This window comes from Malus sylvestris, chromosome 6 (genome assembly GCF_916048215.2).
Source record: "Malus sylvestris chromosome 6, drMalSylv7.2, whole genome shotgun sequence".
NCBI lineage: Eukaryota > Viridiplantae > Streptophyta > Magnoliopsida > Rosales > Rosaceae > Malus > Malus sylvestris.
Genome location: NC_062265.1, coordinates 1,063,556 through 1,206,039, shown reverse-complemented (window position 1 = coordinate 1,206,039; position 142,484 = coordinate 1,063,556). Strand labels below are relative to the sequence as shown.

Here is a 142,484-nt window from a genome sequence, read left to right as displayed (position 1 = left end):
TGATAATAAGCTATAATACAAAAGGAAGGACATACAGCATGCCTTTGTTTTAAGAAGCATACCATGCCAAACACCAGTGAGGCCCTCAAGCCGAGATGCCTTGATACAGAATGTCTTTGATAGAGCACGGATGATCACCTCCTCAAGTGACCTAAGGTACCAATGAAGATCCATCTTGTGATTTCGTAGATTCATAATAGGGTACATAACTATCTACAGTGAAAAACGCATGCATCCAAGGTTAGGAAAACTGACCCTCTAAGCAATTAAGTCACATGTTCGGGATTTTGATTCCTACTTTACCACCGTGGGATAACAAATTCAAATTACAATGGCAACATCTTCGGAAACATAAAGGTTAAATTCAGCCACTGAAGTACCTGACCCGGACCATGATATGTAACCTCGCCGCCACGTTCAGTTCGATAAACGTCGAAAGGTGGGTCCTTGATATCAAAATTAAGGAACTGTTCTGAACTAGCAGTTCCCAAGGTATACACAGGACAATGCTGAAGAACGAACAATGAGTCTAGGCAATGATCATTCTTTTCTATCATAGCTTTTTTCTCCTCAACTATGCTCTTCTGCCAAGCCCATGCCTGACTATAAGGAACCTGTTGCTTATACATATTGAAGCACTCACACCTGCACAAATCCAAGTTGACCTGGTGGGTTCCATGGGACATTATAAGTATATAAAATGATTTGGAAACTCACTCTCTCATTGGCTCGACAGTATAAGAGGTGGACTGCGGAGTTTTAACATCTGAAACTTGATTCAATTTTGATAAGATGCGCAGAGAGAAAGACCGAGGAGGTTTATTTTGACGCTTATAGATTGGGTATGTTGGAACTGCAGCAACACAGTGAGTCGCCACAAGAGTCATATTTTAGGTGGTGTTTTGGCTCCTACAATGAAATGGACTGGGAATGAGAACGTAGTTCGGAAGGCAACAGAAACTTAGAAAAACACAATAAACAGCCATAGTTCAGCCAAAAACAAATTGGTAGAAACAACAATACTAATAAAAAGCATCACCAAATTAGAAGACCACAAAAATTACATTGCAATTGTGGTGCGACCAAAATCTGTTACAGTTCACAACTTGAAGAAAGGAGCTAAAAAGATATGCAAAGGTTCAATTTGCCAGTCTGTTCCCAATAAACTAACAGTTTGAAAGCTTCTTGACATTGATATTTAAGTTAATCTAACTAATATTTCTTGTTGAAGGCTTAGCGGTGAAGTCTGCATAAGATAAATAATCATCATCTATCATTCATTATTCAGAATTCAAAATTCATAGTCATATAACTCTCTAACAAAATTCATATCATTCAGATTTCAGATGATAAAATCATACCTGCAGCAAGCATGCAACAAGCAAGGCAGAAAATGAACGCAGTTAGAAAGCAGGCACACCAACACCAATCCCTGCATAATTCCATGTAATTGACACATTAAATTTCGAAAAAATCACTCGATTCACCCTAATACAAACCAATTAATAAATTCCCAGTTTTATTCATAGAGATTCATTTAACAAAAGAGGAGTAAACAGATGGAACAAGCGCTGACAGAAAACAAAAGAGGAGTAAAGAGATTCCTACAGTCAATCTGCACATTCCTCAAAACTGTACAGAAGTACCTTGACAGACGGAGCTGCGGAGAAAGACAACTAAGTTGATTAAGGAGAAGATGAGATGGAGTGCGGAGAGACTCGCCGGAAATGGGAGAAACGGAGATGAAGTCGCCGCCAAGAGGAGAGAAAGATGAGGGCTTTTATTATCGGGGAAACCGGAAACAGGGTGAGAGAAAGATGAGGGCTTTTATTCTCGGGGGAACTGGAAACAGAGTGAGAGAAAGAAAGATAGGAAATTTGAAAAAAATAATCAGAATTTTTACTTCAAATAGAATTAGAAAATTTAAAAATGTGACTGTAAATCTATACGGGATCTAAATTTTTGTTATTTTTTTTTAAATTTATCGATAAATGGTAGATGCTATTTAGGGAGTACGGGGAGTATCGAGGGGCGTATTTAATTGAGATTTTAAATGAGTTTTTTAAATACAATGAGTTTACTAAAATTTATAGAAATGTTGATCTATTAAATTAGAATTTCAAATGAAATTAGAAAGGTTCAAATTTTTTTGTGGTTCCAGTGGTGTTATGGTACTTTTAATGTTACTCTCGTAGTACTAATGTTTCTTTTGTAGTGAAAAAATTGTTAACTAAATACTCTTCGTGAACCTCTTTAGCAATTAAAATTAAATCTAAACTTCCGTTAGTCTCATGTTAAATAAACTCACGTGTGTCTTACATTGAGAGGCTAAATTTGTGTTTTTGGTAAATCAAGAAACCTACATATGTAGTCATATTTGTTCAAATTTCAAGCCTCTTTTTCATCGAGTCAATTCCAATTTTAGTTGAACCCTAATATCTAACGACATATATTTATGTTTCTTGATTTGGTTTGAAAAAGACGAATTTAGCCTCTCTACATGAGATCCACATGGGTTTATTTAACGGGAAACTGACATAATTTACCTCTGGACTTGAACTACTAACGGAGATAAGCATGAGAATTTTGTTAACAACTTTTTCACTACGACAGTGGCATTGAAAAATATGACACCATGGGGACCCCAAAAATAAAAAGGTCTTTATAAAAATATATGTGTATTTAAAATGTAATTAATTTGATATCTTACTTTGTTACAAATCCACGTTACTAGGTCAGTTAAAAAAGTATAATTAATTTGATGAAATTTTTAAATGGATGAATTCTATGAGAGTTTATAGTGTAGCTTAAGCCATAACAAATCCTGCCTCTTTCATTCCCACCATCACAATCAATTGCTCTCCTCCATTTTCATCATCTTTATCTCCAGCTTCTCTTCGTCACACGGCATGCCTCATCCAGATCACAAAAGTCTCATTTCTCACTTCCATTCATTCAACAACAATTGAACCCTAGTCTCCCTAACTACTGAACAATCAAGAAGTATAATCGTCCCTCTAATCTCAAAATAATAATATGGTTATTACTAATATATAGATTTATAAAATCAAAACAATCGGCAAAGCTTGTAGAAATAAATTATAAGAAATCACATTTATATTGGTTCTGTTAATGCACAAAATCGGAGGGGTCTTGGAACAACGTAAATCCGACCGTGAATCTGCAAGAAATATAAATAGCACAAGATGTATCGTGGTTCACCCCAAGGTTTGGGCTACGTCCACACTGATATTGTATTTCTGAGGGAGAGAGAGAGCTTATTTATGAGAGTGAAAGCTTTGAGAGGGTGAGGGTGTGGCCTCAGAAAATGGTCTCCTCTAATTGTGAGGGTGATGAGTCATTTTACAGAATAAGGGCTCCTCACTTATTACATATTTGCCCATTCCTTTATTACATAATTACATTTAAGTCCCCCGAGTATTTATACGAGATCTAAATACAGAGGCCCTAAGTATGGTATAAACAGTAGTCCCCCAAGTCTTCAGTCAAGAGAGTCTTTTGGCTGGAGACTTGAAATTTAGTCCATGTGTGGGCCGAAGTAACTAGATGTCGTCTAAAACTGATACTCGATATAAGGCGGTGCCCAATCTGAAATGATGCTCAACTAGAAGTAACACATGTTGCGAGGCTGCTCGGTTTGCGGCTTATGTTGCCTTGGTTGGCTCGGCTTGTGGCGTCGAAGGTGAGGTAGTCCTTTTTATAGAATAAAGGATCGCTCCTCAATACATAAATGATGGGCTAGAGTTGATGCTGGCGGCGAGGGGGTTGCTCAGCTGGCGGCGATGCTCTTTAATGATAGTGTCCCCTTATAAAATAAGGGCTCGCTCCTTAGTACATGAATAATGGGTGCTCTCTAATGAAAGTGAAGGAGTCACTTTTATAAAATAAGGGCTCGCTCCTCAATACATGAATAATGGGTTAAGTCCCCCGAGTATTTTTCATGATGCCCAGTTGAGGCCTAATATATGGTACATAATGTAGTCCCCCAAGTCTTTGGTCAATAGAGTCTGTTGGCTGGAGACTTCAAATTGAATCCATGTATGGGCCGAAGTGGCGGTTGTTCGGATGCGGTATTTGTATACCCTGCACTAAAGCTTTGTAGGTGAAGATTTGAAGCTGGAGCTCTATAAATGAAGCTTTTAAAGCTAAAGCTTTTGTAAATGAAGATTTTGAAGCTAATTAACATGAGTGATGTTCATGAATGTGTATGTTGATTAATATGAGTGATGCTCATGGATGTTGACATGAGTGATGCTCATGAATGTTTATGTATAATTGATATAAGTAATGCTCATGAATGTTTATGTATGATTGACATGAGTAATGCTCATGTATTATTATGTATGATTGACATAAGTAATGCTCATGTATAATTTGGGAATACTGGACGTACTTTTGATCACCTGGTTGGTGGTAATAGCGGCAGGTTGCCGAATAATTTTGGAGTACTGGGCGTACTTTTGATCACCTTGTTAGTGGTAATAGCGGCAGGTTGCCGAATAATTGTGGAGTACTAGGCGTACTTTTGATCACCTGGTTGGTGATAATAGAAGGCCTGACTCTTTTGGGTATATGGGTCTTCGCCCTCCACATGACATTGTAGCCCATTATTTTGGGCTTGCCCTTTTTTTTTATTACCCTCTGATGGAGTTATACAGATATCTCCGAAAGATACGAAAAATAAATTACATCATTCAAAAATAAATAAAGTAAATCACATCATTCTGGTGGGATGTTTATTCCTTGCTTTTGTTTTTCTGCTTTGCTTTTGCTTTTCCCACTCCATTTCTTTCCCTTTTTCTCTTTTCCTTTTGGTTTCCACTGCATCTCTGTCTCAGTCTCTTGGCGAAATTGGAGGGCTAACTCCACTTGCTTTTCTTGGACAGCTTGGTCGTGCCCATCACTCATCCTTTTTCTTTTTCTTTTTTTTCTTTTCCTTTTGCTTTCCACTACGTCTCTGCCTCTGTATGTCTGTGTGCTGCCAGGATGTAGATCGCATACTTCTTCGTGTAAATTACGGAAAAACTGAACAATTCTTTCAAGTTTCAGACTTCTTTTGCCGTCTTTGTCAAAAAAGTACTCGAGCAGTCATTTGTCTTCGACAGAAACCTTGAGCCTGTGGCCTTCCATGTTCTGTTTGCCTTGAGATTGCATCAAGGCTATGACTTTATTAAACTCCTGCCTATCAATGTCTCTTGAGTGCTAATTGGACTTCATTTTGTCTGTGCAACTCGGCCAAGGAGTCCAACAAGTCAGCTTTCAAGAGCCTGGAAAGTCTTGCATCAAAAACCTCACCAAGTTTCGATGGGGTTGATTTGGCAAGCTTCAGAGACTGAACTGCCTGAATGGCCTTAGTGGAGAGCACCCTTGACTTTTATAGAGGCTTTCTCGGTCCCCCTCTCAGGCCACCACAGACGGTGGTGAATTTTCGGGAAGAAGAATAAGGTGTTGCAGATAAATAGCTCAGGTGGTTGAGTTCTGGGTGATCTTGTTTCAAACCCAGTTAAGGAACGTGGAATTTCAAACAACCCAATGAACCCATCACAGTAGATTTCATGAATGCTGTTGGATGTGGATTGTGGAGTGAGGGTTTTGGAAGCTTTGTTTTTCCTCAGCCAACAACTTTTTCTCTCTCTCTCTTTGTGACGCTCCCCAAGCAGCTCAAATAGATATTTTTCTTTTTCGGCCGCAACGAGAGCAGTGGAGGAGAAGGCAGAGCGAAGGCTGAAGAGGTGAGGAGAGTAAGGTGCTGACGGTGATGGCGAGTACGCCATGTACCTTCCACCGATCGTCTTCTCCTTTTTCTGGTCGTCCGATCGTCTTCTCCTTCTTCTCCTTCTCAGAGGCATAGCGACTCTCAACGGTGGACCACTATATTCTGATGACATGAGTCAACCCCTGATAGGATTTGCAGCATCCACCGCTTGACTTCGCCGTTCGGATCTGGATTTAAAACTTCTTCTTCTCGGCTTCAGATCGTTTGGCGAGATCGACGACGAATCGGAACCTTCTGCGAGGGTTTTTTACGAGTGCAACGGCGTTTCTCCATCTCCTTATAGTCTGCTCCGACGGATTCTTGTTCTCCACCTCGAAGTCCTTCAAGTATTTCTCCATTTCCACACTTTCTCTTTCTTATTTCTCACAGCATTTAGAGAGAGGGAGAGGGAGAGGGAGGCGACGACTTAGAGAGAGAAAGGGAGAGAGCAAGAGAGTTGAAGCCAAAGGTGTGGGAGTCGCTTCCCTTTTATATTTACATCGTAATTGTAAAGAGAGAGAAGGGAGAAAGAAAGCTTCGGCGAGCAATCAGTATGACTGACTGAGAGAGGAGAAAAGGAGAAATTTGGTTTCTTGGGTTTTTGTGAATTTGTAGATTCATGGCGAAGGTGAAAAAAATGAAAGAGAACCGACACAATTTTTCGTATCGATTCCCACAGACGACGCCAAATGTTGATGCACAAAACCGGAGGGGTCTTGGAACAATGTAAATTCGACCGTGAATCTACAAGAAATGTAAATAATACAAGATGTATCATGGTTCACCCCAAGGTTTGGGCTACGTCCACACTGATATTGTATTTCTGAGAGAGAGATGGAGCTTCTCTATGAGAGTGAGAGCTTTGAGAGGGTGGGGGTGTGGCCTTAGAAAATGGCCTCCTCTAATTGTGAGGGTGAAGAGTCCTTTTATAGAATAAGGGCTCCTCACTTATTACATATTTGCCCCTTCCTTTATTACATAATTACATTTAAGACCCCCGAGTATTTATACGAGATCTAAATACGGAAGCCCTAAGTATGGTATAAACAGGTTCTATATTACTGCCTCTGTGCACATACTATTAAATATGGACCAGAATTTACTTGATTCAAATACAAACCAATCAAATATGTCTTTCCCCTTCTCATTTGAATTGAGGTATAATTTTGCGTTCAAGTGAGTTCGTTTCAACCGAGTTAGGGCTTAACTCGAGGTAGTCTCAAGTTTATCAGTTTTATCGAGCTCAATCTTATTATTACACCTTATTAAAAATGATTTTTTATCCTCAATTAACATAAAATTAATTAAAATTAAATTCTGCAGGTTGACATTTACTTTCGTTCGTGTAATTTCAAATGTTGCAATTTAATTCCCGTAGTTGAAGAACGATTAGAACTACAAGCTTCAATCGTGGTTTCTTTTAACCTTTACAAAATTGAAGTCTTTAAACCAAATTTTATAAACCAAATAATGTGGATGTTATTTTATTTGTTGTTGCTGTTGAAGTTGGAGTTATTGCTTTTCACCCAAACCACATTTGATAATGTGTGTTTAATTGTGGTTTTTTTGGTTCAATGTATTTGATTTTTTTTCTTATCAATACCAAATAGGATAAATACCAAAAACTTAAAAAGACAAATAGGAGAGGAAATAAAATCATCAAACCCATCAGAATCATCCCCACACCTTCACTCCTGAACTCTCCCTTTATTTTTTTCTCCTCCTCTTCCTCCCTTTTCTGTCTCTAATTGCAGAACCCCCACCCCGGAGCTGCTACTTACCCCGCCATCGAATCTCTGGAGGACCCTTAGGCCACAACCCATCCCATCAACAACAACAAAAAACCCAATTTGCAGAGTGAAAGTGAAAGTGATAGGGTGGGAGGTATTTCAGGAATATCAGAATAGGTAAATGGCTACTTCATCCGAAGGGCAAGACACCGGCTATCCAGCTCCGCCCGGCCAATTTCCCACTGGCTACCCTGCCGCAGCACCGCTGCCCAACATCCTTGACCGCATCATCTCGATCGTCGCCGTCATCGCCGTCGTCGGCGGGTTCTTCTTCTTTATCATCTGGTTCAACATCGGCAGTTTCACCTTCCCTGAGTTCCGGGTCGAATCCGCCGCCGTCTCCCCGCTCAACGCGACTAGCTCCGAGCTCACCGCCACGTGGAACTTTACCCTCCTCGCCACCAACCCCAGCCGCAAGGTCACCGTCTTCTTCGACAGCCTCGCGGCCTCGCTCATATACAACGAGGGATTTCCGCTCACCATGAATGGGGTGCCTGACTTCGTCGTACCCAAGAGCAACCAGACGCGCGTCAACATTAAGCTCGCGATGGTGGGGGAGTACGTCGGCGACCAGGTGGCGAGGGGAATCGCCGACGGGAAAGATCGCGGGACGGTGAGGTTCACAGTTGGGGTGACGGCGCAGGTTCGGTTTGAGCCTCAAATGTATCAACGCAGAGGGCTGTCATTGCTGGTCTTCTGCGATCGCGTCGAGTTCACCGGGTTTGCCCAAAATAATGGGACCGGGACTCTGACGGGTGAGTCAAGTCCGTGCAAAGTTAAGTATGACGATTAAGAGTTAATTTTCAGCACAAGAAGAAGAGCATATAGCCATCTACTATTCTGGCAACGTTACAACTTCACTTCACTGTATTGCATGTTTTCTCTGACCCGGCTTTGATGTTACTTGTTCTCAACGCTTGGTTAAACTAACTATTTGCTTCTCGACGCTGAAATGGGTGGTTTTCTGATGACTTATTATCTGCTCCTCAATTTTCTTCGTGGATGAAACCGCACAAAACCATTTTCCAGAAATTGAATAAAAAAAGGAGAAAAGAAGCAATAGAGCCTGAGCACATGATCAGCAACTCCGCCGTGTAGAAAGATGCATGTTGCTAATTGTCCTCTCCTGGCCCACGGCGGGAGTAAAACACAGAAAAAGGGAAATCATTCCTCTCCTGGCCCACGGCGGGAGTAAAACACAGAAAAAGGTGAATCATTTTGTTGCTTTTGGTTGGTCCGTGAAGCACAACACCCATAAGTAGGAGAAAAGATAATTAATGTAAAATGACCACTTTTGCTGTTCTTAGCTTCCTAACAGAAACTTACAGCCCCACTTTATACTTAATAATGGTGCCATGATTTAATATCCACCACTAAGTTGGTACAAAATTAAATGGGTCAATAGGATGGTTGATTCTTCTTAACAGCTTGAGTGTCACCCTGATGGCAAATAAGCATAATAAACACGTTGTAATCCGCTCAATTATTAGAGGAAATAGCAAGAGAAGGAAGGAGAATAGATAAAGAATAGTGAGAAGTGAGGGGAATGATGAGTGAAATTTGTAGTTGAACTCGATGGCCATAAATGGCAATCAGAAACCCAACGATTCATTTTTGTTGTAATTGGCAAAAATGGCTGTTTAAGGGTGAAAGGTACTGTACAATCTCTTTTGGGGAGGTTGAAATAGAACTTTTACGGGATAATTTCTTGTATTCCTTCTTCTTAAATATATACATGTACAATCATTGTTCAACAAGGAAACAAATAATAAAGCTTATAAACAAACCTACCTAATAAAGGACTCCTAGTATTTACATTCCCTTTTTTCCTAATATTGACTCACGACTAACACTCTCCCTCAAGTTGGTGCATAGATATCACACATGCCCAACTTGACAAGTGAGTCATCAAACTTTCGACTACGTACCGCATGAGTTAGAACATCTGCAAGTTGCTCCTCCGAATTCACAAATGGTATTGACACAATCTTCCTCTCAAGTTTCTCTTTAATAAAATGTCGATCAACTTCCACATGTTTTGTCCTATCATGCTGTACCGGATTATCAACTATATCTCTCGCTGGCTTATTATCACAATATAGTCTCATGGTCTCCTTTGGCTTGAACCCTAGCCCCTCAAGAAGTTTTCGAAGCCAGAGAATCTCGCAAATGCCGTGAGCCATCCCTCTATACCCGGCCTCAGCTGAGGATCTTAATACCACCTTTTGTTTTTTACTTCGCCATGTAACCAAATTTCCTCCTACAAAAGTAAAATATCCCGAAGTAGACCATTTGTCATTCACACTTCCTGCCCAATTAGCATCTGTGAACCCCTCAACCCTCAAATGTCCATGTTTCCGATATAAAACTCATTTTCCAGAGACAGACTTCAAATGTGCTAAGATACGCATAACAGCAGCCATATGATCTACACTCGGTGAATGCATAAATTGACTTACTACACTCACTGCATAGGCAATATCTGGTCGTGTATGAGCCAAATAAATTAGTCTCCCACTGATTTCTTATTCGGATCCAAGCATAGATGATGTTTTTCAACAATAGGAGTATCTACTGGCTTACATCCCAGCATACCAGTTTCTTTTAACAAATCCAAAACATACTTACGTTGTGACAAGAAAATACCTTTCGAAGATCGAGCAACTTCAACTCTAAGAAAATACTTCAAATCCTCTAGGTTCTTCATTTCAAACTCAGCCGCAAGATTACTTTGTAATTTTGAAATCTCATCAAAATCATCTCCAGTGATAATCATGTCATCTACATAGATGATTAAGGCTGTCACTTTTCCCTGTCTTCGTTTAACGAACAATGTATGATCAGAATGACTCTGATAATACCCAATCTTTTTCATAACTTGAGTAAACCTATCAAACCATGCACGAGGTGATTGCTTAAGTCCATAAAGAGACTTACGCAATCGATAAACTCTGGTATTTCTACTAGCACTGTACCCAGGAGGAAAATCCATATATACTTCTTCCTCCAAGTTCCTATGGAGGAAAGCATTTTTCACATCAAACTGTTTTAATGGCCAGTCCATATTAGGAGCTAAAGATATCAAAACACGTACCGTATTCATCTTGGCAACCAGAGAGAACATTTCTTGATAATCTACACCATATGTTTGGGTGTATCCTTTAGCTAGCAACCTTGTTTTGTACTTGTCTATTGATCCATCGGCTTTGTATTTGACAGTAAACACCCACCGACATCCAACCGTTTTTTTTCCTTTTGGTAAATACGTCACCTCCCAGGTATTATGCTTCTGTAATGCCAACATTTCCTCATCCATTGCTTTTGCCCACTTTGGATCCGTCAGAGCCTCCTCCACACGAGTTGGTACTCGAATAGACTCCATATTGTCTACCAAGGTCTTGCGCTCTGGTGCAAGACCATTGCATGAGACATAGTTAGCTATTAGATACTTCACTTTACCTTCTGGAGAAAACCTGTCAGGTGGCACACCTCGATTTTGTCTCGGTGGCAGCTTATATGTATTTGCATCATTACTTGCATTAGTTACATAATCATCCGCAATACTTACCTCAGGTATATCCAAAGAAGATTCATTAAGCAACACTGTATAGCTAGAGAGAGAAGGGGGTACATCAGCAGAATCAGCAAGTTGTTGCCGTGACTCCATACTGCTCTCGGCAAGTTGTTGCCGTGACTCCATACTACTCTCGGCAAGTTGTTGCCGTGACTCCATACTACTCTTGGTAAGTGACTGTTGTGGTTGTTCTGATGGTACTGCAACGGGCTCATTCCTATCATGTATAACACTAGTGATCTCTACTATAGTATCATTCTCCTGAGTCCTATTATGCACGGCAGGTGTGATCTCTACCATAGTGTTTCTATCTAGATCCAACCATTCCAGATCACCACTAGTGCTCTCCCCCTGGTGATCTAAAGATGAAGATACAGGAGCATAAAACAACTTCGACTCAGAAAAAGTCACATCCATGGTAATATACAGATGTCGAGTCTTAGGGTGATAACATTTATACCCTTTTTGGTAGAGGAGAAACCAACAAACACACATCGGAGAACACATGGATCCAACTTAGTACGATGAATCTTTTGAATATGCACATACGCCACACACCCAAATACCCAAGGGGTGAGAGTATTAGTAGACACCACTGGAACATGTTGAGTGAGAACTTGAAGAGGAGTTCGAAAATCAACCACCCGAGAGGGCATACGATTAATCACGTAGACGGCATAAGTGACAGCTTCAGGCCAAAATACCTTAGGAACAGATGCTCCCAGAAGTAAAGCACACGCCGTTTCTAAGATATGGTGATTTTTCCTTTCAGCCACCCCATTTTGCTGGGAGTATGGGGACAGGTTGTTTCATGGAGAATGCCTTGATCACACAGAAACTTCGACAACTCAAGATTAATATACTCGCCACCATTATCAAAACGGAGAACTTTAATCACATACGAGTATTGTGTCGAGGTGAGATGCACGGTGCCTGCACCACACACGGGTGCCAAAGTACCATTGGCAGTTGGTATGTTTTTTCTATGAGATGTAGTCATGTATTGAAACATATTTTTATCATATGTCATATGATCTGTTGCCCTAAAGTCCAGAATCCAACCTATATGGTGCTAAGTTTCGGAGGCTAAGAGAACACGTCCCAAGGTACCTGTGTCGGAAGACGAGTCACCCCGAGTACGAATCAACAGATTTTGACTAGAGTCACTAAGGCTAGTCACAGCTTCCGGGACTGTTGGTGTAGCCACAGCAAGGGAGGCACAGACTCCACTGGACCCTACTGCTCCACGTTCCTTGGCACGCAATTTTTTCTTCAATTCTGGAAACCAATCAGGCACCCCATGCTTAGCAAAGCACATATCCTCAGTATGACGGGTTTGTCCACAAAAAGTACACTTCAAATCATCTTTATTTTCTCGGTTGAAGGGACGAGAATTTAAAGATTGATTAGAAGAATGACTAGGACGAGGAGCACCAGCTGGCCGGGTGATCATGGCCATGGACGACAGCCCTTCTTGATTGTTACTTCCGCCCATCATAGTAGCATGTCGTTAAGCTTCACGCTGAACAACAGAAAACACCTCATCAACAGATGGTAAGGGCTGAGTACGTAAAATATCATTACGCACTTTATCAAATGCATCATCCAAACCCGCCAAAAAAGCATACACACGACCAATTTGAATTTCTTCTCGAAGTGTCTTGAACTCCACAGCACATTCTATCTTGATTGGTCTCTGTTGATCTAACTCCTGCCAAACGGACTTGAGATGGATTGGGCCGTTTGAAAGTTCGAAAAAATAAGACGTGTACAAAATTTCTTTCAAAACTTCTCGAGTAATAGTTTGAAAAAACATACGTGGGTTCAGTATAAGCCTTAAGTGTATCGATTGATGGATATTACATATAAGTTCATGTACAACGAGACGGGTCAGGCCGGGCTAGGTTGACTCATCTTGTTTTAGATGAGCATAAATGAATAAAATAAAATACAATAAAGATTGTGAGTGAATTATTTCTATGAAGAATTTGAATTTCCCATTAAAGAGAGATAACTTTGCTCTAAGTCTTTGACTTTGAGATGAATCAAAAACTCAAAACCTCATTCGTTGGCAAGGCAATACCACTATATGGGAAACATTTCTTGGGAAAGGCACTTAAAAAACACAATGATTGATTAGAAATTGGATTATATTAAGAGTATTAAAACATATTGGTGTTCGTATGGGTGTACAATGGGTCAGGCTAGGCCGGGCCAACTCGATTAAAATAGGCACATATGGATCGAGGAACATAGCATTGAGGGTTTGATATAACTGTGGACAAACCTAGTAGAAGAAGAAGGTGGCTCCAGTACATTTTCTTCACCAACACTTTGTTCATTGTTGCCATCATCATAGCTAATTTCGTCATCCTCACCACCATTGCCACTAGCACTAATTTGTTCATCGCCGCCATCATCAATACTAATTTCGTTGTCCTCACCACCACTACCACTAGGACTAATGCCACCTAGATCACCCATTTCTCTTATAAAATGATTAATCATGTCAGTCTATCATGGTATTTTCCAAACACTGGATGAATATAAGCGAAACATTAAACACAAACAAATATAGAGAAAAGTCATGGTGACCAAAACAAATACTAGTTACTTTACTAAAAAAGATGTCTTGCTAAACAATTGTGGAGATAAATCGAGAAGAGCATAAAAGGTATGCAGGTGAATTCCTCGATTATTTGAGGCTTGATTACAAAGCCTTGATGTACAAGTATACTTTCTATACAATGCATACATAAAAGGAATACTATCTAAGAGGTTTGATTTATATAGGAAAACCACACAATGATAACAAGAAATCAAAAAAGAAATATAAAGAACACTCATTGTTTCACACAAAGCATGTAGATTGTTTGTTCCAAGAGCATTCTGGAAGTGTTCATTTGTTCCACCAGCATACCCATGACTATCTCTAACTATTAGTGCCTTTCACGAACCCAGGAGTCTATAAAGCATAATTCCCTTTGAAGCTTTCACACCGATTGATGTAAAAAGCTTAGAATAACTTAGGGGTAGCTCAACCAATTCACGGATTTGAGGCATCTACTTGAACACCATCTACGTCATCATAAGAAACTTCATCCTTCTTTTTTACAGGTTTTCCCTAGCAAAAGATCTCAGGAAAAACCACTCAACTTTCTCCGAGAGTTCCAATGACCTTGAACGCTAGACTTTCGGGAATGAACATATCTTTTTTCCACAAATGACACAAATCAGATGGATTGCTTATTCTGATAGCAGTATGGAAGTTCTCATTTGTAACATCTGTTGAATTAAGTATCTATGCATCAACGGGTTCATCGTCCAAGTCAATCATATCCACATTCTCCTTTATCAATTGTAGAGAAGATTTCATGCATAAAGCAGCAGGGTCACCACCAAAGCACCAATTTAAGCAATCTGCTTCCAAACACCACCCACATCATCATCACAAGTAACTTCATCCAACCATTCCTCCTAGGTTCCCCTCACAAAGCTCTAATTCTCCATAGTTTTTGGATAGAGTAAAGGAGACAGCACGATTCGGAGGAGACGAAAATATTTAGATGAAGCGACACGAGAATGAGGAGAAGAGATAGAGAACACTGAGAAGTGAGCAGAATGATAAGTGTTATTTTTACTTCAAGGGATATTACGCATGAGTTCATGTACAACGAAATGAGTAGGGCCGGGCTGAGTCAATTCACCTTGTTTTAGATGAGCACAAACGAATAAAATAAATTACAATAAAGATTGTGAATGAATTATTTCTATGAAGAATTTGAATTTCCTATTAAAGAGAGACAACTTTGCTCTGAGTCTTTGACTTTTAGATGAATCAAAAACCCAAACCCAAAACCTCATTTTTCGCAAGGCACTACCACTACATGGGAAACAACATTTGGGAAAAGAACTTAAAAAACACAATGATTGATTAGAAATTGGAGTATATTAAGAGTATTAAAACATAATTAGTGTTTATATGGTTGTACAATGAGTCAGGCTAGGTTGGCCTAACAAGAGTAAAGTAAGCACATATGGATAGAAGAAAAAGGCAAGAATGAAGTAGAAAAAAGTATTGAGAAACATAGCTATGTAGAGGGATATTATACATGAGTTTATGTACAACTAGACGGGCATGGCAGGGCCAGGCCGACTCGTCTTGTTTTAGATATTAAGGTTGGAGTAATATGCCTTCTTTTGTATTTTCACACTGTTAAAAGAAACTAAAATTAAATTTAAATTTAAATGGTGAGGTGAACTTAGATGGATGATGGTGTTTAAAAAGAAGAAGAAAAAAAAAATCTTATTTTACCAAAAAATAAAAATCTTACTATTTTTGGTGTAATTAGTCATAAAAAAAAATAGAGATGGATAGAATTGCATGCCTACAAAATGAATTTTTATGCAAGTAGCCCTTTACCCCAATGGTGGAGGGGAGTGTTTCCCTTGCACCACAGTATGAGCTCGAACCCTGTCGGCTCTCTAATCTAACAAATTTATCATTTGACCCAAAAAAAAAGCAAAAATGAATTTTTATTGCAAGTGACTCTTTAGCACAGTAATGGCTATTGACCACAATGGGGAAAGCTTTTACATAACAGCGTGAATTCAAAATCATTCGATGATCAATGTAACCAAATTTATTGTTTGACAAAAAAAAATTAAAAATAGAAATTAATTAAATTCTTTCATTTCTGCCACACATGCCCCATATCCCATTTTCCATTGACTTCATCATATGTAAAAGCTGCTTGTTGATTAATTCTCCACAAACAGTTTGCACACCGTTTATCATCTCTCGAAGCCTTGTATACCTCAAAGCTTCCGCTGACCTTATTCCACCGCATGTGGCAAAAGAACAATGTGCTGATTGAATTAGTTTTGAACTTCCATGAAAACGAGTGTTGAAACGGGATCTCGTGCCGACCAAGGTCATCGTTTTTGGATTTGCATTTAACTGTCAAAACAATCCCTGGGCCTAAATTATTAGTTATAACCACATGCCTCTTAACATTACTGAAGCATAACAACGGCGTCGGCAATGTCAAGACAATGAGCAAGGCGAGTGGCGTTATCTTCAACATTGCCAGAATTGTATGCTTACAATGTTTGTTTGGCCAGCACCCTTTAAATATTCCACGACTATATCTGTTTATGAAGTTTCATTGTAACTTATTTACGCTTTTTAATATGGGGTGTTTAGAATTAGGCGCCTAATTGTACTCTTTCATAGACTAAACATCTATAGCTTTTAGGATTTTGGTTAAACTTTTGCCTGTTTTTAGGTGCCACATGTTTTCAATTCTAAACACAGCGTGATATATTCTTCACCATGCTTCAATTTGATATTGAAAAGGATGGAACGACGTGATATATTCTTCACCATCCTTCATTTGGACGTCGTTTAAGAAATTTGTACGTCGTTTGAGAAATTTGTCAATTGAACCGCAACACCATTTAAGAAATTTATCTTGGTATGTTTTTGTGACGGGAAATGTTTGATGTTTGAGGGATTCCTTCATCATACTAATAGGTTTGGAAAGATTTATGGATTAGTGTTGAAGATGACGTCTTGCATATCATCTCCAATGTTAACCACAAATATGTATGCATCTTTCCTTTCCCCGGTACACATGGTAACTGCAGAAATGAAAACAAATATAGTAGAGTAAATGAACATCGACCAACTATAGAAGAGCAAAAGAGAGCGTATATTCAATTATCTTACCCTCTAAGCCACCAGCAAAGAGTGGAAACAACCTAGCATAAGATTGGAACAATGAACACTAAATTGAGGAGAACATAATCCTTTTGTGAAAATGTCTGCACACTGATATGCAGAAGCTACAAACTGCAACAAAAGAGTGTTGTTCACGAACAAAATGACAATCAATTTCAATATGCTCATGATTGGTTACTGATGCTATGCCAAAAATGTTATCACAATGAAGTAAAGGAGCATAAGAGCTTAAAATGTGCAATTCCTTGGGTAGCTGCTAAATCCAAACATGCAAATTACATCTAAAAAGGCAGGTTGTCAATGACATATTTGCCAAGTGGGATATAGTTCAACATGCAAATGACATTTATATTCACTAACCATAAATAGTGCCTTGAAAGCATAAAGGCACAGGCAATCAAACCCTTCTTGGTAATAGCTAGGACAGATGCTTCGCTGTCTTATATTTTCCAGCTTTCCACCAAGCACCAACTATGTTGCAATCAATCATGAAACGAAGAGCAAAAAGAACGATGTTTCATGTGACATGAAATTCTTCATACCTAGAACGATGTTTTCATGCAGTGCCCTATATTGAGTGGGGCAACAAATGAAATAAAACATTGTGTTAAATAAACAAATTAATTCACATTAAATTCATAAAAGAAAATGTCTGAAATACTAACCTCAAGATGATTGTAGCGAGCAACATCAATAAAAAGGATAGTCTGTTCGTGAATAAATTGAACACACCAAACGTGATGCCCTTTGACCTCGTAGTTACTATAGTGGCGCTCCCTGCTATTAACGGGATTGACGCACCAATGATCCATCAGGCAGCTCTACCCCATGCAGATATCCACAACCATTTAAACAAATCAAATCCAAAAAGTTAGATATATTAGGTGTTTGAACCTAGCATTGAGAGTTTGATATAACTGCGGACAAACCTAGTAGCAGTAGGTGACTCCGGTACATCTTCATCAATAGTTTGTTCATCCCACCATCATCACTGCTAATTTTGTTGTCCCCACCACCATTGCTGCTAGCACTAATTTGTTCATCGCCACCATCATCACTGCTAATTTCGTCGTTCCCACCACCACTGCCACAAGCATTAATGCCAACCATACCACCCAGTTTTCTTATAAAAAGACTATTCATCGCATATGTATATAATAACCTAAGGATATAAAATTGTCAAGTTCCATCAAATACATATTTGAGTTTTTATCACAAACGGTTCCTGAAATTGGCCTACCCTATCAAGATGATCGCTAAAATTGCAAATCGATCAATGCAGTCCCTAAAAATGGGTGTCACAAATCAATGTGGTCATTTCGTCACTATTCTGTCAAAATTTCTGTTATGTGTTGACGTGGCACATAACTGGATCCTACAAGTCTAAAATATAGGGATTAAAATATTAAAATAACAAAAAATATATTTTATTTTTATATAATTAAAAAATTAAATAAAGAAAAAACGAAAAAAGAAGAAGCTAAGTACTGCGGAGAAGTAGACGGGGGAGCCACTGTAGACTCACTAGGCTTAGCGACCAATCTTGAGGCTTCAGGTGATGCGCCGACAAGGAATTGGAAGCAGCCGTTTTGGGATCGAGATACCAATTTGGTGGTGCGGGGCTTAACCTGGCTGGCTTTGGTGGTGGTTGCAGCGGTGGGTCACAAGGTTTGATTTCAAAATTTTGAATTTCGAGTTTAAAGGATTTGAAAGTGTTCGAATTTTGGACTTGCAGTGAAGTTGGCAAATGAATAAACTGTTAAAAAACATAAGCATACTTTAAATCAAGAATATTCTGATAGGAAGCGGATAAAGAGAAAATAGCTAAGTGATTGGCGACCAAGAAACATGCACCTCCTAATTTATATTTTATTAAAGGCCAGATCTAACTGAAACCCACAAAACAAAACCCAAACACTACAAAATGGCCTCGGATCCAACATTTTCATCTCCTCTCCTCTCCTCACCCACCCATTCATAAAAGAGTGCTAGCAGCAACGTCTATCTATTCCTTCTTACTCAAAGAGCAAATTAAGAACACAGAGAGAGAAAAAGGTAATAGGAAAGAAACAGAGACAGAGAAGCATTACCCTGAGAGAGAGGAGTAGACGGCCGAAGAAACAGTCGAAGTCGGTGACTGCGTCAAATGCCAAGATAAGAAGGACGTAGGAGAAGAAGAAGAAGAAGAAGAAGAAGAAGAAGAAGAAGAAGGAGAAGAGAGACAACGTCTGTGAGTGAGAAAACTAGGTGTGAAAGCAAAATTCAGAGAAGACAGAAGAATTTAAAGGAAACAGCAAGAGAATAAGAAGAGATAAAGAACAGTGAGAAGTGAGAGGAATGATGAGTGAAATTTGTAGTTGAACTCGATCGTCGAAAATGGCTATCAGAAACCCAACGATTCATTTTTGCTGTAATCGACAAAAATGGTTGTTTGAGGGTGAATGGTACTGTACAACCTTTTTATGGAAAGGTTGAACTATTAATAATATGCATTATTGGGAATTATAATGGCCTCCACCCAATCAAAATAGATTGGGCCGTTTGAAAGTTTGAAAGATCATACGTTTACAAAATTTCTTTCAAAACTTCTCGAGTAAAAGTTTGAAAAAAACATACATGGGTTCGGTATAAGCCTTAAGTGTATTAATCGAGGGATATTACGTATGAGTTCATGTACAATGAGACGGGTTAGGCCGTGCTGAGTCGACTCATCTTGTTTTAGATAAGCACAAACAAATAAAATAAATTACAATAAAGATTGTGAATGAATTATTTCTATGAAGAATTTGAATTTCCCATTAAAGAGAGACAACTCTGCTCTGAGTCTTTGACCTTGAGATGAATCAAAAACTCAAAACCTCATTTGTTAGCAAGGCACTATCACTACATGGGAAACATCTTTTGGGAAAAGCACTTAAAAAACACAATGATTGATTAGAAATTGGATTATATTAAAAGTATTAAAACATATTGGTGTTCATATGGGTGTACAATGGGTTGGGCTAGGCTAGCCCAACCCGATTAAAATAGGCACATATGGATCAAGGAACATAGCATTAAGGGTTTGATATAATTGTGGACAAACCTAGTAGAAGAATGAGGCGGCTCCAGTACATCTTCTTCACCAACACTTTGTTCATCGCTGCCATCATGACAACTAATTTCGTTGTCCTCACCACCATTTCCACTAACACTAATTTGTTCATCACCACCATCATCACTACTAATTTCATCGTCCCCACCACCACTACCACTAGCACTAATGTCACCCAGATCACCCATTTCTCTTATAAAATGACTAATCATGTCAGTTTATCATGGCATTTTCCAAACACTGGATGAATATAAGTGAAACATTAAACACAAACAAATATAGAGAAAGGTCACAATGACCAAAACAAATACTAGTTACTTTACTAAAAAAGATGTCTTGCTAAACAACTACGGAGATCAATCGAAAAGAGCATAAAAGGTATGCAACTGAATTCCTCGATTATTTGAGGCTTGATTACAAAGCCTTGATGTACAAGTATACTTTCTACACAATGCATACATAAAAGGAAGACTATCTAAGACATTTGATTTATACAGGAAAACCACACAAGGATAACAAGAATTCAGAAAAGAAATACAAAGAACACTCATTGTTTCACACAAAGTAGATAGATTGTTTGTTCTAAGAGCATTCTGGAAGTGTTCATTTGTTCCACCAGCATACCCATGACTATCTCTGACTATTAGGGGTGCAAATCAGGCGGGTTCGAAGGTCAACCCAATCCTAACCCAACTTTTACAATTCAGGATCGGGTTAGGTTTCATTCGGGTTCATTTGGGCTCAGGTTCAATTGGGTTAGGGTTTACTTGGGTTGGGTTCAGGTTGCCTAACTTTTTCAAGTTTAATCTTGTAACAACTTAGTTTCCAAGAATTCCTAAAACAAATTAAGCCAAGTAGCATCAAAGCTAGCTAACTTTAATTTCATAAATCAATCTACCATAAAGCTTTAGGATTTAAAGACTACAATTATGAGCTGACTAATCGAAGCCTCTTATTCCTTAAAAGTTTAAGTAATTATAAAGGGTAATTTATTTTTAAAAAAAATTAGAAAGAGCGTTGGTTTTTAGACTTAGCTCACTTGGGTGTAGTATGAGCATTAATCGATATGGGTAACAATCTAGTTAGATTGGGTTTGGTTAGTCGGGCTGGGTTGGGTTAGGGATGGACGGGCAAATGATCAACTCAACTCAAACCAATCAATAAACGGGTTGAAATTGGGTTGGGTTTGGTCGGGTTATAACTATAAAAAAAACCCACTTGTTCGGGTTTAAGTCGGGTTTGACATGGACGAGTTCGAATTGATCCAACCCAAGGTGCACCCCTACTGACTATTAGTGCCTTTTCTGAACCTAGGAGTCTAGGAAACATAATTCCTTTCGGATCTTTCACACCGATTGATGTAAAAAGCTTAGAATAACTTAAGGGCAGCTCAACCAAATCACGGATTTAAGGTATCTACTTAAACACCATCTACGTCATCATAAGCAACTTCATCCTCCATTTCTATGTGTTTCCCCTGGCAAAAGTTCTCAAGGAAAACCACGCAACATTCTCTAAGAGTTATAGTGACCTTGAACGCTAAACTTCCAAGAATGAACGTGTCTTTTTTCCTCAAATGACATAAATTAGATGGATTGCTTGTTTTAATAACAGTATGGAAGTTCTCATTTGTAACATATGTTGAATTAAGTATCTCTACAACAATGGGTTCATCATCTAAGTCAATCATATCCACGTTCTCCCCTATCAATTGCAAAGAAGATTTCATGCATAAAGCGAAAGGGTCACCACCAAAGCACCAATTTGAGCAATCTGCTTCCGAACACCACCCACATCATCATCACAAGTAACTTCATCCAACCTTTCCTCTTGGGTTCCCTTCACAGAGCTTCGAGTTCTCCACAGTTTTTGGACAGAGTGGAGGAGAAGGCAGAAATCGAAGGAGACAAAAAAATTTAGAGGAAGCAACATGAGAATGAGGAGAAGAGATAGAGAACATTGAGAAGTGAGCATAATGATAAGTGCCATTTTTACTTCAAGGGATATTACGCACGAGTTCATGTACAACGAGACGGGTCGGGCCGGGCTAGGTTGACTCACCTTGTTTTAGATGAGCACAAACGAATAAAATAAATTACAATAAAGATTGTGAATGAACTATTTCTATGAAGAATTTGAATTTCCCATTAAAGAGAGACAACTTTGCCATGAGTCTTTGACTTTTAGATGAATAAAAAACTCAAACCCAAAACCTCATTTGTATCGAGGTACTGCCACTACATGGGAAACAACATTTGGGTAAAAATCTTAAAAAACAAAATGATTGATTAGAAATTGGATTATATTAAGAGTAGTAAAGCATAATTGGTGTTTGTATGGGTGTACAATGAGTCGGGCTAGGCTAGCCCAACCCGAGTAAAACAAGCACATATGGATTGAAGAAAAAGCCAAGAAAGAAGTAGAAAAAGTATTGAGAAACATAGCTATATGGAGGGATATTAGACATGAGTTCATGTTCAACGAGACAGGCATGGCAGGGCAAGACCGACTCGTCTTGTTTTAGATGATCACAAACAAATAAAATAAATTACATTAAAGATTATAGCAAGCTGAGCAAACTACTTAAGCCATTACAAGAATATACCACGCCTAAACACCGATATTATATTTTCGTGTATGTTATAGTTGGACAAAACATGCAAATAATCTAATGCTATAGCAAGCTTGAGCAAACTAATAGGACCAGGACTATGATGGGTTAGTCGTCCGTGCGAAGTTAAGGTATTTGAGAGACTGTCAGTATCTAGATATTGTTTTGGAAAGTAAAATTGTACACGCCACCCAATGGAATTACGTGATTGCCCAAGTCACTATTGTTGGACTTGTAGTGAAGTTGGATGACAATGATTGGCTATACATTGTTCTTAAAGTCAATATGATTTTGTCGTAAAAGAGGCAGAAACAAATCCACCCAGGAAAATCACGGCAAAAGTAATGAATATCATGAGACTCCTTACAGCCATTAGAGTCTCTTCAACAACTTCGTTTGGCTATTAACAAACGTAAACCACAAAAAGAAATTTCAAACATTCTTCTGAAAACAAAAACAACCAAATTCAAGATCAATTTATTCACGAATTATTCTCTAAAAACAATACCCAATTCACCGTTGGCAAATGAATAAGCTATTCAGAAACAGACGCATAGTTTAAATCATGGATATTCTGATAGGAAGCTGAATCAAGAAAGAAAGAGAGAAAATAGTTAAGTGATTGGTGAGCAAGAAACATGCACATCTTAAATTATATTTTACTAAAGCTCAGAGCTGACTAAAACCTACAAAACAAAGCCTAAACGCCACAAAATGGCCCCAGATTTAACACTCTCCTCTTTTCTCCTCACACACCCATTCATAAAAAAGTTGCAACAACAAAGTAGATCTATACTTTCTTAATCAAAGAAGAAATTAAGAACACATAGAGAGAAATAGGTAAATGAAAGAGATAAAGAGAGATAGAGAAAGAAGCTTTACCCTTTAAGAGGGGAGGAGACTTCCGAAGAAATAGTTGGAGTAGGCGACTGATGATGGTGGCGACTAATGATGGTGATTCCACACGAGAAAATTAACAAGGTGAAAGCGTCAAAGGCGAAGACAAGAAGGACGTAGAAGGAGGAAGAGGAGAAGAAGAAGAAGAAGAGAGAGAGAGAGAGAGAGAGAGAGAGAGAGAGAGAGAGAGAGAGAGAGAGAGAGAGAGAGAGAGAGAGAGAGAGAGAGAGAGAGAGAGAGAGAGAGAGAGAGAGAGAGAGCGGCAAAAATGGATGTTTGGGGGTGAAGGGTATTGTGTAGTCTCTTTTGGAGAGAATGAACCATTAATAATATGCATTATTGGGAATCATAATAATCTCTACCCAATAAAAATGGAATGAGGCGTTTGAAAGTTTGAAAAACAAACGTTGATGAAATTTCCCTCAAAACTTCATGAATAAAAGTAAGACTTTCACACATCATATTCATCTGAACATTTTTAATTATCACTTACATTCCTTCTCCTCAATATTGCATTAAGATTCACATTACTTTGAGATGAAGTAAACAAGTCAATAATTAAACCACTAAGTGGTGGTCCAGAGGGTGGCGACAAATTTCAAGCCCACGTTTCACACAATACGTCTTGAATTCATTTTCTAGTGGCGTCAACTATTTTCTGGTCATGCCTTTGTTCATGGGCTTGGTTTTTCATTTGTTTACGTTATGGTGGAGAATAGCAATTCATACATAATGCTCATCTTTTTGCACATACATAAGGCTCTTTTTGTGCGTACATACAAATACAACATAAACATATAATTAGATTTAAAAATAAGTAAAATAAAAATAAAAGAAACGATCATTGTAATTGTAACTGTAATTGTAACTACCAAAGTAGTCCATAAAAGAAACAATAAATGTAACTGTAACTACATAAAAATAACTGTAACTAAAAGTAAAATAATAAAACACGGTTCGTTTTTGCTGTTATCAGCAAAAATTGTTGTTTGGTGGTGAAGGGTACTGTGCTGTCTCTTTTGGAGATGATAAATATCTGAAATTTCCTTCGAAACTTCTCGAGTAAAAGTAAAACTTTCACACACTAAATCCGTCTAAACATATTTTAAATTAATTCTCACTTTCACACATCAATATGATTATTTTACATTTCCTTTAAGGAAGTTACCAAAAAGCCCTATTTCAAACCATTTTTCATGTCAAGCACTGCTAGAGATCTAAGCAAGGTAAACAAAACACAATAGGAAGCTCGAATAATTAGGGTTTTGTATTTTTTTCCCCCACGAGAGTTGTGGTATAAAAAAATGTACATAACCTTAAGAGTAAATTTTCATATAAACTCTAATATGTTGTTTATTAAAAGGACTGACAAACAATCAGATATAGAAAATGAGGATATTAAATCATGTTCAAAGCGTAATTAATTGTGTTGTTTTGTTCTTATTTTTATATATGGTCATATTTCCTTTAAATCATGTTTGTAGCTGAGTTGCATGAGTTTGTAATTCCATAACATTAGAAGAGCCATAGTATGATTTATACAATTCAATATCTAATTAGATGTCATGATACAATATGATTAAGAGCACTTCCAATGTGGTCAATTGCCATGTTGATAGGCAAGGAAATTCATTGCCTCCCTCCGCCCCCAAACCCCTCCAGCCCTCTAGGGCAATTGGGCTCAAGGGGAGCCCGAGCAAGAAGTCAAGTGAAAATCCAACATCCAAGTGTCTGGATGAATGTGACGTCAGACATACGTCAGCCACGTTGTAAAAAAATTTGTGCCAGGCACGTGGACAACATTTCAGATGATGGGGCCCGCTTGTAGGGGACGTGTCGTGACAACATTTCAAACGATGGGGCCCACATGGCAGCCCACTCAGTTAAGAGCAACATGGCTGCTTCAAGGCCGATGGATTTCCAACGGCTATTTTTTCTGGGCCGTTAGATTTCCAATGGTAAAAATTTCAACACCAAGCCCCCAACGACACATTTTTGTTTTGCAAGCAAATGCATCTGGAAGAACAGCTCTGCAAGCCTCATTTCTATATCAGATTTTAAAACATCGACACATCATGGAGTACATCAAATAATACATATCACAGACAAGGGCAGGCAGCCATCAGAGGGAAAAAGGTTTGCCATTAAGAAATGGAAAAATTAGTATCCGGTCTCTAGTTACTAATGTTCATTAACGAAAACCTTATTAGTTTTCAGATTTTGATTCAAGTTCCTAGCATTAATGTAATGATAAATTTACATGTCAGTTACATAATTTTTTAAAATAAAAAATAATAATTGATTTAGAATTTTGATACTCACACCTTTATTAAACTCATAACTAATTTTCAGTTCAAAACATTTCCAAAATAAATAAAAAATTAGAATAAGTTTGTACCCGTTAGCTTTTTATAAAATGTTTTCAATTTTTTAATCTTATATGCACTAACTTAAAATGTAGCCAATCTTAAATATACCAATTTGTTATATGTAAAATGTACCATTTTTAAATATAAAATCTATTCAATTTTTTTTTTCTAATCCATTTTTAAACTTATATGGGTACATTATTTTCTTTTGATTTGAAAATGTATCCATGTCAAGTTTAATCGAAGATGTTTACTAATGCTAATAAGCCTAATATCTATTACTTTTTTTTGTGTGGTTTTGAAGAATGTACCCATGTTTTGGTACAATAATCTTTTTGTTAATTTTGATGAATGTACCCATGTTTACACACACACACACAATAGTATAACTTATATTTTAATATTTATAATCCCACAAATTATGAGTTTTTATTTAAAATCTTATTAATATAAACAACTATAAATTTTATTTTTTAATTTAAAAAATATAATAACATACATAGAAATAAATTATCATATTAATTTCAAAGACTTCAATCAAAAATTAAAAACCAATAAAACTTCAGTCAAAGAATATTGATAGTTATGAATCGCATCCAAAGTCTACCTTAAGAAAATCTTAGTGGTTCCTCATAATTGTACCACCTAGAAGACAAACAAATTCAAACTACACTCAACTTGACAACTGATTTGCAAGTGTGGATGTTGCTACACCTATCGTCTATTTCTAGATCATCATCGTCGAAGTCGGCAGAGTGAGAGGAATGGCGGGCGGAATGTTGTCAGAGTTTTCTTCTTCGTTGCAGGAAAGTAGGTAGTGTTCGCTACTGGTGAGAGGACAAGTAGACATTGTGTGAGGGAATCGACTCGCAGAGAGACGAGAGGGACACGTGTGAATCGAATCGTTATGAAAAAAAAAAGGATGTGCTATCCACACATCTCATTTTACTTCTCACATGCCTCTTATTAATTTCTGTCCGTTTATTTTCTTCAATTCATCCGATCCGACAGCTAAATATTAAAAGGATATGTAAGAAGTAAAATGGGATATATGAATATCACATCCCAGAAGAAAACAATTTCATATCCCATAGCGGCATGTGCGTTGGGCCGATATGTGCGTCGGGTTAAAGATCAGGCCCTAATCCCAATCCACCAGCAGAAAGATAGATCGGTAATTTTGCCAAATTACATGGCAAAATTCCTTTCCAGAAAGCAGTTCAGCGTAATAGGATCATAGTAGTAGAAAGCCTAGGGCAACTTTTATGTATTTATTTAATAATATTAACAGTTTTGATCATAAGTTTCAAGACTCCGTCATGAACTGTTTTTGTAAATCATTCACACCACTTTTTACCTTCGACGAACAAACGGATATTACATCTTCACTATAATCAGACTGTAACCATAAATACATGCTGTCTTCAACAAATATTACACCTTCAATAATATTAGAAAATCATGAAAAACATAAAACTCTTTTTTTATGTATACATTACATGTAGATGTTTGCGATGTAATATGTGTTTCATATGCTCCCTCAATGAAAAGATCTTTTCTACGATAAAATACAGTCCATCAACCTCGCAATCTGATACGATTCTATTCAAGCACGATAGCAGGAGCGTTAAACATTAACAGCATCATCCGAATACGGAAGGTCTTCAGCCCGGTCATAAGGATTTATATATAGCTTGGTGGAACTTCCATATGATATTTACCAATCAAAATTTCCAAATCCTGCAAAAACACATCTCAAACATGTTAGAGCATGCTTGTGCATTCTAAGTTCTGTATCTCTTTAGACAATGCATCCAAGAAAATAATTCAGTACCTAATTCCGGGCTTTGAAGGTACATATTTTCAGCCCTCAGTGCAGAGTTGTCAAAGGACAAGATGTCTTCTGGTTTTGTCTTTTCATCCCTGGGAGATTCAACTTCTGGCTCTGCTTCTGATTCTGCATTGTTTTGCGCGGTCATGGATTGCTTTCTTTTTGAACGAGCTCTCCTGTTCTGGAACCAATTGTAGACATTTGTTTCAGATATCTGGCCATGCTGTGTGAGTTCCATGGTTAGCTCTTTGATCTTCTGCTTGCATGGAGTTCCGTTGCCTTCCTCAAAAATTTGCTCAAGGATTTGAAGTTGCACGGGTGACGGGGTCCAGCGCTGCCTTGAAGTTATCTTGTGGCCACCGGATGCCATGAATGGATCACAATAAAAATTCCCCAGTCTCATTCCTGAAACAGAAAGACTGATGATTATAGGAAATGGAAGGCCACACCAAATAAAATACTTTCTTCCACAAAAAAACCTTCACAAGTAAACACAACTTCGAAAATTTAAAAATTCACCAAACCACAATAGGATCATCCTAAATTGAAACAACCAAGTTTGTAAACAAACGAAGTGAACTTGAATTTTATTCTTGGGATGTTATCTTGAGGCCGCCAGATGCCACGAATGTGGATTGTAACAAGAGTTCCCCAGCCCATTCCTGGACTTTGAGAAAAACTAAGAAAGAGAAGGAAAAAAAGACTCATTCCCGAACGAGTGAGACTACGGATAGTAGGGAATGGAAGCTCATACCAAATAAAAACTATTCATTTGACAAGACTGACACAAGTTTGAATATTTTTAAACAAGATAGTTTCTCTTGCTCTTTCACTTTTATGTTGTAATTGAGTGAATATAATCAAACAACAGAAACGCCGATTATTGGGCAGCAGACTCAAGATCAGAAGAAACTACAGATGGTAAGCAATTTGTGTAGCAATAAAAGTCCGATCACTTTCAAGCTGCAGTGTGGCTACTTGTAGTTCTGTTAATGATACTGAAGGTACCAATATTCAGTACATAGTTAGTTAACACCACCTTTTTCTAGTACTTTAATTTACTAATCCACATTTTTTTGTTTTTGCTTATCCTCCTTTTATTTCGGAGGTTAAGGCTGGGCCACGCCAGGTGCTGAATTTGACAAGGTCCTTCCACCTGAACTCCTGAAAGAGTTGGAGGAGGATATATCCACCAAGCTTGAGGTAAGCTTCTCCAACTTGAGGAACCGGTGTTCGTGCTCCCACCCCATGAATCAATTACTTGCAAGTGAATAAATTCATTACAAAAGCCTACATGGAAGTCTTTGGTATGTCAAGTAAACCAAGTGGCTCTATCATGTTACAAGGTTTTCACGGGACCGCGGCCATGGGCACATAAAACACCCAGAAATCGAGAACAAGTACAATCCTTTCCACCATTACCACAGAAAGTCATAATCTTAGATACAAAAACAAGTAATGAAGTTTCGATACAGCCTCCTAAGTCCTAAATTAGCTCCTCATTTTACTTGAAAAATGAAAAAGAAGAGAAAAGTACTAATCGTCATACTCATATGCATAAAACCCAATATAAAGAAGAAAAATTGGATCAAATCTCATGAATTAAAACCAATTAACCACAAGTGGAAAAAGCAATTAAAAAACAAACCCAATTCAGATTGGAAGAGAGAGAGAGGGGCAGACCGACCAGTAAGATCCTGTTGGGCAGAGAGTTGCTTGTGCAAGTCGACAAGCTGGTCACAAATGGTGGTGTAGACGGCGATCTGTTGCCTCAGCTGCTCCATTTGCTCGTCGGTCATAACCTTCACGAACAACCCTCCATTTCCATTTCCAACCCCATCATCTTCTTCTGGGTTCTGCAAATTCTGGTTGATTATTTGCTGCTGCTGCTGCCGCCACTCCCCCATCATCCTTCCCAATCAATTTGCTGAGTTGCTTTTTCTTCAACTCGCTTTTCTTCTTGGGCTTTACTCCCTCTAGCTGCCAATCCGCTCTGCTCCTCCTCCTCAGTTTTCTGAGTCTAGCGTTTGATTGACTCGGTGACAGTGACTCACTTGTTGTATTAATACTACAGACAGCAGAGAACAACGGCGTAAACTAAGGAATTGGGAATTTGGACTTCCCCTGTAGATTAGCATGTAATTGCTGCTGTATTTTAGCATGTAATTGCTGCCTGCTTTGAATTTCAGAGACGGTAACTTGCGTTTTCCACACTCGTGTCTCATGGTTTAGACCACGTAACACTTTATGTCCCTGTCTAATATAAAGGATAGTGCAATACCCACGACTTTTACTTCTCATACATTTTTGTTAGTTTTTTGTCATTGATTTTCTTTAATTTATTTGATTCGACGACTGAAAATTAAAAGAGGTATATGAATGACACTACTCTAATATATACGGAGGGTTAGGATTTAGATGCACTTATAACACACATTTTACCATTCACTTTATAGTGCTTGATTTGTAATTTTTTTTAACGACATGAATTGTCTATATTTCAATTCATCATTCACATATTATTCTTGAAAAGAAATTAGACATTCAATTCATCATTATGACAAATATAGTTGTACGAAAAGCTAAAACGACTATTATTTATTCAAACAATCATATGGAATTTAGGTGATTTTTAGTAGATATAATCTTTGAAGAAAAACCTAAAGAGCTATTTATCGGTTTGCCCCTGAACTTGAATTGAGGTGCCAATTTCCTCATTAACTTTAATTTTAGCCAGTTACCCCTTGAACATTTATAATTATCCAATTACCCCCTTAAAATTTTATAAAAAGCCAATTGCCCCCTAGCGTTAGATTTTAAAATTTTCATCCATCCAATTTTCTTCTCTTTTTTGCCCCATAAAGTTGTCATGTGTTGAATGCGTGACCAAAATGAATAAAAAGTTTGATGAAAATTTTAAAAAAATCAAGCACCAGGGGGAAAATTGGCTATTTATAAAAATTTAGGGAGTAACCGGCTAAAATTAAAGTTTAGGAAGAATAGGTTAATTATAAAAGTTTTATGAAGATGGTGGTGACCGCAGCATAGCAGTCTATACTATTTCAGCAACCTCCATGAACTTCTTCTCGATGTTGGCGGCTTGAGTTATAGGGTGCAATTGGTGGTTTTGCATTGAGTTTGGAGTTGATAGTCTGATGGGAGCGGTGGTGACTCTTAGTTGGTGGAAGTTATGCTTCCTATGACCTTCTATTGGTTTTGGAGACAAAGTTAACCTTAGTTAATCTAACAGATTTTTAATTGTGGCTTAACGAATGTGACATTTAATAGATTGGGTACTTGTTTGGAATGTTTAAAAAGGTTGAGGAGTTTTAGGTACTTAATCCTACTATTAAATAGTAACACAAATTCTTTTCTTTAAGAATTAGAGAAAGTCATGTATTCCAACAATAAAACATGTTAACCACCACAGGGTGCTCAAGGGGTCGAAGACGAATTCCAAGCCCGTATTCAACACAACATGGAAGCGAACCTCCCTCCTCCTTAAACCCATTTTCTTTCACTTTTTTTTTTGTCGCTTTTCTTTCACTTTCTTCTCCAATATCTAGGAGTTATGATTCAGTATCCTAGAGGCGCATGTAAAGCAGTTATGTGTGTGTTGTAAAGGACAAAAGAGGAAGAGTTCTCATGTTCTTAGAGAGTTTTATGAGAGGTTTCGGGAGAGTTTCTTCTTGGCCTATAAATATGTGTGTATATTAGTGAGTGGCACCTCAGTTCAGGATGGCAGTGCACAGTGGATAAAAGCGTAAGTAGGGACTTGTTAGAACAACTATTGCGACCGGACCATCGACAAGGTTTGAAGCCAAGTGTTAGGAGTCATACCAGCTCTCTTCGGTTCCTTGGATTCCTGGCAAACCTTTGGTCCCAATCCTCGGCAAATCCATGATTCAGAGGAAGCTTTGCAAAATGCAACAACAGTGGGCCAAGTTGTTCATGCAAGGTATAAAATATCGATGATATCGAAAATATCGGTAGTCCAAAAACACGGAAATTTCGATGAAAATATCGGGATATTATCGATATCGATAAAATTTGAATAAAAACCACGGAAATTGTAAGAAAAACTTGGAAATTTTTATTGAAACTTTGCAGGATGTTTATTTAGTCAATTATCTATTAGTTTATCACAAAAAATTGGAAGGAAATGCATTGCATGATGGATTTAACTGTTTTAAGTTGATTATATAGCGAGCTGTCAAACATTGTAAGTGTAGAAACTATGTAGTAATTAATGAAATAAGTTTAAACACATCATAATCATTTATATATAATAAATTAGTACAATATTTTACACTTTATACATTACTCTGTGTGTAATATAAAAAAAAATTGAAAAGAAAAAAAATATAATATGAAAGAGAGAAGTTAGAGAAAAATGTGAGCGAGAAGGCAAAAGAGAAAAAAACGTGGGGGTTTTTATTTTTTATTTTTAAATTAGGAACATGCCTGGATAACATGTAAGTGAAGAAATAAAAGAAATAGTAAAATTCTTGTTACGTGAAATTATCTTAATTCTTGTATTTTCTTTAATATTTTAATAAATTAGAGAAAAAAATTATTATTTCAGTATTTTTTAGGTGAGCAAAAAATTTTCTTACGAAATGCTAAAAACCGACATCGACGATTTTGACCCTAAGGGCAAAAAGGCCCAATGATAAATACAAGCCGGGTGTGCACCTTAAAGCAACTCCAGTGTGGGAGCCCTACCCCCAGGCAATTCATTATTCAATCCACCCAGTGAACATTAAATGCTCTTAATGAACAGTAACTGCATTTTGCATCTCCAGCGTGAGAGCCCTCCCCCCTGGCAATTCGCAATAAAATATTAGTTTTTTTAATAATACAAAATAATTTTATTTGTAATTTCGAATAAAATTTTTAATCAATCTCGTTGTACAAGTTTCTATTAAAAAATTATTTTTATTTTTTCTTTTCACATGGTGCAGCACACCATTCCAAAACCTTTTATTTATTTATTATTATTTCTTCTTCTTCTTTTTTTTTTGTTTTTTTGGCAAACATTTTTTCTTCTTGTTTTCAGATGGTGCCAACGCACCACTTCTTTTTCTTCTTCTTTTCAGATGGTGCCAACGCACCATTCCAAAAGCCCTTCATTTCCACCTGTGTCCTCCCTTCCCCCCTAATGCACCCCCCTCGCCTCTCTTCCAAAAGCCCTTTTAGACCACCTTAGAATAGCAACCAAAACCAAACATCCTCCCTAGAGAGCCCAGAAATCTTTGACACCCCGCACACCCCTCCCACAGCTGATTGCCATGTCAGGAGGACCCATCACGCAGGACTGGGAGCCCGTCGTCATCAGGAAGAAGGCACCCAACGTCGCCACCAAGAAGGATGAGAAAGCCGTCAACGCCGCTCGCCGCTCCGGAGTTGAGATCGAAACCTTCAAGACCCAGAATCGCCAATCTTAATTCTTCAATCTTCTTCCCCTACTCCAAAACCCATAATCGCCCTCTCTTTTTCGTCCCAAAGCCCATTTGGGTCCAAAAGCCAGAGCTTTCGTTTTCCGGCGGAAATGGCAGTGGCGGCGCAGGAGCAGGAGGAAACAGCGGGGGATGGAACCAGGGTGGAGATGGGAACTCTGACGACTCATCTTCGTCAGTTTCGAGATTCGGAGTTCTGGGTATGTTTCTCAATAGGTGGAGATCCCAAGTCGTCGTCGATCCGCAATTCGCCTTCAAGGTTCTGATGGAGGAGGTGGTCGAAGTTAGCTCATGCGTCCTCAGTGATATGGTTTCCCGCCCCAATTTCGACCTCAATGAGCTCAACTTCGTCTTCTCGACTCTTGTCGTCGGATGCATACTCAATTTCATACTCAATATCGCAATATTATCGATAATATCTCAATATATTAACGATAATTAATTGGATAAGTGTAAAAAGATCGTCATCTCACAAAAACGATATTATTGGCGAAATATCGTCGATAATATCGATATTTTATACTATGTGTCCATGGAATGGATAACGAGAAAATAACAGAATCTTGTTTAGGAGTTGGAGCTTATGTGATGATGACTTAAGAGACATGTAGGAAATTAGAACGCAGTGCAACCTGGCACTCCAAGAGTGGCAATAACGTGGCAGACACATCACCAGATTAGTGGGCCTACTCATGCCCCATAAGAATTAAAAAAATAATTGACAAACCTAATGGAGAAATGTTATTCATACCATGTTTTTGTACCATATTTTCATACCACCTTAGGTGATATGTGATGTGGACAGTCATATCATTTGAATTAATCAAAATTTTAAATTTAGTTCATTATTTAATAAACTAATAATTAAGAAAAACTAGTTAATTAAATAATGATTGTGGTATACGAAAAGTCTTTCTTCTTCATTTCCTTGGGTTTTGCAAAATTTTCAAATGATGTGACTGTCTACATCATATAACCCTAAGATGGTATAGAAATGTAGTATAAAAACATAGTATGAATAATATTACTAGAATAGAAAGTGAATCGAAAATTGAATTTGAAGAGTAATGTAATGAAATTTGAGTTTCAAAAATCGACATGAAATGTGTTTTTTTATTTTTAATTATTTATTTAATTATTTATTTTAAAATGAGACAATTGGTGGTAAGTTACGGTTATCTATCTCTTCTGAAGGTCGATAAAACTCATAGAAGCATTTCAGCCTTTCCTAGTCATAAGTTTGGCTTCCACACCAACAGCGGATTTCGAACCCGAGACCTCCAGTTTGTAATTTTAAGAAAATCTCGTAATGTGTCATTTACCACTGAATCATTAACTCGTGATTAAATCAACGTAAAATTGGAGTCTGAGCTCCCTTCGAGTATCAAGGAGCGTACGAAAACATAAGTACGACCGGACTCGAGACTAACTAGTAATTATGCCCACTTGTGTAACTGTTTTTGTGTTTGCGTAATTGTGTCGCATATGTGTTTCTCTTTTATGTTTATTTGCAAAATGTATTAATACCAAAAATTAAGAGAAAATAAAATCTACCTCAAAGGAGAAAGAAACAACAGAAATTAGAGCACTGACACAGAGAAGGAGAGTTAGAGAAGGAGACCGAAACAAGAAAGCTCGGCGGATTGGAAGGTCCAATCAGAGGTGGAAGAAGAATTTCTTTGCTCTTCTCTGCCGTGCTCGATTGGGGGTGTCAATCTGAAGTTGAAGGCATCGTCCAATTTTATATGAAATTGTTGTCGGCAAATTCATGGCGGAATTGAAAGCGGTTCTATTGCTTCGCGGGGTTGAATTGGAGCTGCGAAGGCGCTGAAAGCCTGAACCAATTGTAAGTGGCGACTCTGAATTTTTATGTTCTTCTTTCTGTGCTGACTCGTTGGTTTTGATTTATGTTCATTAGTTGATGTTAATTTTCTGGTTGAGTGAAATTAGGGCTTAATTTTGGTAATTTTGGGTTTCAATTGCGTTGTTAGGATTACAAATACGCCATTCATGGATAAAATTTTAGGGGTTTCCTTTATTTCATCATTTTTTTTATTTGAATTTCGGGTTCTGGGCACCGTTATGGTGGATATTTCTAATTCTGGTCGATATTACAATTCTCCGTTATCCATTGATATTTCGGCGATTCAAAGTTTGCATTTTGTAATTCTAGGTAAGATATATATAATCTATTCCATGTATCTTTTAAGGCTCAGCCATGAACCAGTTTGTGTGCTTGGGATTGTGTGCAGATTGAACTACATTTTCCGTGTTAATGAAACACATGGTGCACTGCTATTTTATTAGCTCGAAAGATAGGAATTGTATTCTTTAGCATTACACAGTGGGTTTAGGATGGATGTTGAAGTGATTGATGTTGAAGGAATGGTGCATCATGGAATAGTGGATGATGGTGATGCTGAACGAAGTGATGGTGGAGAAGTGAATAATGCCGAAAATTCCGAGGCTCATGGTGAAGATGGGATTTCCGAGCCATATGTGGGTATGGAATTTACTTCTGAAGAGGCTGCCAAGACTTTCTATGATGAATACGCAAGGCGTTTGGGTTTTAGCTCTAAAGTTGGTCAATCTAGCCGTTCTAAACCTGATGGGACAACCATTGCTCGGGAGTTTGTATGTGGCAGAGAGGGTTTGAAAAGAAGGCATGCTGATAGTTGTGGTGCAATGCTTAGGATAGAGTTAAAGCGTCAAGATAAGTGGGTTTCCACGAAATTTGTGAAGGAGCATAGTCATGCATCAGCGAGTCCTGGTAAAATGCAATACCTTCGGCCTCGTCGGCATTTTGCGGGTGCTGCAAAGAATGCAGCTGAAACCTATCAAGGAGTAGGGATTGTTCCCAGTGGTGTTATGTATGTGTCCATGGATGGAAACCATGGTAACCGTGCCACTGTAGAGAAAAACCGTGTAGTTAGGAATACTTCATCTGCAGAATCAAATAGACCAGTCAAGAATGCTGTAACAGTCAATCATGCTCTTAGGCCTAGTAGTCGAAGGAGGACACTGGGGAAGGATGCTCAGAATTTGCTGGAGTATTTCAAGAAAATGCAGGCTGAGAACCCTGGTTTCTTTTATGCAATACAGCTTGATGAAGATAATCACATGGCAAACGTGTTCTGGGCAGATGCGAGGTCAAGAACTGCGTACTGTCATTTTGGTGATTTTGTGACACTGGATACCACATACAGAGTAAATCAGTATAGAGTGCCATTTGCTCCATTTACCGGAGTGAACCATCATGGTCAAACGGTTTTGTTTGGTTGTGCATTACTTCTAGATGAGTCCGAAGCATCTTTTATTTGGTTGTTCAAGACATTCCTTACAGCAATGAATGATAGCCCTCCTGTTTCGATTATGACTGATCAGGACAGAACCATACAGATAGCAGTTGCTCAGGTGTTTCCAGAAGTCCGCCACTGCATTAGCAAGTGGCATGTTTTAAGAGAAGGCCAGGATAGGTTGGCACATGTATGCCACGCACACCCCAATTTTCAGTTGGAACTTTATAATTGTATCAACTTGACTGAAACTGTCGAGGAGTTTGAATTGTCGTGGGATTCTATCGTTGATAAATATGACCTCAGGAGAAATGATTGGCTTCAATCATTATACAATGCTCGCGCTCAATGGGTACCTGTGTATTTCCGGGATTCCTTTTTTGCTGCTATATCTCCCAATCAAGGGTATGATGGCTCCTTTTTTGAAGGCTATGTGAATCAACAGACCACATTACCATTGTTTTTTAGGCAATATGAAAGAGCTTTGGATGACTGGTTTGAAAGGGAAATAGAAGCAGACTTTGATACAATTTGCACAACACCAGTTTTGAGAACACCATCACCCATGGAGAAACAGGCAGCCAATCTTTATACAAGAAAAATTTTCGCAAAATTTCAAGAAGAGCTAGTTGAGACTTTTGTGTACACAGCAAATAGGATTGAAGGTGATGGAGCTATTAGCACATTCAGAGTTGCGAAATTTGAAGATGACAACAAAGCATACATCGTTACATTTAACTATCCGGAGATGAGAGCTAATTGTAGTTGTCAAATGTTTGAGTATTCAGGCATTCTTTGTAGACATGTTTTGACAGTATTTACTGTAACAAATGTGCTTACATTGCCTTCCCATTATATTTTGAAACGATGGACAAGAAATGCAAAGAATGGAACTAACCCAGATGAACGTAGTGGTGAGTTACATGGCCAAGAGTCTCTAACTTTACGGTACAACAATCTGTGTCGAGAAGCCATAAAGTATGCAGAGGATGGGGCAACCACTACGGAAACTTTTATTGCAGCAATGACTGCTCTTAAAGAGGGTGGGAAGAAGGTTTCTGTTGTGAAAAACAATGTTGCTAAAGTTGCACCTCCTAGCGGTCAGATTAGTGCGACTGGCTATGATGACAAAAAAAACTCGACATCAACATCAGATTTGACTCCTTCGTTGTGGCCACGCCATGATGAAGTAATGAGGCGTTTTAATTTGAATGATGCTGGTGCACCTGCTCAAAATGTTTCTGACCTGAATTTGCCACGGATGGCCCCTGTATCTCTTCATCGGGATGATGGTACTCAAGAGAACATGGTATGGAAAATAATTCTTTCCAATGAATTCTTTATTTTGGTTCTGTTATTCTATTTCGTTTTGTTCTGAGTGCAAGTTCATAGCATTGATCTGGGATTTTTTGCAGGTGGTACTTCCGTGTCTAAAGTCAATGACTTGGGTCATGGAAAATAAGAATTCAGTACCAGGAAATAGAGTAGCTGTCATTAACCTGAAGGTACAAATGAAGAAATGAAAAAATAGTTGTGACATTTTATATTATCAAATAAAATTAGCTCAAGTTTGCTGTATTGGATAATCATAGCCAGGATGCCTGAGTTACATGAAATCTTCATAAATCCTTTTATTTTATTTAGGCTATTTCTTCATATGTGATTATTGCTGCACTTAATTCTATAATGTAACATTGTACTAGTGGAATGCTCGGGTTTGCACTGTCAAGCTTAGCTTACAACTGACTGAGCAAGAGTGTTCTCTCCGTATATTTTTTTTCTTAAACACATCTCTTATGACCACTGCAGTTGCAAGATTATAGCAGAATACCGTCAACTGAATCAGAGGTTAAGTTTCAGCTCTCAAGGGTTTCATTGGAGCCAATGTTAAGGTCCATGTCCTACATCAGTGATCAGCTGTCAACACCAGCTAATAAGGTTGCTGTAATAAATTTGAAGGTATGGGAGTCAAAGTTTCAAACCTATATCTTGTAAATTTGACCACAGTTTGATGAACCATTTTTCTGTCTTACGTTGTTTGTGTTCATTCTCAATACCTTTTGCCTCCTTGTGGGTACAGAAAAATGGGGTTCCCACTTGGAGTCACCCTTGTGCTATTTTTCTGACTTAAATGCATTTGTAACTGGTCTTCTGCAAGCGGAATGATGGATAATTGCTTCAGAATACTCTAGGCTGTGTTCATTAAGCTTTTCCAATTTTATCTTTCTGTTAACCTGTGTAGGCTGATAGGCTCATGGCAATGCCCTTGGAGAATCATTTTTCAATCCCTTACTATGTTTTGTTTGAAGCTCCAACTCACAGAGGGAAAGAGGGAGTGTTTCTGTTTTGGATAGATATATCGGCATGAGATCCCTCTTTTAGTGTTACTTTATTTACCTTTATTATTGATTGCACTGTCTCTATTTACAATCCATACTAAATTGATTTGGAAGGCCAAAGTTTTTCCTGAGGTTAAACTTTTGGCTTGGATTGTTGCTTGTTGAAGGGTGAATACTTCTGTGGTCCTTCAATGGTAGAGGCCAAGTTTTGTTTATACCCTAACTGGTGCACTATGTTCAGAGGAACTTCAGAGAGTTTTCATTGTCACTCTCTCTCTCAGCGAAATCCTATATTTGTAGTGACTTTTTGGGGAGATGCAGCTTCATAGTGACTTTTTGGGGAAGGAAACAGCCTAAGTTGTGAGGGAAGGTTGGGGAGTTTTTGGACTGCTTCTGGGATAAGGCTAGATTTTGGCTTAGGTTTCTTTTTGGTTTCATGACAGCCTTTCTTTTAAATGTGGATCGGGAAGCTTCTGTTTCTTAATTTTGCCAGGTTACTTTCTGCTTTTCCCTTAGAACAAATGCTGCTTTGTTGTTTCTTGCATTTGAAGGTTGCATCTTTTTTAATTTTTTTTTAATTTTTAATTTTATAAAAACAAAGGCACTGCAGGTTCACTTTGGATCATACTCCCCACTTTTTAATTCATGGTAGTCCTTCTGTTTCCTACAAAAAGAATAGTGTATTTATTAGATTGGGCAGTTTCTTTCCTTCCTACTATAGAAAAGAAAATAATTTATTCAAAGCATCTCAGGGAAGACTTTCCCATCTTATCATATTCTTTCTTTGTTACATTGTGCCACTTATGGTATAGATGGTTTAAAAGAACTGAAAAAGATTTGAAGTCATTTTTATTTATACTTGAGGGACATTTTGACAACCATTTCATTTCTAGTTTTAGTTATAATTTTTTGTGTTAGTGATAGAGGGAAGATATATGGGGTAATGGACGGATGAAGACAGTTTGAGGGAGAGTGTTGCGGGGGAAGATGGAGAAATGAAGAAGAACGTTTGAAACAAAAACTTGAAACTGTCAGTTTTTGGTTTTAAATTTTGTTATGTGTACCATTCTATGCCCTCCTACCATCATGCCTCCACCCTTCTTTGTCTCTCCTTTCTCCCTTGTTTTTTTAATTTTCTTGTCAATCTCTAACAACTAAAAGAGAAATGGTCACCACACCGACCCTAAAGAAAGAGGGTTAATTACTAGTTTTCACATGCTTGTTCATTTTCTGAAAAATGGGAATGCAGTTACAATGATTTATTTCACACAGTTGCTGATAGGACAGTGGGAAATCAACTGTTGTAATTTTGGTAGACATGAATTCATTGCATATTCTATTGGTTGTAAAAGTAAGCGTTAGAGGAGGGGGACATCAACTAGGTTATCAAATGAGATAAGAAGAAGATGTAACAATCGCATCATTTAGTCAGACGTTTCTACTTGTGGGTTATTGGAATTGCAACATATAATCTGTTACCTGTTGCACCTTTCAAAAGCCTAAAAGTATACTCGTTTTACAAACCTTTCCATAATATTGATCTTGATTCTAGCACTTCTAAAATTCCTAAACTTGCCTGGATGAACCCTGCACACGCATATATACACACACATTAATCATATTTCAATCCTTGTTCATATGCTTAAGCTATGGGTATGTGGAACACCGACTGTTTAATTTCATCCACCCCCTCCGGTGTATGGACTCTCCCACCATTTAAATTAAATAGCTCAACGTTTAGAATTATAGAGAGGTTGCAATTGAAGGGATATACTACGGTAATCTATACATTTTTTGAATATCTTAAGACGAGGACTAAGACATCGTATAGGTTGGAACAGATTAAATGTTTAGTCCTCAAATGAAACTAATACTCTTAATATAAATCTTACATTAAAGCCGTAAGTCCATCTCTGTTGACTATTCTGGATTTGAAATGAAAATTAAATAGAGGTCACTCCTAGATATGTAATAATAATTTGTTGTCTTTTTTGTTGTTTTGAAGGCTCTTTTTCCCATTTATTAACGTGTGACAGATTAAGATAAACAACCATTTTGTATTTCTTCAGCTTCAAGACACAGAGACAACTTCAGGGGAGTCAGAGGTCAAGTTTCAAGTTTCTAGGGATACATTAGGTGCCATGCTAAGATCAATGGCCTATATCCGCGAGCAGCTTTCAAGTGCTGTAAGCTTTCTCAACCAATTCTGTATTTGATCTCTTGTTTTCGGTTTATTGACTACATTTATGCTGTTTCATGGATGACAAAAAATCTCCGAAATATTTATGTTCCCTAGTAAATGATTACTAGTTTGAAAATTAGCGCATTTAGAATCAAGTAGTTAGGCTGTATGACACAAAGAATTTAAGATTTTACCGGCCACTATAGGCACAAAGCTGAAGAGAAAACCTGATGAACCATATAAAAAATTTATTAGTGAACATCTTGCAGGTGCATCTCCAGAATTCCAAATAACATAGATAGTGTGGAATTTGGCGTTTTGATGAACCGGAAGTATTGTAATTTTGACTCCCTTAAGTATCTGGTGATATCTTTTTGATAGGAAACATAATATTTTGTAAAATAAAGTAAAAATTTATCTAAAGGGATCTCTCTCAACAACACCCCCCCCCCCCAAAGTCCCCCTTAAATAGATATCTTAATACATTTCATCCAATATATTTGTTGTACCAATTGGAACGATGGTACAGTGGTGACCATGTGAAGTGTTACTCGTCAACAAGACTTACGTTGATGACAAAGATGGTAACAGTGGTATTCTTTTATCTTATACAAAGACTGGTTGCCCAGCCATAGAACTACACATGCAGTCTTTTATTTGGGTTACAGAACAGGAACGTATGCAGGAATGATGGGTTGATGAAATTTATAGATTTACTACACTTGTAGAGGCATACCCAGCATATACTGGGACTTTTGCCTCATTTTATTATTAATACAATGTACTAGATAAAAAAAGAAGAAAAAAACCTGGAGTTTTGCGAAATTAAAGTAGGAAAACCCTGGACATTGTGTTTATGTTGAGTGATTACTCAATTCCTTTAACTGGCTTACTTATGTAAGAGTTTAAATTGGCAGGCTGAGATCCAGTCGGAGTCCGTCGCTAAAAAGCAGCGGAAGTAAGGGCATTCTATTTATTCTACTTCACATACTGTAACCCAGATGTGTGTGACATCAGTCTCCATGGGTAAGGGTGACCACCTAGCAAGTTCGGAGTGCTCACAGCAGCTACATCTATCGCCTTGCATGGCCCTCCTCGTGTAGGATTGTTGTCAACATATTTGTACATGTACCGCTATAGAATCCAAAGCTTCAAAGAGATTTGGTAGGTCTACGTGGTCGAAGAATCTGCAACAGCCCAGAAATTAGAGGGTGCCACTAGTTGACATGCTTGTTCCGAAAATTTTCTTCTATAGGAATTGGTAGGGGTGATTCTGATAGCTGTAAGTTTGCAGTACCCACATGTTTTGTTGTGTGTTTTTCTTACGTTGTAGTATAAGATGTGAATTCGTTTGTTTTGCTTGACTATGTCAGTTGAAAGGAGTATCTAATTTCCCATATTTCAGGGCCTCAGAGTTCCATCTACACTGAAGTCTTTTACAAATGTTCAGGAACTTAGATTTCTCTGTACAATATTCGTTTGTATGCCATTTGGAAAAATAAATAAATCGTTTGGATAGTTTGAGAGAGAAGAAAAATATTCATTAGAAGGTGTCGAGCCTCGAGAGTTCGAGGTATGCAAGCTATATGTGCGTTAAATCTATGGGACTTTAACGAAAAGCTTTTGGTACCGTTCACTTTAACGAAAAACCACGTTTTTACTTTAAAAAGTCAATTATGATATTATTCACTTATAACACCTTTTTGTTAAACTCAAAGATTTCTTTAGTTTCACCCTACGAATAAGGAAGCAGGTTTCTCTCCGACATATGATGTATATTTTGACATGATTAAAATTTACATGGTTTCTGGGAGGCTGGCCAAATACAAACCTGCGTGTGAGATCAAGTGTGCATATGAGAGAATGTGGTGCGCGCTCTATCTTTGCACATGACAGCGCATTTGTGCGTGCCTTTGTGTGCGGTGCAGATGATGTTTTACACGATCTCTGAACATTTGGCAAGTTGATCAATTGTTGACAAGCTATGCTACAACATTCCTTTGTGTGAGCATGAGTGTGTATTTGCGCTTGTGTGTGCTGAGGCAGAATGCAGATGATTGTGTACACTTGATCTCTGAACTTTACGTAGATTCAATTGTTGACGAGTTATGTTTATCCTTTGCACATCTGTTCATAACAATCCTATGTGTGAGCTGTGCGCGTTTGCACCAGTGCGTGTTAGTTTTCTCTTTTTCTTGCCTTCTTCTGAGTCATAAACTGCCTCTTTGTTGCTCGTTTATCTTTTATAGCATTGCTGCTATTATTACTTTGTTACCGTCAAGGGTGAGTCGTGAACTTGTGCAAGTTTAGTGGGTTCTCACTGTTTATTTGATTGTTGAAGATGTACGAAATCAGGAAAGGGAGCTTTCAAAATTCACTCTTTCTGCTATGTAGAGAGGGGGAGAAAAGGTAAAAGATGGTTTTGGTCGCTGTTATTTTACACCATGGGTCTTACTAATGAGTCTTCCAACAATTTTTTGGTCGTCGAGTTGGGTATTCTCTAATTCTTTCTTGTGTTTTTTCCCCAGTACCATCCCTTTTAAACTTTATCAAGGGCTAGATACAATTGCTATCATTGCTTATTAGAACCTCTACCAAGGACCCTCGTTCGGTTGCAGACAACTTTCTTCCCTGCATTGTGTTGGGCTGAGTTTCTGTGACTTCTGTTGCCTTAAGCTTTTAGTATTTGGAGAGACATCTTGTTGACCCTAGAAACTACAAAGCCTACGTGGCGCGCAGGCCGAGTATATTCTAAGCTAACTACGTCCTTCGGTGATTGCGGGGCGTGCCAACTCGTCGGCCGAGGCTCGGCCGAGGAGTAAATTTGATGATGCTGTGTTGAGTCGCGCTACTGACTTCTACGTCTTACGATTGCGGCCGAGAAAGGAACACGTCTCGGCCTCTTGGGTTCTCAAGCCTGAAGACAAGGCTGCTATTTCTTACAAAGTTCATGAACTGAACTCGGCTTGCAATGTGCCGAATAATAACTGTGACACCTCACCTCGCCGAGAAGGCTAATGAGATGACCTCGACCAACAAGGATCCGAAAACCCCTCTCGACCGAGACTTGGATAGGTAACCGACCGTTCTCGCCGCAGTGCTGTTGATGCCAACGGAAGATACTGCGAGACCGACCGACTCTACGGTGACAGAGCTATCTATGCCGACTTAAGATACCACCGGTTGCTTCCACAGTGCTGTTGATGCCAACGGAAGATGTGTCAGCGAAAAAGGAAAAGAAAAAGATCTCAAGTTGCGAGAGTTTGCGCAGGGCAATTTTGTATTGATTTTGTGGGGGCTCTTCCATTGCTGAATGTCTTGTATTTATAGTAACAGAACATCGAGCCCGAGATCCTATCCTATTCGAACTAGGTTTCCCTCTCCGGATTACCATTATCTCGATCAGTCCTATCTCTGCTAGGACTATGAATTTAGTCCTTAACTGGACCGGATTCGCCTTCTAATTTTACTGATCTCGTCGAGGGTCCCTATTGTATTAGGACTCGACTTGCACCCTGATTTAACCGACCTAGGCCTAGAAGCCCATGAGCTGAACGCCCCATGATCCTCTCGTCGTCCGTCATCCCGGGCCGAAAGTGATTCCTCCCTCGGCCCAAACTGTTATTTTGGGCCCAAACATTGCCCCCTCGCTTCTGAGGTCCTCGGCCTAAAACCTTCGGCCGAGTTTCGGCCTTGAAGAAGCGAATCTACCGCTCAGGACCCCAATACCCGAGTTCCAAGGCGCATTTATTAAACACGATCGCACGATCTTGATCCTGCTAAACCACTTGCCACGTGGCCTCCTCCAACATGGCCAATCCCCGATAATGACGTCTGAAGCGTGCGCCTGCCCGAACCGTCTTGCCATTATGACCACTATCTCAATCCGCGAGCCATTACATCAGTCCGTAAGCCCACCTGTCATCGTGCAGGCGTCGAACCGTCTTTCGTCATTAACTTCGCCGTCACACGCGATCGTGCGCCCCCAAAACCCAAAACCGTCGGTCTTCTCAACCGCATTTCCCAAATGTTCATCATGATCAACGATTCCTCCGGTCGATTTTGCCCTTTGTTTTGAATTTCGAACGATTGCTCTTCCCCCCCATAACTCTATAAATACCGAAATTCCCTCATTTGTACTTTTACGCTCTCAAACTTCCTGAAATCCTCTGCCATTGATTTCTAGTGCATTTCTCCTATTCCAAGCCTTCGTTTTTAAATCCCCAACCCGGACAACCCTTTTACTCCGTGCTTCTTTCACAAAATGGCATCCTTCATCTCCAAGCTTTCCAGGGAATGTGACCAACACCAGAAGATTGTTGATCGGAGCTCGATCAAGACCATCCGGTTTGAAAACGACATGAGCACCCAGTACCAAATCCTGGGTCCCCTCTTCAAGGCTACAATTCCGCCGACTATCATCGGCCTTCTCCAGGAGCACTGCCTAACACCCTTACTTCAAGGGTTTGAATGGTCGCGATGGGATGCGGCTAAACCCCAGGGCTCCTGGCCCTCGACGACCACATCCTGGGCAGCCTGGGTCGTTCGAATGGAACGACTCTTCGGCGAGCAATGGAAGGCCCTTGGCATCTACGACGCCATTCTCCTTTCGTCTATGGAAATCGTCCCCGACAAAGAGCTTCTCCAAGCCGCTCTGTGCTTCTGGTGCTCGGCCACCAACACGATGGTCCTTCCTCTGGGTCCCATTGGTCCCACAGTCCTGGATATCACTGCCATTCTGGGGACTTCGGCGACCGGGATGAAGGAATTATTTTGAAAAACATGTTCATTTGAGCAACATCATATAGCATGCAATTAACAATTAAAAGGCGGAATCATGCTTGTATGTACTCAAAAACAAAACATGACCATGAAATTCAAAGCCTAGTAGATTGGTGAACCAATAATCAACTCAAAAATAAGTGAGTTGAAATTAATACCTTTGTAGATTCCTCTTTGCATAAGCAAAGGCTAATCACCCAAAGAGATAGGGCCTTCATTCCTTGCTTCTTAGATCCATGGATTTGGATGGAAGAATAGGTTCTCCAAGTTCCCAAAATTGAGAACCTCTAAGTCTCTACACCAAGGAGAGATTGGATGATGAATGAGTGACCTTGGAGGATTAGATGACTAGCTAATCACCTCCAAGGTGTTGGCCTCTTTAGAGAGAAAATGGAGAGACAATTCTCACCCATTTTCCCCAAAAATAAACCCTTATTTCACTTAATGAATATTTGGCTATAAAGTCATTTATATAGTCACTTCTTTAAGTGACCTAAATAACCAAAACCCTAATTCATTCCTTATGGCCGGCCATTTAGGGATTTTTGGGCTTTTGGGCTTTAATGAATCTTTATTCATTAAATTGTCATACAACTTAAGTTAATGGGCTTGACGTTCGAAGCCCATTGGGCCTTAAGGTCCAAAACTATCCCGTGGTCTTTAACGAACTTATTCGTTTGATTAATTAACATATTAATTAATCCTTGCCATAAATAATTAAACCATTCAATTAATCTTACTCATTTCATTTATTTCGTCCATCTCTACCTTACACGGTGTACGATCCATTAGGTTCCTTTTAGCGAGGTAGTGGGCGATTAAAACCATTTTACATCGATTGTGAATTGAAACTATTTTCAATTCTCCCTTTAGTGATTACACACGTTTAGGGCTTCCACAAACCATGAGTGACACCTAGCCGTATGTCATGGTTACCCAAGCTAATCAGAAGAGGTGGAGAACCTATTCAGTCTGGGATTACAAATGCAATACGGTCTTTCTCTAATCTAATACTCTTGACCACATTGTTTGGTTTGATAGTTTATTTTCTCATGTCTACTATCCAATGTGTGTCTTGTGCTTATATGATTACCTTGAATGTGATTAGGAACACATTCCCAAATCTCATTCATACTCTGGCCAGAGATTCAAATCATATCAGAGAGTATTCTCCCTCAAACAGTTTGAAGGTTAGAGATCCCTTGTTGCGCATTCACTTGTCTCCATAGCTAAGCGGCTTGACCCCAACGATGCCGTGGACACCCTCCTGGTGGGATGACTTTGACATAATCAAAGATCAAGGTCTTAACCACAAGACAACTATGATGCCTCAGGTCAAAGGACTACTTTGCATTATCCCAACCATGAGTTCTCATGTGACATGGAATATGAGAACTCTTCGTTGATCGCGTTCAGTGAACTCATTCTCTATTGAGCACCTACCGCACTTGTCTTGATGTCACACACACCAATGATTCGAGACTAATCACTCTCCCTGAGAGAAGACATAGTACGTACCGATCTTGACGGACTGTCAATGCCCAATTGGCAATCCTATGATCAGGAACGTTTAGGATGTGTCTACGAAAGAATGGTCTCAAGAATCTAACTTCATTAGATTACATTCTCCCAATCACAAATTCCTTGGACTTTATTGTTTAAGCATATAACATTTATATGAGACGGCTCAAACAATAATGTATGCCCTTTATATGTAAAACTAGATTAGTTTAACATGTGAAATGTCCGTAAAGTATCATCACATGATTGGCTTTAGGGCACATTTCCAACAATCTCCCACTTGCACTAGAGCCAATCAGCTTGATCATCAATGATGATATCTCTTCTGTAGTCATTTCATAAATGGCTGAATAGTAGGCCTAGGCAGTGGATATCTATATGTGTTATCCACAGAAGCAACCTTGAGAATAACAACGTCACCATTATACATGATTCTCAATCATGTGGTTCAGTCTCTCATTTGTGTTCGGATCTTGATGAGACCTTGATTCCCAGGCTTGAGTTATCGCCCCATTAGTGTCATACACTTTCTGGTTGGAACCGAATAGAGAGTTCATAAATGAACTTTCCCATCCAAACAACATTGTTGTAAACTTCTATATGGCAATATATCTTGCATTCATAATGGAACACACTAAAGTCATTACTTTAATGTTTCCATCCAAATATCTCTTTACTCATAATAAAGAGATATCTGTTTATCTCTTCATTCATAATGAAGAAACATCCAATGATGGATTAGATTCATAATCTAATACATTTACGCTTCCATTACGTTACTTTGATTCTTCCTCGATCTTTGAGGAATTTATCCTTTAGTATTTCTTAAATACTTAAGGACTCACTTGACAGTTGCCATGGTTCTGATCCTGGGCTTGCACTGATATCGTCTTGTACCGTTCTGGGTACAACTCATATCAATGTTTTTCATACAATATGAAATACATAAATCACCTTTCTGCTTATGCATAAAGGATTCAATTTACGCATTATTTCTTTGGGAGTCAAAGGGGCACGTTCCCTTTGAGAAGGGCAACTTGCTAGTCTTACTAGAGTCATCCTTCTAATTGAAGTTTATCATCATATGAGAAACTTCCTAGCATCCATTGTCTATTATTAGGGATTGATATAATCCAATTATATCATGAAATATATCATTATAGATTTCCATCCCATGTACATAGACTATATCTCCCATATACATTCTATCGTTTATAGAATGCTTAAAGTCATAACTTTAACGAAGAAGTATTCTTTTCATTTCCAAAATTAATATATCATATATATTTAAATTTTAGGAACATGATTAACTCCCACTAATCTTTTGTAAAACTAGTAAACAAAAGATTCATTTACATCTTTATGATAAATCAAACGATTTGATCCTTTTCTCATAAAATGCAAATAGCTCCCACTAACTTGCTAAGATCCATGATGGATGGATCTCTACAACTTACATGTCTTGTGATTTATAGTTTTAGACATATATTATCAAGACTATCTTAATAATGGTTTCGGAAACCCATATTATGTCCAAACATTGAATCACCATTTAGTTGTAGTTAGCAATCTTCGAATTAATTGAAACTAAGACTACGTCAAAAATGGTTCCTTTAAAGTCAACCATTCTATTTGATTGTAGTCACCTTAAGCTACCAATTAGCTTTGAAGGTTTCATTATTTCGAGTCAAATGGTACTTTACCATTTTCTTGAGTATATATCGTATATGCACTCAATGTAGTCATAAAGTTCAAAACCATTCAACTGAGACGGTTTATAAATCCTTATCGACTACCTTGGAGCTTGTGGTATAGGAACTAGGTTGTTATATTTGTTGATTACTATCTTGTCTCTCAAAGAACCCATTCTTCGAGTTCTATCTCTCGTTCATTTGCTCTTAGGCAAATCACATTGTAGAATTACAATGAACTATCCAACAAAACAACATTTGTTAGTTGGTTTATAGAAGCGATATCCAAAAGTTATTTTAAGGATATCCTACAAGATTGTTATCAAACAAATATTGCTTGTTAGCACACAACCCTAAATCTTTAACATGCTTAAGATTTGTCTTTCTTTCCAACTACATCTTATGGAGTCATGAAAATATTGGAAGATCTTCTCAATCACAATCATATTGTTTTAGAAGTATATATCCTATATATGGGTAATAGATAACATCTAACGAACTAAATCTTATTCGAGTTCGTTCTTCTCCTAATGGAGAAATACATTATCTTATGATGCTTATTTCCTTGAACTCTTTCAAGGAAACTGTTCTAAAGTGTTACCTTATCTTGGATCAAATCTAAGGAGGTAAATACTTTAGACGTCTTACTCATCAACTTACATTACTTGAATTCTTTGAAACATTTTGCAAAGTATTCGGACTTGTGTTTATTCAAAATAAACTATAGTCCAACAGAGAGTGATCTTCGGTGAATGTAATTCAACATGAGTAATATTATGTTTGTGGACAAGTGCCACTAACATTTAAGTGAATTAATCTCAACAACTTTGTGATTCTTTCTTCTTTCCAAAAGAATAAAGATTCAAACATTTTGCCTCTATACAATTTTAACAAGAAGGTATTGGATCCGAATCTAACGATCCAAAGCATCCATCTTTCACCAACTCATAACTTATGTTTTTAGAGGTATCACAACTTTAGTTGGGATTAGTCACTACCTTGCAACCTTTTGGGTTTTAAGCATCATTATTTTCTAAACAGTTAACACCACCATATTATCTCTACTATAGAGACAATTAATTAGATTACCATAATCTAATCATTGATTAATAAAGAACATTGTTTTGTCAAACAAAACATTTATCCATTTCACATAGTGACTGAATTTAGTTCCTTAAAATTGGAATACAAAGACAATCTATGTTTTTCCAATTTCTTTGGTAGTTCATATGAGGAAGTAAGTACCATCTGCTTTCGCAGAGATCTACATTTGATTCACGTTTCGAATGTGAAGTACTTTCTCTTCTCTCATTTATCTTCTACTTCTTATTAGCCACACTTTTACAACGATTGTAAAACATAGTCACTAATACAGAATCATGCATTCAAGTAGAAGAACCAACTGTTTTGAACTATTCAAGAACAATTTACAACACCTTCGAAAGGTGTGTCCTTGACACTTGCAAGACATTTCTTGCAAATACCCCTTCCAATATCCATCCTTTCATAAAGAAAGTTTGTTCCCTTGGAGTTATTTATCTTCTTTATTTGACTTTCACCTTTGACTACATTAGTCATGGTCCCTAAACTCCCACTATCTCTCTTGAAACCTTTTTCAATTGTGTTATACACATCAAACATTTTGGAGAGTATGTGGTTATTGTTCACTATATAGTTTACAATAAACTTAGTGAACGATTAGGATAGGGAAACAAAGGTGAAGTCCTTGCCTAGTTTCCGTCTCGTTTAAGTGGTTTATCACTTCAACATTCAATGATTCAAAATCATCATAAGTCCATGTTAATGGACTATTTTTGTCAACCAACCATTATGTTCTAAACATAATTACAAACCTTCAAGAGTTGTACAAGGCAACTCTCATTTCTTCATACAACAATTTGTAAATGAAGAATCATGGCACATTTAAGTGTTCATGCCTTTGTGCTTTCTTCTCAAGTTCTTTGTTCATTTAACAAAGAAACAAGCACTAAGTGTTTGCATTGACTAAGAGTTGTTCAAAGCAACTCCTATTTCTTCATACAACAAATTGTAATTGAAGAATTATGACATTAAAAGTGTTGTCCTCTTTATGATAGACCTTTTCTAACATATTCTTCTAATGATACATTATCAATAGGAAGATTGTGAGGATGAGACTACTTAGATACATATGCAATCCTTTTAAGACATTCTTTGGGATTGTGGTACCTAAGTCCGGAAACTAAAACATTCGGTTTTGTCAAGTGTTGGATAGCGTTTGCAAATATATTGGTAAACAAATACATAACGAATATAAATTGATTGATTTTAAGCCATTTGATTCGGGTCTTTAAATCAAAATAGCACCACCCACTATTTTTGGCAAATTCCATATCCCTCATAGGAATTCGAGAGTTTTGGATGAAACTCCTAGTAGGTTATGGGAGGCTCACTATTACCAAGCCCACCTCACGATGATACGATATATGGCTAGCAACAATAATAATGAGAGAGTACGCTTACTCATTTGCAACTCATGCAAGTACCCATCTTATTTGGCCTCTAGAGAATGTAACCTCACAATGATATGATATTGGTTCCATTGCACTTAGTTAAGTTCTTCCCACCATGCTTAGTGTGTGAAGGGGTTCAAGAATAGCCTCACGATGATACGATATATAGCTATCCTCGTTGCCTACACTCACCTCATCATATGTATATGGATTCCTCCTGAGTATAAGCATGCACTGTGTACTCCCCCATGATAGGGTGAAGCCGGTGTACAAGTCATAAACGATTGGATCCCACCACGGTGGAAGGCCACGAAGAGATATTCTAAACATCTCTCGCTTATCAACTTAATATTGGTTTGGTTGAGGGTTTTAGGTCTCATCACATATAAACATACATTTTAATCTCTATTAAAACTATTTTGGTCCTATAACAACTATTGGTCCATCTCATTGTTTTAGTTGTACATAATACTCCCACTATGCTTTTAAAACGATTTTTAAAGCAAGAGTATATGATACTACTAACATAAACTTTGCATTCATTTGATGGACTACATAGTTGCCTTAGGGCCTAAGGATGATTATGAACCTTTGTTTAGATTCAACACGAGCCTTGTGTTGAACCTCAGTCTAGGAATGAAGATTGATTTTAGTTACGCGTTTAATCACATTAAGGCGTGTTGTCTTATGGGCGTTGGACCCAACTACTTCATTTTCATGCATATCATATAAAGCAAGAAAGAAGTACTTCAAAGTAAAGGTGAGCTTATGCTCATTACAACATTTGCATATAACAAATTACTTTAAAGTAAAGAAGAGCTTAAGCCCTTTTACAACATTTGATCAAATCAAATTACAACCAAAATTTAATCTACACATTCCCATGGTTCAAACAAATTTGAAACGCCTTTCACATAGCTCAATTATATTAGGCTTAGGTTCATAATCACCCTTTAATTAATTAACACTTTAACTAATTAATTGAATGCAACATTTTCATTTGGTTTTTGTATCCATAAAATTGATTTAAATGGAGCTAAACAAAATGAAAATCCAATTCTCATTTAAAGAGACAAAACAATTTTGTTCTCATCCTATTTGGGCCATCTTGCAATTAACCTCAACTTTTGGGCCATATTGCAAATACAAAAACTTTTGGGGTCACTTTGTATAATACACAAAAGTCACAACTTCATGTAAATACAACTAGAACCCAAACTTTTAATAATGCAAAAACATCATTAAAGGAACAAAACAATTTGCCCTTTAGCGTTTTTGGACCTAAACGTCAAAACGTAAACTTTTGGGCCAAAGTGCAAATACACAAAAGTATCAAAACTTTATGTAATTGCATAAAAACCCCAAAAGTACTCCCTTTGAGGGAGTGGCCTGTTTTAGGGAGAGGATAAGAGTGGTGTGTGTGTTGATTTGTGAGTTTTGTCAAAAACATGCAAGTGTATGTAAGATAAGATATGTTTTTGAAATAATTCAAACACAATTATTTCAATCATCATTTATACAAATATTTAACACTTTAAATACATAATAAATCATTTAAAAACATATCACATATACTTTATGAAATAATTCAAAACTTTGAATCAAAACACCAAACCTTTTTGTTCTTGACAAGAACATCAAGAACAATGAAGAACATCCATGAAAAACCCAAATTTTTCCATGAACTTTTTCCACCCAAAAACATTCCAAAACCATTCTTACTTAAGGGAAATAACATCTAACCAAACTAGGGTACTTAGGGGTTCCAAAGAACACATTAAAACACTTTTAACAAGTCAAACAAGAACCCAAAAATTCACCCTTTGATTTTGGCCGAATTTTCCCAAAAGCATGGCACCAAATTTTAGCTCCAATATTCATGCTCATATGAACAACATCTACAACATTTGAGATAGCAAATTTTCCAACAAAATTTACTTTCAAAGAAGCAAGAATAAAGCTTGTAACAATTACAACTTTTAGATCACAAACTTATGAACTACAAAACACAAAAGGATTCACCAACTACTAGACCTAGGCTCTGATACCACTTGAAGGAATTATTTTGAAAAACATGTTCATTTGAGCAACATCATATAGCATGCAATTAACAATTAAAAGGCGGAATCATGCTTGTATGTACTCAAAAACAAAACATGACCATGAAATTCAAAGCCTAGTAGATTGGTGAACCAATAATCAACTCAAAAATAAGTGAGTTGAAATTAATACCTTTGTAGATTCCTCTTTGCATAAGCAAAGGCTAATCACCCAAAGAGATAGGGCCTTCATTCCTTGCTTCTTAGATCCATGGATTTGGATGGAAGAATAGGTTCTCCAAGTTCCCAAAATTGAGAACCTCTAAGTCTCTACACCAAGGAGAGATTGGATGATGAATGAGTGACCTTGGAGGATTAGATGACTAGCTAATCACCTCCAAGGTGTTGGCCTCTTTAGAGAGAAAATGGAGAGACAATTCTCACCCATTTTCCCCAAAAATAAACCCTTATTTCACTTAATGAATATTTGGCTATAAAGTCATTTATATAGTCACTTCTTTAAGTGACCTAAATAACCAAAACCCTAATTCATTCCTTATGGCCGGCCATTTAGGGATTTTTGGGCTTTTGGGCTTTAATGAATCTTTATTCATTAAATTGTCATACAACTTAAGTTAATGGGCTTGACGTTCGAAGCCCATTGGGCCTTAAGGTCCAAAACTATCCCGTGGTCTTTAACGAACTTATTCGTTTGATTAATTAACATATTAATTAATCCTTGCCATAAATAATTAAACCATTCAATTAATCTTACTCATTTCATTTATTTCGTCCATCTCTACCTTACACGGTGTACGATCCATTAGGTTCCTTTTAGCGAGGTAGTGGGCGATTAAAACCATTTTACATCGATTGTGAATTGAAACTATTTTCAATTCTCCCTTTAGTGATTACACACGTTTAGGGCTTCCACAAACCATGAGTGACACCTAGCCGTATGTCATGGTTACCCAAGCTAATCAGAAGAGGTGGAGAACCTATTCAGTCTGGGATTACAAATGCAATACGGTCTTTCTCTAATCTAATACTCTTGACCACATTGTTTGGTTTGATAGTTTATTTTCTCATGTCTACTATCCAATGTGTGTCTTGTGCTTATATGATTACCTTGAATGTGATTAGGAACACATTCCCAAATCTCATTCATACTCTGGCCAGAGATTCAAATCATATCAGAGAGTATTCTCCCTCAAACAGTTTGAAGGTTAGAGATCCCTTGTTGCGCATTCACTTGTCTCCATAGCTAAGCGGCTTGACCCCAACGATGCCGTGGACACCCTCCTGGTGGGATGACTTTGACATAATCAAAGATCAAGGTCTTAACCACAAGACAACTATGATGCCTCAGGTCAAAGGACTACTTTGCATTATCCCAACCATGAGTTCTCATGTGACATGGAATATGAGAACTCTTCGTTGATCGCGTTCAGTGAACTCATTCTCTATTGAGCACCTACCGCACTTGTCTTGATGTCACACACACCAATGATTCGAGACTAATCACTCTCCCTGAGAGAAGACATAGTACGTACCGATCTTGACGGACTGTCAATGCCCAATTGGCAATCCTATGATCAGGAACGTTTAGGATGTGTCTACGAAAGAATGGTCTCAAGAATCTAACTTCATTAGATTACATTCTCCCAATCACAAATTCCTTGGACTTTATTGTTTAAGCATATAACATTTATATGAGACGGCTCAAACAATAATGTATGCCCTTTATATGTAAAACTAGATTAGTTTAACATGTGAAATGTCCGTAAAGTATCATCACATGATTGGCTTTAGGGCACATTTCCAACACGGGATCCCTGTCGACGCAACCCTATCTGGGCATCCGTCGAATATCGACCTGAAAACGCTCTTCGACCGTCGGGCCTTCGAGACCTTGAACCGTGACGGTCATATCCCGTCGAAGGAAGATATTCAGAAGCTTCACAAGAACTTCTGCAATTACAACACCCTCTATCTTCACTTCGCCGGTCGAGGAGAAGAATACCTGCGAGAGGGAGAGCATGAAGCCTTCCTCTTCTACTGGTACAACAAATACGTTTGTTGTACCAAGTCAAACAAGTGTTTGGTCGAGAACATGCCGATAGCTGAAGCCCTGGCTAGTGGTCATGTCTTGGCACTGAGTTCCAATATTCTCGCCCAGCTTTTCCGCTGCCTGGCCGAGGCGACCCTCCACAAGGTCGACCCACACCAGAATGGTCATCTCTGGGTCTTCCAGCTCTGGTTGCAGGTATACTTCGCCTCCCTTCGGCCGGCCATAGCTGAATTCTCACCAACAGAGGTGCTTGGGCCTCAACTGGCCTCTCGACCGACACCTCCCCATCAAGCCGAAGAGGTATTTCGGTACCTCTTTGCTCTCGACGACTTTTCCAACGACGAGTTCCTAATATGTCGTCGTCGAGACTATCCTTCCTCCATCAGGCTGCCTACCTCCCCATGGAGCGCGGAAGAGGACGCCGATCTTCGTCAGACCTGGGGATCGTTTGTGCTTGCTCGCGACCTCCCTCTCGGCTGTGATGGGAAACGGTCTGGTTGGGAAGTATATCATCCGAACTTCCTTGCCCAACAGCTCGGCTACCTTCAAGGCTGCCCTATCCCCCTTCTCTCCTCCCGAACGGTCCTAAGCCGTGGACGCGAACCTCGTTCCTCCGAGAAGGAGTGTAGAACCGCCGTGAGGGAGTTCCAAGAGCACTGCCAAAAATTCCGGCTTCGACCAGCCACCCCAGAAACTCATTGCACCGACACCTTCGGTGAGTGGTGGGAAAATTACACCCAAGAGTTCTTTAGTGCGCCGGTCGAAGATGTGGTGAGCAGACTCTTCGGCGACCGACCTAAGAAGGCCTCGGCCCCTCATACTCAAGGTACCTGTTCCATTTTCCTCCTTTCCACCAACCTTGCATATTGATTTGCCTCACTGAATTGTCTTTATCCTTTTAGGTAATCGGCCTTCGAGAAAGACGGAGGCAGTTGCCGCTGCTACGGCCGGGAAAAAATCGGTCGTGGCCCAAAAGGACAAACCTGCTGGTAAGGCCGTGCTGATCAAACGGACTCGCCAAGAGGCCAGGCCGGCTATCGAGCCTTCCCCGCCTGCCAAGCGGGTCAAACAACTGGCGAAGAAAGGTACACGGGAGATCCACGTTATCTCCAGCCATACGACGACTCCCAGTGCTTCCCCTTCTCCCGCCGCCGGCCATTCTGGGGTCAAGAAACAACCGGCTTTGGTCATAAAGACGGCCCCATCGCGGCCTGCCTCTGTGGCCGGCGAATCAGTTGTACCTCCCTCTGTCGAGAAGGCACCTGTCTCACAACAGACGGCTCCTACGACCGAGGGAACCTCTCCCAAAAATCCAAAGCCCACGGTCTTCGTGTTGGAAGAGAGTGAGGGGAGCGACGAGGTCCCGCTGGCGCGTTGTCCTCATACTCGTCAACAACCTCCTCCAGTATCTGAGATGGCGGTTCAAACCGGCCCCTCTTCGGCTAGTCGTGGCAAGCGCACAGTCGAGGAGCCGACCCCGGTGGCCGAACCTCTCGGTCATTCTCAGGACCAGGACGTCTCTGCCTCCACTGAAGCAGCTGCGCCAGTCGGCCCATCAGCAGCCGACCGTGGCAAACGACCGCTCGAGGAACCCGAGGCCACGGCGGAATCGCCGGTCCATCCTCAAGACCAAGGCTTCCACATTCCTCCACAGGAGGTTACCTCGGCTTTTGTAAGTACCTTCAATTTTCCTCTTGATTGCTTTTCTGCTTTAGAATTCTAAACAAGGAAAAACTAAATGTCAGGTGCCTGTACATTCTTTTCACCGTCAATTCTATACGCCGAAGGGCGTTATCTATATTTCCTGGCCGCCTCAGTGGCCATCAAACGTAGATAACCTCCATCGGCCGCGTGAAGTGAGAAGCAATCTGAGACACTGGGCTCGGCCATTGAGTTCTTTAGGTTCGAGCAACGACCCTGGGGACATGGCCGAGGTCTCTTCTCGGCAGGTTAAAAACGACACCTTCTTGCTATTCTTGTCATGACTTCCTTTAAGCTTAACCTTGTCTATTCGTGCAGGCTTCATGGGAGGTTGAATTCAAGGCTCTCCTCTCCAGCACGACTGCAGAGTCCGGCCCTTCGGCCGCTCCGACTGAGGCTGCCGATCCAAGCGCCCTAACCCAGTTGCGAGAAGTCCTGTCGCTCTCATCATCGCAAGTACTTGAGCGCAACGGTCTTGATCTACTCGGCGTGTGTCTGAACGACCTTGGAGCCGACGGTCGCCTAAGCGGAGATGCCATTGTTCGGGCATCATCTGCCTTGGAGCGCGTTCGGGAGACATTTAGCATCTTCCAGACTGCTCTGAAGGCCGAACAGGACCTGCAAGCCGCCACGGCCGTTCAAGACACCCTCCGCCCGAAGATTGACGATCTACGGGCAAAAGGAGAAGCGTTAGCCGAGCTCGACCGTCAGATGGCCGAACTAGCAAGACGCCGGTCGGTCATTGCTTCTGAGCTTGCGAGGGACTTCGAGTCAGGCGGGAAGGATCGCCTAACTGAGTATGCTGCGGCCAAAAAACGGGTCGAGCGCCTGAAGCTGGACAAAAAGAATCGGCAAGCTGAAGTCATCATGGCCGACGTGCGGTGGTTGGAATTGAAAGCTCTGCTCAGCACTCTTCTTCCCTCGTCTCCTTGAATGTATTCGACCTACTCATTTTTGTAACACCTGTCAATTTTAATGGAATGACTTTCTACAAAAAAAAATTTATTCACGCATTTCCCATGTGACCGGATAGTATTTCTTCAAGAACTTCCCATTAATTGGTAATTTGTGAACTACTCCAGTCCGGTCTTTAAGATGATACGCCCCTTTTCCGTATACCTTATGCACAATGAACGGCCCTTCCCAATTCGGCGACCACTTGCCGAACCTAGGATCTTTTATTCCTACGGGCAACACCGTTTGCCACACCAATTCACCCTCGCCGAACGTTTTCTGTCGTACCTTTTGATTATAGGCTCGCTCGGCAATCTGTTTCTGTGCCACCAGTAAGTTATAAGCGTCAAGTCGCGCCTCTTCCAAATCTTCTAGTTCCTGTCTCATGGACTGATTATATTCGGCGCTAAACAAACTACTTTGTTCAATTAATCGCAACGAATTTATACTCAACTCGACTGGTAGCACCGCATCGTGTCCATAAGTCAATACGTACGGGGTTGTTGCAGTCGCCGACTGGGGCGACGTTCGGTATGCCCATAATGCCTCGTTCAACTTCAAATGCCACATGCCAGGCCTTTCTTTTATTATTTTTTCGAGGATGCCAATCAACACTTTATTACTTGCCTCGGCCTGCCCATTCGCCTGTGGATAATACAGTGTGGACTGTTCCAGCCGAATGTTCAAACTGGCCGTGTATTCCTTAAACCTTTCGGCTGTGAAGATTGTTCCATTGTCGGTTATGATCGTTTCTGGCACACCGAACCGGGTCACAATGTGCTCCTCCACGAAATCGCAAACTTCTTTAGATGTTAGCTCGGCATACGATTTTGCTTCGACCCACTTAGTAAAGTAATCAGTTGCGACTATTATCCATGCATGCTTAGCAGCTCCAGAAGTCGGCGTGATTTTGCCAATTACGTCCATGGCCCATCCTCTAAACGGCCATGGCTTAATGACCGAATGTAGCGATTCGGCAGGGACCCTTTGTATAGGCCCATGGATTTGGCACTGCACGCATCCTCGTGCAAACTCGATACAATCTTTCAGTATTCTCGGCCAAAAATAACCGTGTCGTCGAAGTAGCCATCGCATTTTTCGTCCCGACTGGTGAGCTTCGCATACTCCTTCATGAACCTCTGCGATCGCTGGCGCACTCTCTTGAGGGCCGAGGCATAGCAATAACAAACCATCTTCGCCCTTTCGGTACAACTCGCCCTGGTACGTGACATAGTTCGTGGCGTGAACCCGTGTCCTGCGACTGTGTTTTCCGTTAGGATTGTCAAGATACTGCATAATGGGCTTTCTCCAATCATCTGGTACTGCCTCGGCAGCGCAAATTTCTATAGAGTCCTGGTCCTGCCGATCGAACAACGAAGGCAAGGACATGACCCTGGTGCGTATCACACTGTCTCGACGGAGGATTTGCTGATCAACCAAGGCCGGGTATAATTGTTGTAATATTGGTATCTCCCGGCCTAGCCTGCCCCCCAGGAGTTGTGCACCGGAGGCGATTTGAGCCAATTCATCTGCGTCGGTATTATGAACCCGAGAAACATGCTCGAATGTAATACCGTCAAAGGACTCGGCCAAATAGCTGGCGACCATGTGGTAAGGCGCCAGAGTACAACTCATGCAGCGAAAAGACCCATTAATTTGGTTAATCACTAGTTCAGAATCCCCGAGGACGAGGACACGAGTAGCATGTAGTTCAAGAAGGAGGCCTAGACCAATGACCAGAGCCTCGTATTCGGCCTGATTATTGGTGCAGTCGAAATCCAATTTGAGCGAAAAATACCAACGATCGTTGTGAGGAGACTGAATGACGATGCCCGCACCGGCCGAGGACGAAGTACTGGAACCATCGAAATACATCGTCCAATAGTTGTCGCGGGTCACCACCATGCCAATCTCGACATCAGCACCCCCGAAATCGTAAGGCGAAGGGTGCTGGGCAAGGAAATCGGCCAACGCCTGTCCTTTCACCGCTTTTTGCGGCACGTATTGCAAACTAAACTCGGACAACGCCATCGTCCATTTCCCAATTCAGCCCTTCACAATTGGCCGGGTAAGCATGTACCGGATAACGTCAGTCTGGGCAATGACTTGGGTGACCGACGGGAGCATGTAATGCCGAAGCTTGGATGCAGTGAAGAACACGGCGAGACAGAGCTTCTCAACGGCGGAATAATTGATCTCCGGAAGACTCAGATTACGGCTGAGGTAGAAGATAGCCTGTTCCCGTCCGGCATCGTTGTCTTGCGCGAGGAGGCAACCGATGGACTCGTCGGCCGCCGAAATATACAGCTTGAGAGGCTTACCGCGCTGAGGAGGGACCAGGACAGGTGGGTTTGTAAGGGAAACCTTGATCTGCGTGAACGCCGCCTGGTGCTCTTCATTCCACATGAACTTATCTGAGTCCTTGAGCTTCAAAAGTGTGGAAAATGCTTTCATTTTACCTGCCGAATTAGCAATAAATCGGCGTAAAAAATTGATCTGGCCGAGTAAGGACTGTAATTGTTTCTTCGTTGTTGGGGGTGGAGCAGTGATGATGGCGCGAGCCTTATTCTCATCGACTTCAATCCCACGATGATGTACGAGAAAACCAAGAAAATTCCCGGCCGATACACCGAAGGCACATTTGGCAGGATTCATCTTGAGGTTTTGCTGACGCATGCGGAGGAACGCCTGTCGGAGATCGTCCAGATGTGTCTGTCGGCGCTTAGATTTGACGACAACATCGTCGATATAAACTTCGACGATGGTGCCAATTAAATCATGGAAGATGGTGTTCATCGCCCGTTGGTACGTGGCGCCGGCATTCTTGAGGCCGAATGGCATGACCACCCATTCGTAAGTGCCGAGTGCCCCCGGGCAACGGAAAGCGGTTTTGTGCACATCGGCTTCGGCAATAAATATTTGGTTATATCCGGCATGTCCATCCATAAAGGATAAGATCGCATGATTTGCCGCGGCATCGATTAACAAATCTGAAATCGGCATTGTATATTCATCTTTGGGCGTCGCCAGATTCAGATTTCGAAAATCGGTGCAGATGCGCAGTGCACCACTTTTCTTTAATACAGGAACAATATTCGCCAACCATTCGACATATCGAGCTGTCCGAATGAACCCGGCTTTCAAAAGCCGAACTAGTTCGTCCTTGACACTGAGTTGTACTTCGGTCGAGAATCGACGAGGTGGCTGACGGAAAGGCTTGAATCCGGGCTTAATACGTAATTCATGCTCGACTAAAGCACGATCTAAGCCGGGCATTTCATGATAACTCCAAGCAAAACAATCTTTGAATTCCGTAAGCAAGGCCCGCAACTCGTCCTTCATTTGTTGAGGAAGTAACGCACTAATAAACAAAAGTCGTGGGTCATCGGCCGTCCCAACATTAATCTCTTCCAAAGGGTCTTTAACAAGGGGCCGATGATCTTCGAGCTCGGCCGGGGCGGCTCGAATTTTATCAAAAGATAATACAGGCCCATTATCTCCCTCAGCAAGGAACTCGACGAGGTTAACGCCCGAATTTGGTTGTTTAGATATCGTATACCAATGGGCCAGCAGTCGTTCCATAGTAGATGAAACCGCGGCCCTACGTGCTTCCCGATCGGCGTCAAACATCGGTTTCGGGAAGAAAGTTAGCTAATCCGAGTCTTGCCGAATCCTGCTGGACAGTCTCGGCACCAACCTCGATAGCTTTCTGAACGGAAATCTGAGTCGGCCGTCCCTCTTCATTGAAGCCTTGCAACGTAATATAGCCGACGTGATCGTCATAATACCGTGCTTGAATCATGTTGGCTTCGAAGGGCTGGCTATCGGCCGGATGAACAGTGACCGATTTGCCGTCCCAAAAGACAAGCACTTGGTACAATGAGGAAGGAATACAACTGGTTTGATGAATCCAATCTCGGCCGAGCAGTGCATTATACTCGGTTTTGGAATCAACCACGAAAAAGGCAGTCATATGGGTGCGACCGGCAATATTCACAGTTAACGGAAGCACACCTTTGGTGTGGGACTTGTCGCCGACAAAACTACTCATTGTGATCCCTGACGGAATAAGCTCGTCATTCGAACGACGTAAAGCCTTCATGATGTTCAGGGGCATGATATTGACAGTAGCTCCACAATCGACAAAAACTTTAGAAACCGGATATCCTTCGATGTGTGCCGTTACATACAATGGCTTTAAATGGTGAAGCTTGGCCGATGATAAACGAGGGAACAACTCGGCCAAAGCGGCCTTTAGACTATCATCTTTTGCTGTTGACTCGCCTTCAGCAATCGATACAAAATCAACATGGCCAGGTTCCTCGACAACCACATCTCCATCGAGGAAGTTTGGTTGAGCCGTGCTTGATTGAAAATCGGCAGGTAAAACATGGACCATACTAATTTCCATATTATCCAGGACTGACGGGCCCATCTGGTCGAGACCCTCTTCATTCGGTTGGTCAGCGACTACGGACTCAGTTGTCGCCAGAGTCGGACAACGAGATTCTTCCGTCCCTTCAACAACGTCACTCGGCGGAGTTGCTTCGGCCATTTGTTGGTTCTGCGTGACCGCCTCAGGTAAGGTCGAGATTGACAACGAACTTGGGGTCAAGACCTGAACCTGCTCCTGGTAGTGTAGCCGAGCATCCCTAGTGTCGAGATAAGCATCCAAACGGGCAATACGTGCTATCTCATCGGCCGTAAGGCCGAAGAGAGAAACCGCCGAAAATACTTCAAAGTGATACCGTAAATACTGAAGGTCCTCTAGCGAGAAAGGAAGGTCAGCGACATCGATATCGGTATACGGGTCAACTTCAAATCCAAATACACGAGCTTCTCGTATGTGCTGGAACCTTGCTTTCAATCCTGGATCTGAGGTCTTCTGGATGATCCGCTCGGCATCCGGACAAGTCAGGATCAGATCAATGGTGTCCTGGCATGCCTTCGGCAAACCATACAGATCGTTGGCCGAATGATTCTTATGAAATTCTCGCATATACTCTAAAGACTCCCCAAGGAACGGGGGATGCAAATTCCGCCTAATTTTGACCAAAGGCTCTTGTATAACTAGCGGGGATAATTTGCTTTCGGCCTCTTGCCTGAAATGTTCAAAACGTGCCTTCATTTCCCCTGGTCGAATGAGAAGTTTGATCCGTTTATCAGCTTCTTCAAACATGGTCTCGACGTCTTGATCGACCAGCCGTTTCCCCTGAGCCAACTCTGTCATAATTACAGGAGGTGGTCGCTCCTCATTACTGGCAACGGTATCCTTCGGCCGCCACTTAGGGGCCGAAGTTTCTTGGGCTGCTTGTCGGCGAGCCATGCAATCTATCCGTTGATGCCGGCGTTTCTGAGATTTGGACAACGCGGTGTAGACGCCTTTCGAAGAATGATATGTATACCAACGTTGATCTTTAGGCTCGGGAGGCTTGAAGGTCTTTTGACTCCGTGATGATCCTGTACTGCTAGAATTACGCTTATAGTAATCATCGTCATAAAATGAAGCATCAAAATCAAGGCGCCGCCTGACTGGGGGTGTTTCTTCCCTCCGTACTTTAGAACCAAGCCTCTCAAAAACCCCATGATGGTGGCCTTCACTGGCTACCCTTTGCCAAGTTGCGGCCACAGGCTCCGAAGAAGGCTTATCATCTGGTTCACTGTCGACCTCCGCTCTACATTTCCTGCATAAAACCGTCGTTCCACTATCTTCACCGGCGCTATAATCCACCATAGGTTTGACAATAGCGGGCCCCGTTAAAGCCGTAGGTGGTTTATTTGAACGAAAATCGGCCATGAACCGTGGCCGAACATTCTGATTCCGTGGGCGTTGTGTCTCAACCACTTCAGCCTTGCCTTTCCCTTTGTCCTTGGGTAGGTACGCGTTGACCATGTTTACTGTTGCCGCGGGGAATGGATCAGTATCCACACTCATCTTTTTTTCGGGGAATTTCAGTTTGCCATTATCAATCCAGTTTTGAACGTTGTCGCGAAATACGACACAATTGTTTGTCGTATGTTTGCTTGAATTGTGGTATTTGCAATACACCTTCCCTTTAAGCTCTTCGGCCTTAGGAATGTTGTGACCAGGCCGAAGCTTGATAATTCTTGCGGATAACAGTTGGTCGAAGATTGCGTCAGCCTTGGTAATATCAAAAGTGTAGACCTTTGATGGTTTCAACACTCCTTCAGCGGCCGAGCGACTTTTGACTTCTCTAGAATCAACCTGAGTTAATGCCTTACAAACGTATGGCTTATCTATCACTATCTCGGCCGCATCCACACTGATGCATTCATCCTCGGTTGACGCATAGCTGACAGTAGGATTTTTGTACAACGTCCCCCGAGATGGCGTTTTCGAAACCTTCTCCTCACGGAGCAAGTAGTCGTATTGTTCAACATGCTGGGCTAATTCATACATGTCCCGAAAGTTTGCCCCCAGGAATTTCTTTTTGTATTCGACGTCGAGGCCGTTCAAAGCAAGCCTGACGAATTCGACTTCGGGTAAGGGCACTCGGCACCAATTCCGGGCCGATTTGAACCTAGTGAGATAGTCCATTGGTGATTCATCAGATGCCTGAGCCATCCTTGCTAAGGAAGAAACTGACATCTCCATCCCTGGTCGATAAAACTGCTCATGGAACTTCTCGACCAACTCTTCCCAGTTCTGGACGGAATTGGGGGGTAGATTGATGTACCAAGCAAACGCCGAGCCGGTCAATGAGAAGTTGAATAGCCGTAACTTATGAAAGTCGCTATTGACATCTCCACATTGCGCGGTGAAACGAGCCACGTGCTCCAACGAAGATAAAGACGATTCACCGGCAAAAAGACTAAAATCTGGGATCTTGAAACCCTTCGGGTACCCAAACGATTCCACGTAAGCTGGGTACGGATGAATAAACTTAGGAAACTTCGGCCCTTTCTTCATGGCCGAGTCAATCATCCGCTGAACTTCGGTCATATCAACAGGTGTCGCTTCGACCCTCTGGTCGGCCCCGTCTGACCTACTATTCGACCCTCCTCCTTTCTCCAAGTTAATTGGTTTGAGCAGGGCAGGAATAGGCCCGGCCGGTACAATCGGTGCCGGGTTGTTTTCTGGTAAACAAGGCTGGCGAAGATCGAAAGGCCTGCTGCCACCAACTTGACTAACCAGCATTTCGAGCAGCTTGGTTTGCCGATCATTGGCACTGAGTATCGCGTCATGCAGCTTGTCAATGCCTCGACTGAACGTCTGCTCGACTGACCGAGACTGCTCGTCCAGTCGCTTTCGGAGAAACGACCTTGTTGGTGGGTCTGATCCTTCACCACCATCCTCGTCACATTCCTCTATTATCCCTTCATTGAGAACGCATGTGTTTCTGTTAGGGATCTCTAAGCCACGGAGTTGACCGCCGAGATTAAGTTCTCTCTCTCGGCGAGTCGCGCTCGTGGACTCAGGTGTACCAACGCTAAGGGGATTCTGCGCCTGTGGCACACTCTGTCCTATGCTTTGACTCGGTAAATCGGCTGTCGACTTTCCCATAGCTGTTTTCTTTTTTACCGATCGTGTTTCAATTGGCATGAACTTCGTAGTTTAGCACTGGGTCCCACCGGGCGTGCCAAAATGTTGACCCTAGAAACTACAAAGCCTACGTGGCGCGCAGGCCGAGTATATTCTAAGCTAACTACGTCCTTCGGTGATTGCGGGGCGTGCCAACTCGTCGGCCGAGGCTCGGCCGAGGAGTAAATTTGATGATGCTGTGTTGAGTCGCGCTACTGACTTCTACGTCTTACGATTGCGGCCGAGAAAGGAACACGTCTCGGCCTCTTGGGTTCTCGAGCCTGAAGACAAGGCTGCTATTTCTTACAAAGTTCACGAACTGAACTCGGCTTGCAATGTGTCGAATAATAACTGTGACACCTCACCTCGCCGAGAAGGCTAATGAGATGACCTCGACCAACAAGGATCCGAAAACCCCTCTCGACCGAGACTTGGATAGGTAACCGACCGTTCTCGCCGCAGTGCTGTTGATGCCAACGGAAGATACTGCGAGACCGACCGACTCTACGGTGACAGAGCTATCTATGCCGACTTAAGATACCACCGGTTGCTTCCACAGTGCTGTTGATGCCAACGGAAGATGTGTCAGCGAAAAAGGAAAAGAAAAAGATCTCAAGTTGCGAGAGTTTGCGCAGGGCAATTTTGTATTGATTTTGTGGGGGCTCTTCCATTGCTGAATGTCTTGTATTTATAGTAACAGAACACCGAGCCCGAGATCCTATCCTATTCGAACTAGGTTTCCCTCTCCGGATTACCATTATCTCGATCAGTCCTATCTCTGCTAGGACTATGAATTTAGTCCTTAACTGGACCGGATTCGCCTTCTAATTTTACTGATCTCGTCGAGGGTCCCTATTGTATTAGGACTCGACTTGCACCCTGATTTAACCGACCTAGGCCTAGAAGCCCATGAGCTGAACGCCCCATGATCCTCTCGTCGTCCGTCATCCCGGGCCGAAAGTGATTCCTCCCTCGGCCCAAACTGTTATTTTGGGCCCAAACACATCTATAAGAAAGCACTGGTGTAACTAACGCTTGTTTTAATCTCAGCGAGCTGCTAGGCTTATCCAACACTGGAGGAGATAGCTTGGTTTCGGTACTCAAGAATTCACATTGTTTTTCTGTAGTCCTTAGTTTGTAACCATTGTTTTAGCTTGTGCTTTAAACTTATGGTCAATTTTGGGACAGTAGAACTGGATACTGAATGAAAGAAGGTAGATGTGAGTAACAGAAGAATATGATAAAACGGACAGGGGATTGGGATGATCTTTTGATTGAGACATTATGCATAAAGAGTATGGGAGACGGTTCTTTTCAACTGCTGCTTATGATAACTTTGTGAGAGAACTGCGGGAAAATTGAAAAGGGTCGGTTGAAAAAATCGGTTGAAAGCTTTCATACATAATTTCAACATGTTACAATCTCTTCAAGGGTATGAATGGTGCTATATGGAGCCCCAACTTGACGCCTGAAACGCTCTAATAAGGGCGGATTATTTTATCATGGAATGTGCATCAGGCTTGATAATTTTGAAGCTGTAGAGAGCGTTTCTGATTGCTTTAGACAATCTGGGCTCGGCTTCATTTGCTTTACCCTTCTTCGGACACATTTGGCATGGTGCTAGAACCTTGTTTATGTTGAATCCCACATCGGCCATACAAAAAGAAAAGTAATAGTTTAAATATCCTAATCCCACTCTAACTAATACTGAGGCCTTTTGTGATAAAACCCCACACCTGATAGGATTGTGCATGTGATAATTACCAAGTTGGGGACAATATCGGTGTTGTTGGAAGTGAGCCGTATGGTCTGTCTCTCTGATAATTCTACAGTTTAGAGATGTGTTTTTTTTCTTTCTGGTATTGATCCAAATTTAGATGCTCAAGTGGAATTTGGAGCATTCCAAAAACTTGGAGGTCCAACTACAAGAAAACAAGTAGTCTGATACAATATGCTTTGTTACATGTTACTTTTCCATGCATCTTTATTTACAAAACTTGCAGCCTGGTGGCGTGGCAGTAAGGAGGTCGATATGGTTTTTGCGAGGCTGGAAAAAGAGTACGAGGGCATGCAAGGAGGTCGATATAGCAGGACTGAAGCTAGATGAAGAAACAAAGTCTCAAACGTTGTTGCAATTAGAGGAAGAAAAAGGTTAGGCCTTTAAAATTCCAGCTTTCAGATCAAAGTTACATGCTTGGTTGCCTTTTACATTCCATTCTCTCTGTGTCATTCTTTACAAATGATAGAAGTGCATAATGTTTTTGCCTATAGATAAACGGCAGCGGGTGTTGTATTTTATTGTTTTGTGCCTGGCTTTCTACATCATCCTCAGAAACGCATACATACAAGTAAAATAATTGAGCTCTATCTATGGATTCCATATCTCCTTCAACCAACTCAGCTTCTGAATTTGATAGTTCACAGTATGTTCCTTCCATGTGTGATCATTGTCAAGATAGTTCTCATAAAAACTCAGCTCACCGTTTTGCCTTACTGTCACTGCAGCGCTGCTCCTGGTGCCACAGCGTCCCTGTACAATTGAAAATTGACGGATATTTGAGTTTCAATTCTTACAGTTAACTGGAATATGAATTCATTGCTAATAGCGCTTACCAGTGGCGTGTCAACTTCAACAAATATGGAGCTTAGATTGAACTCCCAGTCAAGTTCACATATATGAGGTAATTCTCTCTTATCAGCTTTAACTCCGTCCCTCATTAGTTTTTCAACCATTTCCTTCACGGGCATTTCACCTTCACCGTATTTCTTAATCTCTTCCTCGAAATTTAACCGCAAGCGCTGAGCCTGCAGGACATAAAGCCAGTAACCAGGCACATGAATGTTGGATCAATGACACAAACAACCATGTAATTAACAAAATGAGTAAGGTTAGTTCAATTCAAACCAACCTTGTGCCAGGGTGAGTCGAGCTTTGCATTTGATAGCACATGAATCCCTGGAGAAACTTCTTGAACAAGAATCGCTTCTCCTTTTGGCCTGTTGGAGAGGTAAATCATGGTTTTGGAAGGCATGTCTGCCAAAACCAAGTTAAACCCGTTATACCGATGCGCCTCCTTGGCCAATTCTTGTGCAAATTCCTTTGGAGTCTTGGTGCTCTGCCATTGATTTATTTGCACAACACATTAACAGAAACTAACACAAGAACAACAATGGTAAAAAGTAGCAGGTAAAAAGAACGAAAACTGTACCTTTAAGAAGAGCACAGGTAGGTCTCCGCGGCTCTTTGCCTCCGGGTCGGTATCCAGCTCGAGTACATTTGTAAGAAAAGCGAGTCTCCCTCCTCTTGAACAGGCCAACCATGTCCCTCCTGCAACCTCATCTCGCCCGCCTAGTATCTCGCAACCTTCCCACCATCCGACTGGTTTTGTAGGCCTTTATATACGTACAAATTAATACATACATATATGAAGATTAGATAATAAACAACCCCATTGACTTAATAAATCAAATAAAAGTAGCGTAATTGTGAATTAGATGGGTGACAGACTTGCCTGTTGTGATATTCATCTCTGTTTTGCAGGAGAAGGAGAGGGTAAAGAGGGTGGGCTTGCCAAAGGAACACTGCTATACACATCGTTCAATCAAACTGATTCTTCTATCTTACATGTATAATATATATGTATATATACGTAGAACCTGAGCTAGCTCTGGTTTTGTATAAAACAGGTGGCCAAAGAAAACCATTATCAATAGCATTGGATTTGAATAAATTAACTCTTAGTCACAAAAGTAGTTATGAATAAAAGCAAACATACGGTTTACCGTCTCGTTTTTAGAGAACATTAATTTTTTTTTCTTTTTAAAATTGTTTTTCTTATCTTGCTATTAGCGAGTTACTTTCACTTCAATAACGCTTAAAAGATTACGTTTTTATACCACACTTTAATATTGCAAAAACGTGGTATAAGTAATGTAAACTGTATTCCTTTTTTAATTTGTCTTGTAGTTAGAAATTAGAGTTGTGGAAATCCGAATAAATATGAAATGGCCTTTCGTCCCGTCTCATATTTATTTCATTTCTTGCCACTTTTGTTTTGTTTTGTATTAGTAAAATAGTCCTTATCCTTTAATCCATTGTATTTGGTCTTATAGGAGATTAGAGTGTGCTAAATAGGATTAATTAGTGATCGGATTACCCACACGCAATTAATTAATTAATTAATTAATTGGGTAAGCACCAATTCCTCTGCCTATGTTTTGTTTGTTTCGTAGTCAGAGCATTTAAAACAGCCTGTCGTGTCACTTGCAGGTTTCGGAGGCACCGCTTCTTCCTCTATGTACTATGCTAATTTCTCCTTTTTGTTTAAGGAGGCGCCGCTTCTTCCTCACCCTTATCGTTTAAGGATATTAATACATTGACGTGTGCAAATTTTCTTCGCGCAATGCTTTTAAAAAATAAAAATAAAAACTAATAAAAATGATTTGAAAACTTTAAGTTTTAATGATAAAGACAAAATAAATGGTAAAGTAAATAGTATCATAATTGACTTTTTAGTATAAAAATATGATTTTTCGTTAAAGTAAACAGTACCGGAAGTTTTTCGTTAAAATTCTCTTTTAAAAAATGTTCAAACAGATTTTCTTAAAAGTATGATTTTTTATAAATTTTTTATATTTCATGTTTAATGTTGGCACATAAATTGATGTTAAACTATGAGATGATAAAGAGTTTATAAAAAATCTTATTTTGAGAGAGGCTTCTTAGACTTTCTCATACATTATTAAATCAGAATATCACACTTTGTGAACTCGTTTAATAGAAGTTTTTCTCCTCCTCTAGGTGCCACAATTTTGATTATATTGAATGAACGCAAGCCTTTTCACATATATTAAGGAAAGCAACTTCGGAGTTTATACGTTCTAATAATACGATATAATCAACACTAAAAGATTGGGAAGTAGGCTAAAGCTTCACAATGATTGGCCATAAATTTGGTTCGAATTCAACTTAAGATCTCTCACTTACAAGAATAATTTATACTTGGATTGTCTTGCTAATTATGGTTTTTATATATAGAGCGTCTCTGATCTACTAGGTACAAATTTTAGGCAACCTACGCTGCATTCAATTTACTTATCTAAACTTTGCCCCTATAGGATGAGGCAAAGTAACTTTAGCAACATTTATTGTGAAAGGGAAAATATGTAGGGTCTAATTTATCTCAATTGTAGAAGGGATGTGTTATCCACACATCATTTTTTATTTATTCCACATCTCTTGTTAATTTTTGTCATTTGATCTTCTTTAATTCATCCGATTCGACGGTCGAAAATTAAAAAGGTGTGAGAAAAGTAAAAAATGGTGTGTGAATATCACACCTGATAGAAAAGGGTGATATGTAGAATCAGTAATGAAAAAGGCGCATAAATATCCAACCATCATCTGTTATACGTGATCTAAAATATGAATCAAAAGATCGTCTCTCAGCATAGTATTTTCCCAAGATACGGAAACTCAATATACCTCCAACCTCGGAGTTCCACAAGTTCAAATCTTAGAAGAACAAAATAAAACATAGAACAGCACTTGCACCACCGTTGAAAGACTTTGCACTAATTTCTGCACATCCAGACAACTCTCATCATCCTTGTACAGCTTACAAATGGACCAGAAAATCTGCCTTCCTTGGCTTATCTGCAACAGCAGGATCAAGTTTGTACTCGATCATCTTATATTCGGTCACGATCCACTTCACAATACTTCAGTTTCCGTTTGACACTGACTTTCTTGCCCTCATAAAGGACGTCAAATTCTTTGCCATTAATCCAATGTCCCTTAACATTTTACCAATTCGAGTCTGATCCAGGCGGCCATAGGTGATGAAATACCACGTATTATTTGCTTCAGGAATGCAGTACTCTTTGCGTATTTGATACAAAACAAACATTACTACTTCAATCTATAGAGGTCAGATGGTAGAAATGGGATCTCACTCTTGCACTTTACCATTCTGTATTGTTGGATTCAGTGGCGGTGGGTAAAACATGAAGCTAACCAAGCAATTCACTCGTTCGTGTTCTGAGCAGATGCTGAGCAATTCACTGGTGGCTAGAAGAGGTTGGCTGAGCAGATGCCAAGCTCTCTTTTTTTTTTTTTTTTTTTTTTTTTTTTTTTGGAGAACCTCGGCGGTACGAGGGAAATTTATTGATAAGAAAAAAGAAGATACACCTAGACAGGGGGGGACATAAACCTAACCCCTCATAGAACAAGAGAAAAGAAATACAAAAAAGGGGGGGACATGCACCTTACCCCTTTTGAGAAAGGAAATACAAAAGAGGGGGGGACATAGACCGTACCCCTCTTGGAAAAGAAAGTACAAGGAAAAGACTGGGCGGACATAAGCCCAAACCCCTCTATAAAATACAAAAGAGGGGGGGACATAGACCGTACCCCTCTTGGAAAAGAAAATACAAGGAAAAGACTGGGCGGACATAAGCCCAAACCCCTCTATAAACCTAAAAGGTAAAACCTGCAAGACAAGCTGCAAAACAAAAGGGAATCCGAAAAGGTTAGGAAAAGAAAGGAGAACACACATCAAGAAGAGGAGACAAACCTGTAGGTTGGCATGCCCAAGAAATCTGAGTGCAGGGGAGGAAGGATCTCTATAGGGGGAGTGGAATGCCAAACAAGAGAAGATGATAGAAGCCCTAAATTGGCTAATTTGTCAGCAACAACATTCCCTTCTCGAAAAATATGAGAGCAACGAAAGACCATGTTCTGCAAATGGAGAGTGCAATTATTCCAGCGTGTCTGGAGAGACCAAGGGGGAGAGAAAGATCCAGAAGCAAAACATGATATTACACTAGAAGAGTCGCTTTCAAGCCATAAATTTTTCCAGCCTCGCGCGTGGGCCAATTCGATAGCAAGGATGACAGCATGGAGCTCCGCATAGAAAGAAGTACGATGGCCCAAGCTTAGGGAGAAACCACCAAGAAAATAACCTGTAGAGTCACGAAAAACCCCGCCACAGACCGCAGGACCCGGATTACCTTTAGCAAGGCCATCAGTATTCACTTTAACCCAAGAAAAAGGAGGGGGGAGCCAAAGAACAGGGACAATAGAAGGAGCTTTACAGGAGTTAGGCGATATTCCAAGGGAAACTAAAAGTTGCCTATCCAAAATGCCTCGTACATGGCCAGGGGTGAGAGCTCCAACCTGCCTAATCCAGGCCGAGGTTCTGAGTGCTATAAATATTTGGCCATTTTCTGATGCACTTCTGAGTGCTAAATCATGAAGCAGAGACTGGAAGTACTTTCCTGTTTGCTCGCTTGGAAATAGATTATTGAATGGTATATTTCTTTATGAGAGTCAAGAAGGAGAGATTGGGGGTCGAATTTGGGTTTACTGTATTTATTTATTTATTTTGAACAAACGATATTATCTACACTAAGGGAAAGGGATGGGCTAACCTCACAATAAACTAGTAATAATGTGATTCAAATTCATCTTTAGCGAGAATCGAACTTAAGACCTTTTACTTATAAATGAAGAGGAATTAAGGTTGGCTGTATTTTGGACACTGAAAATTTGAGTGTCAATTATTGAAATTCAAACGGTCATAAATCAAGAATATTAAAGATTTTAAAAAGTCTATCACGATTTGTATTGATCATTGTAAGTTTACGATTCTAAAATGCTCTCAGGAGGAGTTTAGGGTTTGGAGTGTAGGTGTCAGGTTTTGGAGTACACAATTCATCAACTAGACTCTACGCCCTAAGCGATTAATGTAGTAATTTTTTTTTTTAATTTTTTATAAAAAAAAAAATACCATGTCATTCACCTCTTCCAGACCTGCGTAAAGCGGGAGCTTTGTGCACTGGGTACGACCTTTATAAAAAAAATACCATGTACTGTGTTAGTCACGATTCGGTGGGAAGGTTTGAGAGTGCAACTTGGATAGGAACATCTGATTTTAGTCGATTTCGAGCCAAAAAAGTTTCAAAACATTACATACAAAAGAAAAAAAATGTAATTATCAAAACTACATAGTATAGATATATTAAATAAAAATAATAATTATCTAAACTACATATTAATAGAATCTTAATTGTCAACCAGAACTTCATAAAATTACCATTCCAACACTCTAATCAAAACTGAACAGAAATAAATAACATAGGCAGGCAGTATGCATTAAAAGAGTGCATTTTTGCTCACCACCATAAACTATGGTGTATGCTCACCATACACCTAATCAATTGACACATGTCATTTCACTTAACTCTAGTTAACTTTCACATTAAATGTTAGTTTTTCAATTTTGAAAAAAATTAACCAAGATTAAGTGAAATGACACGTGTCAATTGATTAGGTATATGGTGAGCATACACCATAGTTTATGGTGGTGAGCAAAAATGCTCCCGCATTAAAAAAAAAAAAAAAAAACTCTCTCCTCTCTCCTCATCCCACGTTCTCTTCCTTCTCCTTCCATTCTAAAAACAAAAGTAAAAAAATGTTCAGAAACACTTTATGGGCATATGCTAGTACGTATTAATCAAATCTCAAATTTTGCGAAGCGGATTAGGAAACTTTTGATTGAGAAGACTGTCAACTCGCACCCACCAACTGCAGCCCAACTCGGCCAGGCTCAGGTTGCCTTATTTTCGCCAAGCTGCTCTCCCATCGCTTGCTCAGTGCCACCAGACGTCATCTTCATCGGTGATAAAGATCCGTTTCACCTGCATCATACAATTAATTTTGTTCGATTCTCAACCACATAATTAAACAAACAAAAACCAGTTGTTAGTTCCAACAATTCATAATAATTTATACTCACAGGGTTCTTCTTGTACATAGGTTGTAGTTTCATCATTCTCAGAACTGGCCGCTTCTTCTTCTTGTGGTTGCGACGACCATATGTTGCTTCTGTTCCTTCCCCACAGAGCGGAAATCTTTTTTTAAGACACAAGAAGCAAACAACTAAATAAGGAGTTAAGATTGTGGTCTGGTTTGGTATTAATGTTCTTTGAAAAAAGACCGTTTCCGTTGTGTCGTGAGAATAAGCTAATTTTTACTACTTTATGTTTTCAGTTTTTTTCGCTTAAAATTGTGAAAATAAATTGTTTTTAAGTATTTACTAAACATCTTTTTGAGCTTAATTTTTTTTTATACCCATTTTTTATAAAAATATCTCAATACTAAACCAGTACTTTATGTAATGTACTACATCCTAAAATATATAGGAAGCTTCATAATTGTTCCAATCACCACGTATCATACTATCGAGATACGAGGATCATACCTTTCGGATACGTTTCAAACTAAGGGGTGTATTCAATTGAGAATTTAAAAGAGTTTAATGGATTTATAAATCCATGAATTTTTATAGAGTTTAATTGATTTGTAGAGATTTCATATAAACTTTTGATTCAATTCTCTCGAAATCTCATGAGAAAATGTGAAATTTATGAATGCTTAAAATACACTACGATATCTCTCTAATTCCCTCTAATTCCTCAATTTTCTCAAATCCTTTAAAATCAATTCCTAATTAAATACCCATGAAATGTTATAAACTTCCTTAAAATTCTAATTGAATACACCCAAATTTTTAAGAATTTTAATAAACTATCTTAAAATTCTAAATGAATACACATTAAATTTCAGAGAATCACTTAAAATTCTGATTGAATACCCTAGATTCATTAAAAAAATGGAAATCCCTCCAAATCCCAATTGAATACACCCCTAAAACAGAGGATAATCAGAAAGAAAAAAAATTCAATAAATCCACACTGAATCGAGATTGATTCAAAAAAATTAGCTAAACTGAAACAATTGTTGACTAAAAAACAAAATGATTTTGGGTATAAAACTCGGATTTACCTATTTTTCCTCACTCGAACCTCAGAAATCAGACTTGTCGTCTGCAATTGCTCCGTCGTCTCTATTGTCTCTGTCTGCAACTGCTCCGTTGTCTCTATTGTTTCTGTCTGCAACTGCTCTGTCGTCTCTATCGTCTCTGTCTGCAATTGCTCAGTCATCTCCATCGTCTCTGTCTGCTGGTGAGAGCTTTCGTTTTCACTTTGTTAATTTTGAATCTCAATCTGATTCCCAAAACCATCTCTAAAACTCCTCCTTTTCTGTTTTTAACTTCGAAGAAAAAGCTCCTTTTGCTTTTACTGATTCAAGACTTTTCAGCTTATCTGTTATGTAAATTAGAAAAGCTAAAAGCCCCTTTTGCTTTTTATATATAATATTATTATTGTAATTATTATAATAGGACCCATTATAATATATTATTGTGATATTTAGATTATAATACCGTGGTCTAGATATTATTGTGCTTGATATTTAGAGGAATAGTCAAACTCATTTTAAGAGTATTTTAAAATATTTTAAAATTCTGATGTTGTTAATTAAAATATTTTAGAATCTATTTAAAATTTAAATGTAGTCAATTAAAAGATTATAAAGGATTTTAAAATCTTTCAAAATCAAAATATATTAAAAAAATTAAAATTTGGAAGGATTTCAATAAGTTAGTGAATTTTGTGAAGTTTAAAAGCAAAAATTATATATAACCAAAACTAAAAAGAATTCAATCTCGTCTCCTAGGATTTCAAAATATTTTCCTGTTCTCAAATTTATACCAACCCCTTGGTATTCACAAATCTCTCCATGTTTGGATAACTTACAGAAAGGGGACTATAAACACAAGATTAGGAGAATTAAAACAAGGGTTTCGCAATCCCATCTCAATCCATCTCCTCTCTCGCTCGTGCCCTGTCATTCCTTCCGTTGTCTCTCTCTCTCTCTCTTGCGTTCTCCTGCGTTAATTCGTCTTCTCCATCGCCGAATCCAATTGGCGCTTCCACTTCTCACAAGGGATCCAATTTTTCGCCGATTAAGCAGAGCCCAATCTCCAAGACTATGAATTTAAGATCCCAAGCCTCTGGTTGCTGAAAAAATGGGTTGAAATCGATTGGAATTTGAGATCCGGCAGATTCAATCGCTGCCTTGTATAGTCTTAAAAAAAAAAGAAAAAAAAAAGGAAAGATCAATAAAAAAAATTATATGAAAATCCACCACAATCCATCAAAATTTACAAACTAAATCCATTCAAATTCTTTAAAATTCATATGAATTTTGTAGGAGTCTTAAATCTTCCTAAATCCTATCAAATTTATCACTTTTAAAATTCTTTAAAATTCTTTAAAATCTTAGTTTGACTACACCTCTTAGTTTTATCAAATTGGAAATACACTAGTCTAGATATTTAGATTATAATATTTTATGTATATGCTTTCATGATGCATTTTTTATCTCTTAAGTTAATATAAATTTCTCATGTAATAGTCTCTGTTTATATAGTGGATTGACTCTTATTGTTTATATGTTTGTTAATTTAGGAAAATGAATCATCCTATTAATCATGCGAATGATAATGCTAATTTGGATGAGATTGTTGAAAATTATAATGCTCCGCTATGGAAGTATGTCAAAAAGCTCGAAAGAGTGGGAAATAAAGGAGGAGGAAATATTGAATTTGAATGCAATTATTGTCAAAAAAACTTAGGGTAAATCTCTGTTTACTACCTCAAGTTTCGTGGTTTTCAACATTTGATATATCAAATTTTTTTTCATCCCAGAATCATACCTAAAGTGTAAATTTTGGGACAGTCTCATACAACTATTAGTCAAACTGTTAAGTTTGCTGTTAACTGATGACGTGGCGCCTATGTGGACAATGACTGGGCGCCACATGTCATTAAAAAAATTAAAAAATTAAACTATTAAAAAAATTAATTAAAAAAGTATTAAAAAAAAAACCTAGAACCCATTTGTCTTCCCCACCCCGACCTCCTCCCTTCTCCCTCCTTTCTCTCCACTGCACCTACCCCAACGTCTGCACATCTATCCTTCCCCCTCTTCCGACCATTATTCCAACCACATCCCCTCCCTTGTGGATCCACTCCCATCCCTTTCTCTATCGTCCCCACCCCAATCTTATTTCCAATTCTCTTTCATAAATTCCATTCCCAACCCCACAAACATGGAGAAAGGAAGACCCATCCCCACCGTCGTCCAAGCACTTTTTTCCCTTTGCCGGAGACCTCATCGCCGTGACTTACATTGAGCACGCCAAGAGGAAGACTGTGACGACGATGGACGTCGTCTATGAGCTCAAGAGGCAGGGTAGGACTTTTTATGGGTTCGGGGGTTAGGTTGTTAAGGTTTTAGATTAAGGATTTTATAAATTGGTTGGTTGGTGGGCTGGTCGTTGGGTAGATTTAGGAAAGGAAATGCTTCAATTTTTATGTTTTTAGTTTGGATTTGAATGGAAAATCTACCTATTTGCACTGGCGTATGAGTCGCCACGTTCGCTGTGCTCGTCCCGCTCATCCCTCATCCCTCTTCACCTTGCCGACCCACCTCTTCCCTCTTCGACTCCCCTGATCCCTACCATAGTCGTTTTCTTCCCGAAATCAAACGAAAGCTGCAATCTTCCCCAAATCAAAACAGAACCCAGAATTAAACCATAAAAGTCAAATCAAATTCAATCACATAAATAATTAGAAAGTTTAGAAATTGGAGAACTATAAGTCAGACTTCAATTGAGGTTTTGATGGTTTGGTTGTAGACCATTTGAGAGCTCAGGTTGAAGAAGAAGGGTGGCCCTTTTTCTTTCTATGATTTGGCGGTGCAGAGAGTAAAGGAGGTGAGATAGAAGACACGCAGTTTTTATTTTCTTTTTATAAATACTTTTTTAATTAATTATTTTAATAGTTTTTTTTTAATGACACGTGGTGCCCAGTCATTTTCCACATAGGTGCCACATCATCAGTTAACGGTAGACTTAACAGTTTGACTAACAGATGTATGAGACTATCCCAAAATTTACACTTTAGGTATGACTCTGGGACGAAAAAAAACTACTACAATACAGGCTATCATCGGCGGAACAAAAACCGACAAGAAACCCGATTTCTGTCGGAATTTTGGCAAAAATCCGACATAAAACAGTGTAATGTCAGATTGGAATAGCGACACTATTGCTACCGTCACAAAAGGGCTTAAGTGTCAGTTTGATAGCTTAATCTGCCACTAAACAGCGTCGGTTTAAAGCGACACTGACAGCAACGTCGGTTTAAAGCGACACACACTCAAACCTTACGTTGGTTTAAAGCCACGTTATATAACAATTAAATAATAAAATATGCAAACTAGTGACACTTTAAAGCGACGCCATCTTTGATAATAATTATTAGATAACGATTAAATAAATAAAATACGCGAACTAGTGACGGTTTAAAGCGACACCACCATTAATAATCATAATAAAAAAAATCTGAATCCCTTCTGTATTCGTTCTCATATAATTATAACTCAAAAAGATTATATAATCGAAATATTTTGGCCAAAACAAACAATAATAATTTTGACCCAAAAAAATAAACAATAATAAAAATAATTGAAAAGAAAAAAAGTGCCATAATAAAAAAATCTGAATCCCTTTATGCTTGTTCTCTAGGTCCGTTATCCATTTATTATTATTTTCGTCCCTCATTTTCAACTCATTGTTTTGAGTCAACAGCACTGCCATTGCACTCTTAGATGACCTCCTGGAGGAATTTGATGTAGAAGATGAAGAAGATGCATAAGACACCATATCAGGAGTCACCCCATGACCATATCCTTTGATTCTATTATGATTCTCAGGACCCATTGTATCAACATACACTCGGGTCCTAAGTTCTTCATTATCCTTTTGGCCCGCCTCAATCAAAGTTTGCAGATTGCTCTCCATTGTTGCCTTGCATTACAATTTAAAAAATAATAATATTCACATCGTAAATAAAAAAAATAAGCTATAGATAATAAAAATTAATAACAATGATATACTAACATGATAAAAATATTCAAACAATCATAAATCAAAAAAATCAAGTTAATCAATTACTATTACAATCATTGACTTATATTTTTTTTTTCAAGTCACAATAAAAATATCTATACCTTTATTCTATTCCAAAAAATATCTCCAACCGAAGGGTCCAGAGGACCGAAAATAGCCCTAAAACCGTCTCCAACCGAGGGCTAGGCCAGAGGGCTCGGGAATCTATGAGGGCCCCACAGAATTTCAAAGGGCCAAAGGGCCAAAAGGCTGGCTGCTTTTGTCCAACCAGCCAGCCCCGAGTGGGTTATTTTTTTTAATGTTTTGTTATTCCTGTCGGTTATAACCGACAGGATTTATTAAGAAAAAAATCAAATGAAACGGCTACTAGCCGTTGCATTTGATTTGATTTTTTTTTTTACATTATTATTATTATTTTTTATTTACAAAAATTTTCATATAACTTCTATTTTTTCTTATAACTTCTATTTCACAAAATTTGTTTCATATTTTTTTTAAATTCCATTTTTTTCCTATAACTTCTATTTCACAAAATTTGTTTCATATTTTTTTTAATTCCATTTTTTTTCCTATAACTTCCTAAGCCATTATACAACATTAAATTAAATTAAATAACATGAAACAACATTAAACAATATGAAACAACATTAAATAACATTAACCAACATAAAAATTATACAACATGAAACTTAAACAACATTTTTAAAAACATTTAAAAACATAAAACGTAAATGCCTACTCCATGCTTCTTTGGGCCCAAAGATGTGCAACAAGATCTTGTTGTAGGTATTTGTTTGTGGCACGAGAATGTATCATTCTATAGCGCCTTATGTACTCATCTATAGAGATACTACCAGTTCTTGGATTGAAAGGCAAATTAGGCTCATCATATATTTTTGCACGAGCCCTTCTTGACCTATTTGGATCTTCTTGGTCGTCATCAGACTCTCCATCAATATACCCACCTCGCTCATCCTCCACTATCATATTGTGTAATATGATGTAAGACATCATGATGGAGTCCAAATTTTCTCGACTCCACCCTCTTGCCGGTTCGCTAATGATCTTCCACCGTGCTTGTAGAATACCAAAAGCTCTCTCAACATCTTTCCGATATGCCTCTTGGTTTAAGGTAAACAACTTTTCCGCGTCATTCCTAGGGTTTGGAATTGCTTGGACAAGTGTCGTCCACTTTGGGTAGATGCCATCTACCAAATAATAACCCATATTGTATTGACGGCTGTTGATGTAGTAGTCAATTTGAGGTGCTTTACCTTCCGTCAAGTTATTGAAGAGGGGTGAACGCCCAAGAACTGTAATGTCATTTTGGGATCCAGGGACTCCAAAGAAAGCATGCTAGATCCATGTGTCATATGAGGCAACCGCCTATAACACAACAGTTGGCTTTCTCGACCTTCCGCTAAAGCCTCATTGCCATTCGGTGGGACAGTTCTTCCAATCCCAATGCATGCAGTCTAATGACCCTACCATGCCTGGAAACCCATGCTCTTCATCTTTGTGAAGGAGCCGATTCAGATCTTCTTGATTTGGCTTGCGGAGGTACTCGTCTTTGTAAAGCTGAACAATTGTGTCACAAAATTCTTGAAGAGTATCAAGACATGTAGACTCAGACATACCATGAGTTTCATCAATCGAATCAGCTAGGGAGCCATAGGCCATCATTCGAAGTGCAACAGTAACCTTCTGATGAGGTAAGAAACTAGGGTGGCCTGCTCTGTCCCGCTTCTGTCGAAAGTATGGATTGACCTGCTGGACATCACAAAGTAAACGCTCAAAGACATGACGCCTTATCCGGAAGTGACGTCTGAAATCCTCTTCTGTGTACATCGAGTTGGGGTCGAAGTAGTTGTTCATCAGATTGGCATGCGTTATCACTCTGTTTCGTGGTTTGTAAGAGCGACCAGCAATAGAGCCACCCTATTGAGGTTGTTCCTCAGTTGGCTGACACACCACGGCAGCAGCCATGGCTGCTGCTATGTTTTGTTTGTTGCGCCTTACTTGAACTTCTTCATCAGACTCCTCATCTTCTTGTCTCATTTGCGCCCATTTTGCTTCTCTTTTGTAATTGTATGAGGGCCCCCAGTTGGAATCTGAAGATGATCCAAAGTTGGAATTCATTGCAAACTTGAATTGAAAGAGATTGAATTTAAATAGATTGAATTCAAAGTTGTGTGAATTATATCCCAATATCCACCCTTTTTATAGCAAAAAATAAAAAATTCAAATCCAACGGCTAGCTGATGTCACTTAGCCGTTGGATTTGAATTTAAGTTGTAGTTTAATAAATTGTGTTTGGCTCTATGGTCCTTTGGCCCTCGGTTGGAGACGATTTTTTGTGAAAGGGCTAAAACGAGCTCTCTGGCCCTCTAGCCTTCGGTTGGAGATGGAGGCAAATATGGTCATGTACTATTCATTAAAATATTAATATTTTGGAGAATCTTAGAGGGCCAGAGGGCTAAAACGAGCCCTCTGGCCAGCCATCGGTTGGAGATGGCCTTACACCAATCCCTCTTCAACGGGAGATTTCTATGGTCTCTAACCTCCGCTGCAACATACTTTGAAAATGCACTAGAATTATCACTAATGCATTTTCCGGACGCATCAAACGAATAAAGCTGTTTTGTCCATTTAGGAATTGAGGGTCCGCACCTCCGTTGAGATGTTCCTTATTAACAAAAAAAAAAAAAAAAAGCAATTAAAAACCAAGAAACAAATGTAAATTTTCAGTTAATGCACAATACTAGTTTAAACACAAAACAAAAAGGGAAAATAAAAATAACTCTAAATAGAACCACCTTCAAACTCCTCTTTCAAATGAAGTTCCTCAGAACGTTGATCTTCACTAGAATTATCCATAGCAAAATTAGTGGAAGGAGGAAGAGAATGGCTAAAATGGGCGAGAGAGAAATGAAAGAGAATTGGAAGTACGGTAGTGTTGGGAAAGAAGGGCATTTAAATATGGAAAAAAAACTTAACGTCGGTTCAAAACCGACGGTATCCATAACTGTGTCGAAATATGAACGCATAACATCTGAATAATAAAACTTTGCGTCGGTTTAAACCGACAGTAAGACTGACACAACCTAGAAAGACGAGGCCTGACGTACATTTGACTGAAATCGTGACTCACTCTGACTGAAAGGGTTGGCGTCGAAATAGGACAATTTTGGGTCGGATTAAATCGATGTTAGTCTGACATATTTGACTGTCATAGCAGGTGGCCTCAAAATGAGACAATTTTGCGTCGGTTTAAGGCAACTTTGCATCGAACTAAGATGAGGTTGTGTCGGTTAAAACCGACGCAAAATCTGACTGATAGAAAAAGTTGTTGCTATCCATTTCCCCATGCAACAAAACCAGGAAAATTCCCACCCAAAATGTTTCAAGAAAATTCCCGCCCAAAAAGTTTAACCAAAGTTAAAAAATAAGCTATCTCATATAATATTTTAATAAATAAAATTTAACTTATGTATAATACTTAATAAAAAACAGAATTATAATTTTATGATAAGATATTATAACATATGAATTGAAAATGGTCTAATTAATACATAAAATAATTAATATATTTATTCCATGTCATCATCTGTTAGCTCCTCGTTGGCATTGGCATGATTAACGAACTCAATAGGCAACAGTAATGATTCAAGAAAAGGAGTTTCTTCCACGCCAACCCTTGTATGGAAATTTTCATTATCAAAAATTCGATCATTCAGGTTAGGTATGGCATAATCATCAATTGTATCGTTATCCTCTAATACTTCAAACAAATCCCTCAGCTGGTTATAAAAAAAAATCACGATTTAACAGTTATTTTAACTCCGATTTTGATGATTTTTACAGTTACACTCCTTGACCCTATAAATACAATGAATGAATTCGATCTTCAATTTAAAATATTTACAGTAGTGGATACCACAAAATCTTATGTTATACTTAATGAAAATATGAATAAACTCTTAAACGTTAGTGAATCTATTGTTTTTATGGGATATGCATTCTACGAAACTAGTTTCAACAATCCAACCGTCAAACATGTTTGGATATACTTCAAGATTGCATACGCCAAAAATTGCAAAACGATAGATTCACTAACACTTAGAGTTTATTTATACTTTCATTAAGTATAACATAAGATTTGTGGTATCCACTAGTGTAAATATTTTAAATTAAAGATCGAATTCATTCATTGTATTCATATAGAGTCAAGGAGTGTAGCTATAAAAAATCATCAAAATCGGAGTTAAAATAACCGTTAAATCGTGATTTTTCGTTTATAATCGTCGAAAAGTTTTGTCTCGTTACTTGATCTCTTAATGTTTGTTTTTTGCGATTTTTGGCGTATGCGATCTCGAAGCATAAACAAACAAGTTTGACGGTTGGATCGTTGAAATTAGTTTCGTAGAATGCGTATTTCATCAAAACGATAGATTCACTAACACTTGGAGTTTATTTATACTTTCATTAAGTATAACAAAATATTTGTGGTATCCACTACTGTAAATATTTTAAATTGAAGATCGAATTCATTCATTGTATTGATATAGGGTCAAGGAGTGTAGGTGTAAAAAATTATCAAAATCGGAGTTAAAATAACCGTTAAATCGTGATTTTTTGTTGATAACCGTCGAAAAATTTTATCCCGTTACTTGATCTCTGAATGTTTGTTTTTTGTAATTTTTGGTGTATGCGATCTCGAAGTATATACAAACATGTTTGATGGTTGGATCGTTGAAACTAGTTTCGTAGAATGCGTATCCCATCAAAACAATAAATTCACTAACACTTAAGAGTTTATTCATACTTTCATTAAGTATAACATAAGATTTATTGGTATCCACTAGTGTAAATATTTGCAATTGAAGATCGAGTTAATTCATTGTATTCATATATGGTCAAGGAGTGTATCTGTAAAAAATCATCAAAATCGGAGTTAAAATAACCATTAAATCATGATTTTTCGTTGATAACCGTCGAAAAGTTTTATCCTGTTACTTGATCTCTGAATGTTTATTTTGTAATTTTTGGCGTATGCAATCTTGAAGTATATACAAATATGTTTGACGGTTGGATCGTTGAAACTAGTTTCGTAGAATGCATATCCCATCAAAACAATAGATTCACTAATGCTTAAGAGTTTATTCATACTTTTATTAAGTATAACATAAGATTTATTGGTATACACTAATGTAAATATTTGAAATTGAAGATCGAGTTAATTCATTATATTCATATAGGGTCAAGGAGTGTAGTTGTAAAAAATTATCAAAATCGGAGTTAAAATAACCGTTAAATCGTGATTTTTCGTTGATAACCCTCAAAAAGTTTTGTCCCGTTACTTGATCTCTGAATGTTTGTTGTTTGCGATTTTTTGCTGATGCGATCTCGAAGCATATACAAACAAGTTTGATGGTTTGATCGTTAAAATTAGTTTCGTAGAATTCGTATCTCATCAAGTTCAATGGTGTGTATATATATATTAAGTAGATTTAAATTTATTTATTATGTACGTACAACACTTAAGAAATTGAATGATATGTATATTTAAGCCGATCCAATGGTCACCAATTTTTAGTATTTAATATAATATATATATATATAATTATTATAATTTTTAGGGGTATAAAATTGTTAAATTAATATATATAATTATTATAGTATTTTTTTAGGGTTATAAAATTATTAAATTAATTAGTGTCACCTAGAAGCGACACCAATACTTTATGTCGCTTAATAGTGACACTGTTTTGTTTAAAGCGACGCCAGTATTTAAAATTATTAAATTATATGTCGGTTATAAGCGACATTAAATGTTTACGTCGGTTTAAAAGCGACGTAGACATTTTATGACGCTTGTAAGCGACACTAAATCCGACGTCATGTTCAATTAGTGTCGCAACTCTCTTATGCGCCACTACATTATATTAAACCGACACCACCTACTGACACTATACGTCCCTTTTGTAGTAGTGAAAACTTGATGTACTAAATATTGTAAACCATGAAACTTGAGGGTAGTAAACAGAGATTTACCCAAAAACTTATAAAGGATCCTACTCTAAGGTCAAGTTTCATTTGTTAAAAATGTCTGGAAACAGGATCGCGCCTTGCAACAAGGTTACTAATGAAGCAAATCTTTTAACAAGGAGGCTCGAGATCAATGTTATGATCTACCTGAAGCAAATCTTGATCCAAATAAGAGAAAGGGAACAAGTGGGCCTCTCAGTAAAGCTTTTAACAAGGAGGCTTGAGATCAATGTGATGCTGAAGTTGCAAGGATGTTTTATATAGGTGGCTTATCATTTAACCTTGTAAGAAATCCGCACTATCGGAACTCATATGTTCGTGCTTCTACACTTCCAGGGTATGTTCCACCAGGTTACAACAACACATTGAGAACTACTCTTCTGCAACAAGAGAAGAGTCACATTGAGCGGGGACCCCCCCCCCCAAAAAAACCCACAAAGTCCCCCTTAAATAGATATCTTAATACATTTCATCCAATATATTTGTTGTACCAATTGGAACGATGGTACGGTGGTGACCATGTGAAGTGTTACTCGTCAACAAGACTTACGTTGATGGTAACAGCGGTATTCTTTTATCTTATACAAAGACCGGTTGCCCAGCCATAGAACCACACATGCAGTCTTTTTTTTTGGGTTACAGAACAGGAACGTATGCAGGAATGATGGGTTGATGAAATTTATAGATTTACTACACCTGTAGAGGCATACCCAGCATATACTGGCACTTTTGCCTCATTTTATTATTAATACAATGTACTTGATAAAAAAGAAGAAAAAAACCTGGAGTTTTGCGAAATTAAAGTAGGAAAATCCTGGACATTGTGTTTATGTTGAGTGATTACTCAATTCCTTTAACTGTTTACTTATGTAAAAGTTTAAATTGGCAGGCTGAGATCCAGTCAGAGTCCGTCGCTAAAAAGCAGCGGAAGTAAGGGCATCCTATTTATTCTACTTCACATACTATAACCCAGATGTGTGTGAGTGTGACATTGGGTCTCCATGGGTAAGGGTGACAACCTAGCAAGTTCGGAGTGCTCACAGCAGCTACATCTATCGCCTTGCATGGCCCTCCTCTTGTGTAGGATTGTTGTCAACATATTTGTGTTGCGAGTTATACATTAGTTAAAATGTAAATAGTAGTTTATTGTCCCACATTGGTGAAGTACATATGTAATACCAATTGTAACTCCTATATATACTCCACTTTGGAGATTAATATATAAATAAGAAATTCCCAAATATTATCATATATTATTGGTATTTACCATGTTTAGTTCGATATGGTATCAGAGCAGTTCGCTCTTGGTGACCTGTGTGCTTTAAATTTTGTGCCCACATTTTTCGTGATATCCTCCGCGTGAGAAAAAAAAAAAAAAAAAAAGAAAGAAAAAAGAAAAAAAAAAAGTGCCGCGCTACAGTGCCGTGAACAGTGGTCTTCTACATTACGTGAACAGTGATTGCTACAGTACCGTGAATGGTATTGCTACAGTGCCGTGAACAGTAATTGCTACAGTACTCTGGTAAATTGTTTTCATTCCGCTGCGTATCTTTTGTGCCTTTATTGTTCGTGATTTTGTTCAATGGCTCAATATAATCATAGTGTTGTTATGCATCTTGGTGGAACAAATAAATGGATAATTGATACTGGGGCCACTGATCATGTGACGAGTGACCCTAGAGTGTTTGATGAGTTATGTGATTATGTACGTGATCCGTATATTACTAGTGCAAATGGAGCACTTTCCCCTGTGAAGGGTGAAGGCACTATCTCTTTGACTCCAACCTTATCACTGGTCCGTGCTTTACTTGTTCCTGATGTTAAGTGCAATCTTTTGTCGGTAGGAAAACTTCTTGATACTTTATATTGTTCTGCTCACTTCTATCCTACGTATTGTTATTTTCGAGATATTCAAACTCAGAAGATAATTGGTTATGGTAAAAGGATAGGGGGTTTGTACATCTTGACTATGGAGGATACTGTTGTTTCCGGTTCAAATAATCATCAAGTTTTAAGTGCTAAAGTGGATAACAGACATCAAATTTGGTTGTGGCATCGACGATTGGGACATCCATCATTCAGTTATATGAAGCATCTATTTCCTTCTTTGTTTCGCACTTGTAGTGATTCAGAGTTCAAGTGTGAAACATGTGTCATGGCTAAGAGTCATCGTGCTTCCTTTCCTGTAAGTGATTCTAAAGCTACTTTACCATTTGATTTGATACATTCTGATGTGTGGGGTCCTGCAAAAGTTACTTCTAATGGATTCCGTTGGTTTGTTACTTTTATTGATGATTGTACTCGGGTAACTTGGGTGTTCTTGATGAAAAATAAGAGTGATGTTCCGTTACTTCTTCAAGAATTTTGTACAATGGTATCTACTCAGTTTCAGACCAAAGTTAAGGTCTTCAGGTCTGATAACGGAGGAGAATATGTGAATCACACTTTGGCATGTTTTTTCCGTGATCATGGTATTATTCACCAGACGACTACTCCGTTTACACCCCAACAAAATGGTGTGTCCGAACGGAAGAATCGTCAAATAATGGAGGTTACTCGCTCCTTGATGTTAGATAAATGTGTTCCTAATCATTTGTGGGGTCATGCTGTTTTGGCTGCTGTGTATTTGATCAATCGTGTTCCAAGTCGGGTTCTTGATTTCCAGACACCGTTTGATGTGCTACAAAAACATGTTTCTCTTGTTTCTGTCTCAAAGCTTCCTCCGAAAGTGTTCGGGTGTATTGCGTATGTGCATGTCTACTTTCATCAGCGGAGTAAACTTGATGCATGTGCTCTCCGGTGTGTCTTTATTGGGTATGCTAACAATCAAAAAGGCTATAAGTGTTATCATCCTCCGACTCAAAAAACTTATATTACCATGGATGTCACCTTCCATGAGGAAGTTTCGTATTTTGTGAAGCCCTCTTCCGACTCTCCACTTCAGGGGGAGAGGGGGAGTGAAGTGCAGATTCGAAGAGATGATATGGATGATGTGTTACAGACAGAGTTGGGAACAGAACCTATTATTTTACGTGATACTAATCAGTCGGCTACAGATGATGATCGGTTGCCTGCTGCGGATATATCTGATGAATTACCTTCTGATGATCGGTTGCCTGCTGCTGATATGTCTAACGAGTTGCCTGATGATGGTTCGTCCAGTGATGATTCTTCTAACTGTTTGGTACAAGATGGTGGCATACATGAGGTAAATTCTGACGATTCTTCTACTTATCAGTTGCCTCTACGAGCTAATCGTGGAAAACCTAAAGTACAATATGAGCCTGATATGCATGCCAAAGCCAAATATCCTATCAACAATTATGTGTCTTCTCATCGTTTGTCCCAACCATATGCATCTTACATATGTCAGCTATCTAGTGTATCAATTCCAACAAAATTGCAGGATGCTTTGTCTGACCCTAAGTGGGTTAATGCTATGAAAGTTGAGATGGAAGCTTTGGAAAAGAATTCTACTTGGGATTTGATTCCGTTACCAAACGGGAAGAAAGCCGTTGGATGTAGATGGGTGTTTACTATTAAGCACAAAGCAGATGGTTCTATTGATCGGTATAAAGCCAGATTAGTTGCTAAGGGTTATACTCAAACCTATGGGGTGGACTATCAGGAGACCTTTGCTCCTGTTGCCAAACTTAATACTGTGCGTGTTCTTCTGTCCTTGGCAGCAAACCAGGATTGGCCTCTGTTGCAGTTTGATGTTAAGAATGCTTTCCTTCATGGTGATCTTAAGGAGGAAGTGTATATGGATCTCCCACCTGGTATTGGAACATCTCCCGGAAAAGGTATTGTATGCAGGTTACGAAAGGCCTTGTATGGTTTGAAACAATCTCCTAGAGCATGGTTTGGGAGGTTTACAAGTTCAATGAAGAAGTTTGGGTATATCCAGAGTCATTCAGATCATACTTTGTTTCTAAAGCGACAAAATGGTAAGCTAACTGCATTGATTATTTATGTTGATGACATGATAGTGACTGGTGATGATCAAAATGAGATACAGCACCTTCAAAAGTACCTAGCTACTGAGTTTGAGATGAAAGATTTGGGTGAATTGAAGTATTTTCTTGGAATCGAGGTTGCACGATCCAAGCATGGTATTTTTCTATCTCAAAGGAAGTATGTTCTTGATTTGTTAGCTGAAACAGGTATGTTAGATTGCAAACCTGTTGATACTCCGATTGAGCAGAATCATCGTCTGGGCTTATTTCCAGATCAAGTTCCAACTCATAAGGAACGGTATCAGAGGCTTGTGGGGAGATTAATTTATTTGTCTCACACTCGCCCTGACATTGCTTATGCAGTTAGTGTGGTAAGTCAATTTATGCACTCACCTAGTGAAGCTCATATGGATGCAGTAACTCGTATTTTGAGGTACTTGAAGATGGCTCCTGGCAGAGGCCTGATTTTCTCCAAGAATGATCATTTGAATGTCGAAGGGTACACAGATGCAGATTGGGCTGGTTCTATCACTGATCGACGATCTACATCTGGATACTTTATGTTTGTGGGTGGTAATTTAGTTACTTGGAGAAGCAAGAAACAAAAAGTGGTGGCTAGGTCAAGTGCAGAAGCTGAGTTTCGTGGTATGTCTCATGGTGTATGTGAGTTGTTGTGGTTGGAAAAATTGTTGAGAGATCTTGGGTTTAAACACAAAGGTGCTATGAAACTTCATTGTGATAACAAGGCTGCTATTGAGATTGCTCAGAATCCAGTGCAACATGATCGAACAAAACATGTGGAGATTGATCGACATTTCATTAAGGAAAAATTGGATGCTGGAATTATTATGTTTCCGTTTGTGAGATCTGAAGATCAACTGGCTGATGCTCTTACTAAGGCTGTGTCTAATAGTGCGTTTTCCGACTCGCTTGACAAGTTGGGCATGCGTGACATCTTTGCACCAACTTGAGGGGGAGTGTTGCGAGTTATACATTAGTTAAAATGTAAATAGTAGTTTATTGTCCCACATTGGTGAAGTACATATGTAATACCAATTGTAACTTCTATATATACTCCACTTTGGAGATTAATATATAAATAAGAAATTCCCAAATATTATCATATATTATTGGTATTTACCATGTTTAGTTCGATAATTTGTACATGTACCGCTAGAGAATCCAAAGCTTCAAAGAGATTTGGTAGGTCTACGTGGTCGAAGAATCTACGACAGCCCAGAAATTAGAGGGTGCCACTATTTGACATACTTGTTCCGAAAATTTTCTTCTATAGGAATTGGTAGGGGTGATTCTGATAGCTGTAAGTTTGCAGTTCCCACATGTTTTTTTTTTTTGTGTTTTTTGTTACGTTGTAGTATAAGATGTGAATTCGTTTGTATTGCTTGACTATGTCAGTTGAAAGGAGTATCTAATTTCCCATATTTCAGGGCCTCAGAGTTCCATCTGCACTGAAGTCTTTTACTAATGTTCAGGAACTTAGATTTCTCTGTACAATATTCGTTTGTATGCCATTTGGAAAAATAAATAAATAAACAAAATTGTTTGGATAGTTTGAGAGAGAAGAAAAATATTCATTAGAATGTGTCGAGCCTCGAGAGTTCGAGGTATGCAATTTTCTTCTATGCGTCCGGAGCACGGGGACTCCGAATTGGATCTCATTCAGTTTACAAAGTGACATGATGGGTTTATATAATCTTTACCGAAGAGACATGGACCAAAGTTGAGAATTTTCTTGGTCCTACTGAAGTAACTATATGTGCGTTAAATCTTGGGAACTTTAACAAAAAACTTATGGTACTATTCATTTTAATAAAAAACCATATTTTACTTTAAAAAATCAATTCTGATACTATTCACTTACAACACTTTTTTGCTTTTTTTGTTAACACTCAAAAGTTTTCTTTGGTTTCGCCCTACGAATAAGGAAGCAGGTTTCTCTCCAACATATGATGTGTATTTGGACATGATTAAAATTTACATGGTTTCTAGGAGGCCGGCCAAATACAAACCTGTGTGTGAGACCAAGTGTGCATATGAGAGAATGCGCGCGCTCTATCTTTGCACATGACAGCACATTTGTGTGTGCCCTTGTGTGCGGTGCAGATGATGTTTTACACTTGATCTCTGAACATTTGGCAAGTTGATCAATTGTTGACAAGCTATGCTACAATATTCCTTTGTATAAGCATGAGTGTGTATTTGCGCTTGTGTGTATTGTCGACAAGTTATGTTTATCCATTGCACATCTGTTCATAACAATCCTATGTGTGAGCTGTGCGTGTTTGCACCAGTGCGTGTTAATTAAGATGATGCTTTTTTTCTTCTCTTTTTCTTGCCTTCTGAGTCATAAACTGCCTCTTTGTTGCTCGTTTATCTTTTATAGCATTGCTGCTATTATTACTTTGTTATCGTCAAAGGTGAGTCATGAACTTGTGCAAGTTTAGTGGGTTCTCACTGTTTATTTGATTGTTGAAGATGTACGAAATCAGGAAAGGGAGCTTTCAAAATTCACTCTTTCTGCTATGTAGAGAGGGGGAGAAAAGGTAAAAGATGGTTTTGGTCGCTGTTATTTTACACTTCGGGTCTTACTAATGAGTCTTCCAACAATTTTTTTGTCGTTGAGTTGGGTATTCTCTGGTTCTTTCTTGGTTTTTTTTTCCTAGTGCCATCCCTTTTAAACTTCATCAAGGGCTAGATACAATTGCTATCATTGCTTATTAGAACCTGTACCAAGGACCCTCCTTCGGTTGCAGACAACTTTCTTCCCTGCATTGTGTTGGGCTGAGTTTCTGTGACTTCTGTTGCCTTAAGCTTTTAGTATTTTAAGAGACATCTATAAGAAAGCACAAGTGTAACTAACGCTTGTCTTAATCTCAACGAGCTACTAGGCTTATCCTGTTGTGCGGAAGCGTCAAATATGAAACCAATAAGTTACAACTGCAAAATATGATAAGACAAATAATTCAAATGGCACAAGGATTTATATTGGTTCGACGTAAGCCTACGTCCAGTTCAGAGACGGCAAGGAAATTCCACTAATATCAAAAGGAGATTACAATTAGAGTTTTAACTCTCAAACCCAAATCTCACATACACCCAATAGCTCCCACTCTCACAAAGAACAATTGGAGAAGATGGACACACATCAAATACCATCTCTCCCAAAAGCTACACAACATGTAGTAGCAACATCTTTGATTGAGGGATAACTAACAAATGGGGATTACAAACAAATGGAAATGAGCAGCACTGTTTCAAATGGGAGAGTCAAACACTCTCCCTGGTATGGTTCTCATATGATGCCGCTCCCCCCCCCCCAAGGCATAATCGAATGCCTTAATATAACCAAAAGGCTCTACCTTCTCTCACTCATTCGGCTGCAACCTTCATCCATACAAAAGCACCCAATAAAAAATCCAAAATAAAGGAATAATCATTCATTTACAAACATCATCATGACCTTCAATTTTCTTTTCAACAAACATAATCATTTGTCTCCTCATAATGATTTTCCCACATCATTATGTCCTTCATTTTTTATTATATGCTTTTGGCCTAATTTGACCACTATCCAACAATCTCAACCTTGGCCAAATTCCGAAAACATCACAGAGAATCGAATCAACAATCACCATAAGCACCCAAAGTACAAACTAAAGACAACGGGAACTAAATCAAATTCCCCAAACTTTCTGGTACTATAATGATCTCCACCTCGACTCAAATTGTACCAAAGCCAACAAAAGTAGACCATTTCTCTACTGTCTTCTCCAAATTTGCAAACCATAAGTGCCTTGATCAAAACAAAGGTGATTCAAACGAAGAACTGAAATTCTTCAATATCACCGACAAAAGATCAAGCACACCATACCAAAGTTGGACACACAACGAACTCTACTTGCTCACAAACACCATGGTCTTAAACTGCACCAATAGACTCATTCACATAGTAGGGCACATTCTCCAAGTTAAAACTGATTACAAAATTTGGCAACAAGGTTTAACATACCACATACAAAACCATTCACCCAAATTCAGATCCTATGAATATCAATATTATGCCCTTCACTCAAGTTTATCATCATCACATGAGCACTAATAGGATAACCAAATATTTCAAACTCAAATAATCAGTAGGAGATCCAAAATCATACCTCAACTGGAGTCTTCAACAAAGCATATTTTAGATGCTAGAGACCAACAAACCAAATAGCAGTGGCAAACAAATCCAACTAAATGTCCATAGACCAAACAAAGTTAGAAAGCATATAACTTGCCTTCTACAAAAGGGTTCCACACAAATGTTTTGCAGTGCATGTGGTGTATCCAAAATAGTGTGGTGCCTCACCATCCAAACTTGCAGAACTCAACAAATTGGCCCTCATAAACTCCTTCAATGTTTCCATCAACTTGCTCCAAAGGCAACTAGTGGGAGTGAAGAAAAAATTCTCTGCCATTGAAAAAATGCCAAAGAGAAGAAATCTTAACCCTTTTTTTTTTCAGCCAACAACATCATTTGTCATCATGATGTCCTTCTGCCAAAACAAATGCCGAAAGAAAAGGAACCAACATTTTCTTTTCAATTCTCAACAACTTCTACTTTTTCTCCTTCCCACTCAACTTGTCGACAACAGCCCACAAACACCGCCAGTTCAGCGATGACCAACGGATAATCTACCAAAACAGTACACTACACTTGCAGCCTTCGAACACCAACACTTCAACAACATTGCAGCAGATATGCTGTTTCCGGAACTATTCTCCAATCTGCGAGCTTAGGGATTGCAGCATGATCCCTTACCATCCTTCTTTAACGCCATGCATTTCACAGCAATGCAAGCAAAACTTGTATCTCCAATTGACCAAATGCCAAAGTCATTCCTCCCGTCGATTTTTTCAATATCATATTTCACCAACATATTTGAAGGTTTCATATACATACTAGTACAAAGCCCCCAAGTCAAAATCTGGAGCTCTGATACCACTTGTTGTGCGGAAACGTCAAATATGAAACCAATAAGTTACAATGGCAAAATATGATAAGACAAATAATCCAAATGACACAAGGATTTATACTAGTTCGGCGTAAGCCTACATCCAGTTCCGAGACAGCGAGGAAAATCCACTAATATCAAAAGGAGATTATAAATAGAGTTTTAACTCTCAAACCCAAATCCCACATACACCCAATAACTCTCACTCTCACAAAGAACAATTGGAGAAGATGGACACACATCAAATACCATCTCTCCCAAAAGCTACACAACATGTAGTAGCAACATCTTTGATTGAGGGATAACTAACAAAGGGGGATTACAAACAAATGGGAATGAGCAGCACTGTTTCAAATGGGAGAGCCGAACGCTCTCCCTGGTATGACTCTCATCTGATGCCGCTCCCCCCCCAAGGCATAATCGAATGCCTTAATATAACCAAAAGGCTCTACCTTCTCTCACTCATTCGGCTGCAACCTTCATCCATACAAAAGCACCCAATAAAAAATCCAAAGTAAATGAATAATCATTTCTTTACAAACATCATCATGACCTTCCTTTTTCTTTTCAACAAACATAATCATTTGTCTCCTCATAATGATGTTCCCACATCATTATGTCCTTCATTTTTTATTATATGCTTTTGGCCACTTGACCACTAATTTGGCCACTATCCAACATATCCAACACTGGAGGAGATAACTTGGTTTTGGTACTCAAGAATTCACATTGTTTTTTCTGTAGTCCTTAGTTTGTAACCATTCTTTTAGCTCGTGCTTTAAACTTATGGTCAATTTTTGGACAGTAGAACTGGATACTGAATGAAAGAAGGTAGGTGTGAGTATCAGAAGAATATGATAAAATGGACAGGGGATTGGGATGATCTTTTGATTGAGACATTTATGCATAGAGTATGGGAGATGGTTCTTTTCAACTGCTGCTTACGATAACTTTGTGAGAGAACTGCAGGAAAATTGAAAAGGGTCGGTTGAAAAAATCGGATGAAAGCTCTCATACATAATTTCAATGTGTTACAATCTCTTCAAGGGTATGAATGGTGCTATATGGAGCCCCAACTTGATGCCTGAAACGCTTTAATAAAGGCGGATTATTTTATCGTGGAATGTGCATCAGGCTTGAGAATTTTGAAGTTGTAGAGAGTGTTTCTGACTGGTTTAGACAATTTGGGCTTGGCTTCATTTGCTTTACTCTTCTTTGGACACATTTGACATGGTCCTAGAACCTTGTTTAGAGATTTTTTTTTTTCTGGTATTGATCCAAATTTAGATGCTCAAGTGGAATTTGGAGCATTCCAAAAACTTGGAGGTCCAACTACAAGAAGACAAGTAGTCTTATACAATATGCTTTGTTACATGTTCCTTTTCCATGTATCTTTATTTACAAAACTTGCAGCCTGTGGCGTGGCATGCAAAGAGGTCGATATAGCATGACTGAAGCTAGATGAAGAAACAAAGTCTCAATTGTTGTTGCAATTAGAGGAAGAAAAAGGTAAGGCTTTTCAAATTCCAGCTTTCAGATCAAAGTTATATGCTTGGTTGCCTTTTACATTCCATTCTCTCTGTGTCATTCTGTTTGGACCCAAATTTACACAATCGACCCGTTTAATCAAGACCGTTGAGTAAGCATAGTTCTCAACCATCAGATGGAAAAGTGAAGATTTTTTTGTAAAAGGATAATATTATGGTTTTTATCATAATAATCTTTTAATACGAATTATCTGCATCTTCTTAAACCAAATAAATGGGATGCAAATCATAACCTCAACATAGAGGCAAGCAGAACAGTCCGAGTTAATTTGGATTTGTTAGCAGTGTACTATGTGAATTAGAGCAGCTCGGCTTGGACTCTTCACGTGGCATAACATGAATCTGCGAGTTTTGGATAATGAAAACCTAAGTAGGTTAGGTTGTTTGATGGATGTTTTCAGACGGATAGGCTTTTGGATGGGTGATGGGTTGGTTTTTATTAGCTTTGAAAAGTTAACAATTTGAAGATAGGCTTTAAGCCTATGCCACTGATCAATTTGAATTTTAGTTGGACTCCACAATTATCTAGCCGTGTCATGCAAATATCAACCCTATAAATACAAGGCGCTGTGCAACATAAAAAGGACCTCCAACATAACACACAAACTGCCATGCGCAAACTCTTGCTCTACGCGAAACCTCTTAAACATCTTGAGATTTTTTATTTTATTTTTCGCCAACACATCTTCAGTTTTCATAAACAACACTGTGAAGGCAATCGGTGAGCATCTTCAGTATGGATAAACAGCACTGTTGCCGTAGAATCAGCCGACCATGAAGCATCTTCAGTTTGGATAAACAGCACTGCGACAGGGCCGACTGGTTATCTATCCAAGTCTCGGTCGAGAAGGATTTTCGAATCCTTATTGGCAAAGGTTATCTCATTAGCCTTTTCGGCAAAGTGAGGTGTTACAAGTTATTACATTCGGCACATTGAAAGTCGAATTTGATATTGAACTTCTCAGAACTAGCAGCCTTGTCTTCAGGCTTTAGAACTCGAAGGCCGAGAGTGTTCTTTCCTCGACCGCAGTCGTGAGATTCAGAAGTCAGCAGCGCACCCAACGCAACATCAGCAAATTTTACTCCTCGGCTGATGAGTTAGCACACCCCGCATACAACTGAATGACGTAGTTAGCTTACTAATTACTCGGCATGCGCGTCACGTAGGCTTAGTAGTTTTTAGGGTCAACATTTTGGCACGCCCAGTGGGACTCAGTGCTAAAACTACGAAGTTCACATGATATATCAAGATCTCAACGAGGGTGAGATTTGGTGCCTATTAAAGGAAGGTGTCGAAAAGCAAACAAAACTCCTTGAGGAATACTGTAGACTTCTTGAAAAAGGGCTAGAGGCTGGGGGTAATTTTTCGCTCTGGCCACAACCAATATTTGGCCTAAGAAAATTGTTAATTTGGCCAAAGAACAAAGGCCACCTATTTTTTCGGTCGAGACTGAAGGTGTGGTAAGCCTAGAAGAAAATGTTCAAGTTTCTGAGCCAAAAATTGACTCAAGAAACGATTCATTAGAGGAGTGTTCCAATGACGAACAAGACCAATACACGACTTCAAACCATAAAACCACATCAATTGATATGGTAATTGGAGACATGGTTTTAGATGCTGAAACCATGGCAGTCGATATGGTTATTGGCGATAAAGCCGGTATGGAGCAATCTCGTTCGGCTCAGTTGTTCGAGTTAAAAGCCGAAATTGGCGAAATTATTATGCTTGGGGGGGCATAATAATTGTTTAACACTTTCGGCTGCCAATAAAAAATCTTTCTCCAAGCCGAACATATTTGGAGATGATTTTTTATTCGGCTTTGGAAAATCTCAATGTGAAAATTTTGATGTAAATAGATCTCGGCTCGGAATAAAACATCGTTGGCCTCCTCCACTTTATAGTTTGGCCACTTTTGTTTTCTTTTGCTAAATATATATATATATATATATAGGGGGCACAAGCAGTGGGCCGAGGAATATCTCGTACGGTATCGAATCATTCGTCGATATTCAAGACAAGCCTTTCGTGATATGGTGCTCGGCAATCCCTTGCTTTACCTATAGTATATATCACACATGCCGAGCTCAACAAGCTGATACTCGACATGTTCATTTTATATATATGTGTGTGTGCTCGGCATAGAGTCTTTTATATATATATATAGGGCTGCATTATTAATGACAGGCCGTTGATAAGGATCAGGTTAGGACCCCACAATGAGGTTTATGAGAGGCCAGGCAATCCCTTGCTTTACCTATAGTATATATCACACATGCCGAGCTCAGCAAGCTGATACTCGTGCATGCTCATTTTATATTTATATATATATATATATATGTGTGTGTGTGTGTGTGTGTGTGTGTGTGTGTGCGTGCTCGGCATAGAGTCTTTTATATTATATATATAAATGGTTGCATTATTAATGACAGGCAGTTGATAAAGATCAGGCTGGGACCCCACAATGAGGTTTATGAGAGGCCATTTGGTGTATCAGAGTGGCCCATCAGCAAAAGGAAATTATGAGAGGCCATTCGGTGGAAAAGAATTAGGCCAAGACATAGACATGCAAGACAGAGACAAGACATGGGCTTATAAATATCTATATATATATAGGCAGGGCAAATTCCCAAGGACCATTTTTTTTATCGACCTCGACCCCAGTTCTTCTCGATCTCGGCCCCAATTTCCCCTCGACCTCAGATTTTCGACCGGTTTATGGCCTTGGTTATATATATATATGTAATAATGCTGAGGCGTGGATGGTTGAATGACAGGCCGAACTTGGCCGAGGGTTCAGAAAAGTGATTGCAACATCTTTGATGGACGATAGGTCGAGCTGCCAGGAGTGGTTTGTCTCGGCCCTTTTTTTTTTTTTAATTTTTCTCGACCTCGGCAGTCGAGAGTTGCGGCATATTTTTATTGGCTACGAACAATTAATTTCCTTAACCTTCGGCTTACGAGCCGAAGCTCAAGGAAACTAGGGGGCAATGTTTGGACCCAAATTTCCACTATCGGCCCGTTTAATCAAGGTCGTTGAGTAAACATAGTTCTCAACTGTCGGATGGAAAAGTGAAGATATTTTTGTTGAAGGATAATATTATGGCTTTTATCATAATAATCTTTTAATATGAATTATTTGCATCTTCTTAAACCAAATAAATGGGATGCAAATCATAACCTCAACATAGAGGCAAGCAGAACAATACGAGTTAATTTGGATTTGTTAGCAGTGTATTATGTGAATTAAAGCAGCTCGGCTTAGAGGCATAACATGGATCTGTGAGTTTTGGATAATGAAAACCTAAGTACGTTAGGTTGTTTGATGGATGTTGTCAGACGGATAGGCTTTTGGATGGGTGATAGGTTGGTTTTATTAGCTTTGAAAAGTCAACCATTTGAAGATAGGCCTTAAGCCTATGCCACGGATTAGTTTGAATTTTAGTTGGACTCCACAATTATCTAGCCGTGTCAAGCAAATATCAACCTTATAAATACAAGGCGTTGTGCAACGTAAAAATGACCTTCAACACAATACACAAACTGCCATGCGCAAACCCTCGTTCTATGCAAAACCTCTCAAACATCTTGAGATTTTTTATTTTATTTTTCGCCAACACATCTTCAGTTTGGATAAATAACACTATGAAGACAACCAGCGAGCATCTTCATTTTGGATAAACAGCACTGTTGCCGTAGAATTAGCCGACCATGAAGCATCTTCAGTTTGGATAAACAGCACTGCGACAAGGCCGACTGGTTATCTATCCAAGTTTCGGTCGAGAAGGATTTTTGAATCCTTATTGGCAGAGGTCATCTCATTAGCCTTCTCGGCAAAGTGAAGTGTTACAAGTTACTACATTCGAAACATTGAAAGTCGAATTTGATATTGAACTTTGCAGAACTAGCAGCCTTGTCTTCAGGCTCTAGAACTCGAAGGCCGAGAGTGTTCCTTCCTCGGCCGCAGTCGCGAGATTCAGAAGTCAGCAGCGCACCCAACGCAACATCAGCAAATTTTACTCCTCGGCCGAGCTCGGCTGACGAGTTGGCACGCCCCGCATACAACCGAATGACGTAGTTAGCTTACTAATTACTCGGCCTACGTGCCACGTAGGCTTAGTAGTTTTTAGGGTCAACACATTCTTTACAAATGATAGAAGTGCATAATGTTTTTGCCTATACATAAACGGCAAGCGGGTGTTGTATTTATTGTTTTGTGCCTGGCTTTCAGCATCATCCTCAGAAACGCATACACAAAAGTAAAATAATTGAGCTCTATCTATGGATTCCATATCTCCTTCAACCAACTCAGCTTCTGAATTTGATAGTTCACAGTATGTTCCTTCCATGTGTGATCATTGTCAAGATAGTTCTCATAAAAACTCAGCTCACCGTTTTGCCTTACTGTCACTGCAGCGCTGCTCCTGGTGCCATAGCGTCCCTGCACAATTGAAAGTTGACAGATATGTAAGTTTCAATTCTTACAGGTAACTGGAATATGAATTCATTACTAATAGCGTTTACCAGTGGAGTGTCAACTTCAACAAATATGGAGCTTAGATTGAACTCCCAGTCAAGTTCACATATACGAGGTAATTCTCTCTTATCAGCTTTAACTCTGTCCCTCATTAGCTTTTGAATCATTTCCTTCACGGGCATTTCACCTTCACCGTATTTCTTAATCTCTTCCTCGAAATTTAACCGCAAGCGCTGAGCCTGCAGGACATAAAGCTGTAAAACTTAAGAACTCTCAAGGTTTTACTTCAAGTTTCATACCTCTATCAAGAGAGGCTGCATGTATTTATATTCCTATTCAACTTACATCAGAAAATGAAAACCCTATTTACAATTCATGCAGCACGTGCTGCATGTGCTTGAGGAAATATAAAAACTAATAAGTCCATCCCTATTTACAGTGCATGTTGCACATGCTGAGGGCTTATATAAAACTAACAGTTCCATGACCAACACCATACTGCCCGTGCCTTTCTTGTCGAAGGCCACACATGATGTGGAGATAGAAAACTGATATAAAACTTGCAGTCCATACTTCTTGGTTCCCATATTCAAAATCTAGCTCTGCTTGGATAGGAGGCTCGGACTTGGTCTAACAGCCCCCCGCAAGCTGACAGGAGGAGAAACAACTGGAAGCTTGGAAACAAGATGCTTGAACCGTGAGGAGGACAAACCTTTGGTGAAGAGATCAGCAATCTGGTCTTGAGAACATATGAAATTCACAAGTAACTCTTGACGAACCACTTTCTCACGAACATAATGATAGTCTACCTCCAAGTGCTTTGTACGGGAGTGAAACACGGGATTAGACGCGAGGGCAATGGAGGAAACATTGTCACACCAGATGGTTGGTCGATCAAGAAGTAGATGGAGGTCACGAAATAAAGACCGGAACCATGATAATTCTGCAGCAGTATAGGCAAGCTGCCTGTATTCAGCTTCTGAACTTGACCGACTGACAGTTTTCTGCTTTTTAGAACTCCAAGACACGAGATTGGATCCTAAGTAAATGCAGAAACCACCTGTGGAATGCCGTGTATCAGGATTCCCAGCGTAATCAGCGTCAGAATACGCTGTAAGATGTGCAGTACCAGGTGTATACACAAGACCATGGTTGTATGTGGATTTCACATAGCGAAGGATCCGTTTTACTGCCATCCAGTGAGTATTCTTTGGAGATTGCATGAACTGACAGACCTGGTTTACTGCATAAGAGAGGTCTGGTCTCGTGATAGTTAGATACTGAAGTGCGCCGACAACACTTCGATACGTCTCAACATCGTCGTGTGGCTCACCATTGTAAGCACTAAGTTTCTGTCCACAAGAGACTGGAGTGGAAATAGGTTTAGCATCCAAAAATTTTGTACGCTTCAGCAAGTCCACAGCATACTTGGCCTGATTCAAGTGCATTTGATCACCATGATAAGTTACTTCAACACCCAGAAAGTAATGAAGAGACCCCAAGTCCTTCATTGAAAACAAAGTTCCCAGTTGATGAATTAAACGGGACATGTGGGGAGTGCTATTTCCTGTCAACAATATATCATCTACATAGATCAATAAAATCAAGTAGACACCAGAGTGATCGAAAACAAATAAACTGTAATCACACGTAGATGCTTGAAACCCTAATTGAAGCAAAAACTCTGAAAAACGTTGAAACCACGCTCGTGGAGCTTGTTTCAAGCCGTATATACTGCGTTGCAATTTACAAACATGGTTGGGATGCTGCTCATCAATGAAACCTGCAGGTTGTCGCATATATACTTCCTCCTTCAGAAAGCCATGCAGGAAAGCATTTTGTACATCCAATTGCCGGATGTGCCATTTATTGGAAACTGCCAAACTAAGAACAAGGCGGATAGTGCTGTGCTTGACCACAGGGCTAAAGGTCTCGGTGTAATCAAGTCCATGCTGTTGATGAAATCCATTTGCGACTAACCTCGCCTTGTGCCTCTCCACAGAACCATCCGCTCGTCTTTTGATCTTAAAAACCCATTTATTTGGCAGCACATTCAGTTGTGAATGATAAGGAACAAGCTCCCACGTGCCACATCGTTGGAGTGCATTAAATTCTTGAACCATGGCGTCCCTCCATTTGTGGTGCTTGACTGCCTGACTGAAACATGTGGGTTCAACTAAAGGTTGATCAGTAGAGACATGCAAGGCATATTTAGGATTAGGTTTGTGGATGCCAGACTGTGATCGAGTCGTCATATGCGACCTTTGTACTGAGGCTTGATGAAGTGAAGCAGTGTCATGGTCTGATGGTGGGTGAGACTGAGACGTAGGTGGCTCAACACTTGTGACTTGCTCATTTAGAATGTGGTTCGGGGAACTAGGGTTGGAAGGACAAGATAACACGGGATTTTGGGAAAAATTAATGGGATCAGGACTTTGCGGATTGGGCGTGGTTGAGGTTGGCTGTGATGGGATCACTAAACATTGGTTATGGTTTGGCAAAGGTAAGGATGACAAGAGTATAGGAAATGTGAACAGAAGATCAGGGGATGAAAAACTACCTGTGTGATCAACGTTTTCCCGCAAGGATGTGAGTTCCTTAAATGGAAATGAGTCCTCATCGAATAGGACATGGCGAGACAAATAAAGTCGTCTCGTGGACAGGTCCAAACATTTATACCCTTGATGATTCAGTGAGTATCCTAAAAATACACATGGTTTGGACTTGGGTTGAAGTTTATTTTGTGCATAAGGAACAAGCCAAGGAAAGCACTTACAACCAAACACTTTTAACATCTCATAGTGTGGAGGTTTTTGAAACAAGGTTTCATAGGGCGATTTATGAGACAAAACACGAGTTGGCAGTCTATTAATTAAATAGGTTGCCGTTGAACATGCATCAAACCAATATTGATTTGGAATGTGAGAGTGAGTAAGTAGGACAATACTTGTTTCAACAATATGGCGATGTTTTCTTTCTGCTAGGCCATTTTGCTCGGGGTGTTTTGGACACGAAAACCTTTGAGAAATTCCATTTGTTGCAAGAAATCGTTGAAAACAGTGACTCTTGTACTCACCTCCTTCATCACATTGAAGGGTTTTAATGGAAGTATTAAACATATTTTCAACCTTAGCTTTAAATTGAACAAATATTTCAAACACTTCAGATTTATTTTTCATGGGAAAAATCCAAGAGTACCGAGAATAATCATCCACAAACAAAACATAATATCGAAAACCTTCAATTGAAATAACGGGAGAACACCAAACATCGGAATGTAAAAGTTGTAAGGGAAATTGAGAAACAGACTCTGAAGTACTAAATGGTAACTTAGTACTTTTTCCTAAAGGACACGACGGACAAAACGTGACATCAACAGTACCATGAATTGGTACTTGTTTGTTTGAGATTAAAAACTTGATAATAGAGAATGCAGGATGACCAAGACGTGAATGCCATTTCGGAGCCGAGGCTCGAATGCCTAGACATACTGAAATAGGGTTTATGAACTGTCCACCGCCACCAACAAATGGGTATAAGCCATTCTCACATCTCCCGCGGAAAAGCGTCTTCCGGGTCTTGAGGTCCTTAACAAGAAAAAAATGAGGAAAGATGAGTAAATAGCACTTGTTGTCTAATGTAAATCTGTGTGCAGAAATAATGTTGGTTGAGGCAGTGGGGCATCTTAGAATATTTGGCAGTTTAAATGAGCAAGATTGTGTTTGTAGATGATTCGAACCAATATGAGAAATAGAGAGGCCAGTATCATTACCTACACCACCCACATTCTGATTACCATTGTATTCTTTTGGGTTTACCAAATTCTGGATGTCAGGAGTCACATGAGCGTTAGCACCAGTGTCCAAAAGCCACTGTCCATTGTTCTGATGATTAAACGGAACCGGAGCTGTTACCATGGCAGTGAGCTGTTTTGTTGGAATCCTCCCTTCATAGGCTGCATTCATTCGTTGATAACAATCAAGGGCAGGATGACCTTGTTTTCCACAAATCTGGCATGTGATACGGTCTCCTGTGAGAGTGAGTTTCTCACCATTGTAGGTCGAGTTGGGCCGGTGATTATTGTTGCGAGGAAAGGACCCCCGCGGGTTGACACCACCACCACGTGCGTACTGAAACGCACCACGTCCATTTCCACGAAGTCGTCCACCACGACCTCTGGCAGTGACAAAGGCATTCACCGGAGCAGCCTCCATAGGCTGAGCATTCTGTGCAGTCATGCGTCTCTCGGTGGTCAGTAGGAGGGCCTCAAGGGTAGGGTACGCGATTGGAGTATCGCGTGCTTGAGCAGCACTCACTGTCATTTCATATGCAGGGCCCAAATTGTTCAAGATAATTTGGACGAGTTCATCATCATTCACGGGGTTGCCAGCTAGGGCAAGGTTATCAGTGATCGAGTTCATGCGATCAAGATAATCAGCAATAGACATGTCACCTTTCTTAGTTTGCATCAGTTCATTGCGAAGAAACAAAATACGATTTTGGGACGTAGAAGCATACCGTTGTTCCAGAGCCTCCCAGGTGTCATGAGAGGACCTCTTGCTGGCGACGACGGACAACACAGATGGCGTAAGAGAGCCATTGATCCAACTCAGGATCATTTGATCATGCTGCACCCATGTTGTGTAGGTTGGGTTGACAGCTGCAGCATCAGGAAGATGTTTGGGTGGACATACGATGGACCCATCAACATATCCCATCAGGTTACGGCTCTTGAGTATGGGAAGGATCTGAGCCAACCACAGAGGATAGTTGGTTCTATCCAGTTTGATATTAACAACCATTGTCATGGATGAGTAGGAATTCATGACAGAGTGTGAAAGAGAGTTGGGAGAGGTTGCAGCGCCGTTGGTAGCGTCAGCCATGGAAAAAAAAATTGAGGATCTAAGTCGTTAGACTGCTAGGGCTCGTATACCATGTAAAACTTAAGAACTCTCAAGGTTTTACTTCAAGTTTCATACCTCTATCAAGAGAGGCTGCATGTATTTATATTCCTATTCAACTTACATCAGAAAATGAAAACCCTACAATTCATGCAGCACGTGCTGCATGTGCTTGAGGAAATATAAAAACTAATAAGTCCATCCCTATTTACAGTGCATGTTGCACATGCTGAGGGCTTATATAAAACTAACAGTTCCATGACCAACACCATACTGCCCGTGCCTTTCTTGTCGAAGGCCACACATGATGTGGAGATAGAAAACTGATATAAAACTTGCAGTCCATACTTCTTGGTTCCCATATTCAAAATCTAGCTCTGCTTGGATAGGAGGCTCGGACTTGGTCTAACAAAAGCCAGTAACCAGGCACATGAGTGTTGGACCGATGACAGAAACAGCCATGTAATTAACATAATGAGTAAGGTTGGTTCAACTCAAACCAACCTTGTGCCAGGGTGAGTCAAGCTTTGCATTTGATAGCACATGAATCCCTGGAGAAACTTCTTGAACAAGAATCGCTTCTCCTTTCGGCCTGTTGGAAAGGTAAATCATGGTTTTGGAAGGAATGTCTGCCAAAACCAAGTTAAACCCGTTATACCGATGCGCCTCCTTGGCCAATTCTTGTGCAAATTCCTTTGGAGTCTTGGTGCTCTGCCATTGATTTATTTGCACAACACATGAACAGAAACTAACACAAGAACAACAAATGGTAAAAAGTAGCAGGTAAAAAGAACGAAAACTGTACCTTTAAGAAGAGCACAGGTAGGTCTCCGCGGCTCTTTGCCTCCGGGTCGGTATCCAGCTCGAGTACATTTGATAGGAAAGCGAGTCTCCCTCCTCTTGAACAGGCCAACCATGTCCCTCCTGCAACCTCATCTCGCCCGCCTAGTATCTCGCAACCTTCCCACCATCCGACTGGTTTTGTAGGCCTTTATATACGTACAAATTAATACATACATATATGAAGATTAGATAATAAACAACCCCATTAACTTAATAAATCAAATAAAAGTAGCGTAATTGTGAATTAGATGGGTGACAGACTTGCCTGTTGTGATATTCATCTCTGTTTTGCAGGAGAAGGAAAGGGTAAAGAGGGTGGGCTTGCCAAAGGAACACTGCAATACACATAGTTCAATCAAACAGATTCTTCTTACTTACATGTATAATATATATATATATATATATATATGTATGTATGTATGTATGTATATGTATATGTATATGTATATGTATATGTATATCCTGGGCTAGCTCTGGTTTTGTATAAAACAGGTGGCCAAGGAAAACCTATTAGGCTATTCACAATAGCATTGGATTCGACGGGTGGCGTGTATCGATAAAATATAATATTGTAGCAACTTGATTATTTAGTCTACAGTCGAGTCTAGTGTAGTAGTAAGGTTCCCTTCGAATAAATTAACTCTCAGTCACAAAAGTAGGTTATGAATAAAAGCAAACTTTCGGTGTATCGTCTCGTTTTTCAAACATATTAAAAATAGTTTTTTTTTTCTAAAATCGTTTTTCTTATTTTTCTATTAGCGAGTTATTTCCATTTCAATAAGGTTTAAACGATTACGTTTTTATACCACACTCTAATATTGCAAAAACATGCCATAAGTGATGTAAACAGTTTTTTTTTTTTTTTTAAATTTGTCTTGTAGTTAGAAATTGGAGTAGTGGAAATCAGAATAAATATGAAATGGCCTTTTGTCTCGTCTCATATTTATTTATGGGGTGTATTCAATTAAGATTTTAAAGGATTTTAATTCTTTTAATGAATTTAGGGGTATTTAATCAGAATTTTAAGTAATTCTCTTAAATTCATGATGTATTCAATTAAAATTTTAAAATAGTTTATTAAAATCCTTATAAATTTGGATGTATTCAATTAAGATTTTAAAGAAGTTTATAATATTCTAGGTGTATTCAATTAGAAATTGATTTTAAAGAATTTGAGAAAGTTGAAGAATTAAAGGGAATTACAGAGATTTCGTAATTTATTTTAAACATCCACAAATCTTATCTCTCCCTATGAGATTTCGAGGGAAATGAATCAAAATTTTATATGCAATCTCTACGAATCAATTAAACTCTATAAAACTCTATGAATTTATAAATTCATTAAAATATCTTAAATTCTCAATTAAATACACTCTAATTTCTTGCCACTTATCTTTTGTTTTGTATTAGTAAAATAGTCCTTATCCTTTAATCCATTGTATTTTGTCTTGTAATAGGATTAATTAGTGATCGGATTACCCACATGCAATTAATTAATTAATTGGGTAAGCACCAAATCCTCTGCCTATGTTTTGTTTATTTCGTAGTCAGAGCATTTAAAATAGCGTGTCGTGTCACTTGCAGATTTCGGAGGCGCCGCTTCTTCCTACTATGCTAATGTCTCATTTTCGTTTAAGGAGGCGCCGCTTCTTCCTCACCCTTATCGCTTACGGTCATTAATACATTGACGTGTGCAAATTTTTTTCAAGTGGTAATGCTTTTTAAAAAATGTTCAAACATATTTTCTCAAAAGTATGATTTTTTATAAAAAAAATTATATTTTATGTTTAATGTTGGTATATAAATTGATGTTAAATTGTGAGATGATAAAGAGTTTATAAAAAATCTTATTTTGAGAGAGTCTTCTTAAACGTTCTCATACATTATTAAATCAGAATTTCACACTTTGTGAACTCGTTCAATACAAGTTTTTCTCCTCCTCTAGGTGCCACAATTTTGATTATATTGAATGAACGCAAGCCTTTTCACATATATTAAGGAAAGCAACTTTGTAGTTTGTACGTTCTAATAATACGATATAATCAACACTAAGAGATTACGGAGTAGACTAAAACTTCACAATGATTGGCCATAAATTGGTTCGAATTCATCTTTGACCAGATTTCAACTTAAGATCTCTCACTTACAATTATAATTTGCACTTGAATTGTCTTGCTAATTAGGGTTTTTATATATAGAGCCTCTCCGAGCTACTAGGTACAATTTGTAGGCAACCTACGCTGCATTCGATTTACCTATCAAAACTTTGCCCCTATAGGATGAGGCAAAGTAACTTTAGCAACAATTATTGTGAAAGGGGAAATGTGTAGGGCCTAATTTATCTCAATTGTAGAAAAAAGAGACATGTAGAATCAATAATGAAAAAAACACATAGTTATCCAACCGTTATAAACGGTTATACGTGATCTAAAATATGAATTAAAAGATAGTCTCTCTATCGTAGTATTTTTCCAAAATACGGAAACTCAATATACCTCCAACATGAGAGTTCCACAAGTTCAAATCTTAGAAGAACAGCATAAAACATAGAACATCACTTGCACCACTGTTGAAACACTTTGCACTAATTTCTGCACATCCAGACAACTCTCATCATCCTTGTATAGCTTACAAATGGACCAGAAAATCTGCCTTCCTTGGCTTACCTACATCAGCAGGATCAAGTTTGTACTCGATCATCTTACATTCGGTCTTACGATCCACTTCACAATACTTCAGTTTCGTTTGACACTGACTTTCTTGCCCTCATAAAGGATGTCAAATTCTTTGCCATTAATCCAATGTCCCTTAACCTTTTACCAATTCGAGTCTGATCCAGGCAGCCGTAGGTGACGAAATACCACGTATTATTTGCTTCAGGAATGCAGTACTCTATGCGTACGTATCTGATACAAAACAAACATTACGACTTCAATCTATAGAGGTCTGATGGTAGAACTGGGATCTCAAACCATGATAGAACTGGGATCTCACTCTTGCACTTTACAATTCTGTATTGTTGGATTCAGAGGCGGTCGGTAAAACGTGAAGCTAACCAAGCAATTCACTGGTTCGTGTCCTGAGCAGATGCCGAGCAATTCACTGGTGGCTAGAACGGGTTCACTTAGCAGATGCCAAGCTCTCTGATTCGTGTTCTGAGTGCTAAAATATTTGGTCATTTTCGGATGCACTTCTGAGTGCTAAGTCATGAAGCAGAGGCTGGAAGTACTTTCCTATTTGCTCGCTTGGAAATAGATTATTGAATGGTATATTTCTTTCCGAGAGTCGAGAAGCAGAGATTGGGGGGGTGTAGGGTTCGAATTTGTGTTAGCTGTATTTATTTATTTATTTTGAACAAACGATATTATCTACACTAAGGGAGAGAAGGGGTGAGCTTAGCATTACAATGAGTTAATAATAATGTGGTTCAAATTCATATTTTGTGAGAATTGAACCTAAGACATTTCACTTACAAGAGAAGATGAAAGTTTGTTGTATTTTGGATCCTGAAAATTAAAGGGTCACTTATTGAAATTCAGACGGTCGTAAATCCAGAATATTAAGGATTTTAAAAGGTCTGTCATGGTTTGTGTTGATCATTGTAAGTTTATGATTCTAAAATGCTCTCGGGAGGAGCTTAGGGTTTGAGGTGTAGGTGTCGGGTTTTGGGGTACACAATTCATCAACTAGACTCTATGCCCTAAGCGATTAATATAGTAAATTTTTTTATAAAAAACAACACCATGAATGTGTGTTGGTATTAATCAAATCTCAAATTTTGAGAAGCAGATTAGGAAACTTTTGATTGAGAAGACTGTCAACTCGCACCCACCAACTGCAGCCCAACTCGGCCAGGCTCAGGTTGCCTTATATTCGCCAAGCTGCAGCTCTCCCATCGCTTGCTTAGGGCCACGAGACGTCATCTTCATCGGAGATAAAGATCCGTTTCACCTGCATCATACAATTAATTTTGTTCGATTCTCAACCACATAATTAAACTAACAAAAACCAGCCAACCAACTGTTGTTAGTTCCAACAATAGATAATAATTTATACTCACACGGATCTTCTTGTACATAGGTTGTAGTTTCATCATTCTCAGAAGTGGCCGCCTCTTCTTCTTGCGACGACCATATGTTGCTTCTGTTCCTTCTGTTCCTTCTGTTCCTTCCCCAAAGAGCGGAAATCTTGTTTAAAAAGACACAACAAGCAAACAACTAAATAAGGAATTAAGATTATATGTAATGTACTACAGCCTAGTGTGGTAGCATGTATAATTAATAGAGAACAAACCTATCCCACGGTGGAAGAATATCTTTCTTCCTGCAACTTACATCACCCCAATCTTCATACTTGTTCCAATCATCACGTCTGTAGAATGAAAGAATTCAGGTTTCACCACCGTTAATTTAAAATAGAAACCACGAGACAAATGAAAGCCAAAAGGGAAAGAAAATAAACAATGCAATCATGATTGCATCAAAGTTATACGGGGATCAAAAGAAAATTAGAGCGAGGCTAAACTTCACAGAACTAACCTCTCAGTCACAGCTAAGCTGAACTTACCATTTCACGTTTTTTTTTACCAGATAACATGTAATTTTGGGCGGGGATTTTATAAAATTCACGCTCATTTTATGTTTCTTAGTTTCCATTAGTTTATTATACTGTGAATTATAAAAATAATAACAATAGTCAAATATTTGATACCTTGGGATGCTTGCTTGATTGTTTTACAAACTATAATATATACAGGAAGACTCTAAGGGAAGGGATCCCTATATTTTTTTTAATGAAAATGGAGATTAGGTATGGGGCCCACATTACATCGAACTTGAGAATTCGTAGTGTCTATTTTTCAAGTTGCATCTCATAGATCATCCTTGCAAAATGTTAGCCAAATTGAAAATATTTGAGGCATCTAATTGAGTTCAAAAAAATTAACAAACACTTTGTTCTCTAAGAAACATGTTTCTTAGAGATTTCATAGTAATAATTAAATAGATAAATAGTTTCGGATTGAATTGAATTTTTGCAAGGATGATCTATGAATTAAGACTTACTAAATAGACAATTCGAATCGTTCAAATTCGATGTTGAGTAGGTCTCACAACTAATCCTATTTTCTGAATGATTGAATTCGTAGGTTCAAGGGACAAAAAAATAATTACTTACGTGGTAAGTAGCTGTAAGATGTCTGGACCATCATTGGAGTAGGCTCGGCAATGGTTCTGGATGAAGCTTGGACTTGGTTCCGAATCGATATAGAATGTTCCTTTTGCTTTGATATCAACACAGATGGATTGATTGGGAGGAAGACCTTCGATGCACAGTTGGAACACCACTACACGTGCCCAGGAGAGCTTGTGATGCCGCCGCTCCTTAAAAATGCCAGAACACACTATGGACATAAGACCGTCATCACCAAAATTGGTAATAGAGGGAGGGTAAGTGCTTGGGTAACGGAAAATGATCTTCTCAAGCTGAACCAGCTCTGCAACACGTCGGGGGGTTCCATTGGCCTCATCAAATCGGTACGCATACACGTGCCCATCTTCGACAGAAACTAGAAACTGCTTGAACTGTGCTGAACAAGGGACGGTAGCGTCCGGGATGTCCAATGCTTCTTCCCATTTCTCTTCATCGGTGTTGAAGATGTAGTTTTTGCCCGTAACGGGATCCTTAACAATGAGCTTCTGGCCCCAAGCGCCGCAGTGACTGATAAAAGGACAAGAGGAGTTGAGCGTACGACCAATGATGAATGGGGGATTTGGGAGGACTTTCCAATCATGAGATCCTGGATATAAGGCCTCAAAAAGGAGTGGAGGTTTTTTGTCCTTGATGCACCCATCAAAGATGCGTGTGGAAAGGACGTAGATTTTACCGTCTATAGTGACGACACAAGGATCAAGCTTGGGAGCAGACAAGTGGGGGAGTTTAGGAGGACGCACTCTCACAATCAAGGGTACATCAACAGCAAGGTTGGCCCTTTCTTCAACTTTAACTAAATAATTGGGTAAAGACCGACCCCCAACCACGTACGGCTCTGAATTCGCAATCATGTAACGAAATTCATCAAACCGACCAACAAATTTACGACTGTAGGCAAGTTTAAACTCAGGCCTAGTATGCGACTTCTTAACGTCCTCATCAAAGTACCAATCCAACCATTTACTAACATCAAGAACGTAAAGATTTTTGCTCATGTTCAAATACAACAGCCAGTCCTTGTTCAACGTCATTATACTTGAGAAATTCTCCCTTAACCTGCGGTGCTGGATCAATGAAAGAAAGACTCGTCAATTAAGCAAAAGTAGTCGGCAAGAAACATGAAGTAGTAGTAAAGCAGCCCGCACATAAGCACAACATACCTGCCTGCGGATGGCAAGAAAGAAAGCAAGACCGAGAGATTGGATTTGGATAGATGAGATGAGAGAGCGACCCAACTCATCTGACAGCGGAAACCCTAGAGAATGATTTCTCTTGTTTCACTCGCATCCCAATTTATTCCAAGGGCTAGACGGACAGTCATTTTGGGCCGTCTTGCGGTAAAAGTGAGCCCACCCCAATTTGTGGACTCCGTATTTTTTTTTCTTTATTATTAACTAGCATATGCCTCACGTTTTGTTTGTGAAAATAAATTTTTTTTTTAATTTTAAAAATGAAAAGGAAAAAGGGAGAAAAAAAATATGAATTCGAGAGAGAAGTATTTTATATATATATATATTTTTTTTTCAAAATTATAGAATGTTATGGTCATCTTGAGTGAGGTTGTGAAAAAAGTGTAAAAGTTTAGTTTGAGTAAATTTATTTTACTGTTCATAATTTTGTTTTGAGAAATTTTATTTGAACTCATTTAACTTCTTTTTACATTCAACTTATTCTCTACACCCATATCCAATTCAAAATGTAAAGTCATCTTTACACCCATTAAAAAATAAATTCTCAAATTGAATATTTTTGTTTTCAAAGAGACTCGAAAGTAAAAAAAAATTATGGTTCCTTTGTCCCTCTTCCCACCGTGATCTCTTCAACTAACTGGTCCCAATTCCAATCCATATCCAAATTCTTCAATTGTTTTCGTGGCAAGTGTCAATATATCTAACAAAGCCTTGAGTTTTAAACAACGATACTCTTTGTATATATACTAGTGACTAGTAAGGCTGTTGTTGTTAACATTGGAGAAAAAATAGTTGTTTAAAACTAACATTCATCTTCACAAATTACAGTTTTTTGTAATTTATACTTGTATTTTTCTAATCAAAGCCTTGAGTTTTGAATATAATTGAATCTTCTGAGGGTTAAAGTTTTTGTGAGCATATTCAAGCACAGTAGCTGTTATTTTGGGCATAAACCAAATTGTTTTGTCTGCAATCTAATTGATGTGAAACAAAAAAATTTCATAAGTCGAGTCATAACTTAATTAGAGAATTGATTAAAACTTTATCACCATCTATCGATAAAAAAAACTTGTTTTTTCTCTATAAGAACTTATAGGATTTTAGCCGAAATGAACGTAGGATAAATAAGGAGTGATGGTAAGGTTTAATTATAGGATATGAGTTTATTGATAAATTTAAGCTTTATTATTAATTTTATATTGTACTTGATGATAATTATGCAATAATGAAAAAGACAATTAATATTTAAAATTTAAGTTGGGTTTAAAAAAAAGTTATATGAGTTTAAATAAAATTTATTTCTTCTTTTGATTGACAATTTTTTTATTTATTATTAATGTGATTAAGATATAACGATACATTTGTGGAAAGTCTGGATAACATTTCCCCAAAAACAACCGATAAATAGTTTTTTCAAAAGGAATAAAGGTAAAAAAAAATTAATAAATAAAAATTATTTAAAATAATAAAGGAAAAGCATATTATTTGGAATTTAGAGAGAGAAAGAGAGAGTAATAGAAAGAGGGAGGATAGAATAGAAAGAGAGAGTAGGTGAAGGGGGCGAGGCGGAGGCATCAGAAAACAGAAACGCCGGCCGATGACGACGATGGATAATCCACCAACCAAAAAGAAGAAAGGTCGTCCTTCTCTCTTGGATCTCCAGAAACGCGCCCTCCTCCAACAACAGCAGCACGACCAATCCCCAAACCCTCGCCGTCCATCCACTCGCCGGAACCCTACTCCTCTCGGTTCATCCCCGCCGTCCAATTCCCTCTCCGATGCCGACGCCGACGATGAGCGGGCAAAGAAGAAGCATAAGCCCCTCCTCGCTTTTAATCCCAATTCGGCTCCGACATTGTCGCCCTTTAATTCGGGCCCCTTCGGCTGCGATTCGAACGCGGGTGGTGAGGATCCGGGGGCCGCTCTCAAGATCAGCACCATCCATCATGGATCTAATCATATGGTGATCATCACACTACAAATCCTAAAACCCTTTTGCTTTTCTCAAAATTAAACACAAACCCATGTCCTTTTTGCACTTATTCTCTCTATTTTTGTTTAATTTCGAAAAAAGTAACGAAATATATATATATATATATATATATTTTGCTTAATTTTGAAAAAGTAATGAAATTTATGTATTTTTGCTTTATTTCGGAATTAGAATCTTTTAGGGATTTTCGCGCGACAAACAGAAGCTGTTTTTGGGGAGCTGGAATGGAGTAGTGGGGGGATGTGTTTGACTTGGACAGTATTTAATTTTTATTTATATATTTGGAATCTGGGTAGTTTTTCTTTATTTCCTAATTTAAATTCTTCATCTGGTTAAATTGTACTATAGAAAGACGCACACCATTTTGTCTGAAAAGCTTCACTTTGTCTTTTCTTGATTTATTTGTTCATTTACTTTTCCAATGATTGCAGAAAATTAAGTTATAAATTAAATATGATTTGTTTGTGTTAATGGTAATTTTAGCAGCGACATTGTTGTTAATGGTTTTATTGCATTGCAGAGCCAAGAAGAGATTTTGAAAGCGACAGACAGTAGTAGTATATTACATGGTATGACACTGTTAGTCAATCCCAATTCTTGCTCAAAAGCTCTCTCCCGGGTGTTAACTTCTAATGACTGTCAACTTTTACCTGTGGACAGGGTCGCAGGTTGAGTCCGGTCCCACGACACCTTTGCCAGACAAAAAGTTGTTGGTGTTCATCCTTGATAGGCTTCAAAAGTAAGTGTCTTAGGTTCCAGAGTTGTTTTGTCTGTTTATTGACTCTTTGAAATGACCATGGATGTTCACTCGTTGGTCTCAACTTTCTTGCAGAAAGGACACTCGCGGGGTGTTCTCCGAGCCTGTTGATCCAGAGGAGGTATGTTTTACTTATGTTGAAATAGCTTGTTGTGATGCTAATCTTAGCTTGTTTTACGAGTAATAATTTCGTGGTTTGATGTAAACATGTTGGTCTGTTCAGCTTCCTGATTATCACGAAATCATTCAAAACCCAATGGATTTTGGAACTGTGCGGACAAAACTAGATCAGGGAGCTTACTCCAGTTTGGAACAGTTTGAGGTTTGTATTACAATCTTTTTCTTGCTAGTTTTCAGTTTTGACACACACGGACTCACCCACCACAGTTGCATCAATGTCACCATCTACTTGCATCCGCTTCTCTTTCTCATCTCCTTTGCCTGCTCACTCTCCCCCCACCAGCTGTAGGAATAAATGAAGTGTTTAGGGATGGGTGTTTCCTAGATATGGTTTTTGTATGATTGATAAGGACATCAGGGATTATTGTCTTTTGGAAATTACGGAGATGTCAATTATTGTAATATAAGGCATGCTAATTCAAGTTGATTCTTTTGCTAGTTAAAGAAGACAAATGAATCCAGGACTGAGAACATAGTGCATTTTGTCATTCCATTCAGTATTCAAGTTATTAACTTTGGTCTATTTTATGAACCATTTATTTCTTTGGCGTCTTGATGTATCACGGGAATGTTAGAAATAGAGGAATGGTGTGATTCACCATGGATTCAATCTTATGAGAACTCTATTCTTGGTGCACTAAACTGCGATGGTATCTCAATGCTTATGACCGTGCTCTACTTCTGGTTTGATTTTCTTGTTAAATTAGTTGTTGTGACAGGTTTTTAAGTTTTAATGTTTAACTTCTGCAGAAAGATGTGTTCTTGATATGTTCAAATGCAATGGAGTATAATGCACCAGACACTATTTACTTTCGACAGGTTTGGCCCGTCCAACTTACACTTCTTCCTATTTAGGCAATCTGATCATGTTTGATGATTAACAAAGACAATTTCATTAGGCACGATCTATACAAGAGCTCGCAAAAAAGGACTTCGAAAATTTGAGGCAAGTGAACGAAGATGGTGATCCGAAACCAAAAATTGCAAGGAGAGGCAGGCCACCTGGCAAGAGCATGAAAAAGTCAATTGAAGGATCTCCTGTTGATCGTGTAGGTCCTCAAATTGTATCTGAAACTACTCTTGCTTCTGGAGGAGAAAATTCTAACTTATCCGGCACATATAATCTAAGACGGCCTGCTCCCCATAAGTTCAGGTCTTCTGATGCCTTAATAATGGCCCCCCATGGGTATCTTAGTGGTGAAACTGGTGCTAGTTGGTTGCCTGGTTGGGAGAATGAGTTTCCAGGTTTGTAATTTCTAGTGCGCCTGCTTCACTGATTTGTACCCCTTATTCAGTTCGGTTTTTTTTTTTTTTTTTTGGACGAATTGCTTGATTTTATTTTGATTCTCTAGTTTATTGAACAAACGTTGAGCCTTTCCTATTTTTTTTTTTTTTTTGGGTTGCAGCTTCGGTATTGAGGAGTGATCTGAAGTATGGAAAGAAACATTTTACTGTAGATGAGAATAGACGTGACACTTATACACAAGCTCTGGCTTCGGGTGATGAACCATCTATCTTTTCTGGTTGTGAAGGAGAATGGAAGCAACTAGTGGCGGTATGTATAATGAGAACTTTCATGTATTCTTTTCTGAATGGGAGACTGGAATTGTTCAGTGATGTGCAAGATGATGGGTAAGGGGGTTGCTATTAGAAAATAGAGAAGTGGATCTTCAATATGGAGATTATAGGAGTCTTCAAAAATCTATAAAATGACAGTAGATCTACTATACGTTTATTTGTCGGACTTGTATAAAAATATGATTCTTGTTTAACATGATTTCTTAGTGTTTGTTTTATTGTTTTTCCTCAATATATAAACCAGGTAGGTCTTCAATTTGAGCATGGATATGCAAGGAGTCTAGCTCGATTTGCTGCAAATCTTGGACCCATTGCTTGGAAGGTTGCTTCAAAGAAAATTGGAAGTGCTTTGCCTAGTGGAATCAAGTTTGGTCCGGGATGGATTGGAGAAAATGAGACATCAAGGTTGCCACAGTTTTCAATCTGTGAGAGGGAACAGAGGGTTCAAAGCAACCCTGCATCTGATGACCATTCAGACAGACTTCTACCTCAAAGTACATTATGCTCAAACTCTGTTGTTCCAAATAGATTTTCGCTACAAAGTGGTGTTAACGTAGAAAGTAGGAGACAATTGAGTTCCCACAATGAAGCGGCGTCAGTTGACAACGGTGCGTGTGGGATAAGAGCTGTGCCTCCTTTCCCAGTTCAGCAGAATTTCACAAATCACTCTGGTAAACTATAGTTCGAGTAGTAGGTTTATTTACGTATTGTATATGTTTTACCACGAATGAGAATGTTAATATACTTGCCATATTACCAGGGATGTCATCTTCAACTGACAAATCAGTGCCTTCTCAAATACTCAGCATGGCCTCCGAGAGCAACGCCATCATCCATCAAATGCCTATCAAGCATATTGCTTCAGAGGAAGCCAAATTGCCAGAAATTTCAAGTGGATCGAGATCTAGCCATCTGCTTGGTGGGGAAGCATCCTGGCACGGTTCATCCTTACGCAATAAACAGGTTTCTTATTCATTCCCCTCTGACTTGAACGTCAAACTGGGTGCACCCGGCTCACCTCAAATCGGTCTGCAACAGCAGCCGGATTTAGCTTTGCAGCTTTGACTACCGTGAGGGTGCCGGGGGCACGTATATAGACAAAAAGTAGTAGGGATTAATGAATTACATTAACACATAAGGATTATTTTCCCTTTTGTTTTTATCTCCCTTTCGTTCTAATTAAAAATTATTATGAAGGTCGCTCTCTGATTGCCGCAAGGAATCATTACCAGTTTACAGTGGTAGGGAAAAGATTTTGTACAGATTAATCATTTTTATGTTAAAAATTTATTGGTTTAGCAATTTAATCCAATGTGGATGTGCATTGGTGATTTGGTATGGGTTTGTTGAATTGTGACTTAGATATGGAGGAGTATCCTGATTGTTGGATCCCATTATGTTATGGGAAAATTTGACATTGAGCATAAGCTTCTGTATAAGCACTGTTGTTGAAAATTTGACATTTTATTTTTTGGGACCGTGAACGGGAATGATAAACACACATTTTCGCCTCTTGCACAACTATGTATAATCTATCTGTTGTTTTTGTTTAATTTATTTAATCGATGGATTAAAAATAGAAAGTGTGTGTGTGAGAGGTTAAGATGGGTGCGTAAAATTTAGCATCCTGAGGAAACACGACAAAATTGTTTTACTGATTAGCACTTGAAAATGTTTTTAATACAGCCATACTTTTTCAGTTTTTATTAAAACCGATGTGGGAAGTATCTTTGGTTATCTGACAATGTCAAACTTGGGTCCGGAGTAGGTTAGGTAATTTTGCTAACAAAATGGGTAGTCATTTGCGTTCACTTTAATTGAGTGTCCAAGTATCACGTTTTGTAAATATTTTCATGAAAGGTGGTGGGTGCAGGGAGAGTTTCGTAGCTTGGGAAGAGTGCGTTAACGAGTCTGAGACGACCAAGGAGAAGGAGGAGGAGAATGTTGTTGAAAAAAGGACTTTGAGTTTGAGGTCACCGCCACCCAAAGTTTACTAAATAAGGCATTGCCATTGGGTGTCAAAAATACAAAACAAAAGATGGAGAAGTGGGGTATCGATCCCCATACCTCTCGCATGCTAAGCGAGCGCTCTACCATCTGAGCTACATCCCCTTGCTTGATCCTTATCATCACTTGACGTTTATCAGAGAAGAAAACCCACACATTTGCTTCTTTCACATTTATGGTTTATTTAAAGTTTTGTTGCGAAACGTGCATTGCAAGTTAAGGTGAAGTTGAAGCAAAAGTTATTTTCTATTCATTTTTCCAAGCTCATTCCACCATGTTTCATCCACAAGAAAAAACTTGCGTAGGACCTAATTTCTTGTTCATCCACGTTTGAAACGTATCTTGATGCCTGAAATTTGAAAAGTTAAAATCGGAGACGGATGATCATAGACCCAAACTTACCAGCACATGAATTGTACTAATTAGCAAACCCTCGAAAATGAAAACAGGATTTTTGGGTTGTTAAAGAGCGGGTTTACTTGCTTTGTTGAAGAAAATTAAAATAGAAATGAAATTTTTTAAACTTGTAAAATGTCCATAGAGACGAAAGTTTTTTTTTTCTTTTTCCTAATTATAAACTGATTTTATTAATGATCAAATACAAATAGAAACATTAACAAAGAGATGCAAAGTTAGAGAAAACATAAAAAGTTGGAATAATATGCAGATGCAAAGAGATGTAGTTGGCTAGTAGCGGATAAAGTATTGTATGCGAGGCCAACAATTCAGCGATGCTTCTTTGCGTGCTCTAGAAAAAGATTTCTTGCATCTGCATGTGGAAGGAAAATCGAGAATAACCGTTTGCTTGATACTCCGATAAGACTCAGACAGCCTGCAGTTCTTCTTTATATTTTCTTCTTTTTCTTCTTTTCTCTTCTTTACTCTTTTATGGTTTTGGATGGCGGATTCTTTTCGATGTTAAAACATATGTGAGATCTACATGTGTTGGTAGGCGTGACCTCTATTAGAGAAATAGTACAAATAGATAGTAAATATAGCAGTACTCGTGATGATAACCTGATTGAAATAGAACCAAAAATTGATGGGCGTATTCCTTCATTTATACATATCAAGCAAAAGCACTGTTCATCATGCATTTTGACCTTTTTATTGATATTACTCTCATGCAACCAAACATGCCAGGTAGCAAACATCTACTAATTAGTTTGTTCAGTTTTAAATACGTAGTAAACATTCACAAAACTGGTTATATCATTAGAATTACACATTTAGGTGTGTAAGTTAATCTCAACTACGAATTGAGATTGCGTTGCATGTCAACAATTTGAATAATTTGTTGAAAATGAATACACATGAAAAAAAATAATTAGAAATTAGAAGTTCCTTGATCTTAATTTCACATTCAACTATCAAGGGACCAGAAAAATCGACTGTAAGGTTCCAATGGAGGGGGAAAAATTACTTTCTCTCCTATTCACAGGAATAAAATCTACATCCTTTACAAAAAACAAACATGATGAACAGAATGAACAAGAATTTGAAAGAATCCCACCTGATCAACTAGAACTACTTCCCACCATGTAATCCTAAGCCTTAAATCTTATGTATACATTTGTGACAAACATGAACTCCTACTACATACCTAAGCTTCTGTCTGCACTTTGTTTTCAATTGCATTTCGAACTCGAATCCATGGCCACCATCGCCATGGTAACAAAACAAGTAGGAAACGAAACATATATATGGAATTAATTGAGATATATGTTTCATGATTGCCACACCATTCTGTAGCCATCCGGCGTGTGAGACCCAAACCATCTCTGCGTCAACATCTTCAACCGCTCGTCTCTAACCTCGCAAAACTTCTCCGCCCACCCTTTCGGCTCCACCGGCTGAAACCCTAATCCGGGGGTCCTGTCCTTGGACTGAGGATTCAGCGCCTGCATCCAATCCACCACGTATGCCGACACCCTCCTCCGAAACTTGGTCTGGAATTCCGGCCACGCCTGGTACTTATAATGGTTCACCACCCCCTTCTCCATGCTCAATTGCCTCGTCCTGTACCCCTTCTTCAACTTAAAGTGATGTATCACGTTCACCAGCGAATCGTCCACCGCGTCCAGCCGCACTATCGACTTGTGCCGCTGCTCGAACCGCCTCCGGCACGTGTACCCTTGCGTAACGCCTTCTGCCGGGTGATATTTCTGGTTCGACGGACCGAAATCGTTGCACTTGATCGAAACCTGCCCAACGACGGTGTTGTTATGGTTGTGTGCCGGTAGCAGAGATTTCAGCATGTGCTTCGACGGTTGGTCCAACTGGGCCCACAAGTTCGGCGAGAACACGAATTCGTCCACGTCGATGTACGCGACCCACTTGCACGTACGCCGGGCGTACAGGGCGCCGTGCGAGAACCCGGCTTCCTGCGTCTTGGGCCACACCCAAAACAGCGTCGTAACGTTGTACCCCTCGTCGTTCAGCTCTTTTACGACACTCTCGAGACCGTCGTCGCTGTCATTGTCGTACAGGATGAAGCGATCGACTCCGACCTTGGAATGGTAAATCACCCACTCCTTCAGGAACTTTGCCACGTTGTACACCATGGTGCATACGCAGACCTCGTTCAAATTATTTTGCTGAATTTCTGTGGTCCCCACAGTTGTGGCAATCTCTGTGGCCCCCGCACTAGTAGTAGTCTCCATGGGTGGCCTGAACGTGTAGTAGGCAACGGACGGGACTACGACATTTCCGTCAACGATTTCCAGTGAGATTTTGATGAGCTTCTCGTTGAAATTGACGTCCGTTAAGTTGGGGTGGTGGCACCTGAACACCTCTTGTACGGAGCTTGTAACGGCGGTTCTGACGGCGTTTTTGTTGTTGATGTCGCCAAACAAGCACCTGAACTCGGTGGGAGGTCGGTTGACGCCCTGGCGGTTGTTCAAACCCTTGGCGAACAGGACGACATCGTCTTCGGTCGAGAACGACTCGTAGACCATGAAGCTCCACCTGACCATCAGCTCCGGAGAATTCGAACCCGGCGCCAGCGTGTCTTTGTCGGAGCTCTTCGCCAACACAGGTTGGTGAAACGGGCGGAGACGCTTCACTCGGTTGGGCATGGGGCACGCCAGCGTCGTCCGGTTCGTAAACGGCAACGGTTTGGAGAGCCTGGCGTCAGAGGTGTCGTTGTTCTGGAAGAGACAAACATAGGTGTTGCCTCCGGCGGATGGAAGTGGAGTCTCTGGAGAGACAATGAGTAGGATCTCCCAGGAGGGGAGGAGAACGGAGACGGTGGATATGGCGGTGGAGGAGGAGTTCGTGAGGGAGGAGACGTCGTGGCGAGTGCGGTGAGGGGTAGGAAGAGGCTGATCGCGGATTGCGATGGAGTGGTGGCGGTCGTCGGCGAGGGTGATGGGGAAGTGGTGGATTAAGTCGGTGGTGCGGGAGAGGTGGAGGGAGAAGAAGGCGAGGAGGAACAGGGAAGCGCAGGTGAAGAGGAGGAAAGCAGGGAGTGTGCGGCGCATGGCTTCTTGGAAGCAAAAGAAGAGGGACAGAAACGAAGGAGGCCGAGAATTTAAAGAAGGTAGTGGCGGTGGCGGTGGTGGGGAGGAGGAGAGCAGGAACAATTGCTTTATTTGGAACGTCATCGTCGAATATAAATTCGAATCGAATCCAAATCCGAGTTGAGATTGGAATTGAATCGTTGGAGAGAGAGAGGGAGAGGGAGAAGATTAAAGAGAGATATGGGAAAATAATGAGATGATTATAATTGTTAAAAATTGTGTTGTTTCGAAAGAATTGAGTGTTTAATTTGTTTGGTTTGATTGGGAAGAAAACAGAGTCAGAAATGGAATACAACCAGAATGCCTATTTCTGTTGGGTTTTTATATTAACACCCCACAAAATGTTGAATGCACCTCACATTAAAATTTAATATTAAATAACTTATTTACTCTACTATGTAATGACAATTTTGACCTTATTAGGTTTTAAAAAAAATAAAGATTTATAAATACACCCCAAATCACTTTTAGCGTATTATTTATCTTCTCAACTATCAAACATGTTGATTAAGAAAAATTGTTTTTGACGAATGGAACACGAAATCGATGTTTTAGGAGCTTCACATGAGGTAAGACTTCATAGTTTTCATTGTTTTAGTGATTTCGATGACATTGGTAATTATTTAATCTTGCGTTTGCTGTATTATTTAAACTTCTATATTCATATTCATCTTTTAATGTACATATGGTTAGATTCAATCCCTGAAAATTAAAAATGAGTGTTATAAGATTTGAGAAATGTGGGGTGTATGTACAAAATATAAGATGTATATTGAGAATGTGGGGTGTGGGGGTATTATGGGAAAGTAAGTGGGGTGTATTAAGATAATTTTTAAGTGAAAAAGCAAATGTGGGGTGTATTAAGTTTGTGGGGTTTATTCAACAATTTGTGAGGTGTTAATATAATTAGCCTTTCTGTTTTATTTATTTTTCCTTTTTATTTAGAAAATTGTTATTAGCATTTCAAAAATCTCATTTTACACTCCAAACTTTCTATATTAGAAAAAAAAAATACATTTATAAGAAGTGTAAATAAAAATTTTAAAGTACAAATAACATTTCCCTTTATTTATATACAAAAAAATGTCAAATTCTGGTGGGACAAGGATTTCGGGGAATACAGGCGGCTTGTGCTGCTTCTTCCACTTCTATTCTGTTCTATTTGTCGACTTGTTTTCGGTACGATGTCGTTTTCGTTTCCTTATTTTTTTCCAAGTGTCATCAGCTTGTGAGTGACGATACATTATTCAAATGTTTTTAATCATTTTAAAGATACGTCTAAACGAGTTCTTCTTAATTCTTCTGGTATAATTTCTCCTTCGGATTTTGGGGTCGTCTCCTCTATTTTCTTTGCTTATTTTACTCTCTTCGTCAACTCCTTATCATTTTTCCTTTTTTTTTCTTCGTGTCCTCCCACTCCGTTATCTTTTCTAATTCCATCTCCGTCTAATCGGATATTCATCATTTGTTTCTTAATTAAAATTACTTTTTCATAAAATATTCTCTTTCTTTGTGTATTTCTTCTTCCTTATTTTTCCTTCTTCGTATTCCCCCCCCCTCTCCCTTTTCCTTTCTAATTTTATCTCCATATTTCTTTTTCTTTTTTTTTAATTGGATATTCATTATTTGTTTCTTAATTAAAATTATTTTCTCATAAAATCTTCTCTTTGTTTGGGTATTTTTTCTTCACGTATCATTTTTTACTCATCCATCATCCTCTTTTTTTCTTGTGCTTTTGGTGCCTTTTTCTTTTTCTTATTTTTTTGTTGGCGTATTAACATACTGCTCCTAATTAAACATGGTATTATTTACCTATATCCCACGATTTTTTTTGTCTACCTCCACCGCAGATTTTAGTTTGTTTTTTTTTTCAGACCTCCATCACAGAGAATATTTATATAACTTACCTATATATACATGTTTTACTTTTTACCTATATTACATGTCCATTTTGTAATCTACCTCCCCTTAGTGAAAATCAATTTTATCTTTCTACCTGTTGTGGCCTATATTTAATAGAGAGGTGCGGCAAAGGGGAAGAGAAAGAGATTAGAGAATAGACTTGAGCAATTGTATGTTAATTCCTCAGTCCTTGTGCCTTTATTTATAATAATAAGGAGAAGAGAAACTTGCTCTCCAAGTAATACAAAGTCTATTAGGAAAGATCTTATAGATCCCAATGGATTCTTATTTTATCTCTACTTATGATTTACACAATCACATACTGATAATAACATATGTCACAACACTCCCCTTGAGTGTGCAAATACTCAAGTAGATGGCACATCAGATCCTCATGCAAATGTAGAAACAATTGATGAAGTCGTTTCGTCTAGTCGGCACAAGTAACGAATGCGAGTCTCAAAACAAACGGAAGAATGCATGGATAGTAAAACTCACAAGACCTCGCTATAGCAAAACCCAAGGTGGGAGAAAAATCCATAGGCTAAAGAGAAAAGTGAGGAGTTGCATTAAGTCAAAACTATACGTCTTCTGGACAGAAGTAGAAGAGCTCACAAGGGTATGACCAACCTAGGGTGGGTGCCTCGTCAAAAACTAGTTAGGTAGCAAAAACCCAGTGGGAAAAATGCTCCTAATCGTAGGAAAAATAGTACATTAAGATCAAGTGAGTATACTTATGGATACTCCCCCTGAGTTTGACAAAACTTCCAAATGAAACTACAAGCATTGCAAATGAGAAAGTTACGCATACCAATTCCTCGAACAAGCTTCTGGAAGGTAGACTTCGGCAGTGACTCCATGTAGATGTCGGCAAGGTTGTCTGGGATTGGACTGCTTGACTTCAATCTTCTGATGCTCATACTGATGTAGACACAATATGATTGGTGTTGACTTGTTGGATGTATCATGATCTGGTCGAAACATATGGCGTTGTCTTTATGGATCGTTGTTGGGACTCAACGATGGATGAAAATCGCAGGGATTTTGAATATGCTCAACTAGAGTTCTCGACCATATCTCTCACGTGATGAGACATAGTGAGTCTTGGAACGATTCAAAGGTTTTGCAACAAAAAAGTCTATCTGGTTGACCTCCAAGATATTGCGATGTTCCTTAATGGTAAAGACTTAACCATTCAGGAACGTACCTTGTGCGGTCAGACAAATAGTATGATTCAACGAATCCCATAAGGTAGGCATCATTCCGAAGATCAAGGGGGTGTGATTTATTCTGAGATGCATAAGGATAAATAAGCCTAAATCCGTAATAACGAAAAAACGTCTTTAACACCAAGTTTGGTGGGGGCGTGTTAGGCGCAATGCTGCTTTATGTTAAAAGATTATCAGCACTTAAGATGTCTGATCTATTGCATTTGAGCTAAGTACAACAAACGCCAATGGCACTTAGATATGGCTACCTCACTTTCCGATATGGAACCTTATACTCCATACCCTCCGTAAATGTCTCATTTGCATTTAGCATACAGATGATCAGGGTATACTTAGACGTAACACCTTTTGAGTCTAGTTCAAGTGGTGGACCAGAATACCATCAGAACAAGCTCGAAACTTCAGGTCGAGGTAATGTCGGGTTTTCCCAAGATCATTCATCTTAAAGTCCGATTTAGGTGTGTTTGTACCATACTTGACCAATCCCGAAACTACCGAGCACCGACCAACGCTATACTGTCAAGGACCCAGAAGAGTTCCCCTCCGACCAGGAGGCCAATCACTACTCGACACGTGTCAAGATTAGAAGCCAATCAGAGCGCAGCACGTGTCAACATCAAGAACCAATCATAACATGACACATGTCAATGTGACAAAGCTACAAGTTTTTCTATAAATAGGGGTCATTCCCCCACAATATTGCCTAATGCCATTTTGTGTTAAATCATTCACAAGAACTCACTAAATTGAGAGCTTGATCCTTTGTACTTGTGTAAGCCCTTCACTACTAATAAGAACTCCTCTACTCCGTGGACGTAGCCAATCTGGGTGAACCACGTACATCCTGTGTTTGCTTCTCTGTCTCTATTCATTTACGTACTTATCCTCACTAGTGACTGAAGCAACCAAGCAACCAAGCGAAGGTCACAAAACCTGACACTTTCTGTTGTACCAAAGTCTTCGCTGATTTTGTGCATCAACATTTGGCGCCGTCTGTGAGAACTCACTACAAAGGATCAAGCCCTTCACTACTAATAGCGCTCGCCCCCAGGCAGTCAATGCAGTGGGTCAAACCCGCGTCAAGGGTATCGCCACAATAGCGAGGTTTTAGCCTGCCATACTTAAGGTGTCTTACGCCTGCCGAGGCTGAAATCGTCCTTCGGGAAATACATGAGGGAGTCTGTGGAGATCATGCTGGATCTCGGTCCCTAGCACACAAGACTTTTCGCCAAGGATATTACTGGCCAACACTCCACCAGGATGCCATCAAAGTATCCCGCTCATGTGACAAATGTCAACGATATGCAACTATTCCTCATTCCCCTCCAGAGCCTCTTACTCCTATGATCAGCCCTTGGCCCTTCGCCCAGTGGGGACTTGATTTGATCGGCCCAATGCCGGCAGGGAAGGGCAAAGTCTGTTACGCAGTCGTTGCAGTGGACTACTTCACAAAGTGGGCCGAAGTAGAACCCTTGGCAACCATTACTGAGGCAAAGATAGAAGACTTCGTGTGGAAGAACATCCTTTGTAGATTCGGCATTCCCAATGCGATAGTCACTGACAATGGGCAACAGTTTGACAACAAGAAGTTCAGGTTGTTCTGCTCTAAGTTCAACATCAACTTATGCTTTGCCTCTCCAGCTCATCCCCAGTCTAATGGACAAGTTGAGGCCATCAACAAAATAATCAAGCGCACTTTGAAAACCAGCTTGGACAAAGCTAAAGGCTGTTGGCCAGAATTTGTACCCCAAGTTCTTTGGTCATATCGCACTTCATATCGGACTTCAACAGGAGAAACTCCATTCTCACTTGCCTTTGGCACAGAGGCGGTTGTCCCTGTTGAGCTCGAGCAAGCAACATTCCGAGTCCAGAACTACATTCAAAGTGAAAATGACAAACAACTCACCCTCAACTTGGATTTAGTCGAGGAACACAGAAACCAAGCTCACTTGAGGAATGTCGCCTACAAGCAGCGCATCTCCAACTATTATGACTCTAGGGTCAAGCCTCGTTCTTTCAAAATAGGAGACTGGGTCTTAAAGAAAAGACTGCGACAGAGTCCCGAGTGAAGGCACACTTAGTCCAAACTGGGATGGACCGTATGAAGTCATTGGCATCAGTCGCCCTGGCTCTTACACACTTAGAAGCTCTGATGGCAAGACCCTTGGCCATCCATGGAACGCTGATCACTTGAAGTACTACTACAAATAGACTCACGATGTACAAGTGTTGAGCTATAGCCGTTCGGCATCCTATGTAATGAAGGCCATTTGGCAATGAATTCAATAAAGAGGTAATTTAGCCAACTCAGCCCTCACTCTTTTACATTCATAGCAAGCGATGCCAGAACCCTTCTCAATCAGAAAGCAATCCGTCTTCCACAGTCACTACAAAACAAGCAAATGAAGACCGTGTCAAGCGCCAAAAAAAAAAAAAAAAAAAAAAAAAAAGCTTCATCCAAAAAGCTTCACCCGAAAAGCTTCACCTCCAAAGCTTCACCCACAAAGCTTCACCTAAAAAGCTTCACCCAAAAAGCTTCACCCGAAAAGCTTCACCTCCAAAGCTTCACCCACAAAGCTTCACCTAAAAAGCTTCACCCACAAAGCTTCACCTAAAAAGCTTCACCCACAAAGCTTCACCTAAAAAGCTTCACCCACAAAGCTTCACCCAAAAAAAAAAGCTTCACCTACAAAGCTTCACCTAAAAAATCTTCACCTAGAAAGCTCCCTCTACATACTTTCACCATCAAAGCTTCACCATCAAAGCTTCACCTAGAAAGCTTCATCTACAAAGCTTCACCATCAAAGCTTCACCTAGAAAGCTTCAACACCAAAGCTTCACCTACAAAGCTTCAACACAAAACCTTGCTCCAAATAAACAAATTTTGTTCACAAAACCCAAGATGCCCTTGAACTTGTACAAAAACACTTGGGTAAACATAAACATTTTTTGTTTTACACCCACAAGGGCCCAAAATTTTCCTTCTTATTTATTCACTTATATATGTTCCCAAACATATTATAATATATCCAACAACAAGCCAAAGTCCCAAGTTTCATAATGGACAAAAGTACAAGCAATTCATCAATAATGAAGGTGCTACAAAAATTGGAATCTGCCCCAAAATAGAAATCCAACCCAAGAGACTTTTTCTCTCTCTCCCTCTTCCGCCTCCTTTCATCTATCAAATTTCTGCAACCTCTGCTCTTCTCCAATGGAGCTGAATTTTGGACACCCTATAGTTCTTGAGCATATGAACAACTTTCAAGAAGGAACCATTTCTGTTTGAGCGACGGAAATTAAAGTGTTGAAGCTCCAAACATGATAGTCGGCTTCTTGCAGATTTCGAAGCTGTTGTGATGTTTCGAAGATCTGGAAATATTTAACCGTTAGTTCATCCTGAATTTTTGATATGTTATGAAAGAGTCGATGAGGAACAACTTCAATGAAGAAAGCATGCTGATCTGAGCAAGAGAAAATAGAGTTTCAAAGCTCACAACAAATCTGACGGGTTGACAGACAAATGATAAACAGTCACTCATCATACCTGGATTTCTGGAGTTATACTGCTCCGAGGGACCTCAAATTTGGATATGTTGTAGTTCACAAGTTAGGGAACAACTTCGATGAAGAAAGTATGTTGATCTGAACAAGAGAAAATGGAGTTTCGAAGCTCACAACAAGTCTGACGGATTAACAGAACATTGATGAACAGTTACTCATCATACTTGAATTTCTGAAGTTGTACTACTCCGATGGATCTCAAATTTGGATATGTTGTAGTTCACAAGATAAGGAAAAACTTTCATGAAGATGACTTTGCAATCTGAGCTATAGAGAAAGGTGTTATCTTGCATCCACTCAGGCTGATTAGTGGAAACGAAAAGCAATTCCACCAAAGAAAAGATGAAAAAGAGAGAAAAGCTACTAATTGCACTTGATCTTGTCTAGTCAATAGCATGCAGCATCAAACACACAAAAGTTGGAAATATTTTTAGATAAAGCATATACGAATGTGTGACATCGAAACAAGAATTCGTTACTTTGACAAATTAGTAACACGCGAGACACCTCATTCGGCAACTCTCTTCGCCTGAAGACTTGGGGGACTCCCACCATATGCTACTGCACCTTGATACTCGGCAGTCTCACAACCACTCAGTGACTTGGATTTTTCAAGTCTCCAACCGAGAAGTGTTCCTCACTCGGGAAATTAAGGGAACACTACCTCAAACTACATGCTTCACTCACAAAGCTTCAACAATACAGGTTTCAACAAAAGCAAAAATTCAAAGAACTTTATGAAGAAGGCTTTGGTGTATTTAACACAATATGTTGAAATGAAGCAAAGCTTATTTATTAATATTTTCGATAAGCCACAAATATGTACATATACATGAGTCAAAATAAACAAACAAAAGGGAGCCTTCACAAAGGTTACTTAGGGGAAGTCTCAGCAGTCGGTAGAGCCCCAGAAAGAGAAAGCACCGGAGGGTGGTTATCCGGAGCCTCAGTACTTGACAAAACCCCAGAAGGAGGAGGCATTGGAGGTTCATCATTTGAAGCTTCATTACCAGGTACAACCCTAGAGGACGAAGGCAATAAATGCCTTTGGAACAAACCCACAAACCGCTGATGATCAAGTAAAACCTTACCATCAGATTCCTTCATCTGGTCAAGCTTCCTCTTCATGTTTGTAGCATAGTCATGGGCGAGCCGGTGCAACTGCTTATTCTCATGCTTGAGCCCTCTAATCTCCTGTTTGAGACTCATCACTTCAGCAGCCAATGATTCAACTTGGCGGGTTCTAGCAAATAGGCGTTGGGCCATATTAGACACAGAACCTGCACACTGAACACTAAGAGCCAGAGAGTCCTTAACAGCCAACTCATCAGACCGTTTGGAAAGTAGTCTATTATCTTTGGGAGTGAGAAGGTTCCTGGCCACCACTGCAGCGGTCATATCATTCTTCATCACAGAATCCCCAACGGTAAGAGGACCAGTAGGGGATATGAAGGATGGGCGCCATATGTTGTCTGGAGAAGGCATGGCTGTCTCTTCTCCAAGGTTCAAGTCAAAACGACGGTCGGAGGGTCCAGACATTTTCAAATGTGTTGAAGAAGGAAGAGGTCAGACAAATCAAGATCTTAGAAGTGCAAGAAATGAGCTTCTACTGGTAGAGATTCAAGTGTGCTGTGGAACTTAATGCCAGCCTCTATAAAAATCTGCACTCGACGGAGCTTCAGAAATCGAAGAGGCGTTTGCTTTCTCAAAAGCTGGGCTGCTCAGAGACCACGAGGGCCGATCTCAGAAATCGAAGAAGCACCTGCTTTTTCAGCCTCGTCAGCACCTGTCACATGCACACTCAGCTTTGCGGAAATTACGGGCAATCTGTCGAAGATTTCTGGTGAAGTAGAAAGCACGTGAATCTTACTGTTCAATCACCGCTCTCCATATGCACCATCAACTCCTCGGGTACCACATATAACTTTGTCAAAGATCTCTGACAAAGTTTAGGCACGAGAATTTCGAAGTTCCAGCTACCCTACTATTACCCATAAGGGTAAAGGAACAGCACCACTGCTTGACAACTGGAAAGTCCCTATGTGTGTCGACCTCCGGGTTTTGCGGCAAGACAGGTTGGCAAGAACGTCCAACCTTTACTCACATTCGAGAAAAGACTCCCAACATAATTACTTTCTAAAAAACCGGAGTAGCACCGCTTTCCGAATCTCGAGAGTCAGATCCTCGACGGGATTGCTTGTTCGAAAACCGAAGAGGCACAACTCTCAGAACTTCGAGAGCCAGATTTCCTTAGATAAAGCTTGTCTGTAATCTTCACACATAACATCAGCTTTCCAGATACCACATACCACTTTTTCAAAGTGCTCTGACAAAATTAAAACACGTGAAGCTGGCAGCTCCCACTACATTGCTGTGATCAAGAAGGGTAAAAGAATAGCATTACTACTTGTTATTGGGAAATCCCTATATACATTGACCTCCCTCCTCAACGGACAGGCAAACCTGCAAAAATGCTCAACCCTTTCTCGCATTCGAAAATGCACCCTCAACATAACCTCTCGAAATACTCAGCTTTATTTCCCCCCGATAATACCTCAGCAAATAAGCCACACCAAGAACAAGAGTATCTCATATCATCAGGGTCGAAAGCAAGAGTATCCCATATCATGCTTTCTCTCTATCTTTGTCTTTGTCCTTGTCCACACCTGCAGGACAAGGAGAAAGAGAGCAGTCAGTCGAAACCTGAAATCAAACCTCCAATTTGGAACTGACTGCCTGGAGCCTTTGCCTGGTTGCTTACTTAGCATTGCTCTCGAGTACTCATCCTCAACTGCTGTCAAGGTCACGAATTCTACCGGCAAATACCTCATGACAGTTGATCAGATATTGGCTCTTTACACTGAAGCTGCCAAGCGTGAATGAGTCACTATGAAGGAATGTTCTGAAGGACCATTTAAATGCAAAGGTTGCACACCACTTCTGCCATGCAAAAGATTGAAGCAGAAGGTTCAACGGTGAGCTGAAACAGATCACTACAGCACGACACCTTTCCATACCACATTCATTATTCCGTCAACAGCAAAAGTATCCCATATCATCAAGGTCGAACGTACTCTAGATTTGATGGACTTGTTTTGACCCTCAAATTTTTGAGTCGGCCTTATACTCTGAAGGGCACCAGAAAACCCTCCAGCACAGTTCAAGAATAAGCCTGTGGAAAGTTACTTCTTCAAAAGCAAAAGTATCTCATATCATCTCTTATCCATTTGCTTCTCCTTATCCTGGCAGTTGAATGAGAGACAAGGAGAATGAGAACAATCAACCGGAAGCCGAAGTCAAACCTCTGATCCTGGGTTGCTTACTTGGAAGTTTGACTGCTTACCTTGTCTGTCACCTCTTTCGGCAGATCTCCTAGCTCGGCGACTTGGGGGACTCCTACTATAGGGTTTGTATCACACTTGACTAAGCCCGAAACTACAACTAAGCTTCAAGTGAAATTGATACATTACCTTGTGCGTCAACATCAGCTAAATACACCATTCCCGGATGAAGGAAAAGTACTTCCAGAGAAGGGCAGATGAAGATCAGACCACACTTCGGTACTTAGAAGTTTCGTGATTACTCAAGGGATTGGATCTTGCAAGTCCCCAACCGAGGAGTTTCCCTCACTCGGGAACTTAGGGGAGCACTGTTTGTACCATACTTGACCAATCCCGAAACTACCGAGCACCGACCAACGCTATACTGTCAAGGACCCAGAAGAGTTCCCCTCCGACCAGGAGGCCAATCACTACTCGACACGTGTCAAGATTAGAAGCCAATCAGAGCGCAGCACGTGTCAACATCAAGAACCAATCATAACATGACACATGTCAATGTGACAAAGCTACAAGTTTTTCTATAAATAGGGGTCATTCCCCCACAATATTGCCTAATGCCATTTTGTGTTAAATCATTCACAAGAACTCACTAAATTGAGAGCTTGATCCTTTGTACTTGTGTAAGCCCTTCACTACTAATAAGAACTCCTCTACTCCGTGGACGTAGCCAATCTGGGTGAACCACGTACATCCTGTGTTTGCTTCTCTGTCTCTATTCATTTACGTACTTATCCTCACTAGTGACTGAAGCAACCAAGCAACCAAGCGAAGGTCACAAAACCTGACACTTTCTGTTGTACCAAAGTCTTCGCTGATTTTGTGCATCAACAAGGTGCAAGCTAGTATTCTCAACTCTAGAAATTTCAGATTTTGTACACGTAGGGGCATATATCCCTAACTGATCAAATATTCACTTAAACAGGTATAGCACATCTGACCGGATAGTTCTACATCTGCAAGGTGAAGGCTTATTGAGAATCGAAAGGGTGTTCTTGTGGTCAAGAACTATTTGAATCAGTACATGTTAGTCATTTGGAAACTCCATGTAGGTTCGCATCAGGATCCTAGAGATATTATAACCACATTTATAATGCTGCAATCAATCACATGGCATATGAGAAAAGCCTTATGCCACAAGGTGTCATATCACACTATTTCATTCATCTCATTCGTCATAGATTGATTCTTTTAGTTGACCAATCAGTTCTACGTTGATACTTATTGATGCACAAAATCGAAGGTCTTGGAACAACGTAAATCCGACCGTGAATCTGCATGAAATGTTAATAACACAAGATGTATCGTGGTTCACCCCAAGGTTTGGGCTACGTCCACACTGATTATGTATTTATCTAAGAGGTGAGGGAGAGAACCTCTGAATATGAAAGGAGATGTGAGAGGGGGTGAGAGGGCCTTAGGAATTGGCCTCAGAAATGGCCTCCCCTAATTGTGAGGGTGAGGGGTCCTTTTATAGAATAAGGACTCCTCACTTATTATATATTTGCCCCTTCCTTTATTACATAATTACATTTAAGTCCCCCGAGTATTTATACGAGGTCCTAAATATGGTATAAACAGTAGTCCCCCAAGTCTTCAATCAAGAGAGTCTTTTGGTTGAAGACTTGAAATTCAGTCCATGTGTGGGCCGAAGTAACTAGATGTTGTCTTGAACTGACGCTCAATGTGAGGCAGTGCTCAATTTTGAAATGATGTTAAACTAGAAGTAGCACATGCTGCTAGGCTGCTCGGCTTGTGGCTTATGTTGCCTTGATTGGCTCGGCTTGTGGCGTTGAAGGTGAGGGAGTCCCTTTTATATAATAAGGGCTCGCTCCTCAATACATGAATGATGGGCTAGAGTTCCCCAAGTATTTTTCATGAGGCCCAGTTGAGGCGCAATTTATGTTGTATAGTGTAGTCCCTCAAGTCTTCGGTCAATAGAGTCTGTTGGCTGGAGACTTCAAATTGAATCCATGTATGGGCCGAAGTGACGGTTGTTCGAAGGCGATATTTGTATACCCTGCACTGAAGCTTTGTAGGTGAAGCTTTGCAAGTGAAGCTTTGAAGCTGAAACTCTGTAAATGAAGCTTTTGAAGCTGAAGCTTTTGTGAATGAAGTTTTTAAAGCTGTAGCTCTGTAAATGAAGCTTTTGAAGCTAAAACTTTTGTAAATGAAGCTTTTGAAGTTGTGGTTTTGTAAATGAAGCTTTTGAAGCTGTAGCTCTGTAAATGAAGCTTTTGAAGCTAAAGCTTTGTAAACGAAGCTTTTGAAGCTAGAAATTTTGTAAATGAAGCTTTTGAAGCTGATTGACATGAATGATGCTCATGAATGTTTATGTTGATTGACATGAGTGATGCTCATGGATGTTGACATGAGTGATGCTCATGAATATGAGTGATGCTCATGAATGTTTATGTATAATTGATATGAGTGATGCTTATGAATGTTTATGTATGAGTGATGCTCATGAATGTTTATGTATGATTGATATGAGTGATGCTCATGAATGTTTATGTATGATTGACATGAGTAATGCTCATTATAATTTGAAGTATTGGGCGTACTTTTGATCACCTGGTTAGTGGTAATAGCGGCAGGTTGCCGAATAATTTTGGAGTACTGAGCGTACTTTTGATCACCTGGTTAATGGTAATAGCGGCAGGTTGCCAAATAATTTTGAAGTATTGGGCGTACTTTTGATCACCTGGTTGGTGGAAATAGCAGCAGGTTGCCGAATAATTTTGGAGTACTAGCCTGTTTTTGGTCACCTGGTTGGTGATAATAGAGGGCCTGGCTCTTTTGGGCATACGGGCCTTTGCCCTCCACATAACCCTCCAGCCCATTAGTTTGGGCTTGACGTTTTTTTTTTTTTTTTTTACCCTCTGATGGGGTTTATACAGATGTCTTTGAAAGATAAGAAAAAATAAATTACATGTTTTCAGCATGTTGATGGGCATCTTCTGGTCCAACAGAAAGTGGAGAAGGGAAACCTTGGTAGGCATCTTCTAATCTTTAATCATGTTATCCTGTGGGATAGTGGAGTAGTCAGATAGTGGAGCATCTTCTTTTCGGCTTTTCCTTTTTTGCTTTCTGCTTTTCTTTATGTTTCTTGACCCTGATGAATATGGCAGACAAGGAATGATAATAGATTTGATACTAAGAAAATACTCTTATCTCCTCTTTTGCTTTCTTCTTTTCACTTTGCTTTCTTTCTATCTCTGAGCTGTCATGCATGTGCACCCTTGAATCTGCAGGTTGGCCACGATGGTGATGTTGTGTTGGCACTGGTGGAAATGGAGGCTGGTGAGCTTGACCACGATGCTTTGTGAGTGGCTAGCTTTGTAAGCAAGCGTAGTGTTCTCAGTGCCACGTGTTCCTTGTTCTTCCGACCTTCCTCCTTCTGCTCGATCGACGACACGATGCGCTAGGCGGCACGAGCCGATTACATTCTTTGCTTGACCAAAGCTTTGCACACATTGCTTTTACCGTCTCTGTTCCTGTTGCATGCTCACATACTGTTGCTCAACTTTGACGAAGCTAGATCTCTCTTTAGGGCCCTAAGCTCCTCAGGCGACGCTATTGCATCGTCTTTTCCACAGGGCAGATCCAAGCATCATTGATGTAGGGTTGATTCACGTTCTAACCCACATTCCATTTTCACTGCTCTGATGTCAGAAGCTCCAACCTTTTTCAATCCCTTCTTCTTCACAATGAAGCTAGCACCAATAAACAAACTTGAAGACAAAGCACGAATCAAACCGTTGATGTTGTCAGAGGACATCCCCTTGTATGAGTCTCTCCAGCTTATCGGAGGGCTCTGACCCTCGGACGCCATAGCCGAGAAAAGACAGTTGGGTGTCGGTGCCATCGAGAACTTTATTCCCGACATTGATGCACGTGATTTTGGTCTAGGGGAGATGGGGTTACACGTGCTGCTGAATCCAGGATTAAGCTTCGAGAGGGTCGGTGGACATGCTCTGCAAATGGGATCAATAGGGAGTATGACATCAAAACTATGAGGGGCCTATGAAATGGTGACAAGTCGGTGGACATGCTCTTCCAATTCGAGTCTTGGCGTCATTTTGAGCAGCAACACATACGGTATCATCATACATAATTTTATCCACAATGACGTGGGTGCAATTGGGGGAATAATGGGCAACATCCTCTCCGCTGTAATCTACAAGCTTAGATCCAACCTGGTGCTCGTCAATGTCTCAGATTGGTTCTGTCTCGGGTCTGGTCGACGGTAACTGCTGTGGTTGTTGGCATCAAGACAACATCAGATACACGTATTTCTTTTGCAAGAACTGAAACGAGAATGCTTGCGCCCATGAGGATGGTGAACTTGCCGAGAGGGAGAGCAGCCATCGACTCTGATTATATTTAGGTATCTTCTCGTGGAGACTAAATTGCAGAGCTACAAGGCATCAAAGCTCCTCCTCCTTTCGATATCACAGAACTGGTCAATTGTTTGACAAGAAATCAGAATTTTTCTCTCTTTCCGAATTCCGGGTGTTTCTCTTTTCCACTCTTTTTCTTTCTCCTCCGCTCTCTCTCTCTCTTTTTCTTCTTTCTTGCTATCTCCAGCCATGGCTGCGCTCTGAGCTTTTGCGCTGTTGCCGCCACACAGAGAAAGTCTGATGAAAAATAATGAGAGTTTTTTGGATCTGTAGTCCAACGGACGAGTACTGTTCTATCCACACCGTTGATGAGGATGAACCAGTCGGTGACTTCGTGGCGTGGAGGGCTCTGATGCGACTGGTTGAGAAAACCAAGAGGGGCGGAGAAGACCAAGCTGGGCTTCATGTTTTCCAATTTAACGAAGAGCGGGGCGGAGAAGACCAAGCTCATCCACTTGTCGGGATGGGATTGGAAGTACATGAACATAGTGACGAAAAATGGAGATGCTTTTGACTTTGTTAGAAGTATGGGATAACATGTGTAGAAAATGGAGATGCCTTTGCCTTTTTTGCCTTTGTTAGGAGCATGGGATAGCATGTGCAGAAAATGGAGATGCCTTTGCTTTTTTTTTTGCCTTTGTCAGGAGTATGGGGTAGCATGTGCAGCTACACATGCTACGGTTTGTTTGGAAAACTGTAGATGAAAATGGAGGTAGAATTCTGGGTTTTTGTAACCGTTTGTTTGGGTTTTTTGTAGATTCACGGTGGCGGTATGAAAAATTAAGAAAGAATTGACATAGCTTTTCCTGTCGATTCCCACAGACGGCGTCAAATGTTGATGCACAAAACCGGAAGTCTTGGAACAACGTAAATCCGACCGTGAAGCTGCATGAAATGTAAATAACACAAGATGTATCGTGGTTCACCCCAAGGTTTGGGCTACGTCCACACTGATTATGTATTTATCTGAGAGGTGAGGGAGAGAACCTCTGAATATGAGAGGGGATGTGAGAGGGGGTGAGAGGGCTTTAGGTTGGGATCGAGATGAGACATAGTGGGGACATCCATAATAATTCACGTTGTTCTTTAGGAATGTTGACGTTCTTATCTCCCCTTAACGATGGGAAGATTGTCTCATAAAAGTGACAATTCGCAAAACGAGCGGTAAAGAGATTGCCTGGCAAAGGTTCTTAGTAACGAATATTAGAAGGAGAATCATAACCGACATAAATTTCCATCTTTCCCTGAGGACCCCTTTGCTCTTTTGTACGTAAGGGCAGCGCAAAATGGCACATAGACCGCACAACCAAAGATGCGCATATGTGATATGTCGGGTTCGGATCTGGTAACCAACTAACACGCTTTTTATAAGGTTGGGCCAGGATGGGCCTCAGGCGAACCAACATGGTTGCTTGCAATATTTCATGGCCCTAAGCAAAGATCGGGAACTTTGGTACGTATGACCAATCGATCGCGCAATCATTTGAAGGCGTTTAATGAATGCTTCTGCTGGGTCGTTCTGGGTATAAACATGGGACGGGATGTTCAACTTCAAAACCCAATCAACATGCAATATCCATTGAAAGTTAAAGTTTTCGATGTAAATTCTCGAACTTATCAAATCAAATAAATTTGATCACATAATCAGGGTGGTGAGCCCTGAGCTTGTTAATTTGAGCCACCAGTGTAGAGAATGCAGCTTGTGGACAACAACCACACGTGTAGAAGCATCAACCGATACTATAAAGTATCTAAATAGTCCGTAGAGTGGTTGAATTAGTCCACAAATATCCCTTTTGAATTCGTTGTAGAAAAGATGGAGGGTGCTAAGGTATAGTACACATCTAGGTATGATGTCTTTACTTTTGTTAAGAAGATGCCCAAAATGACGCATCATGAATCATTCTAGATATCCTAAACGTTCATCCATAGCGAAAATTTCTTTGGAATCGCGAGCTTCTGGCCGGCCACATAGTGGGCCTAAATGGGTGTAATCCACTCGTTAAGCGTTCCATATTCTCTAGAATATGCATTTGGCTATATTCGTAGGAAGTGCAATATGGTAATATGCTAAAGAATTTTACCCAATTTTTCTACATTGGTTTCAATATGGTAATAATACTCTCGAATATCCTTAAAGCTCAAAAAGGGTGTTCTTCCGGAACGAATGAGTATAAGGCTTCCCTTTATGGTACATTTAGTACCATTTGACAATATAGGACAGTGCCATGCCCCACAATCACATTGGATAAGCCTGAAAGGTTGTTAGGGGATGATTAGGTATAAAGTTAGCATAAAACCAGACAACTAACTTCCCCACAAAACATACCTAAGCATGAGTTAATTGTATTCACATGTGGTAATTTTCGTTAATTAACTCTTTATTTGAGAATAATAGTGACATCCAAACACCAATCTTAAATCCTAGAACAAAATAAATTATTCATAAATTAAACCAAATAGACAAGGGGGTTCGGCCAATACGGCCTTCCATGTCAAACTTCGCCCTTCTAAATTTGTAAGTGGAGCAAAATTAGTCTCACAGATTAACTACAGGAATGGTACTCCTTAACAACATTGGTAAAAACACGTAAAAGTGCATAACCAACAATCTATTGCGTCAAAACTGAATTAGATTATGCAGGGTTGAGGTTTGGGAATACTATCCCTTATTCTTGAAGGTTTTTTTAGGTGCCAGTGATCATGCTTCGAGCGTGATACTACCTTTTGGCATGCCTGATTCTACCATATGCTGTAAAACAAACTCGAAATGGGATTGTGAGAGAGAGAGAGACAGACAGACAGAAAGACCCAAACTTGGGTTCAATAGGCTCCAGCCAAAACTGGAGGGGTCTGTTCGGTAGCCTCTGCCGAAGCAGAGCACTAATGTTCGGTACACTTTTGCCGAAGTAGAGCATGCCCGTCAGTGCACCTCTGCTGAAGCAGGACACCACCATTATGTAGACTCCAACTGAAACTGGGTTTATACCGTTCGGTAGCTCCCAGCCAAATTGATGGGGTACCATTCTCTCACAAGTGTGGTAGTATTCAGATCCGAGAATTTGGTGACTTCTGCTCTCTATACTGCTACTTCATGAGCAATTTAGATATAAAAGGATGAAAAAGATTTTCTTCTAGTCAAAATTTGATCGAATATAAACTTCAGAATTGTACCTATTCATGGACGTAAAGTTTCAATCATGTTTTGTTTCGAGCAAGAATTTATCTTTGAATGATTGGAAACGGTCCATAGCGAGTCAAAAAGCCATGGAGTCCTCGGTAGTGAGGTACTTCCATTTGATATGCTTCATGCATAAATCTTCAAATGAAAATCATGGCAGATGCTTATTTAGCTTTTCCACACCATAATTGGCTGCAATGATTTTGCAACTAGTCGTAGTCAAATGGAGTGTCAATTCTTGTATCCACATAAAGGAGTTTCTTATTCGAAACTTCCAAATCAGTGAAATAGAACTTGTTACGATTCAATAATACGCTGAATGGTAACAAGAATGTGATTGGTGTTTTAGGAAATAAAATTTCCATAAACATCAAAGTTAGAACATTCAGGTTCTAAGACATGGTTTGGTTTAAATGGATTTAACCATGGAGAACTTCGGGTCTCAACATGAGTGTTGCGTGTTAAGAAACTTCAAGTTTCAATGGCACTTTTCAGAAACTTCAGGTTCGGAAGTATGAACTTCAAGTTCATAATACCTGTAAACAAACGCAATATATACAAAGATATGCAAATATGTATAGATTTTATAATTTAATTATTTGGACTTCGGGCCAAAATTAAAAGTTGGGCGAAAAAATTTAAAAACCCATAAGGCCTAAAAAAAAAAGGCTAGCATGGTCATGGACCGAGATAAGGAAGAAGGCAGCATGCCTTTCTAGCATGTCTAGGTTGCTATTGGCAGGCCCAAAAACTCTGGGGAAACAAAGGGCCCAAAAAGGACAGGAGCATAGATCTCGTGTGGTGCAGCGCAGGGTAAACTGGAGGCCCATCGAGGGGTGCAATCCAGTGTGCGTGTCACATGGGGCACCACTGCCACGCGAGTCGAGCAAAACTGTTTCACTGGGCTGCTGCAGGCGAGCCCAAGAGAAAAAAGTTAATTTTTCTTTTCAGCTGCGGGTCGAGTTAACATGGCCTAAATAAGGTGCAAGTGGTCCAAGAAAGCATCTCAGCCGTTGCTGGGTGTGCTCGTCGGAGAAGAAAATTGTAGCTATCAGTTCAGTCGACGACCTCTTAGTTGGGAAAACTCAGGGCAAGTTTGAGGCATGGTGGTTCATCCAAGAATCAATCATAACGATGGAGGAGGGTCCTCGACGACGGGGAAGTGTGGAACCCAGGGATTCGATTCGGGAATCTTCGATTTCAATAGTGAATTTCAACGGAAGTTCAAAGAACATCGTTGCAGTCAATGATGACAACCCAAACTAATTACGACTGCAAGTCGTGATGTCCAGAAGAGAAAAAATGGCAACGCCATGGTCTCGGCTTCCAGCGAGGGTATGTTTTATGGGTTGGGGATGACACAAATGGCATCGTTTTTTAGGTTCTCAACACAGCAGAGCTATGCTCCAATGCATCGCAGCTCCATGTCTTGCAAAGGATCGCGGCTCAAAGCCTGCAGCTCGCTGGTTAGGGTCTCAAAACCCTAATTTTTTCTTTTCAATTCAATTATATGCATATATAGTTTAATTTCATGCAATATCAATTTACATAATTCTATAATTATGAATATAATGCATACACAATTTATGTAGAATCTAAAATTCGAAAAACATAAAGTTGGGTCATGCATTATGGTGAATGTTCATGTTATCAGAGCTGTAAAAATATCGAGATAAAAATCGTTGTTTTGGATGAACCTGATTGCGTGATGATATTGATGAACTGGTTTGATGCAGAAAATTATTTCTTCAATTTTAGCTTTCCATCTCCAAAACTTGTATCATGTTCAACAGAAGAAATATAAATAAATTGAATCAATAGAAGCATATAAATTCAATAAAATCAAAATTTAATCAATTAAAAATAATTGAACGTAATACTTCCTTGATTGAAGGCGAATAAATTCTCTTTAGCACAGTGTGAAGAGCGTGTTATGGCCTATATTTAATAGAAAGGTGCGGCAAAGGGGAAGAGAAAGAGATTGGAGAATAGGCTTGAGGAATTGTATGT

General features: G+C 39.4%; 10 protein-coding genes, 3 long non-coding RNA genes and 3 other non-coding genes across 23 annotated transcripts in view; 6 read left to right on the top strand and 10 right to left on the bottom strand.

Moving 5' to 3' along the window:
* LOC126624977 (octanoyltransferase LIP2p, chloroplastic-like) overlaps window positions 1-1,866 on the bottom strand; it is a 2,714-nt gene extending 848 nt beyond the window's left edge. Inside the window, exons 1-5 of the mRNA XM_050294043.1 lie at window positions 1,647-1,866; window positions 1,362-1,432; window positions 718-909; window positions 381-645; window positions 63-213 (exon numbers count right to left, since the gene is read on the bottom strand). Coding sequence (XP_050150000.1) covers window positions 63-213; window positions 381-645; window positions 718-887 — 586 coding nt within the window. The 5' untranslated portion in view covers window positions 888-909; window positions 1,362-1,432; window positions 1,647-1,866. The remainder of the gene's footprint in view (window positions 1-62; window positions 214-380; window positions 646-717; window positions 910-1,361; window positions 1,433-1,646) is intronic.
* Window positions 1,867-7,407: 5,541 nt separating this feature from the next.
* Window positions 7,408-8,651, top strand: LOC126625201 (uncharacterized protein At1g08160-like). The gene has a single exon (XM_050294290.1). The coding sequence runs from the start codon at window positions 7,688-7,690 to the stop codon at window positions 8,357-8,359; it is 672 nt and encodes a 223-aa protein (XP_050150247.1). The 5' UTR covers window positions 7,408-7,687; the 3' UTR covers window positions 8,360-8,651.
* A 7,920-nt stretch (window positions 8,652-16,571) lies between these two features.
* LOC126625385 (uncharacterized) lies at window positions 16,572-19,299 on the bottom strand. 2 transcript variants are annotated; one of them, XR_007624419.1, is made up of 4 exons: window positions 18,974-19,299; window positions 17,813-18,639; window positions 17,549-17,704; window positions 16,572-17,451 (listed from the first exon to the last, which is right to left on the bottom strand). It is a non-coding gene; the product is annotated as an uncharacterized LOC126625385 (long non-coding RNA). The 2 variants fall into 2 exon arrangements; XR_007624418.1 differs by having other exon boundaries at window positions 17,813-19,299.
* A 7,905-nt stretch (window positions 19,300-27,204) lies between these two features.
* LOC126627202 (WUSCHEL-related homeobox 8-like) lies at window positions 27,205-29,897 on the bottom strand. The gene is made up of 3 exons (XM_050296647.1): window positions 29,373-29,897; window positions 27,689-28,090; window positions 27,205-27,594 (listed from the first exon to the last, which is right to left on the bottom strand). The coding sequence occupies exons 1-3, from the start codon at window positions 29,593-29,595 to the stop codon at window positions 27,572-27,574; spliced, it is 648 nt and encodes a 215-aa protein (XP_050152604.1). The 5' UTR covers window positions 29,596-29,897; the 3' UTR covers window positions 27,205-27,571.
* Window positions 29,898-34,652: 4,755 nt separating this feature from the next.
* On the top strand, window positions 34,653-86,788 carry LOC126627350 (protein FAR1-RELATED SEQUENCE 3-like). Of its 3 annotated transcripts, XR_007624979.1 has the most exons (7): window positions 34,657-34,990; window positions 35,397-37,749; window positions 37,856-37,945; window positions 38,250-38,399; window positions 40,849-40,965; window positions 41,879-42,001; window positions 86,703-86,788. XR_007624979.1 is itself a non-coding variant. In XM_050296818.1 (6 exons), the coding sequence occupies exons 2-6, from the start codon at window positions 35,500-35,502 to the stop codon at window positions 86,615-86,617; spliced, it is 2,652 nt and encodes an 883-aa protein (XP_050152775.1). In that variant the 5' UTR covers window positions 34,653-34,990; window positions 35,397-35,499; the 3' UTR covers window positions 86,618-86,654. The 3 variants fall into 3 exon arrangements, 2 of the variants coding, with proteins under 2 accessions (XP_050152775.1, XP_050152774.1); XM_050296818.1 differs by lacking the exons at window positions 41,879-42,001; window positions 86,703-86,788 and adding an exon at window positions 86,573-86,654 and having other exon boundaries at window positions 34,653-34,990; XM_050296817.1 differs by lacking the exon at window positions 86,703-86,788 and having other exon boundaries at window positions 34,658-34,990; window positions 41,879-42,360.
* Window positions 43,020-43,085, top strand: LOC126627585 (small nucleolar RNA snoR101). The gene has a single exon (XR_007625071.1). It is a non-coding gene; the product is annotated as a small nucleolar RNA snoR101 (small nucleolar RNA).
* LOC126627356 (uncharacterized) lies at window positions 67,891-69,434 on the bottom strand. The gene is made up of 5 exons (XM_050296827.1): window positions 69,268-69,434; window positions 68,965-69,148; window positions 68,665-68,871; window positions 68,369-68,560; window positions 67,891-68,285 (listed from the first exon to the last, which is right to left on the bottom strand). The coding sequence occupies exons 1-5, from the start codon at window positions 69,348-69,350 to the stop codon at window positions 68,124-68,126; spliced, it is 828 nt and encodes a 275-aa protein (XP_050152784.1). The 5' UTR covers window positions 69,351-69,434; the 3' UTR covers window positions 67,891-68,123.
* Window positions 71,900-72,738, bottom strand: LOC126627359 (uncharacterized). Its single transcript, XR_007624983.1, has 2 exons — window positions 72,331-72,738; window positions 71,900-72,258 (listed from the first exon to the last, which is right to left on the bottom strand). It is a non-coding gene; the product is annotated as an uncharacterized LOC126627359 (long non-coding RNA).
* Window positions 73,750-75,935, bottom strand: LOC126627357 (uncharacterized). 2 transcript variants are annotated; one of them, XR_007624980.1, is made up of 4 exons: window positions 75,603-75,935; window positions 74,554-74,668; window positions 74,340-74,455; window positions 73,750-74,209 (listed from the first exon to the last, which is right to left on the bottom strand). XR_007624980.1 is itself a non-coding variant. In XM_050296828.1 (3 exons), the coding sequence occupies exons 1-3, from the start codon at window positions 75,764-75,766 to the stop codon at window positions 74,408-74,410; spliced, it is 327 nt and encodes a 108-aa protein (XP_050152785.1). In that variant the 5' UTR covers window positions 75,767-75,935; the 3' UTR covers window positions 73,750-74,407. The 2 variants fall into 2 exon arrangements, 1 of the variants encoding a protein (XP_050152785.1); XM_050296828.1 differs by having other exon boundaries at window positions 73,750-74,455.
* Window positions 86,789-91,768: 4,980 nt separating the features above from the next.
* On the top strand, window positions 91,769-91,826 carry LOC126627584 (small nucleolar RNA snoR101). The gene has a single exon (XR_007625070.1). It is a non-coding gene; the product is annotated as a small nucleolar RNA snoR101 (small nucleolar RNA).
* Window positions 91,827-96,918: 5,092 nt separating this feature from the next.
* On the top strand, window positions 96,919-100,755 carry LOC126627358 (uncharacterized). Of its 2 annotated transcripts, none has more exons than XR_007624981.1 (3): window positions 96,919-97,076; window positions 100,012-100,533; window positions 100,616-100,755. It is a non-coding gene; the product is annotated as an uncharacterized LOC126627358 (long non-coding RNA). The 2 variants fall into 2 exon arrangements; XR_007624982.1 differs by lacking the exon at window positions 96,919-97,076 and adding an exon at window positions 97,287-97,385 and having other exon boundaries at window positions 100,330-100,533.
* LOC126627355 (uncharacterized) lies at window positions 100,323-106,827 on the bottom strand. The gene is made up of 5 exons (XM_050296826.1): window positions 106,686-106,827; window positions 106,383-106,566; window positions 106,082-106,288; window positions 100,724-100,915; window positions 100,323-100,640 (listed from the first exon to the last, which is right to left on the bottom strand). Exons 1-5 carry the CDS (start codon window positions 106,766-106,768, stop codon window positions 100,479-100,481), a joined length of 828 nt encoding a protein of 275 aa, XP_050152783.1. The 5' UTR covers window positions 106,769-106,827; the 3' UTR covers window positions 100,323-100,478.
* A 3,272-nt stretch (window positions 106,828-110,099) lies between these two features.
* Window positions 110,100-112,880, bottom strand: LOC126627353 (uncharacterized). Its single transcript, XM_050296823.1, has 5 exons — window positions 112,792-112,880; window positions 111,596-112,695; window positions 110,714-110,791; window positions 110,481-110,607; window positions 110,100-110,371 (listed from the first exon to the last, which is right to left on the bottom strand). Exons 2-5 carry the CDS (start codon window positions 112,660-112,662, stop codon window positions 110,324-110,326), a joined length of 1,320 nt encoding a protein of 439 aa, XP_050152780.1. The 5' UTR covers window positions 112,663-112,695; window positions 112,792-112,880; the 3' UTR covers window positions 110,100-110,323.
* Window positions 112,881-114,314: 1,434 nt separating this feature from the next.
* Window positions 114,315-119,585, top strand: LOC126627351 (uncharacterized). 3 transcript variants are annotated; one of them, XM_050296820.1, is made up of 11 exons: window positions 114,315-114,784; window positions 115,335-115,383; window positions 115,475-115,553; window positions 115,647-115,692; window positions 115,795-115,893; window positions 116,502-116,570; window positions 116,651-116,996; window positions 117,158-117,306; window positions 117,574-118,000; window positions 118,090-118,292; window positions 119,190-119,585. In XM_050296820.1, exons 1-11 carry the CDS (start codon window positions 114,419-114,421, stop codon window positions 119,214-119,216), a joined length of 1,860 nt encoding a protein of 619 aa, XP_050152777.1. In that variant the 5' UTR covers window positions 114,315-114,418; the 3' UTR covers window positions 119,217-119,585. The 3 variants fall into 3 exon arrangements, with proteins under 3 accessions (XP_050152777.1, XP_050152778.1, XP_050152776.1); XM_050296821.1 differs by lacking the exon at window positions 119,190-119,585 and adding an exon at window positions 118,527-118,850; XM_050296819.1 differs by lacking the exon at window positions 119,190-119,585 and having other exon boundaries at window positions 118,090-118,850.
* Window positions 119,369-119,441, bottom strand: TRNAA-AGC (transfer RNA alanine (anticodon AGC)). Its single transcript has one exon. It is a non-coding gene; the product is annotated as a tRNA-Ala (tRNA).
* Window positions 119,586-120,660: 1,075 nt separating the features above from the next.
* Window positions 120,661-123,146, bottom strand: LOC126627352 (glycosyltransferase family 92 protein RCOM_0530710). Its single transcript, XM_050296822.1, has one exon. It carries the CDS (start codon window positions 122,939-122,941, stop codon window positions 121,064-121,066), a length of 1,878 nt encoding a protein of 625 aa, XP_050152779.1. The 5' UTR covers window positions 122,942-123,146; the 3' UTR covers window positions 120,661-121,063.
* Between the last annotated feature and the right edge of the window lie 19,338 nt (window positions 123,147-142,484).

Excerpts from the sequence above, each read along its gene's own strand:
- LOC126627356 (XM_050296827.1), bottom strand. The coding sequence starts at position 69,350 with ATGTGTATAGCAGTGTTCCTTTGGCAAGCCCACCCTCTTTACCCTCTC. Across the intron at positions 69,149-69,267 it reads AGAGATGAATATCACAACAG|GCCTACAAAACCAGTCGGAT; the intron begins GCAAGTCTGTCA and ends ACGTATATAAAG. Across the intron at positions 68,561-68,664 it reads TCGACTCACCCTGGCACAAG|GCTCAGCGCTTGCGGTTAAA; the intron begins GTTGGTTTGAAT and ends TATGTCCTGCAG.
- LOC126627352 (XM_050296822.1), bottom strand. The coding sequence starts at position 122,941 with ATGACGTTCCAAATAAAGCAATTGTTCCTGCTCTCCTCCTCCCCACCA.
- LOC126627357 (XM_050296828.1), bottom strand. The coding sequence starts at position 75,766 with ATGGAGATGACTGAGCAATTGCAGACAGAGACGATAGAGACGACAGAG. Across the intron at positions 74,669-75,602 it reads GTTCGAGTGAGGAAAAATAG|ATTTCCGCTCTGTGGGGAAG; the intron begins GTAAATCCGAGT and ends TCTTAAAAAAAG. Across the intron at positions 74,456-74,553 it reads CTATGTACAAGAAGAACCCT|GTGAAACGGATCTTTATCAC; the intron begins GTGAGTATAAAT and ends TGTATGATGCAG.
- LOC126627350 (XM_050296818.1), top strand. The coding sequence starts at position 35,500 with ATGGATGTTGAAGTGATTGATGTTGAAGGAATGGTGCATCATGGAATA. Across the intron at positions 37,750-37,855 it reads ATGGTACTCAAGAGAACATG|GTGGTACTTCCGTGTCTAAA; the intron begins GTATGGAAAATA and ends GATTTTTTGCAG. Across the intron at positions 40,966-86,572 it reads GCGAGCAGCTTTCAAGTGCT|GCTGAGATCCAGTCAGAGTC; the intron begins GTAAGCTTTCTC and ends TTAAATTGGCAG.
- LOC126625201 (XM_050294290.1), top strand. The coding sequence starts at position 7,688 with ATGGCTACTTCATCCGAAGGGCAAGACACCGGCTATCCAGCTCCGCCC.
- LOC126627351 (XM_050296819.1), top strand. The coding sequence starts at position 114,419 with ATGACGACGATGGATAATCCACCAACCAAAAAGAAGAAAGGTCGTCCT. Across the intron at positions 115,554-115,646 it reads ATCCTTGATAGGCTTCAAAA|AAAGGACACTCGCGGGGTGT; the intron begins GTAAGTGTCTTA and ends ACTTTCTTGCAG. Across the intron at positions 115,693-115,794 it reads AGCCTGTTGATCCAGAGGAG|CTTCCTGATTATCACGAAAT; the intron begins GTATGTTTTACT and ends TGGTCTGTTCAG.
- LOC126627355 (XM_050296826.1), bottom strand. The coding sequence starts at position 106,768 with ATGTGTATTGCAGTGTTCCTTTGGCAAGCCCACCCTCTTTACCCTTTC. Across the intron at positions 106,289-106,382 it reads TACCTGTGCTCTTCTTAAAG|AGCACCAAGACTCCAAAGGA; the intron begins GTACAGTTTTCG and ends AATCAATGGCAG. Across the intron at positions 100,641-100,723 it reads TTGAAGTTGACACTCCACTG|GGACGCTATGGCACCAGGAG; the intron begins GTAAACGCTATT and ends TCAATTGTGCAG.
- LOC126627202 (XM_050296647.1), bottom strand. The coding sequence starts at position 29,595 with ATGATGGGGGAGTGGCGGCAGCAGCAGCAGCAAATAATCAACCAGAAT. Across the intron at positions 28,091-29,372 it reads TGCCCAACAGGATCTTACTG|GAATGAGACTGGGGAATTTT; the intron begins GTCGGTCTGCCC and ends TTTCTGTTTCAG. Across the intron at positions 27,595-27,688 it reads CCTTCAAAGCCCGGAATTAG|GATTTGGAAATTTTGATTGG; the intron begins GTACTGAATTAT and ends GTGTTTTTGCAG.
- LOC126627353 (XM_050296823.1), bottom strand. The coding sequence starts at position 112,662 with ATGACGTTGAACAAGGACTGGCTGTTGTATTTGAACATGAGCAAAAAT. Across the intron at positions 110,792-111,595 it reads ATCTTACAGCTACTTACCAC|ACGTGATGATTGGAACAAGT; the intron begins GTAAGTAATTAT and ends TTCATTCTACAG. Across the intron at positions 110,372-110,480 it reads CTATGTACAAGAAGATCCGT|GTGAAACGGATCTTTATCTC; the intron begins GTGAGTATAAAT and ends TGTATGATGCAG.